At 41.9% G+C, this 144,179-nt stretch overlaps 2 protein-coding genes and 1 non-coding gene across 6 annotated transcripts; 2 read left to right on the top strand and 1 right to left on the bottom strand.

The window, feature by feature from the left end:
- Positions 1 to 2,842: 2,842 nt before the first annotated feature.
- On the top strand, positions 2,843 to 18,678 carry SERBP1 (SERPINE1 mRNA binding protein 1). 4 transcript variants are annotated; one of them, XM_004588756.2, is made up of 8 exons: positions 2,843 to 3,270; positions 6,870 to 7,020; positions 8,135 to 8,275; positions 8,403 to 8,474; positions 8,865 to 8,939; positions 13,225 to 13,402; positions 15,122 to 15,295; positions 16,553 to 18,678. In XM_004588756.2, exons 1-8 carry the CDS (start codon positions 2,958 to 2,960, stop codon positions 16,607 to 16,609), a joined length of 1,161 nt encoding a protein of 386 aa, XP_004588813.1. In that variant the 5' UTR covers positions 2,843 to 2,957; the 3' UTR covers positions 16,610 to 18,678. The 4 variants fall into 4 exon arrangements, with proteins under 4 accessions (XP_004588813.1, XP_004588811.1, XP_004588812.1 ...); XM_004588754.3 differs by having other exon boundaries at positions 8,820 to 8,939; XM_004588755.3 differs by having other exon boundaries at positions 8,385 to 8,474.
- Positions 18,679 to 30,842: 12,164 nt separating this feature from the next.
- IL12RB2 (interleukin 12 receptor subunit beta 2) lies at positions 30,843 to 128,400 on the bottom strand. Its single transcript, XM_058657858.1, has 16 exons — positions 128,323 to 128,400; positions 114,631 to 114,736; positions 111,331 to 111,618; positions 101,845 to 101,959; positions 100,758 to 100,939; positions 98,519 to 98,661; positions 97,492 to 97,642; positions 85,804 to 85,883; positions 75,532 to 75,751; positions 56,810 to 57,010; positions 52,661 to 52,759; positions 52,413 to 52,571; positions 46,965 to 47,102; positions 40,918 to 41,008; positions 38,059 to 38,158; positions 30,843 to 32,769 (listed from the first exon to the last, which is right to left on the bottom strand). The coding sequence occupies exons 2-16, from the start codon at positions 114,698 to 114,700 to the stop codon at positions 32,239 to 32,241; spliced, it is 2,568 nt and encodes an 855-aa protein (XP_058513841.1). The 5' UTR covers positions 114,701 to 114,736; positions 128,323 to 128,400; the 3' UTR covers positions 30,843 to 32,238.
- Positions 99,156 to 99,262, top strand: LOC118758667 (U6 spliceosomal RNA). The gene has a single exon (XR_004995768.2). It is a non-coding gene; the product is annotated as a U6 spliceosomal RNA (small nuclear RNA).
- Positions 128,401 to 144,179: the final 15,779 nt, after the last annotated feature.

Genomic DNA, 144,179 nt, shown 5'->3' with positions numbered 1-144,179 from the left:
CGTGGAGGGTGCTGGCAGGAAGCTGGACTCCAAGCTATCTGGGACGAGAATCCAAGGGACATTCTATTGGCTAAACACCTACCCCAAATTCCACCTTCAATTTGGGTAATAGAATCTGCCGGAAATCAGCTATTCTCCTCCCTTTAGGTTCATCTGCTAATATTTTCCTTTTGAGAGTGGCAGGAACTTATTTTTGAAGACTAATGTCTTAGGATAAAGGAGACACTCATAACAATAATTAGTTATAGAATATTGATTGTGCGTTGTAGAAGATTTAAAATCTTGAGCTTTACTTGTCGCCTCTACAAATAAACTTTGGGGCAATTCCTTGGCCTGCTGTCTGCACCAGACCAGTGGACCTTGCCTCGGCACACTCCCAATTAAGCTTGTTTTAAGCTGAATAAAAAGCCCCAGCGGTGTGGCCTAGCGGCTAAAGTCCTTGCCTTGAACACGCTGGGATCCCATATGGGCGCCGGTTCTAATCTCAGCAGCTCCACTTCCCACCCAGCTCCCTGCTTGTGGCCTGGGGAAGCAGTTGAGGACGGCCTCGTGACTTAGGACCCTGTACCCACATGGGAGGCTCAGAAGAAAGCTCCTGGCTCCTGGCTTCAGATCCACTCAGCTCCAACAGTTGTGGCCGCTTGGGGAGTGAACCAGCAGGCAGGGGATCTTTCTGTCTCTCTGCAAATTCCCCTTTCAAGGAAAAATAAAATAAATCTTAAAAAAAAAAAACTTTATAAAACTTTTCTGAGTAATCAAAGTTTCATAAAGGCAGAAAGGGGAGAAGGAAATAAAAAATATTTATAAGATTGTTTCATTTTCCCCCAAACAGTTCCTTATTTCATTTTTACGTTATCTTTGAGAGGTGAATTTTCTGAAAAATTTAAACAATTCTTGTAATTTCACAGCCAGGCAATTCTCTAGGCATAGTTTACTTTCAAATACTCGTATTGTAATAATTCTTAGTGGTCATGCAGATCTATTTTAGAGATCAGGGGTCTGCAACAGAGGAGCCAAATGGCTGAAGGTAAGTCTGTCCCACTCCCCAGCTTACGACTGCGTTACTCAGCCTCACATGCTTCATTTTCCTAACTACGTATGTATTTTTTTTTAAGATTTTTTTTTTTTTAAATTTCAAAAATTACAAAGAGAGGGAGAGGCAGAGATCTTCCATCCAACGTTTCTCTCCCTAAAGAGCCACAATGGCCAATTCTGAGCTAGACAGAAGTCAAGGAGCCAAGAGTTTCTTCTGGGTCAACAGCTTGGGGGCAGGGGTTAAAGTAAGGGGCATTTCCAAATGGCAGCCGTGCTATTTGCAAATGCTGTGTGTGAGGCAGGGGTGAGGGTGTGTGACCAGCAGTTCCTTATCTTTTCTCTTGGTAGCAGTCACTGTAGCCAGAACCAAGAGGAGGAATGAGACGGTGAGGGGCAGGTGGAGACTGGGCCTGAAGCTACAGAGAAATAGCGTACTTTGAGGAACAGGTGAGGATTTAGAAGCAAGAAAACCTGAAAGTTTGCTGAAACATGCCTGTCCGACTCTCTTTTCTCTGTGAAGGAATCCATTCAGGATGAGCTCAGAAACTGACTACATTCAGCCATTCTTATTTAATGTAAGAAACTCAGTAATTGGCTGACATCTGTAGGAGCACCTAGATCAAGAGCTGATCAAGCGCCTCACAGTGGAGTTAAGACTAAGTTAACGACGGGCACTAGCACTTGTGGAGGTGTGAACCTGACAAGTCATTTCACCTCTGAAATGATGTCATCATCTGTGAGAGAAACTACTTGCCTAGCAAGATGTTGCTGAGATTAGAGTTGTTCATAGCACCTGCCACAAGAGATGCATTTTCTATTTTGTGAAGGGTTTTAAAAACCACGATAAAGTGTTTCCAAATACGCTTGAATATACACGGATACTGTATCACCTTCAGAGAGCTGACGTCTTTTGCTCCCATCACTGTACCTCCCAGTAAACACACACACTCAGGTTGCTCTAAAACGTTTTTTTAATTGAGCACATTTTACTAACGCCACAGTCACCGAAGCCCTTGAGTTGTCGGATGCTACTGGACAATTAAGTTGATGCTCAAAAAAGTGAGGCCCGCCCAGCGTCTTCGTGCTGCAGTCTCAGGAGTTAACCCCCTCTGCAAAGCACCCGTCGTCACGGGCATTTCTCGCCGGGGAAAGGCGCGCAACACCATCATGTGACAGCCCAACGTGTCTCCTGGGCTTGTTCTGCCACCCGAGTTGATGTGCCCGCGCGAGGAAACGCATTCCGCCTCACGTTCAACAGAAGAGCCTCGATTCCCCCAGGGAAGGAGAAGGACGGCGACTCCAGCAAGACGGACCTAGGGAACAGGGGAGACACCAGCCCAGCCCATCCAAGCCCAACTTGGCCGGTCCACAACAGCTCCCCCCCGGAAGTTTGAGTCTCCAGTTAGGAGGTCTGGGAGTCACCTTGACCCTCTCCGAGACGTGGGGAAAGTTAGCCCTGATCGGAGGCAGGGTGTGTGAGACCAAAAAGAGTTCACTTTCACGAGCAGCTTAGCCGCACGTTTCCCCGTTTTCAGGGTGGCTTTAGACCCGGGTGAGTTTAAGGGTGCCAGGAGCAGGTGGCCGGACTCCGCCCACCACCACGCTTCCCCCTCCTTGGGATCGCACGCTTCACTCCTTTCAGTGAGGTCCCGCCTCCTGGGCGCGCGCGAAGAGTTGAGGCGAGAGGCATTCTGGGGACTGTAGTCCCGGCGCAGGGAGCCACCTAAGGAGAAGCAACCCTGGCCTACAGTTCCCATGGTGCCGTGCGGCGTTCACCGCTCCCGGATGTGTCCCTAGCGCCGGAAGAGAAGACGGCCCCCCTCTCTCGGCCCGGCCATCTTGTGGGAAGAGCTGAAGCAGGCGCTCCTGGCTCGGCGCGGCCCGCTGCAATCCGTGGAGGAACGCGCCGCCGAGCCACCATCATGCCTGGGCACCTACAGGAAGGCTTCGGCTGCGTGGTCACCAACCGATTCGACCAGTTATTTGACGACGAATCGGACCCTTTCGAGGTGCTGAAGGCAGCAGAGAACAAGAAAAAAGAAGCCGGCGGGGGCGGCGTTGGGGGCCCGGGGGCCAAGAGCGCAGCTCAGGCCGCGGCCCAGACCAACTCCAACGCGGCAGGCAAACAGCTGCGTAAAGAGTCCCAGAAAGACCGCAAAAACCCGCTGCCTCCCAATGTTGGCGTGGCTGACAAGAAAGAGGAGACGCAGCCGCCCGTGGCGCTCAAGAAAGAAGGTAAAGCCGGGGTGCGAAGGTGAAGGAGAAACGGGGATGGAGGGAGAGGAGCGTGGAGACCTGGGGCTGCCACTTTGCTTCGGAAGCTCCAGGGGTTCGCGGGAGACTTTGGCCGCCCATTTTGCTCGCGCGACCCGAAGCCGGGCTCGGGGAAGGTGCCGGGAGCGTGGTGGCCCCAAGTTCAAGGCTCCTCCTGCACCGTTCCCGCCCTGGGCCCTCCGAGCGGAGGGAGCGAGGTCGGGCTGAGCTGCTGCCGCCGTGGTGGAGCCGGGCAGGAGCGCGCCCGGGGCTGGGAGGCTCTTCCCGCCCGAGTCCTTGGCGGGAGAGCGCCCGCACGGGTCGCGGTGCGGGGCGGCGGGTCGCTTGCTGGAGCTCCCGGGACTCCGGGGAGGAGGAGCGCGTGCACCTTGCTGGTGCTGTGCCCCCCTGAGCAGCCCTGCCCTGCCATCTTGTCCCACGATGGCGCGGACCACCCTGCGCTCGGAGCTTGCACGTGAGCGGTGCCTGGGCAGGAGGCTGTGTCGGAGCTTGGCTCCTGTGGCATAAGCCGCTGTTTTCGGGGGGAGCCACGTGGGCTTTATTGTCGTCCCGACCCCTTCCACCGAGAATCGTGGTGTAACTTGTAGGAGTGAAATGAGGTGTGGGGCCGGAGAGGAGCGTGGCCGCCGACTGTCCAGCAGACGCGGGAATTTTGCATGAAGGCAGTGGTGATAGCAGGAAGTCCCGGGGTCCCCCGGCTCACCGTGCTGGGTAATTTGGGAGCCCGGGCCTGGGCCCCGGCCTCGTGGCTGCAGGGAGTGCAGAGGCTGTCAGCGTGAGCCGCGGCAGGTTGCAAAAGTGCAGGTTTTCACCGCCTGAGCGTGCGGCGTGGTCGGCATCTCCCTGGCGGCCAGGAAGCGCTCTCACTGCACTGTGGATCGGCGCAGGAGGTTCTTGACTTTAGGGTCCTCAGTTAATGCTGCTTATGGATGAAAAATTAAAACGTAGGGTTAAGAAAGTGTGTGAAATCTTGAGAAAGTTGCCTTTATACAGAGTTAAAATTCTGCCTCCCTGCCACGTGCTTCGGAAAGGAGATACCTCATTAGCATGCAGCTGCATCTGTAGCATTCAATTTTAATTTTTAAAAAATCAAAATAACTTACTGTGAAAGGTTTTTTTGGTAGCTTCTGTGAAGCTTAGCATGAAGCACCTAAAACCGGTTTGATATATTGAAACAATCCTTAAGTGAAAACTAAGTTTACAGAAAAACGTAGTTCAGTTATCAACATGTGTGCATCAGTTTCTCTAACAAAGATTTGTGTAATTAAGTTATGCTTGAGCTTACCTTGGTCATATTGATCCAAAGAAAAGTGGTAGAGGAAAGAAAGCGAAATTAAAGCCGAAAGTCTGCAATGTACCAGGTAGATGTGTTTTCACTGTTGAATGGTTTAAATGCCTTAGATGTTTGACCATGAAGCTCCTTTATGAAGTGAGGTCCTAACTGGAAATTAGCCTTGCAAGATACATCTTAGGGAATTATTTCATAAATTTGTAACGTGGACCTAGTTTGCCATTCAGAGATGGGTTTTCCTCAAGGAGACGACTTCTTATGAGCCAACAGCATTTTCCCTGTGTGTTATCTCAGCATTTCTAACCTGAAGTTGCATGAAGCACGTGTTATAAACACAAGCGGAGATTAAAATGCTTTTGAGATCCTGCCACCTGCTGGGTCAGTGCTCTTTAAGTACTGGTAGGTCTGTTAGCAAGGTCCTTGGCTTTTTTGTTTTTGCTTTATTTTTAATGGTGCTTAGATCTGAGGAGGCTGTAGGCACATGGCTCACGTGGACCACTGATTAGGGTGGGAGGGGTCCAGGTATCGGAACGTGGGTGAGACTGTTACTTTCAGTTTGTTTTTCCTTCCTGTGTCGCAGCCTAGGCCCAGGATTGCATGGGGCTTTGGGGCAGCCGCTCCGGAGTCCCTGACCCTTCACTGTGGCAAGTTGTGACACCTGTTTGATCTGGGCGGTTGATAATTGGTTCTGACACGGTGCTAGACATTCTTTGACTAGGTAGATGTGCAGTGTGGGTCTGGTGGTTTAAAAACTTGAGAACTGATACAGCAGTTCCCTGGGGGTGGAGATGACTTTTTTTTGTAGTATTGTAATAACCTGGCATCTAGTGCAGTTGATAGGATTGCAGGCATGTAAATATAGCAAAAGAAACTTGCATTTTAAAAGATCAGTTATTTGATTAGATGAGTTTAGTGAACTTATAAGATTTTGCAAGTCTGGAATTGGGTGGGGAAGCAAGTCATTCATTGTTAGTTGGGTGTGTTTGGCTTGGATATCAAAAGGATTGGCTCTACAGCCCCACCCTGATGTGCTATGCCTCTGATGAAATGTATTTAAGAGCCTCAGTGTAAGATCTGATATTTGTGGTCTGTCCTGAGTTTACAGGGAATGGACCTGCACATTTTATTAATCAAATTGATAATTTGACTTTAGTTACAGGCTGCTGAACTGATTGGGTGTGTCCTGATGTCCCACTTTCTTAGAAAGAACTTGACAGAAATAACTATTGATCTTGTAAAACTACTTTCTCAGATGCTTATGAAACCAATTTGTTAGCTGCCTTTTAACTGAGAAATTATGATTTGGGAATTTCCAAATTCCTGAAATTTGAGTCCTGAATTTAACATCAATCTGTTTCTCCTGAGAGCACCAGTAATTCCTGTTGGTTGCCTTTGTGGACAACCGGCAGCAATAGGAAAAAAAAAAAAAAAAACAGTAAAGGGAGAAATCACTAATTTAATTATTAGTGCCATTATTTCCTATTTTAGATACTGCTTTTGTGTGCGTATGTGTTTTTTCAAGATTTGAAAACAAAGATATTTGTAAGAGTAAATATAAAAATTGATTTTTTTACAATCTTTCCTGCATTCATATTGATGTATAGTAAATGAGTTTCCTAATGGTTACATAGTAATTTTTTCTAGTTGGGTGTGAATGCAGGTGTGTGTGTATGCTTTCAGTTACTAAGTATTGATGATTATGCAGTAGAAGTTAATGCTTTTCTGGTTAAATGGCTATTTTACATTGTGAAACATGTTTTAAATTTTTGCTGTTTTCCTTTCACACTGTAATTTCATAGAATTAGGAGTGTTTTTATTCAAGTTTTTCTGCAGATTATGTAAAATAAAATAATACAGTCATAATTTTCTTTCAGTAAGTGCTCATCTGGTTATTTATGAGTAGCTATTTGTATTATTTTCTTTGATACTCTAGAGCCAAAATGTATGCTTGTCTACAGTTTCTTTATAGAGAGACTGATATCTTGAAAACTAAAGCAAGAATGACTCTCCAAATGATTTCATGGCAATTAGACTGCTTCAGTGTAGGGCCATCCTTTGGGAAGCTGAGCAGAAACTGACAACACACTAGTCTAAGAATTTCGCTCCAGGACTTTGTCAGGCCTTGGGAATAGTTAGTGTGTGGCTTCCTGTTTCCTACTGGAGGTACTAGTTCTGTAAAGGTAGTACCACATTTTCATTTGGACAGTTGAGAGCTGAACCTTTTGTATGTCAGAAACAGTTTGCTTTTGTGGGTTATTTAACTTTCCAGGAATAAGACGTGTAGGAAGACGACCTGATCAACAACTTCAGGGTGAAGGGAAAATAATTGATAGAAGACCAGAAAGGCGACCACCTCGTGAACGAAGATTTGAAAAGCCACTTGAAGAAAAGGGTGAAGGAGGCGAGTTTTCAGTTGATCGGTAAGATTTCTGTTTTTAGAAAATCTTCACTGACTTTGTCAGTTCATAGTTGATATTAACACAAAGTTGTGAATTGGGCATCGTGCTGGGCAACAGTAGGGCTGATGACATTTACTGGGTTTTCTTAGGCATTTCAAACTGAGATCTGTGTAACGAAACACTTCAGTTGAGTTGCTGACCAGTTTCTTTGCTTTGCCTCCGCCCCCCAAAGGAAAGTGATGATGCTTTATAGCAAAACAAGTTACTAAATATGCAGGCTTGATGTGGTTATTTGATTTTTTAAAGTATATTGGTAAATAATAGTTTTACTTGATTTTAATATAAATAATGAAAATATTTGTGGACTAGTAGTGATAGTTTGGAGCAGGGTTGGAGAATATCTAACACATGGGCCTAGGAAAGCATAAGAAATCACTTGGACTGACCCTGCCAGTGCAACTGCAGATGAGACTTGAAATTCAGTTGGTCTGTACCGGGCGAATATTAATACCTAAATGGATAATTTTGTGAGGCCCACAGGTGATAATACAAACACACAAGTCTTTGGCAGTAAGATTTCCTGCCCTTGTGGGGATTCCAAAAGCAATGTTCTTGGGGCATGAAACCCTCCTAGTTCAGATTTCCTTTTTCTGTTAGAAATAGAATTTCCCAAAACAAGTGTTTGACTGTTGGTAGGAGCCAGTAAATATGTTTTTTTTTTTAATTTATTTATTTTTATTACAAAGTCAAATATAGAGAGGAGGAGAGACAGAGAGGAAGATCCTCCATCTGGTGATTCACTCCCCAAGTGACTGCAACAGCCGATGCTTCGCCGATCCGAAGCCGGGAACCAGGAACCTCTTCCAGGTCTCCCACGCGGCTGCAGGGTCCCAAGGCTTTGGGCCGTCCTTGACTATCCTCTCAGGCCACAAGCAGGGAGCTGGATGTGAAGTGGAGCTGCCAGGATACAAACCGGGGCCCATATGGGAACCCAGCACATTCAAGGCAAGGACTTTAGCCGCTAGGCCATGCCGCCGGGCGCAGCCAGTAAATGTGTTTTTGAACGTTTGAATGAATGAATTTTCTTGTTTTTCTGGAAGCTACAAAGTCCTTAATTTTTTAACTTGTATTGTAGGCCTATAATTGATCGACCTATTCGAGGCCGTGGTGGTCTTGGAAGAGGTCGAGGAGGCCGTGGACGTGGAATGGGCCGAGGAGACGGATTTGATTCTCGTGGCAAACGTGAATTTGATAGGCATAGTGGAAGTGATAGATCGTAAGTCTTATATTGGTTTTTTTTATGTTTACATTTTAATGCATTTATTTCATAAATAAAATTTGACTTTCTAGAACTAAAGAGTATTATGTTAACTCAGTTTTGTTAGTTCTTTTTCCCATTACAGTGGTCTGAAACACGAGGACAAACGTGGAGGGAGCGGATCTCACAACTGGGGAACCGTCAAAGATGAACTCACGTTGGTATTCCGATTGTTTGCAGTTTTTAAAATTTAGCATTTTAGAGGCTTAGTTAAACATTTATTAAATTTGGTTCCTGTGACAAAATACTGTACTAAAAGATAATGTCTTAAGGGATGTAAATGGGCTATGGTGCATCAAAATGACTGATTATTCAGTACATTACAGCTTTTCCTGGAATTTTACATGGAGATTATATTAGTGGTTCTTGGTTTTTTTGTGTCTAATAGTCCTTTCCCAGTTACTAGCATTTTGGTTCTTAAACTTGTAAGTCTTTGGTACGAAGAACTCTTTGGCTACATGTAAATGGACCTAGATGCTTTTCTTTTTCTTTCTTTCCTTAGAGAGTCCCCCAAATACATTCAGAAACAAATATCTTATAATTGCAGTGATTTGGATCAATCAAATGTGACTGAGGAAACACCTGAAGGTGAAGAACACCCAGTGGCAGACACTGAAAATAAGTAAGTGGCTTAGCGTGTGCTAGTAATGCTGCAACTGTGGAACTGGCTTGGGTTGCTACTAGGAAGACAGCTGGCAGATTTGGTAGAGTTTTGACCAGTTACGCCAGAATATTTAAGGAACTCAAATACTATTTAGGAGGATATGGATTAATAATTTACATAACTAATTAAAAAATAAAAAAGGAACATTCTGATGTAGTTACTTATTTGGTCATTTGACCATTGTCATGCATATAAAAAGTTAAGGATTATGTGTAGTAGAGTAAAACCTGTTAGCTGTAGTAGAGAATGGGAAATAAGATGACATGTACTTGATCCGATTACCTTTTGAACTGATATCAAATTGGTGGGAACTGGAAAATAACTAGAGGATTCTAAAAAATTATGACCAAGTTGTTACAATTTCTAGCATAGAGAACTTTGACAGTTATACATGTTCTACTTTTAAGATTGTTTGGGGTGCCATGCGTCCCTGACTTGACAGGTGATATTTAAAATGCACACACATTTCTAGCCAGTCAGTAGCCACGTGTAGTTGACACGAGATAGGATAGGAGACAGAACAAGAAATTAGTTTTATCTGTTTTCCTCCATTGACATTAGAATTTGGAACATAACATTACCTGAGAAAATGTTATCAGGAACCCAAAGATCAAAATGTGTGACTTGCTCACTAACTTAACCACTTTTTTAGTTAGGCAGATGGCTTTAATAAAGTTTTTATTTTTCCAAAGTAGGCGTATTTGTTTTATAAAGTTTCAACTTAAGCTGATAGGGATCACTTAAATACTTTACTGTGGTTTTCGTCCACCTAGGCAGAAGTTACTTGTCAGTCTTAAACATTGATTCAAGGTCTCAGATATATGTATAGATTATTTGGGGTAGTGATCTTGTTCTAGGCTTTTTATGTTTGACACACTTGTGGGATGCTATCATATTTCACGTAATAATCAGACTGGGGTGATTGGCATATCCAGCACATTATTTCTTTGTGTTGTATATTTGTAAATACAATTTTGTCAACCCTAGTGGAACGTTGGAAATTACTCCTTCTGTACCTGTTGGCCAGCCGTTCTCTGTCGTCCCTCGGCCTCTGGAAACCACTGTTCTTCTCCACTTCTGTGAGATCAGCTTTTTTTTTTTTTTTTTAGCTTTCACATCTAAGTCAGAATGAGAATATTTTTCTGTCCCTTTTTTTTAAATTATGTATTTGAAAGGTGGAACTACTCAGATCCTTTATGCCCTGGTTTACCCCACAAATGACCACAACACCCAGAACTGAGCAATTCTGGAGTTAGGAGCCTGGAACTTCCTCCGGATCTTCCTCCATTGTCTTTCCCGGCCTTGAGCAGGGAACTGAGGGAAGTGGAGCCGGTGGGACTCAAGTTGGTGTTCATGTGGGATGGTAACACCACAGGCACTGGCTTAGCCTGATATACTCCACAGCAGTGACCTCCCTGGTTGAATGTTTTGTTGATTTTAAACCACGCTTTCTTGTTCCATTCATTTGTTGATGGGAATATAATAATTCCATAACTTGCCTGTTGGGGGTAGTGTGCAGCAGCAGACAAGAGGGTATGGCTCTAAAGTATACTGACTTTTGATACATGCTGAGTACTGGCATTGGTGAACCTTGGAGCTTAAGAGGAACCTACACACTAATTGGTATTCCCGATACTTTGTGTGAATTCCCCATTTTGTGGATTCTCATCAGTATTTGTATTTTTTTCCATAGCTGGTAGATATTCTGACTGGGATTAGATGATGTCTCATGGTTTTTGATTTACATTTATTGTTGTTAAGCATTTTTCATGAAATTACTGGTTTTGTTTTGGTTTGCTGCTGTTTTGAGTTTCTTATATTCTGGATGTTAATTAATTCCTTATCAGTTGGGTAGTTCACCAGTATTTCTCATTTATATGTTTTATTTCTTTGAAAGTTGGCAGGGGGAGGAGCACAATGACTGAGTTGGCTATATGGGATGTCTACTTGTGTCCTGGCTGTTCCACCACCCACTTGTGGCCTGGAAAAGTAGCAGAGGGTAGCCCAAAGCCTTGGGACCCTGCACCTACATGCGAGATCTGGAAAAAGCTCCTGGCTTCAGATCAGCCCAGCTCCAGCCATTGTGGCCATTAGAGTAAACCTCAGCCAACGGAAGATTTCTTTCCTACTCTCTGTAAATCTGCCTTTCAAATTAAAAAAAAAAAATCTTAAAAAAGTCAGAATTGGGTAGGGATGGGCGAAAGGGATCTTCCACCAGGTGGTTCATTCCCCAGATAATCACAGGCCACTGATAGGGCAGGGCAGAGCCAGGAGCCACAGATGGATCTCTCAAGTTGGTGTGGAAGAAGGGGCCAGGGAGTTGGGCTTTCCCGTGGCACATCACTGCAGGGCTGGACTAGAAGTGGAATAGTGTAATACAGGAATCCAGAACCAAGTACGCAGATGGGTTGCTGGCCTCTCCCAGTCTTCACTGTTGACTGTTGGCTTTGTGTGCACAAGCGTTCCATTTTGATGTAATCCTATTTCTTAGTTTTTGCTTTTGCCATTGTTTTCATTGTAATATCCAAAATACCATTTCCCAGATCAGTGTTCTGAAATGCTTCCTGTTTTATTCTAGTTGACTTTACAGGTCTTAACATTTAAGTCTGATCTCTTTTAAATTGATTTTGTGTGTGTGGTGAGAGATGAGAATGGAATTTTATTCTGAATACGGATACCCAGTTTTCCCCACAGCATTTATTAGAAGGCTGTTCTTTCTGTATGAAGTAGGATCTTGGTACATTTAAAATCAGTTGGCTATAAATACATGGATTTATCTGTAGGTTCCCTGCTTTAGTAGTAGTTGTGTCTGTGTGGAAAGGATGTTCTTTAAAAAGTTTCCCTGCTCTCCAAGGCTTAACCAGGCTGAAGCTTGAACCCTGGAATTGCATCTGGGTCTCCCAAATGAATGGCAGGGGTCCAAACATTTGAACTGTTATGTGCATCCTTCCCAGGATGCACTGCAAGGAAGCTAGGTCAGAAGGGGACTAGCTGGGAATTGAACCCGTACTTGGGTGAGATGTCGATTCCCTGAGTGGTGGTTTAACATGCTGTGCCTTGACACCTAACCCATTCATTACTCTAGGAAGTTTTGAGGTAAAAATTGTCAAACAATAGAAGGTGGCTCTGAAAGAGCTCTTTGAGTAACTAGGGCTAGCCAAATCACTTGGTTTGGAAGCAGGCTCCCAAAATAGCAGGTAACTGGTGAAAGTTGGATATTGAAATTAGATGGAAATAATGGATTCCTAGGCCCATGTGTTATTCTGTGGAAAGAATAAGGGATAATATTGAATAGTGACTTGAGAATTTTATTTGTAAACAACTGATTTTGGTGTTAAATATTTAAGCCAGTATGTTTAAGAAAGCTGATGGAAATGAATTGAAGTTTGGGGCTGGTGTTGTGGCACAGCTAGTTAAGCACTGATTGTGACGCGAGCATCCGATGTGTGTGCTACTTCGTGTTCCTGCTTCACTTAAATCCCTATCCTTTCTAAATATGCCTAGGAAGACGGCCAAAAGTGGCCCAGGTAGTTGGGCCCTTGTCATACCCACACAAGAGATCCAAAACCGAGTTAGTAGCCTCCTGTGTTAGAGGCTCCCCTGGCCCTGGCTTTTGCAAAACATTTATTTGGTGAGTGATGGAAGATCTCTTACCCCTTCCCCCGAATCTCAGTCCTGACGACAAACATGGCTTAACTGGCTAATGTTCCACCTCCAACTGCTGGTATCCCATGTGAGTGCTAGCCTGTCCCGGCTACTCCACTTCCCATCCAACTTGCTGCTTGTGGTCTTGGAAAGCAGCAGAGGACGACCCAAGGCCTTAGCACCCTGCACCTACCTCTTCTGGGAGACCCGGAAGAAGCTCCTGGCCTCTGCTGGACTCTGGCTGTGTGTCCATTTGAGGAGTAAACCAGTGAATGGAACCTGTTTCTCTCCTCTGTAAAACTGCCTTAAATGTATGTTGCAGAATTGGTAAAGCCAATTTAAGATTATGTACTGATAGTAATTTACTTAAGTTTAGGAAAAATTATTCTCAAGTTGCCTATACTTTGATTAATTAACAAGTATGGAATTCTTGGTTTCTATTATGTTAAGATATTAAGTTATAAACAGGGCGGTGAAAATCCCATCCTTCAGTAATGGTTATGTAAACATCAATCAACCAAGATTAATTATAAATTGGAAATACTATGTAAATCTTATAAGCCCTTTATCAGGTGTAAACTTAAGTGTCTTTTCACAGGGAAAATGAAGTGGAAGAGGTAAAGGAAGAGGGTCCAAAAGAAATGACTTTGGATGAGTGGAAGGCAATTCAGAATAAAGACCGGGCAAAAGTGGAATTTAATATCCGAAAACCAAACGAAGGTGCAGATGGGCAATGGAAGAAAGGATTTGTTCTTCATAAATCAAAGAGTGAAGAGGTAAAATTAAGTTTTGTAGTAGTATTTGAAAGTATTTAGATGCAACTCAAAAAGCTGAAAATTGAATTAACAGTATGTATTTTTAGTAGACATTTTAAAGACTACATGTTCTGTAAACTATGTAGGATCATTTGAGACTTTTTTCTAAAGGAATATAAAATATACACTTTAGCAATACATTTATTTACGCCTTTAATCTGTAAATGCATTGAAAATGGAAGTGTCTTTAAAAACCATTCAGTGGAATATCATAGGTAGTGTTTTAACAAAATACTAATTCTTTCTAAAGCTGTGGTTATAATTTCTAAGTCTTGCCAAATTGAATATTTTTTGGAATTGGGGACTGTTTTACCCATTACACCACAGTGCCAGTCCCATCTTAGCTGAATCTTTAAAGGGACGTTGTTAGGTTGTATCAATGTCATTTTTAGATGGTTAAACCAAAAGTATAAGGGGCCTCTTTAATGATTCAATGTACAAAAAATTATTTGAACGACAGGATTACGGATTCCATCTTTAATGCTGCAACAGCCAGAACCGGTCCTGGCCAAAGCTGGGAACCAGGACCTTCCTTTGGGTCTCCCATGTGCATAGAAGGGTCCCAAGTACTTGAGTCCTCATTCTCTGCTTTCCCGGGGGCATTAGCAGAGAGCCGAGTCAGAGGCACGGTGGCCAGGATGTGAAGTGGCAGGGATATGAGTGTCCCAAGCAGCAGCTTACTGCACTGCACCATAATGTTCACAGTGCCCGGAAGTCTCTTGATTGGTATGTTTCATAGAACTTAGGCTAGGTATCCTGATTTTGTACACTGAACTCTCACAATGATGGTGTTTTTCTCATCCATTGTTTTGATTTCTATAGTTTACATCACCTGTAGTCAAAAAACTTAAAAATGCTAAATGGAAAATATAAGAACTATCATACTACGGAAAGTTTAAATTGCAATGAAGCTTAAATTCATAATCAGGAGCTTGAGTAAATCTCATGCTCTCCTGCTTTGTTCCCTCTGTGATGTGAATCATTCCTTTGGCTAACCTGTGCATGCTGAATGCACTCTCTGTCAGACACTGAGGTGCCCTGTATATAGTAACATGAAGTATGTATAGCACTTATTGTTATTGGTGGGTCCTGGCAGCTGCTAGGGAGGCCTTGGCAATTCCCTCGGGAGGAGTGGAGACTGCCATGTTCAAGGCAATTTTTATTACTAGAACAGTTTGAAGATGCTAAGTTGTGCAGTTGGTTATGAAACTAGAATGTTTTCAGACTTCTGAATTTAAGTTTCACTTTGAAGCTCTCCAGATAAGGTGGAGGTAGAACTTAATATAACTTGAGTATTTTTTATCTGGATTTCCTTAAGACCAGATTTTTTTTTTTTGTAAGATTTACTTATTTTTATTGGGAAGTCAGACTTGCAAAACAGAGACAGAAAGATCTTCCATCTGCTGGTCCACTTGCCAAGTGGCCACAACAGCCAGAACTGAGCCAATGAGGAGCCTGGAACCAGGAACCTCCTCCGGGTCTTCTATGTGGGTGCAGGGTCCCAAGGCCTTCGGCCATCCTCGACTGCTTTCCCAGGCCACAAGCAGGAAGCTGGATGGGAAGTGGAGCAGTAGGGACAGGCTTCTCTTGTATAAGGGATGCCAGCACTTGCAAGTGAGTATTTACAAATTTTGCATCATTCCCTATTTATTAACCAGTGGCCTTCACTTGACATTCTAGGCTCATGCTGAAGACTCGGTTATGGACCATCATTTCCGGAAGCCAGCAAATGATATAACATCTCAGCTGGAGATCAACTTTGGAGACCTAGGCCGCCCAGGACGTGGTGGCAGGGGAGGGCGAGGTGGACGTGGGCGCGGTGGACGTCCAAATCGTGGCAGCAGGACTGACAAGGTAGTTTTTAAGACTTCTTTTTCTAAACGATTCTAGAGACCTTTTTTGGTGAATCACTGGTTGATTTGTTTTGAGGATGTAAAAAGTAGAAAAGATCCATGCCCTCTAGAAATTTCATTTTAGATTATAATTTTAACACTTAAATGAGTTATTGCTACGCTTTATGATTCTTACTCCGTGGTGCTGTACTAGGGATGTAGATTCTTATTACTATGTTGAGATCCCCATTTGCAGAGGAAGTCACATTAACTCTGCCTTTGTAAGATCTGCCTGGATACCAGTCTGTTCCTTTTACTTGAAGCATTCTTTTCCGCTTTTAATGTCTCAGCCTAATATACTCTTGAGTCTTTTTTGTAATTCATTTTGTGACATAATTACTGATATTTTTTATTCTTGATTTCTTAGTAGACTTGTATGCTAGCTGGGATTTTGTTTAGTCTTTTCCTAAATGTATCTCAGCGCCTTCTACTTGCTCAATGCAAGTTCTTTTTTATTTAAAAAATTAGCAAACATTCAAAAATTCCGTATTTGTAGAATTGTAGGTTTTGTTACATGTGGACATTATGTGTAATGTCCAGCCCTGGTAACTGCATTTATCCTTTTGAGCACCTAAAGAATAGTTACCAATAAAATACTTTTGGTAGATGCTCTAGTACTTGATTAAGTTGAACTCGCTTCATCTGCTGCTAGAGTCTGCTTTCAGTGACCTTGTCTAAGCCAAAGTATTAACTTTCCATTAACTCTAGCTTAAGCAATTTTTTTTTTATGGTTCAGCTTGGAAAATCCTCTTGAATTGTCAATACCTGATAAATTTGGACGCAGGTCTGCTTGATTCAGTCTTACCTATATTTGATTATAGTGCTAACTTCCTATTATGTATTGAATTGTTAATGATACAGTATTGATTCTTCCTTTGACATCGGTTTTGTATGTCCCTCTTCAGTACATTTTTTTGGGGTCAGTTTTGTGTGTCCAGTAGCAGTTGAATCTCTTTATAGTGTGAATGCTGCCTAAATAGTTAATTGGTTGCCTATGCTTTCACATTAATGCTGTTCTTGTTTATCAAATAGAAAAATTGTAAGAAAATCAAACTGCAGATATATGTATCCCATGTAAATCTCCATGTGTGATTTATTAGCAAATCTAAGACAGCTTCTGCTTATTACCGGAGAATTCAGTTTGGTATGTAAATGTAGGCATTGGCAATGTTTTCATGATCTGAGAGCCTGGTTAATGATTTTTTTTTTTTTTTTCCAGTCAAGTGCTTCTGCTCCTGATGTGGATGACCCAGAGGCATTTCCAGCTCTGGCTTAACTGGATGCCGTGACAGCCCTGGTTCCTCTGTGGACCCTCCTGTTCAAAGCTTTTGCATGCTTAAGGATCCCAAACAACTAAGAAATTTAAAACACAAACAAACAAACAAAAAAAGACTGTCATTCATACCATTCACACCTAAAGACTGAATTTTATCTGTTTTGAAAATGAACTTCTCTCGCTACACAGAAGTAACAAATATGGTAGTCAGTTTTGTATTTAGAAATGTATTGGTAGCAGGGATGTTTTCATAATTTTCAGAGATTATGCATTCTTCACGAATACTTTTGTATTGCTGCTTGCAAATATGCATTTCCAAACTTGAAATATAGGTGTGAACAGTGTGTACCAGTTTAAAGCTTTCACTTCATTTGTGTTTTTTAATTAAGGATTTAGATGTTCCCTCAATTACAAACTGGTTTTAAATATTGGACATAATATTGGTTTTAATACCTGCTTTGCGTTTTCACACATGGTCAACTGGGACATGTAAACTTTGGTTTGTCAAATTTTATGCTGTGTGGAATACTAACTACTTTATGTATTTTAACTTAGTTTTAATATTCTCATTTTGGGGGGAAAATCTTTTTTCACGTCTCATGATGGCTGTTATATATGCTGTATCTTTATATACAGAAATACCAGTACTTGAACAAATTCAAAGCACATTGGTTTATTTAACCCTTGCTCTTGCATGGTTCATTAGGTTCAAATTATACCTAATTCACAATTTAAAGTATAATTACTTATAAAAAACATGTGACTTTCCCGTTTCAAAAACCAAACTAGACACTCTGTGATAGTCATGTTAAGATACTTCTTATTGCTAGAAACATCCTGTCAAGTGAAGTAGTTCTATGGGTGTGGGCTCTTCCTTCCTTCCCCTTACCAGGGTAAGTGGAATAAGTTGAGTTGGCTGATATTTAAATTGTTCTATAAGTGTCTGGCCACTTGGTATGATTTGTGTGTGTGTGTGTGTGTGTGTGAAAGTTCCCAAATCAAAATAATCCATAATCACTAACCCTTCAGCCTTTCCTTGTTATGAAGAAACCAAAGGGCACTGGCTACTTTAGTCAAATGGGCGAGTATTTTAATTTTTGGAATCTGGAAAGCAGACAGTTTTACTTTATAAGGTTGGAGCAGCAGCACCATCCATGAAGTATAACCCAGAAATCTTAATGTTTCTCAATTTCCTAAATTGTTATTGGTCTTCAGTTGATGGATGAATGTTCCACAAAAGTGGTAGTTTTCCCTGTTCCATTAGGAAGTTAGGTAAGTAGTTTTTCCTAGAAAGGGAGTATCACTAAATTGTGGCTAGAATAAAGAACAAGTTTTTAGGAGCTTCAAAATATTCTGCCACATTTAAGGTATTAAGTGTTGGCACAGATATTTCAATGGTTTTTGTACTTCTCTGATAATATGGAGATTTAATCTAAAACATCTGCCATTCAGCTGATTGGTTCTGTTCTCACATAGTCTGAAACTGGTACCAGATAATAGTTGTTGATTGGTATTTGAGTCTACTTGTTTACTTAGTAGTTTGGCATCTTAGGAAGGAGGTACTTGTTTTTAACGATGGATACATTCGTGCTGGTGTTTTGGATCTTACGATGTTGAACACGTTCTGCACTGGTGCTAATGCCTAACATAGTTTTATATTTACAAACATGCCTGCTACTCAGAGGCAAGTATTGATCCCTCTTGAAATTGCAACATAAGACACTTCTGGATCAGTGTGTTTAGACTTCAGGTATCTAAACCATTTCCAAACATGTGACATGTTTATAAACCATAAATCAACAACAGTTTCAGATAACTGCTACTGAAAACTCCTCTGTCAGGAATTGTCACTAGGGAATACATAGCAATATCTGATATGTTGCAAGCTTTCAAGCTATGCTAAGCTTGGTAAAAGTTGGTCCATTAGTTGTGTCTGATGGATGTAAATTTGCCTCTTAGTTAACTTTGTCAAGAGCTAAAACTGTGAACCTAACTTTCTCTTATTTGGTGGGTAAAAATGAAATAAAGATTTATTTTCATGCTCACTTAAAAGCATAAAAGTGAACAAATAGGAGCCCATTTATTGTCACGTGTTTTTATATTGGGAAAGTTGTATTGTAGATGAATTGTAAGGATTGGCCAGTGGGCATTTGAATGAAGTTAAATTTTTTAATAGACAAACTGGGTATGATACTTTGAAGAATCCCTTAATATATTAAGATCCCTAAAACACTGACAGTTTCTCACCTTTTTAAAAATTTATATCTTTAAATGGAAACAGTGGTCAAGGTTGATGTTTTTTAAGGTGGTTTGCATTATTAGCTGAATACTATTTTTAGACCTATGATTTAAGTTTGTCCCTAGGTATTAACAGGTTCCCCCCCCCCCATTTATTTATTTATTTGAAAGGCAGCATTATTGGGGGTAGGGGTTAGAGTTTCTAGTCTTCTGTTAGTTCCCTTGCCAAATGGCCATAGTGATGGGCTGGGCCAGGCAGACAAACTAGGATCCTAGAACTCCATCCAGTTGTCCGGTATGGATAGCTGGGGCTTAGATACTTGAGCCATCCTCTGCTGTAGGTATATCAATAGGAAACAATAATCACAAGTAGAGCAGGGGAACTTGAGCTGATGCCCTTTTGGGATGCTAATGGTAGCTTAAACCCACTGTGTCCCAATGTCCTAATTTCTACACTCAAGTTTTATTTTTTTAAGTAATTAACATCCCAGGGTGGTATAACATGCTTAAAACTTGGCTTTTGGCATGGGTTTGTGGGGAGACATGTAAGAATTCATTGTAATTATGCTGTTTATGGTAGACATGGTTGCACTGAAACAGTCGAAAGATACAGGGATTTAAGTATGATACTTCCTGTAGGAGTTGAACAGTACAGACAGCACCAACATTTTTTGAAAATCAAAGCTACCAGAACCTGTTGTCTTCAGAGATGAAATTATGCAGATATATATGACATTTAGCCCATTAAGCTAACTTGTACAGCAAATTTTATGCCTCAGGTGGATGCAGTTTGTGAAAAAGGAATAGGGTAACTCCTCAGTGATTAGATCTGGCCCTGCCAAAAAGCAAGCACAAAATTCAAACAATCTGTAGCAGGCTAAATTTAAGCTGATAGTCATATGGTCTGTGAATGGTGTTACAGGTATCCAAATGGTTCTTGAGAGAAAAAGGGTTTCCTACTCTTAAAATACTTTTGATTCTAACTGCAACATTTGCAATTGTATTGAGGTTAAGCCTACTGCTTTTAGCAAAATAACCTTTGCAAGATGAATTAGTTACTCAGCTATGGCTAATATGGCAGTTTTTGGAAACTGGAATTGTTGCTGTCTCAGCAATGGCCTGGACTTACTTTCCGCCTTAAGCACACTTTGATTTTGACATTTAGACTTTCAAGTTCAAATTTGGAAGTTGAATGAAAAGCAATTGAAGACAGGTCTTTCAAACAGAAATTAAATAAATCCAAAAATAGAAGGAAAGCAAGGTGATGACCTCAACATGAAAAGCTTAAATTCACAAACTGGTAATAATACAAAGGAAAGTTCTTAGAACCATTGAATGCCAAATCTGAAAGTTCTAACACTGTGTGCAAAGTGCTGTAATTTAAGCAAGGGTCAGGTCGGCAAGCTATCCCATGGCCTGCTTTTATGTCCCTAAGGATTCTGAAGAGCTAACTAAGGAACTAACCTTGAAAGAACATGGTAGCTCATCCTGAGACATTAGGCTCTTTCCTGAAAGTGTTGGCTGATCCCTGCTCTATGCTGCTATTTCTGGGTCAACATGGTAGCCTTCAGAGTTTAGTTCTAGGTACAGATTTAAGTACTACAGCATGGAAGTTGTGAAATTATTTTAACACTGGCTTTCATAATCAGTAGGGACAGGATTACAGTTAATATTTAGTATGTAACAATTGATGGCACTTTTCAGATTACTGCTAGCTTGTTAAAAATTGTGCATTTTATGTAGGAAAGAAAACATCTTTTAATCTCATAATTTGACCTGGTGACCTCATAATTAATAGCTTCTTGAGTCATTTCTTAGAGCTTACAAATCCATTAGGCATGAGTAGCTTTTGTGCTATTGAACACTAAGTAACTGGGAGTCGTTTACTTTTAAGTGGAAGAGATAAATGCAAAATACCAAGTGTGGATACTTTGTGTTAATTCAGTAATATTTGTCCCTTTTTCTGTTTGGATGGGGAAGGTGTTGCAGTACTTAGTGCACTTAAATGGTTATTCTGTACTTGGAAGATACCAGTTTGTACTAGGTCATCAGTTCTGATGAGGTGACCTTGTGGCTTAAGTTGTAATGACAGCAGTGTGAAAAAGAAGGGCTAAAACCCAGGAGTTTGATACTGTGTTACCAAGTAGAGGAAATGAGAATGGTTCATGGACAGTTGGAGTGGTTTGTGTTAAACTTTGAAGAAATGACATTTCCAGTTGCCTAGAAGGAGAAATCTAGAACTCAAGTTTACTTTTGACATTGGAATGTCCTGGGTTGTATCACATCAAAGTTAAATATTCTAATTAGCCAAAGAGTGGTATCTGAGAAACAATTTTGTTTTGGGAACTTTGATATTTAAATCCTTGATTAACACCTGGAATATAAAAATATGCAAAGAAAGATTGCTTCATTTGGCAGCCACACTCTGATGCTGTTTAGACAAGTGTAGGTGGTTTGTCTAGTGGCTCAGGCCACTAAGACTGTTGTAGGAGATAAAAGCACTAAATACATTTGCAAAGATGGCTGGTTTGGTTTTTCCCTGTGGCTAGACATGTTTAGGCCTTCGTGATTGGTGAGCTAAATAATGATACAGCTTTTTGTTCGGAGATGACCGACTTGCTTGTATGTTTTCCTTGGAAATTAAAGAATTTCTAGTGAAACATACACCATTAAAATCTTTACAGATAATGTGGTTTCAATTTGATTTTTTTTTTTTTTTAGTGTATTCCATACATGTTTACCAAAGGTTTAAACTTGTTAATGTCTGAATTAGGAACTTCCGAAGAATGATTGGGAATCATAGATTAGATAAGGCTATGTTAAAAGCTGGCGTTCATCAGTCACTAGTCATGGAAAAAAAAAATAAGCCTTGCAGGTATGTTGTGCGTGACACTGCTGTATTTTGTTCATAACAGTATGCCTTTGAAGACAGGCATGTAGTAGCTACCAACAAAATCCAGTAGTGTGCTGACAGTTGGACTGCCCCTTGCATCTGCAGCAAAGGCCAGAGCTGAGGAAGTTCATTGACTGAAGAGAAATGCATCGAGTACCATGTAATGTGAGTGAAAATAGCATCGCATCTAAGAAGTTCTCTTCAGGAGAAGATAGTTTAATTATATAGAGAGAAAATTGCCACTGAATTGTTGATGGAACAACATAACGTTTCCCGGTTTGAGTGGGCACAGATGTTTCCTTTTCCAGAATCATTAGTCTTCAGTTACTTGAGGTTATTAGGAACCGGACATCTTTTTAAAAGGGAAGGTAACACTGCAATCTTGTAAGCAGGCCAAAAGTGGATGTAATTTGCAGAGTGATCTCTACAGCCACTGAAAGTTAAGCTGCTGTAGACAGACCTGAAAACAAACTACAGGGAGCTGTCTGAATGTTTACAGAAATTTCAAGGAATACACCCAAAGTGTAAATAGAAGTGGACAAGAAGGTAAACAAATGTTTTATACAGCATTGTGAAAAGGCAAATGATTGTTTTTCTTTTACTCCCCTTTTTGGTGGAATAAATAAAGGAAGATTTCTGTTTCTGATTGAAACCTTGGGAAGTCCTATTTTCACCTTGAGAGGCATGTAGAGTTCTCTCCTGCTTGTTCAGGGGCACACACGAAAACATCCTCAGGTTTTGAAGGCCATGTATATGAGCTTGCTGTGAATATGGATGCGCTCAGCATGATAGCAAGTGAATTGGCTAAGGAACAGGTGTTTTTGCTACAAATTTTTAGTTTTGCTTTATAGTTTCCAACAGCAAAAAATTCTGTTTTTCCTTGACAGTTCAGGCCTTGTGATAATTTACTTTCCAAGGATTTAAGTCGTCTTTTTGTTTCCTGGGTTCCTATTGCCTTTCGGTGTAAAAACAAGCAAAACTAGGAAAAAGGTATTTTGAGCCAGTGGTCACATGACTGTAGAGAATGAAGTCTAACCTACTTTAGAATGGTGTACTTTGTTTAAAAAAAAATGACCAGCAGGAATGTATGGGACCAATTACCACAGAATGAAGGGAAGACATTTTTGTTTGAACAACCTGATCATGTTGACTCAAATGCAGCTCTTTGCTTAAGAAATGGCCTTAAAGGGGCCAGGCGCAGTGGCCTAGCAGCTGAAGTCCTCACCTTGAATGCACCAGGATCTAATCCCGGCAACCCCACTTCCCATCAGGCTCCCTGCTTGTGGCCTGGGGAAGCAGTTGAGGACGGCCTTCGGATCATCTCGGCTTCAACCGTTGCAGCAATTTAGGGAGTGAACCATTGAACAGATCTTCTAAACAAATTTTACACCAAAAAATGGCCTTTATGTTTAGGGAAATGATCAGATAAGTTGGGTAAAGTTGGTTTAAAGATTTATTTATCTTAAAGATTTTTTTTTTTTTTTTTGGAGAGGAGGAAAGTAAGGAAGATCTTAGGTCTGCTGATTCACTCCCCAAGTGGCAACAAAGGCCGGAGCTGAGCTGAGGCTCCTACCCGGGTTCAGGGTCCCAAGGCTTTGGGTCGTCTTCGACTGCTTTCCCAGACCATAAGCAGGGAGCTGCATGGGAAGTGGGATGGCCAGGATTAGAACTGCTCATATGGAATCCTGGCACATGCAAGGCAAGTTCTTTAGCCACTAGGCTACTGTGCTGGGTCCCAGATTTGTTCCTGTTGGAAAGGCAGATTAACAGGAGAGATGGATCTCCCATCTGCTGGTTCACTTCCCCCCAAGTGGCTGCATTGGCCAGAGGTGAGCTGATCCTAAGCCAGGAGCTGCTTCTGGGTCTCCCATATTTATGCAGGATGCCAGGACTTTGGGCCATGGCCTGTGTTCCCAGGCTGCCAACAGGGAGCTGGAAGGGCGCAGCTGGGGCACAAATCAGTGCCTACATGGGATCCTGACATGTTCAAGGCAAAGACAGCCACTGAGCCATCAAGCTGGGTGTTATGGGTTTTGTTCGTTTTTGTAAAAGTTATTGAAAAGATCTATCTGCTGCTCTCGCCAAATAGCTGCAGGGGCTGAGACTGGGCCAGGCTGAGCCCAGGAGCCTGGAACTCCAGTCAAGTCCCAAGCATTTGAGCCATCTTTAGCTGCTTTTCTGAGATTGGAGCAGCTGGGACTGAAAACATACTCATGGCATACTCACATGTAAACAGAGGTTATAGCCTACTGCCCTGAAATGCTGGCTCTGGTTATAGCTGTTCTAATTAAGAAGTGAGACCATAACTGGTTACTCTGTCCAAGGCCTCATGTGTAGTTTCAAATACTGCATTTGTCAGTTTCCTTAATATTTCTCCTTTGGCTTGTACTTTCATTACAGGATTCAGATTAGTCGGATAAATCCCAGTTTAGGTAGGCTTGTTTCGGTGACATTTATTTTTTAGTGGCTTTTAGGTTTACTATTTGAGAAGCAACAATAAACTATAAGTATGGAAACAGCAGGCTTTCATTGCTTAGTAAAAACTTAGACATTTTTATGAAATCAGCTATATTCATCTGCAGTTAAAATGTCAATAAATACAAATTTGTAGAGCAGTCATTTGCACAGAATGGAGTTACAGAGTGCAAATGTCTGGGTTCCTGACAGTAATACTTGGCTAACCACTGACAGAAACTTCGAGCATGGAAACTGCAGGCACTGAGGAATGTTGTCGATGTACCAGTCTTGTTTTGTGTTGCTGCAACAATACCCGAGTTTCCTTTGTAAGGAAAACAAGTTTGTTTGGCTCAGGGTTCTGAATGCTGGCAGGTTCAGGATCTGGTGGCTACGTTTGTTGACTTCACTTATGCTGATGTGGAGAATCCCCAGGCATGGCAAGGCATCCCAGGGCAAGATTCAACGCAGGAGACAGCGCGCCCCTCAGCAGCCCACTGGTCCTCTCATGAAGGCCTTATTCCCTAGTCATTCCCATGAAGGTCCCGCATAACCTCAATGGCATTTAGATCACAGGAGATGTTATCATTATTAATTCCTACTGGAATAGGGGCTTACCACACATAAACTTTGTTAAGTAGCTTCATTTTGATGAGCCGTCACCTCAATTTTAAGCTTAAGGTTTTCAACCCCACCACTCCTGATTATGTGATGTCTTGGCCATCTAACAGGAATACTAATAGTTGAAGAATGTGCTGGACATGGTGAAGAATGAAAACAAAGTTGGCCACAAGGAAAGTAGTGTCTCTGGAACCACTCTTATGGTTCTTTGACCAGAACTTCATTGTGCTTTAATGGCTTTTTTAAAGATACATTTTTTTTTTATTGCAAAGTCATATACATATATAGAGAGATAGGAGGAGAGAGAGCTTTGTTCAACTTGTACAAGACTGTCTAAAAATAACTGGTGTGGCTGATGGTGCATGGGGTTCCGCTGCCACCTGGGACAGCTGAGGGTCTGGGTTAAATCCCAGCTGCTCTGCCCTTCAGTCCAGCTGCCTGCTAATGCACCTGGAAAGGTCGTGGATGATGGCCCAAGTCCCATGTGGGAGGCCAGGCTGGGGTGGAGTTCTTGCTTCTGCTCGGCCCTGCTCAGCCATCACTGCAGTGCCCATTAAGTGGAAGATATTTCTGTCTCATTCTCTTGTTGAAGTAAATCTGTTAAGACTTAAAAAAACAATAAGACAAAAAACCCCAAGGCTACAGATTAAGTATTTGATGCCTAGTCTTTGGATTCATTTTTTTTTCTTCTGCAATGATTTAGAAGAGTGAAATTATTTTTTAAAAAGACTTGTTTTTATTGGAAAGTCATTTTTTAAAAGACTTATTTTTATTGCAAAGTCAGATATATAGAGAGGAACAGAGAGAGGAAGATCTTCTGTCCATTGATTTTCTCCCCAAGTGACTGCAATCGCTAGTGCTGCGCTGATCCGAAGCCAGCAACCTGGAACTTCCTCTGGGTCTCCCACATGGGTGCAGGATCCCAAGGCTTTGGGTCGTTCTTGACTGCTTTCCCAGGCCACAAACAAGGAGCTGATGGAAAGCAGGCCTTCTGGGATTAGAACCAGCACCCATATGGGATCCTGGCGGGTTCAAGGTGATTACTTCAGCCACTAGACCATTGTGCCAGGCTCTGGAAAGTCAGATTTTTACAGAGAGAAGAAGAGACAGATCCTCCATCTACTGGTTCACTCCCCAAATAACTGGAATGGCCAGAGCTAAGCTAACTTGAAGGCAGGAGCCAGGAGGTTTTTCTTGGTCTCCCATACAGGTGCAGGGTCCCAAGGCTTTGGACCATCCTCCTCTGCTTCCCAGGCCACAGGCAGGCAGCTGGAAGGGAAGTGGAGCAGCCAGGACACACCAGGATGCTGGTGCTTATAGGCTTAGGATTAGCCCCAGTGAAATGATTTCTAACTAATCCTTGTACTTGTTCATTTTCATGATAAAAATTGGCATTTTTTTTTAAAGATTATGTATCACAACTGTAAAATGAGTTCTGAGACATCTAAATTTCAGACATACTGAAATGTGAAAAATGTGTAGCACAAAAATTAATGACATGTTACAGGTTAACATTCTCTCCCCCAGCATCCCCAGGATGTAGAATAGTGGGGTATCTCAAAACTGATGGGGTTATATTCGTTAAAATTCAGTGTTTCCCTGTGCAGATACATCATGATTTTATCAAGTTTTTACAGAAGGATATTTAAGGCATTCACCTCCCACCATTTTAATCAGTGCTACATGCAGTTTAAGATACTGCTGCTTGGCCTGTGTTACCAGGAGTGGAAAAGGGCAAATTAACATTTCCTCCTTGGGAAGACCAGTTTCCATGTTTAATGCTGTGTAATATTTTTCTGCAATATTTGATAGTCTAATAAGCGAAAAACGTTTATCTTTTCTAGTGCTCATCGGACATTGATTTTTCTGAGTTGCCCATTCAAATTCTGTTTTTCTTGGAAGTCCTAGTGTTTTTGCAGGTTGATCTGTGAGAGTACCTTACTGAGGATGCTATTTTGCATATCTACTGAAATAAACTTAGTGTGGTTGAGAAATTAGAAAAGTTTATTCAGCAAGCCAAACAATTTAAACCCTGAAAGACATAGTCCATTGTGCTGGCCATTCTGCAAGCTGTAATGATAGCTTTAAAAAAAAAAATTTATTTTTATTTGAAAGCAGATTTTACAGAAAGAGAAGGAGAGACAGAGAACATCTTCTGTCTGTGCTTTACGCCCCAAATGGCTGCAACAACCAGAGTTGAGCCAATTGGAAGCCAGAAGCCAGCTTATTCCAGGTCTCCCATATGGGTGCAAGGCCCCAGGGCATGGGCTGTCCTCAATTGCTTTCCCAAGCCATAAGCAAGAAGCTGGATTGGAAATGGAGCAACTGAGATGTCAGTTGGTGTAATATGGGATGCTAGTACAGCAGGTGGAGGATTTCTTTGCTATACCACGGTGCCAGCCCCTGATTATAGATGTTATACTTAAAAAAACGATTTATTTATTTTTATTGGAAAGTCAGGTTTAGAAAGAGAAGGAGAGACAGAGATGAAGATCTTGTACCCACTGGTTCATTCCCCAAGCAGCCACAATGGCCAGAGCTGAGCCAATCTGGAGCCAGTAGCTTCTTCTGGGTCTCCCACAAGGTGCAGGGTCCCAAGACTTTGGGCAGTCTTATGCTGCTTTCCCAGGCCACAAGCAGGAAACTGGAAGGGAAATGGAACAACCAGAATACGATCCTGGCACATGCATGGCAAGGATTAGCGAGGCTGCTTCGGCAGGCCCAGATTTTATACTTTTCTTACATGGCGAGTATGTGCACTAACCAGGTTTAAACAATACAGATTGAAAATTAAAGAATGTCTGCTAATAGTTGATGGTTTGATTAAGGAGGTACATCGTAACATTCCTGCACTGTAAAGGCAGAGGTAAGCAGTGCAGTCTCATTACCATAGTGGCCTAGGACACAGCTCACACTGTCTTGAGGTCCAGCAAGTGTTTCTTGGTCATAACTTGTTCAAAGATTCTGTGACCTGGGAACCAGTTACAAGGCATGTGCACAGAAGGCCCAGCATCCTGGCCATTTGAAGCACTCAGGCATGAACTTTTTTTTTAGAGCATGCCTAAGGAATGAACTTTTTAAAAATTAATTTATTTTTTAATAATCTTACTTAGTTAATTAGGGTATAAAGGGTCAAGGGGTATGGGAAAGTGGTTAATACCATTGTTTCCATACTAATATTTTTTCCCTGTATCTGGGGTCAGGGAGAAACAAAGGGAAAAGCCCCACCCAGCCTCCTACCCATCCCAGGTCCCCAATGTGAGGCACGCTCTGAGGGTCCTGCTCAAGCAGTTTTGATAGTTCAACAGTTCTGAATTGCTGCCAATCTCGTCATTCCAGTTGTGATGAAATCTATTCAGAATCTACTGGCTGACATAGTCTCTTCATGTTTGGGGTTCTGAGATGAGCAGTTCAGTTGGAGGGATCTCCAAAGAAACTTAATCTGAGATGATCCTAGACCTGATCCTTTTGTGAGTTTGCCAGTACAGGGTCCGGCACCATCCATCGCCCCAATCAGCTTATGCACATGCTGGTTGTTGCAATTGCTGGGTCAGTTCTGTTTCCAGCCCTGTCTTCCTTGAACCAATGGGTGTTGTAGTCCAGCTCAATCCTACCCCCTTCATACTCGGTCCTCACGCAAACCAGTGAGGTATGAACTTTTTAAAAACTAATTGTGAGTTTGACAAGGTTTAAATTTTCATCTGTTACTTCAAGTGCCTATGATCTATTCTCATGACTGACCTATCAGCCTTTCATCATGGTGGGCAACAGAACTGAGTCCTGCAGGCTGGGGAAAGGGAGACAAGCCCCCTTCGGGGTCTGGAGCAGTGGGACAGAGCCAGGTGACAAAACAGTTCAGATCTAGTGGAAGGAAGCTCACAGTTCTTGGGCCTTGGGCATTGGTGGAGTTGCAATTAATGGAAGCTCAAAAATTGGGAGGAGTTTGAGGGAAGAAAGCACTAAAGGGAAGAAAACTAAGTTATACTGGGTTGACTTTCCTGTTTTTATAAGGTAGACAAAAGCTCAGGAAATCGAATCTCTGGCTTCTAGGACCGAGAGAGCTCCTTCAAATACTTCCTTAAGAAACACCCCTGCATGCATTGCTGTGGTACAGTCAATGAAAAATGGGGTCGGAGCCTGGCGCAGTAGCCTAGTAGCTAAAGTCCTTGCCTTGCATGCACTAGGATCCTGTATGGGTGCCGGTCCTAATCCCAGTGACCCCGCTTCCCATCCGGCTCCCTGTTTGTGGCCTGGGGACCCTGCGCCTGTGTGAGAGACCTGGGAGAGGCTCCTGGTTCCTGGTTCCTGGCTTAGGATTGGCGCATCTCTGGCCGTTGCAGCTACTTGGGGAGTGAATCAGTGGATGGAAGATCTTCCTCTCTGTCTCTCCTCCTCTCTGTACATCTGAAAAGTAAATATTTTTTTTAAAGAAATGGACTTATTCAAATACTGTAAAAATCAGAAACTGTTTAAAAGAAGAAAAAAGTGGGGTCGAGTGGGAATTGAAAGTGAAAGACTAATACAAACACAACGGTCTCCCTGTCCCCTTGGACCCACTTCCCTCTCATCCCCACCTCATTCCCCCCAAGACAAAGAGTGCAGCCGTAGTGAGGCTTCTGTCTGGAACAGAAAGAGACTAGAGGGATGGTAGGTGACTGCTTTTTACTGGTAGCCAGCTATGCGCGGACCAGGAACAGTACTGGAAGGTGACCTGCTTGCAGGCTGCTCTCAGTACAGGAGAGGAAGTGACGTGGCAATCACGCTAGGGAGCATTCTGACATTTGGTATCAAGGAGGCAACCTGTTAAAAATACGGATGAGGACAGCTTTATCAGCCAGGATTCTAAATAAAAGGACAGGGTTTGTGTCTGGACATAAGAGGGCAGCAGGGAAGGAGGTGAGCAAGCTAGGGAAAACACGGATTGCAGGAACGCAGTGGTGATCCACAACACAGACATGCCAAAGCTGGAGCCGTGATGCAAGGTGTGGGGCTGTTGCGCAACACATTGGAGATGCCCAGGAAGGCGCGGGAGCTGGTCTTGGAGTGCCTGAGACAAGCACGTGGGGACTGGCAGGCAGCAGGAGTAGCAGTGTGGCATAAATGAGCAGAGCCAATGTTTGTCACTTCAGCAGGATATCTGGGAAGCAAAGGCCAAGAACAGCTGTTTACACAGGATGGGGACACGTGTCTGGTTCGGTGGATCAGGGAAGAAGTGTGAATTTCCAACAAATACACTTTGTTCATTTGCAAAGGCCACAGGCTGATGGAGAAGCTGCCTCAGCGCCAGGCTTGGTGTGGGACCGGGGCTGTGGGCGAGAGGGAAGGAGTGGATCCCAGGCTTGGCAGGGATTTAAGGAAGAGGTTCTTGGAACTTTCTGTTCTTTCTGGAAGTTACTATCAGCAGTGTAAGCCATTCCTCACCAGCCAAGCCGAAGTAGCGAGAGTGAAGAGTAGAGGCAGCCGGGGGCCAGGGGAAGGGGGTAAACCCAGGCCACAGCCTCAAAGGTCCACTGGCCTTCCCGGCTCACCTGGAGGGCGTCTGAAGGAGCAACTCGGAAGTACAACCTCACAGGGCAGGAACCTTAGACCTAAAGAGCCAGCATTTACAGCAGCAGAAGAAACAACAAAAGCTTTGCTCCAGCCCTTCACAAGAGCCCTGAGCTCCGGATGGGGAGGGAGAGACTGGCTTGCTGCAGACTCTGTGCCAGCTCACCAGCACGCCACCAGCTTGCTATGAACAACGAGGGGGCTGACGCTCCGGAAGAGGGCCAAGGCAAAATACAATAAATTAGCAAGCCTAGAAGTAGGGGAAAGGTTCCTTCTGAGGCTTCCACAAAGAAAGTCAGTTGTGACCATCTTGGCCTCATTCATAAGACTGCGCTGACATTATTTTGAAGACTATTATAATTATTTATAGTGACTGCTTCGTCTGGCCAGAAAGACGTTTACCCCCAAAGCATGACACCCCTATGAGGAACCTAGTTCCAGCCCATGCCACTGTTGAAGCCCCTCCCCCCCCTTTTTTTGTGCAGGCCAGCCAAGCTAGGACACAGAACCAACTGCAAAGTGCCAGGACTAAGACATGGTACAGTCATGTTAGGCTAAACCACAGGACCCCTAGCAGAAGCAAGATCCATGGCTGGGAGCATGCCCAGCAGGGGAACTGTTGGCACTTCCCTGCTAGGCTGTACTACCACTGGTGAGTATTAGAACCAGGGCTGGAGGTGGGCCAGCCTGGATAAAATAGTAGACCCTATTGGCATATGTGAGGGCCAGGTCTGGGGGCAGGGAGGGTTGAGCTAAGCCACAACATCTATGGCTATGTATGAGAGCCAGATGGGATGTGGGCTGGGCTGGACTAGGCCACAGCATAAGCTGACATACAGGTAAACTGGGGCTGGAGATGAGCCTAGGAGAGGTTTTGAGGGGTCACCCCGACTATGCTATGGTACCCGCTGGTATGCATGAGGCCCAGGTCTGTGGTAGACTGGTTGAGCTGGGCTGCAGTACCCATAGGTTAGCATGAGGTATGGGGCTGGGGCGGAACTGACCAGGTAGCTGCATCCACTGGTATGTGCATTTGCTGGTGCGGGTGACATATCAAACCTGATTGCACTGGCAGGTTCACAAGAGTCAAGTCTGAGGTCACCCCAGGTGAGGTTTCTTGGGGAACTCTGAACCACCAGTCACAGGGAGAATCACAGGATGTGTGGTCTGACTTTGGAATGCATGTATCAGAACTGGGTCTTCAGTTGCTGATGCCTGTGCAGTGGACAGCATACCCAAATGCACAAGGGGGACACGTCAGCCAGCTCATCTAGGCCAGCAGGGGATGTCAAGTGCCTGGTCAGAAGATGGAAAGCAGAACAAGTTGGACGATTCTTGTGGCCAAAATGTCTGGATGTGCGATGCACTGAGGTAAACTTTGTCAACCAAAGTTGCCATTAGTGTATCTGTCACCTGGAGCTGTGCTCTTCAATCCAGTCACCATAGCCAAGCGTGGCTGTTTAATCTCCATCAAAATGCAGCTTCTCAGTCACACTGGACATCCTGCAGATGCTAGATGTTTCTGTCATCTCCACACGTTCTTCTAGACAGTCCTGTGCAGTGAGCATGCAGGACATAGGAGGCACTTGGTAGATACATCGTGGAATCAGCAAGCCTCTGCATTGTGTGCCGTTACCGCGGGGAGTGTGGATTGCCACTCTTGTCCTCTCCTTTGCTTGCTGGCCACTGTGGCCCAGTTGCCCAGGAATGCAGGTGGGAGTCTCCAATCCACAGTGGAGGACGTCATCTTGGGGAAGGCCAGCTCTCCGAGATCAACCCCAAGCTGGCTCACCTGCCCTCTCACTGAAGCCAGATCCCATAGCAATGGCGGCAGAGACGGACCCATGGCGACTGGCCAGGCATCCAGCCTCAGCACTCAGAGCCCAAGAGGATCGCAGCCCATCTTCAGCTGATCCAGAGTCAGCTTCTCCCCACAAGAGAAGGGGAGCTGGTGAACGGAACTGGAGAAAACGGAAAAAGAGATGTGCTGAAGCTGCAGGTCTTCCCCGGGCTCTGGGAGAGGAGCTCCACTGGGAGGGCGGCCATCTGTGTTGGAGGGCAAGTAGCCCTCGTGTGTGGGTATGTAGTCCACTGGCAGGTCTGTCATGGGACCAGCAGGGCTCCCTGGCTTTGGGTCAGGGCCCCTGGTCCCCAGCATCTTATACAGATCCACTGCTGGTCTTGCCTCAACCGCAAGAGCTCTTGGGGGCAGTGGGCCAGGGGCGCTGAGCACCGCGTCTCCCTCCGAGATACAGTGATCTTGGACTCTCTCTGAGCCCGTGGGATGAGGGGGATGTCTGCGGAGCGCAGTCACAAGGTGGATGACTTCACTGATGACCAGGGGCTCGGGCTCGTCAGGAGAGGTCCAGGGGCTCCGTAGCCTCTCGGAAAGCAGCTGTGTCTGCTCCTGAGGGAAGGGAGAAGGAGGACGCTCTTACAGCTGCACCCATGACCTTGACAACCTGTTTCTGGAGGGTTCCCAGAGGCTCACTACCCAATGTCTTAGTCAGCTTCAGGTGTGGCTCTGTGGGCCTTTGATTTTGGGAGGTAAGATCAGGAGTTAACAGGGCTGAGGGTCAGAGGGTAGGAGCTGGGGACTCCTCCCTCAAGCCCAGTTGGCGAGTGATTCAAGTCCAGGCCACCAACCTTGAAGCAGACTGTATCATGAAGCCAGCTGCACTCCTGTTTCTCTCCTCCGTGGTAGAGGGCATGGGGTAGTGAAGGCAGCGATCATGTTAAGGTCACTCTGCAGGGTTGGGGAACCTTTTCTGTCCAGGGCCATGTGGGTGTTTATAACATAATTAATGGGCCATACAAAAAATATCGACCTAAAACAAACAGCTGGTTATCAGTTCACTGCATTTCCAGTCCTACTGGGAGCTGCTGTGGCAGGGCCAGACCAAAGGATTCCAAGGGCCTTAGATGGCACCTCTGCTGAGCTGATACTAGGGCAGTCCTGAGAGATGTGCAGTGTTGTTCAGATAGGGAAGTCATGGGTAAGGAGAGATGGAACATTCTGGAACCTGCTGGTGATTTCTTTTTTTTTTTTTAAAGATTTATTCATTTTATTATAGCCAGATATACACAGAGGAGGAGAGACAGAGAGGAAGATCTTCCGTCCGATGATTCACTCCCCAAGTGAGCCTCAACGGGCCGATGCGCGCCGATCCGAAGCCGGGAACCTGGAACCTCTTCCGGGTCTCCCACATGGGTGCAGGATCCCAATGCATTGGGCCATCCTCGACTGCTTTCCCAGGCCACAAGCAGGGAGCTGGATGGGAAGTGGAGCTGCCGGGATTAGAACCGGCACCCATATGGGATCCCGGGGCTTTCAAGGCGAGGACTTTAGCCGCTAGGCCACGCCGCCGGGCCCTGCTGGTGATTTCTTACAACTGGCAAGCTGAAGCTTTGGAACCAGAAGGTAAGCAAGTCATGAAGATCCTTTCAAGGGATGCTAAGGGGTTGCAGCTTCTTCTGGGCGCAGGGTCCCAAGGCACTGGGGCATGCTCCTCTGCATTCCCAGGTCATAAACAAGGAGCTGGATGGGAAGTGGAGTAGCTGGGACACAAACCAGTGCCTATATGGTATCCTGGCACTTTGCAAGGGGAGGATTAGCCAGTGAGTCATTGTACTGGGCCCAGCTGCTCCCTTTCTGGTTCCTTTTACTGCTAATGGTCTGGGAAAGCAGTAGAGGATGGTCCAAATGCCTGGGATCTTGCACCCATGTGGGAGACCTGTCCCAGCTCCTGGCTTTGGATCAGCCCGGCTCCAGCTACTGTGGCCACCTGGGAAAGTAAACCATCAGATGGGAGATCTGTCTGTTCTTTTTCTATCTGTAACTCTTTCAAGTAAAAATAAATATATCCTAAAGAAAAAGAAACAGCCCTGGAACAATGTTTTTGTAAGAAATTTTCATCCTTTTTCTCCTTTCATTTCTTTTGTTTGTAACAGACAAAATTAGCTTATCATTCTAAAAGTTAATTAACCAACTCTCTCATTTTCTTCATATCCTGTCAGTTTCCAGCTCTTCAAAGTCACATTCATTTCCCTTCCCAACTCACCAGCACTCCCCTGGTCCCAGCTGCGTGCCTTTGAGACACGTCTCTTTTCTTGGGTGTACCTGCTGACAACTGGTCGTTCTAAAGCATGCCTGCAGTGCCTTGGCCTGCTGTGCTGACACCAGCCCTTAGCCTCGCCAGTCACTCCTGCACGTTCCTCCATTGGTAGGCTTTCCACCCAGAGCCTGCTGTTTCAGCCTCATCGTCCTGTCTCAGGAAACACACGCCTTGCTCAATGCTACCTCTGCTTGTTGGCTTCCACCGCCAGGCTCCAGCTGGTGTTGCCTCACACCAGCTCCCCCTGCTTGCTCTCTTCCCCTTCCATTAAAGCCCCTGCTCTTCCCTAAACAATGGAGAGACTACTGATTGGTCCTTTGTATTTCTACTTTTTATTTATTTATTTATTATTTTTTAAAGATTCATTTTATTTTTTATTGGGAAGCCAGACATACAGAGAGGAGCAGAGACAGACAGGAAGATCCTCTGTCCATTGACTCATTCCCCAAGTGACTATAATGGTTGAAGCCCAGCCAATCTGAAGCCAGGAGCCAGGAGCCTCCTCTGGGTTTCCCACATGGGTACAAGGTCCCAAGGCCTTGGGCTGCCCTTGACTACCCTCCCAGGCCACAAGCAGGGAACTGGATAGAAAGTGGGGCCTCCTGGATTAGAACCAGTGCCCATAGAGGATCCCAGTCACTAGGCTACCACGCTGGGCCCTGTGTTGCTACTTTTTAAAAAACATGGCCTGCAAGCTATCAGCACTTGGAGACCATGTCTTCAGGGAGAAGCAGGATGACAAAAATTAGCCTTGGAACAGGGCAAACCCTGGGGCTAGTCCAGTACTGGAATCACAGCCTGGCAAAACTTTGCCAGCATCTCTGGGTCTGTCTGCCTTGGGCATGACCAGTGTCAAGAGAGTGAGTGACTGCACTGACTTGGGCTGGACTTCCACGAAGGATTTTCAAAAGCTAGAGGGTGTGCATATGTGTTTCTCTTGTGGGGCGTCTGCTCTTTTCCAGTCACTGCCTGAACTGGTCCTGGCATGTTGGTGTAGCTATGGCAAGCAGAATGGCCCAAGAGCTGCTATCACAGCTGGGGATTACACTGGTGCGGAGTCAGCTCACTGTCTGCCGGGTGTTTGCCCTGTCTCCATGAAAGTCTCCCAACTGCGGATGAAGGCTGCCCTTCGACACTTTCCCAGCATGAGTTCTCTGGTTAGGTCCTCCCGGAAAGATTTCTCAAATCCCCATTGGCTCGGGCACCTGGTAATGCTATTTTAAGCTATTTATAGTTAGGTTACAGCCCAGTGACTTGGTCCGTTTGGTGGGCTTTTCCTGCTGAGCGTGAAGGCACATGGTTTCTCAGCCACATCTGAAGAAAGGCCTGCAATCTCAGGGCACGTTTTGCTGGAGGTGAAGGACGCATGACTGGGCCTCTGTTGCTACCCCAGCCAGGTGCCAAGAGAGCAGTTTGGATCTTTAGACTCAGTCTCCCCTCTTCCAGGGTCAAGCCACATGGGGTTCTGAGGCTGCCTGATAGCCTTGCCGGCCAAGCTACTGACACTGAAATATTTTTTAAATCCTTGGTTACTATTATTATTATTTTTATAAAATAAGTATGTGCACATAGTTTTATAAAGTTTTGCTTGAAGTTCAAAGGGAATATACAACGAGAGTAAGAGGCCCTCGCACTCCCAACCCTTGCCCCAGAGACAACTACCACTGAGGGATTCCATGAGTAGGCATCCCTAAGTGTCCTGTGTACATGCTCAAAGTGTACCACAGTTTGCCTGCTGCTTATACAGATGAAATCCCACTACAGACAATTGCTAGAAATTGCACTGTTTTTACCTCCACGGATCTTGGAGATCTTTAGACACATAGTGATCTCCTTTTTGCAGCTGTTGCCCAATATCCTGCTGTATAGTCTACCTAGAATGTTTCACCTGTCGCCCCTAAGTGCACTTTACATTACGCCCGATTTTCATTTCTCTTTATTATGCTGTTTCCCACTCCCTCTCTTACTTTGTCTAACCTTCGTGATCTTTCTCAGCATTTCCTCTAGGTTTTTCCCGACTCCTCCAGTGGCTCTGTCTGTATCCTCCAGGCAGAGGCAGGCAGAGCCCATGACACTGAGCCTACCAGCTTAGAAGCCAGGTGTCCGCAGCTGACCTGGAGCTGCTTCCCGTGTGCTATTTCAGGCTTTTAGGACTATGGAATCTCACCATGGAAAGAGACTTTAAATCTCAGCCACTTCAACTCCTGGTCCTCGAATCCCTTCTAGCATGAGCAGGACATCCTTATAAGGCCCCATGGCTTATTGTGTATGTTCCTGTAAGTCATGACCTTGCCACTAAGTGAGGCTCTAGCATGTGAACAATGAGTAAATATTCCTGTGTAATCACTTTTATCATACTGAGTATATATCAGATTTGTTATATTGTTATACACTGTATTACATGTAATTATATGTTATATTATATCTATACCATTCTTATTATCACTCTTCATGCTGTTGCAACTCAACAGGGGCAAAATTCCTTAATGGAGAGTGGGGCCTGCAAGCATAGGCCTTTTGGAGAAGTAAACAAATGATCTTTGCTGGATGTGATCCACATGCTTTCCATGCCGTCTTATGGAATCGCCACACCAGGATACGAGGGAGGACTGCTGACTGCTATTTCACGGAGGATGAAACAAGCACTCAGATAGTTGGGCACGCCGCCCAGGAGTCACACACGTAGTAAGTGGTAGCGGCAAGGTTGGCCTCCAGGCTCAATTCCAAAGACACTAAATTGTAGTGACAGCAGGCAGCTCTTGCCCTGAGCAGAGGCTTCTCTGGGACCACTGACTTCTGGCCTGGGGCAGCGTGCATGGCTAGCAAAACTCACTCAACAGCTGAAGAGAAGAGTCTATTAGAAGGGCTCAGAGGAGGGAGACAGGAAGTTTGAGGTCACCAAGGGCCCAGGAAATGGAACCAGTGTTAGTGTGTTGCACCCCAGCCCTGCCACTCCCCTACTTGCTCCATGTTCAGTTGCCCTCTGCTTGCAGAGCCTTTGCTAGCTCCTCTTGCTCACTGAGCTGCTCTCCTCTTACCAGTCAGCCTCAGCTGCTTTCTTCCTTCCCAACCCTTCCTCTCAGCTCTTATCTGCCAGCAAAGCAGCCTCTCCTTTAAAACCTTTTCTTTTGCCCAATAAAATGACTCACTGGCTCCCTGCCAAGAGCAAAACACTATGGGTTTTATTTAACTGTTCTTTGCTCAGACAGGATTGGGAAAGTCAAAAGCCTCAATTATCCTGAATGTGGATGAGTCGATGCTCAGGCTAGTGCTGAGCAAATGGCGAAATATTTGCTCTCATATTTCTGTGGAAGTATATGTAGGTGAGGAGGGCAATGGAAGGCATACAGAGGTTTGAAAAACTAGATCTTTTGGTGGTAAGCTTCAGAGAGCCCTCTGTGTGGATTGCTCTGAAGTCCAGGAAGAAAAGGAAGGCTGATGACTCAGTAGCAATGCAATAGGAGTGACTCCAGCTTGCCCCCAGGAACACAGCACCTAGTTTCCTGTAACTACAATGGAACACTTGGGTGGGGTTATCTCTAGAACTCTAACAACGGACCACTCAGGCTCCTGCATCTTACCTCCACGATGGGATAATTCTTGGCCCACGTGCTATTGGCGGGGTCCGGAATTTTTCTGCTACACCACTGAGGTCTGAGGGCTGAAAGAAGAACAAATACCCTACACAGAAAACAATGACAGGCGGTTACGTGTGTTCACAGCAGCATGGAAAGTCAGTGCAGCAATTTTAATGTAGGGGTTGTATACAAATGGACAAAATACAAACACTGAAAGACAAAGGTCATGTGTCCTTCAAGGCTGGAGTAGTTTTCAGCAAGTTTGGGTTGATGAACAGGAGACAGGATATATGGTCAGGTGTTAGGGTGCAACAGGGATGCTGCAACCTGTGATGTTGGCATCCCATAAGAGAGTGCTAGTTCAAGTTTTGGCTGTTCTCATGTTTCAATCCAGCTACTTTATAATGTTTCTGGGAAGCAGCAAAAAATGGCCTAACTACTTGGGTTTCAAATTCCCATGTGCTGGCCCTATTCCTGACAGCAGCTAGGGTCCATTCTCCTGGGGGGATGTGAGGAGTCAGATGGGAAAATAGGCAATTAGGGTCTCTGGTCCCTGATGAAGTTATCTTTGTATAATATAAAAAATTGCTTCCCCCATTTCTTGCCCTTCCAAGAGCATGTTCTCCCTAGTTACATTCCTCAGGCCCCATTTACAAAATAGAGAAGGAGGATTTGTAGGAGGACAATTGATTGAATATCATTTGTATGAGAACAACTGATTGGATATAATTTGAATGGGAACAATTGATTGAACATAAAAAAACAGATACTTTCAGACAAAGGTGTGGAAACAACTGATGGGTTCTGAAGACAGGTTTATGGGAACTATGTAAGCTCCTAAATATCTCCTCTCTTATCCTATGTGACCCTCAGTCTATAACATTGATACCACTAATAAACTTCACCTAGTGACCATCAGCCAGTAGTCCGTGCACCAAGCCCATTGACGCAGGACAGCGAATACATGTGGGATTAGATGGAGTTCTTGGCTCCTGGTTTTGGCCTGGCCTAGTCCCAGCTATTGTGGGCATCAGGGGAGTGAATCAGAGGATGGAGAATTACTGGCTTAACCCACTGTGCCACAATACCAGCCTTAATAAGTCCATGCTGGGAGAGAGAAAAAGAGAGAGAAGGTAGACATGGGATTTCTGAAAGGAATCTTGGCTTTGAACTTTGTTCAGCATAATGTTTAGCAATCTGTCATTACCCAGCCATACATGCACTCAATAAATACTGACTGAATCCTTAATATATGAGCAATACAGTGCCACATGGAATAGAACAGCAAACATGAAAAAATCAAGAAGTGTTACAATGAAATACCTAAACTATTAACATGACTGTGTGTGGCAATCAGAGGCAATGTGGGGTAAGAAAAAAAAGTTAAGATTTTTCTTATAAATATTTGTGATAAGTATTTTGAAGCTATATGTGTATATATATATAGGATTTATTTATTTTCATTGGAAAGTCAGATATACAGAGAGGAGGAGGGACAGAGAAGAACACAAGTGGTCAAAATGGTTGGAGCTGTGCCAATCTGAAGCCAGGAACCAGGAGCCTGGGACCAGGGTCTCCCATGTGGGCACAGAGTCCCAAGGCCTTCGGTTGTCCTCAGCTGCTTTCCCAGGCCACAGGCAGGGAGCTGGATGGGATACAGGGCCTCCGGAATTCTGGCGCCCATTTGGGATCCCGGTGCACACAACATAAGAACCTCAAGCCACTAGGCTACCATGCCAGGCCCTTGGCTATATTTTAAAAGATGCATTCCTTTATTTGAAAGGCAAAGTTACAGATAGAGAAGGAGACAGAGAGAGAGAGAGAGAGAGAGAGAGAGAGAGAGAGAGAGAGAGATCAATCTTCCATTCGCTGCTTCACTCTCCAAATGGTCACAATGGCTGGGGCTAAGCTAAGCCGAGGCCAAGAGTTCAGAACTCCACCCAGGCCTCCCACCTGGGTGGCAGGGGTTAAAATCACTTATGATCCTATCTGCAAATACAGCCACCAGTAATATTGGTATATCCTTGGGACAAGAGTGTTAATTGCCATCCAATACTCATTTCTCCCTCTTTCTTAGAAGAGGACTCAGTTTTACTGGAATGGCAACTCTGCTAAAAGAGCACAATGTTAAATCTCTCTTGGCCCACCACGTCCTGACTCATGAGATGTAACCCAAAGCGTCATTTGTGACTTCTTGATGGATGCTTATAATGAAAGTACAGACAACTTTTTTCTTCCTGTTGCTGTAGAAAAGACTGGAAGCTGAACTTGGGCATAGAAGCTAATAATGCAACTGTGGGTCAGACACATGGATGAGGGGCCAAGGTCACTGGTGAATATGGAGCTCCTACAATGCCTTTAGCCTGAGTGTATTTCTTTAGCTAAGTGAGAAATTGTTCACCTTGAATGCTGCCATATGTACAAATGTACGTGAGTATGTATGTACTGTTTTTAAGAAACAAAAATATTATTTTGAAATCTATTTTATACTATGGCAAATATTGGAACAATTTCATTTCCTTTCAGGTCATCTATAATACACACACATGTTACCATTTAAGATGCATCCTGACTTAGCCAATCCCACAGCACTGGACATTTAGGTTGCTGTTTCACGCTGTCCTTTAGGAACACTATTTCAGTGAACATGTTTTCCGCAAAATACTTGCATTTATCTGTGATATGCTTGGAATATATTTCTACTTAGAAACTGTTAAGTCAAAAGGCATGTTTTTATTAATTTAATAAATTGAATCTGCCACCAGCAGTGCATGAGAGTTCATTTCTCTGACTCATATCAGTAACAGCTATCATCCTGTTTAAAAAATGTATCTTCCAAATTATTATTTGTAACCAACTTACTTTTGCCTGATGTAACGCACTGAGAAAAGGCCTGTTATGATGACAGCAACGCAAATGCTTGGTGCCACAAACATGTTCCAATTGGATTTATCTGAAAAGTGAGCAAATTGTGTGACTGAGTTATCTTCAAGGAACATTCCAAAATATTGTAGTGTGACCCTCCAGGTTCCACCCACAGCTCGTGATGGCTTACTCAGGATGAAGAGCAATTAGCTTGGGCCCTTCATTTAGGGGCAAGGGGGACAAGTTTTATGATGCTGCAACGAAGTGCAGCCCTGTTTTGGCTTCTCCTTCTTCCAAGGACAAAGGAGAGGGGGTTATGGTATACAAAAGACTGCCTGCGAACCCAGAAACCTGAGTGGTAGTCCTGCTGCTACTGTGTGTGTTCGGTGAACCTCAGGTTCTTCATCTATAAAATGAGAATGTCAGTGTCTGCCTTTCGGGTCAAGAAGGTTAAGATGGCATTTTAACCCTAGCTGCAGGCAACTACCTAGGTTGCTTTGTACCTAGGCAAGTGCTACACTGCTGGGAGAAAAGCAGTCGATAGCTGGCGGGCATTCTGGACCTGGTTAATGCCAAATCTGTGTTAACTATACTAGTATACCAACATGGCTGCTTTTTCTATCCTTTTTAGTTATCTTTCCCACATATGTGGCAAGAACACAGCATCTGCTGCACGCGAGAGCCAGAACAGGGTGTGAGCCACACCTGCTTGGTTTAGGCTGCAACACCTGCCAGTGAGAGCTGAGACTGCAGGTGGACCATGCCAGGATGGCTGGGACATGCCATTCTGGCCTTCCAGGCAGGGGACTGTGTTGCTCAGGGATGGGCATCTGGGGACATAATGGAGTGAGAATAGCTGAGGGCATGTTTGGCAAGGGAAGAATACTTCTGAGGGCTTCCACGGACTGGGCCACTGCAAGAGTTTTGAGGCAGAGTGGCTTAGATGAAGGAAATTGGAGGGCATGTCTGGGTTAGGCCAAGGCACCCACCTACCTGTCAGACATGGGCTGTGTTAAATTCCATTGCTCGCTTTACTTTTACCATACTGGTTACTCATTACTATGTCAATTAATTCCATAATGATGTAAATTTTTGCTGATGGTATGTTGGAGCTTTTAATTGATCAGGATGATACTCTGCTGGCTCTGTCTTCAGACCAGAGAGGATATACCTAAGAAGCCGTTGAACTTGACTGGACAATAAGATGCTGGACTCTATGTTTGGTATACGCTTGCAATGGGGGAATCTCAACTGAACTTGAACTGTGGTTATGCAACAAGGTGGAGGAATCCACCATGGTGGGAGGGTTTGGGGAGGGGTGGGGAGAATCCAAGTACCTATGAAACTGTGTTACATAATACAATGTAATTAATGAATTAAAAATAATAAATAAATTAAAAAAAATTCCATTGCTCGCTTCCTGCTGGCACATGCAAAAACTGGGGTTGCAAACATGCTTAGCTGGGCTGGGTCAGAGTACCAATTCACAAGTGTTAGAGCAGGAGTTAGCCCATTTTTAGACTGTGCTACAGCACCCACCAGAATACAAGGGAACCCAGTTTGGGGTCAGATTCTGTAGGGGACTTGTGAGTTTGCCTTTGTGAAATTACAGCACCCATTGGTTTGCGTGGAGAGCTGGGGGTGGTGATAGGCTGAGCCAGGCCGGATCCAGGAAATTGCTTGACACTCATGGGAACTGGGCCTGGAAGAGGCCAGTCTGGCCAGGAACTTACCTGACACTCATAGGAACCGGGGCTGGGAGGGGTCAGGCTTGGCCATGCTGTAGCACCTGCTGGCACATGCAAAGGCCAGGAATGAGGGCAGACCATGCCAAGCAGGGCTGCTGCACCCACCAGCATATGTATGATCCAGGGATGGAAGAGGGTCTGGTAGGGAAACTTGTAGAATTCACCTGCTAGGATATAGCTCCTGCTGGTGAGTACAATAGCCAGGGCTATGGAAGAGCCAGGCCAGGCAAGGCTGCAGCAATCATCCGCATGTGTGTGAGCCAGGTCTGGTGGCAGGCTGAGCTTGGCAAGGACACAGCATCTGATGGCACATGTGAGAGCCAGAACAGGGTGTGAGCCACACCTGCTTGGTTTAGGCTGCAACACCCGTCAGCAAGAGCTGAGACTGTAGGTGGGCCATGCCAGACTGGGTTGATGCACCATCAACACATGTGAGATCCAGAGCTTGGGACTGGACTGGTAGTGAAACTTTGGGGACTCTCCTGCTAGGCTATAGCTCCCACTGGTGAGTGTGAGTCAGAGCTGTGGATAGATCTAGCTGGGCAAGGCTATAGCACCTGTCAGCATACATGTGGGTTGGGAGTGGACCTGAGTGGGCAAGCTGCAGCACCCAAAAGCATGCATGTGGGCTGGGTTTGGCGGTGGGGGTGGGATGGGGACCTGGCTAGGTAAGGCTGCAACACCTGCTGGTACTTGCAAGAGCCAGAATGGGTGTAGGTCAGGCTGAGAAAGGCCATGACACCCACTGGTTCACATGAGAGCCAGGTCTGAGGTTGGGCCAGACAGGGCTAAATTGTAACACATCAGAGAGCCAGATGGGTACAGGACTAGGTTGCAGTACCTGCCAGTGAGTGCCAGGACTGGGGTCTGGCCTTGTCAGGCTGAGCCTCAGCACCTGCCGACACACACAAATTTCAGTGCTGGGAGCAGGAACAGGAACTTGAGGAACTTCACTGCTAGGCTTCATTCCCTAGGAGGGTGCCAGAGATGGGGCTGGAGGCAGCCCAGGCCAGGCTGGGCTGCAGCACCTGTTGGCATATGTATGAGCTGGGTTTGGGAGTGGGCCTGGTTGGGCCAGTCCATAGCACACGCTGGTATAAGTGAGAGCTAGGACAGGGTGCAGGGTAGGCTGGCTGGACTGCAACATCTGCCAATTCACATGAGGCTGGGGGAGGGCCAGGCTGAGCCAGTCTACAGTACCTGCTGACAAATGATGCAGGCCATCTCAGTCTGGGCCACAGCAGCCACTGGCACATGTAAGACCTAGGACTGGAAGTGGGCCTGGCAGAGAAACTGTGAATACACCCCTGCTGGGCTACAACTCCCACTGGTAAGCAGGAAAGCCAGGGCCGGGGGCCAGGCTGCACAAAGTGGCAGCACCTATTAGCATATTTGTGGGGTGGGGTGCACTGAGCTAAACTGCAGCACCATTGGTATACGTGAGTCAGGTATGTGGGATGGACTGGGTTAGGCTGCAGCGTGCGCCAGAACGTGCAAAAACTAGGGTTGGGGTAGGCCTGGTAGGGACTGCTGGGGGTTGCTCTGGACCCACCGGTGTGTGTGAGGACTGGGCCAGTGGTGGTCTGGGCTGGGTTTGGTCAGTTCTGCCTCAGTCACATTTCTCACATCTCTCACACAAACTGATGGTGCTGAGGCTTAGCCCAGCCAAGACCACTATTGGCTTGACTATTGCAGCCATTTGGGAAGTGAACCAGCAGATAGAAGATCTTTCTCCCTGTCTCTCCTCTCTCTAAACATACCTTTCCAATAAAAATAAATAACTCTTAAAAAAAAAAGAAAAGACCTAGGAAAAGAAGTTCGGCATTGGAAGGAGTCAGCTAAATGTATAAGTTAAGGAAGAGCAGACCAGAGAAAGAGACTGATGCAAAAGCATGGAAGAGAGGAACAGCTTAGCTCTTCCAGGAAACTGCAGGCACTCTGGTGTTGCTCTAGCTTATGAATGATAAGCTTGGGGCAAAGGATAAAGGCAGCCACATACACAGGACCATGCAGGTCCTCATTGCCTGAGCATTTTTTTGGTAAGAATTATTTATTTTACTTGAAAAGTGAGAGTTACAGAGAGAGAGGAAGAGACAAAGAGAGAGGTCTTTCATCTACTGGTTTACTCCCCAAATGACTGCAAAGGCCAGAACTGAGCTGGTCCAAAGCTGAGAGACAAGAGTTTCTTCTGGGACACCCACATTGGTACAGGGGGAACTTGTCCATCCTCTGATGTTTTCCAGGGTCACAAGCAGGAGGCTGGATGGAAAGTGGAGCAATCGGGACACAAACTGGTACCCATGTGGGATTCTGGCACTGGTAGGCAGAGGATTAGTCTGTTATACCACCATGCCAACCCTGTAACTAAGCAATTTGACATCTAGTTTGAAGGTCCTTGGGAAGCTGCTGATAAGTAGCAGCACAAGGTGCAGTGTCAGCATTGAGGATCTTGTACAATGATTCTTCTGACTCAGCGGAGGATGGTTTAGGAGGGAGGGAAAGACCAGGAGGAACAGAGGCAGAGGTCTTAGTTAAAACAGACAGCCCCTCTTCCACTATGTGCTAGGCAGATTCTGACATTTCTTTAACATCTGTCTTTCCTCCTGGGAAGATGGGACATGCCTGGAGCCCACCAGTTGAAAGACACTGACTTCTTGAGCCACATCAATCGCTCATGAGTTAACTTTCGTGGGACTGCTGGGGAGAGGACAAGAGGACTTGTCAGTTTTCCCAGTGGATAGTTTCTAGTGACGAACAACAAGGTCCAGAAGGATCAAGGTGATAGTATGTGTCACCAGGCAAGGACAGAGTGATTCAGCTGAGAACAGATGCAAAAGAGCATTGCTGGGAGAAGAGAATAACTCAGCTGGGGAAGGAAAATTCCTGTTAACTGGATCACTCACTTATTCACGCACTCAAATGTAAGATCATTCAAGTAGATCAAGTCTGCCACTCACAATCTCCACACTCTTGAGTAATTTTTCTGTATTTGAATCCCCTCACTTGCAAAAGGGCGTAACAATCCCTCATTCTTATTCATTTCCCATTGGGTGTCTGGTAGTACGGTCCAGGCATAACCACATAATGAACACATTAGCAACACTATATGAGATGGGATGAATTGTGTGTCCCCAAAATTTCTATGCTGAAGTCCTAACCCCAGATCAGAGAATGTGATGTTATTTGAAGACAGAATCATGAGATGAGATGATGCTGGGGCAGGATGGACACTTGTGCCAATTGTTACTGGTGTCCTTATAAAGAGGAGAGCTGGACACAGAGAAATCCAAGGTGCAGGCAGAAATCTACCAGCCAAGGAGACAGCCGTGGAACAGACTCTGTCTTGAGGTCTTAGAAGGAATTAACTCTGTTGATTCCCTGACCTTGGACTTCTAGAGGGTAGACAGTACATTCCTGTTGGTTAAATCATTATTTGTGAAACTTTATTACAGCAGTTCCAGCAAATTCACAGAGTATGCAAAGTGTTTAAAAAATTCATTGTTGCATAGTAATAGCCTGATTCGCAATCAGTGCCTTTGTTATTTAGCGTGATTCTTATTATTCATTGAACAGCTATTTAGTGTGCAAGCATGATCAGCCTGCCTTTTCCATTGGTTCTGTATCTGTGAATCAATGAACCATGAACGGAAAATATTTTTAAGAAATTTGCATCTATATCAAACCAATACAGATTTTTGTCATTGTTTTCTAAACAAAGTATTAACTATTAATACAACATTTACGCTGTATTAGGCATTAGTGATAATTCAGAGACAATTTAAAGTCTATGGGAGAATATGTACAGGTGATATGCAAATACTGTTCTATTTTACATATGAGATGCAAGCATTCTAGATTTCAAGTCTAGGTGGCAGATTCTGGACCTGTTTGCCCAGATGCTGGCAGACAATTGTACTATGATCTGGGTATCATTCTAGGCCTGGTGGCTGCAGAGAAGCAGGTATTAGTCTCAACCCACTGGATGCAGAATTTTAATTAGATGTCAATATCAGTGAATTATCAAAGGGATATGGAGATGTGTTTGGGAGACTTTCTGGAAGAGCAAACATTTCTACTGAGATTTGGAGAAAAAGAAAAAAAGCAGACATTATCTATAAGCAGGCAATGGAGAGGAAGAATGGTCCCGTTAGAGGAAACAGCAAGGGAAAAGATGTGGCAGCAAGAAAGTAATCAGTGAAGTAAGGGAAATCTGATCCTCTCTATGCAGCCATTGTGGGAGTGTATGCCTCCAGAAGAATCCCGAGTGGACTCTCCTCCCTGAAAGCTGTCTCTTACCCGGCAGACGGAATTCCCTCTCGTTTCCTGGGGGGCTTTCACCAGCTGCAGTTCGAGCCGTCATCCACAGGACATACCTCACTTGGGGCTGTAGGCTGTGTATTGGATGTGAATTCTGGGAGACTCTATAGGGAATTTCTACAGGAAAAAAAAAAAAGGCAAGTATGCATTAAAGGAAATGGTGGACTATGAACTTGTATTGATTTTTCATTTTCAATGCTTCATTTACATTTTTAAAAAAGATTTACTTTATTTTTAATGGGCGTGGTGGTCTAGCAGCTAAAGTCCTCACCTTGAATGTGCCGGGATCCCATATGAGTGCCAGATCTAGTCCCAGTAGACCTGCTTCCCATCCAGCTCCCTGCTTGTGGTCTGGGAAAGCAGTCCAGGACAGCCCAAAGCTTTGGGTTCCTGTATCCGCGTGGTAGACCTGGAGGAGGTTCCAGGCTCCTGGCTTTGGATCAGTGCAGCTCTGGCCATTGCAGTCACTTGGGGAGTGAATCACTGGACAGAAGATCTTTCTCTCTGTCTTACCTCCTCTCTGTGTATCTGACTTTGTGAAAAAAATAAAATAAATCTTTAAAAAATTTATTTTATTTTTTATTTGAAAGGCAGAGTTATAGAGAGAAGGAGAAACAGGGAGAGAGATCCTGCACCTGTTGGTTCACTTCCCAAATGGCCACAAAGGCTAGAGCTGAGCCGATCCAAAGCCAGGAGCCAAGATCTTCTTCCAGGTTTAAGGACCTGAGCCGTCCTGTGCTGCTTTTCCAGGCTACAAACAGAGAGTGGATCATAAGTGGAGCAGCTGTGACATGAATCACCGCCCATATGGGATGCTGGTACTGAAGGGGAGGATTGGGCTGCTATGCCATCATGACAGCTCCACTTTATTTACTTTTAAAGGGAAAAATGTATTGCTATTTTCAAATAGCCCGAATTTGCCTGAGTGATTTAACGGGCCCTATACACTGTAATTTATGGAGACACTCCATTCCACAGCGTATCAGAAAAAATCAGTATTTTTTGGTGACAAAGTCTCTTGACCTGCAGAAAACGTTTTAATCTCCTATACCTACAGTGTTCCTGGTATTTATCAGGTATATTTCAGAATTCTTAAGGAAGAAATTAAATGTAAAAAATCATTTTTGAGGCCAATGCAATGGCTCAACTGGTTAATCCTCCACTGCCAAGCACCAGCATATTATATGGGTGGGTGCTTTTGTTCTAGCTATTCCATTTTCCATCATTCTCCCTGCCTGTGGCCTGGGAAAGCAGTGGAGGATGGCCCAAAGTCTTGGGTCCCTGTACCAGTGTGGGAGACTTAGAAGCTCCTGGCTCCTGGCTTTGGATTGGCTCAGCTCTGGCTGCTGCAGCCATTTGGGGTGTGAACAAGAGGATAGAAGATATTTCTTTATTTTCTTTTTTTAGATTTATTTATTTTTATTGGAAAGTCAGATTTATGGAGGTAAGGATAGACAGAATGGATCTTTCATCCGCTGGTATCCAGGTTGCTTTAATTTTGGCAGCCTTAAAGCCTGGATTTTCAGTTCCTATGGTCTCAACACCTGGGTGGTTTTCTTCTCTGCAAGGAAGATTTTGTTTTTTGAGCAATGCACTGTTTTTCTCCTCTAAGAACCATGGGTGCCACTAGCCTTTAGTCAACAGGCAATCTTGTCTTCCAGGATGTCGGAGGAAGCTGAGGAAGATGATTAAGTCAAGGACAGAACTTCTGTAGAGCTGGCCTGCCTGTTCATCTGGATGATTGGCACCTGCATTGGTCATCAGAGAGAATACTAGAACTTGGCATTTCGCGTGCTGGCCCATCAACCCAGAGAGGTTAGATAGTGTCTGCCTGCTCCATCTAGTTCAGTAGCCACAAATATTTAACGACAGCCAATGCAGACAGAGGCACTAACAACCCAAAGCACAGAACCTAGCTCAAAGTGTTCACCATTTAATAGGAAAGCTGATCCCTGAAGCTATCCTGTCCTCTTGCTATTGGCAACTGGTGAGATAGAGCCCTATAATAACCCCTCAGTTTCATCCAAAAGGGCTGAAGCCTAAGCAGATAGCTTTGCAACTGTAACTATTAGAAAAATTTCTCTATTTCACATCCTGTTGGGAAAAGTACCTTGTGGAAAATTTCCCAGTCACTCTAGCACGGTGAAATCACTTCAGTGACTTAAGCTGTATGGCTGGGTGCACATACAAAAAAATCTCCCTATTTCTAAGGCAGGGGATTAAAGCATTAATTTTAGAGAGAGCTTCTGCTCTTCTTGCTGCAGTAAAACATCAGCAAGCAACAGAGTCAACCATGTAACTGTGTGAAGGTATTCTTAGCTCTGGGAGTGGAATGAGGCGATGGAACAGAAGGCAAAGGATCTGTATGGTTTGCTGGGCCGATAAGGTTTATTCACACACGTGTATTGGAAGAACAAAAATAGAAACTCCATGGGGGAGCAGAGAGGATCATGATGGTGTCAGCAGTTTGGTTGGCAAAACAGGCAGAGTTGCATAACAGGAGAAACAAGTCAAGAAGTCAAGCAGGAAATACCGGTCCCACCTCCCTCAGCTGTGATCTCGGCAGTGATAGAACAAGGCATTCAAGCCTTGGCGCTGAAATTTTAGACTCTGGATGGTTAAATGATAAAGGCACCTGCTTAGGAAGCTGTATTAGTCTAATCATCAAACAAGCACTGGGTAGCAAGGTCAAGTAACCAGGTAAAATAACTGCATTGTTACTGGAAATACACTTTTTATCCAATTATCTCCAATGTTTTCAACAAAAGGGAGAACAGTATTCATCCACTTCTTATTCAGCACATGCATTTTATTAAATACCAGCATTATGGGCCTGGCTGTGTTCTAGGTACAGGGGAGACACTGGTGAGCAAATTTCTCTGGGTTCTACTCTTGTGATGACTCAGGGCTATTGGTAAATAGCATTGGAAGTAACAACGCACGGTGTCTGTGCGTTGGGTAGAGAAACACGCATGCTCTCGGTCCATTAGAGCATGTGGCAATACCAACAAACCTCCAGAGGAGTAGCTGTGTACCAGAGCACTCGGACCCCCAGCTGCTGGACAGCTGCCAGTCATCTGAGCAGGCAGTCCACTTCTGCAGAAACACTGTCCTTGACCTCACAGTCTTCCTTTTGAGAAGCTGCTGCAAAACCTTGTAGGACAAGATGGCCTATTTGCTAAAGGCTACTGACCTGTATGTCTTCTGGAGAAGAAAAATAGCATCAAGGCACTAATAGAACTCTCTGGAATGCAGATTGCTTGGCCTACTTCAGTTCTTCAACTCCTCCTTTCCCCACAAGCAGCATAAGATGTCCTTTGATTTTTGCTCCCGCTACGCTCTATGTGTGTTCTTAGTACTTTTGGCTGGTCAACTGTCCCAAAATACAACTAAAATAGGGCTCTTTCTTCCCTAAGTCACCATCCTCATTTTGCTATGTGATGCCTACTTTCTCCCTCTTCCTCAACCTGTCACTTCCTAAATCTTCCAAGAAACTGCCCTTGTGAATTTACCAATGACTGTTGGTTGCCAGACATCACAGGTAATTGGCAGTCCTTCACGGTAGCAGGTACATCTCTTTTGTGTAGTTTTTTAAATCTTTCTCAGTAGATTGTGAAGTCTCTGAAGAAACTGGTGTTATTCATCAATAAGTACTCACTGAGTTAAATGGAAATTTAATCTAAACTGGTATGAAATACTGTGAATCTGTGTTTCTTTCCCGTTTTATCTTATTTGAAAAGATTCTTTCAAAGGCTTCAGAATCATCAGATTTATGTCAGGCATTTTCCACATCTTCAAGAGCACCTTCAAGATCCAACTGACCATATCTGGTGGTAAGCAGGCATTTCAGTTTAACCCATGCCAAACACAATATTTTGAGGGGAGAAATTCATGTGAGTAATTTCAGAGAGTCCACGAAGAGGCTGACTTGGTCCAACAGGTACAGTGAGAAATTTTGTTGGTGTGAAGCCTGTTTAATCAAAGGGGTGGTAGTAGCCTTGTGACACAGTGGGATGCCTGCACCTCATACTGGAGTTCCAGTTGGAGTCCTGGCTACTGCAGCTACCAATCCAATTTCCTGCCTATGTATCTGAGAAGATAGCCAATGAAGGCTCAAGAATTTGCATCTCTGCCACCTGTGTGAGAGACTCAGAGTCCCTGGATCCTGCTTTCAGACTGTCCCAGTCTTCGCTGTTCTAAGCATTTGGGAGTAAATAGTAGGTGGAAGACCTCCACTCCCCCTACTTTCTGTCACTTGCGTTTTTCAGCTAAAAAAATCTTTTAAAAGATCAGTGGTAGATTAGTGAAACTGATGTTTTTAAAGATTTATGGTGAAGTAGTATGGAATCAGAGGAAAATCCACATGAACTGATGTGAGATTTCCTGTACATATTATTGAGAGAGAAAAGCAAAATATAGATGTTCGAATACAGAAAAAGACCTCAAGTATATTATGCCTTTTAATAACTGCTTCCAAAGGAAAGTCAGCTGTTTACAAAATAAAAAGCAGGTCAAACCACCTCCCAGGGATGGGGGATAGATTAGATCAAAGATTAGAACATCAAATCCAGCAAGTGATTTGGAATGGTTGCATGAATGAGTGATTCATAAAATTCATAATGCTAAAGCCAGAATTTATTTTAATTGCTTTAGCCTTATAGTTAAAGAATAATTATGGTTCATAAAGACATACTTATTTTATATACTATTTTATTCACTTTAAGAATAACTGAATATATATTTATGGTAATTGCCAATTTGGAGATTCAAAAAATTCCCCAAATGCATTCCTTGTGTCCCCCAAGGGTCTACATGGGGGCACTTCAGTGCCTTCATTGCTTAGTGAATTACTGCCTATCTGTGCAAGCCACCCCTGCAGAGCCTTTTTGGTTTCCTTCATATCTGTAATCTCTCCCTCTGTTTTTTTTTAAGATTTATTTTATTTTTATTGGAAAGGAAGATTTACAGAGAGAAGGAGAGGCAAAGAGAAAGATCTTATGCTGTTTGGTCACTCCCCATGGCGACACAATGGCCAGAGTTGAGCTGATCAGAAGCTAGGAACCAAGAACCTCCTCCGGGTCTACCATGTGAGTGCAGGGTCCCAAGGCTTTGGGCCGTCCTCCACTGCTTTCCCAGGCCACAAGCAGGGAGCTGAAAGGGAAGTGAAGCAGCCGGGACATGAACTGGCATCCATATGGGATCCAACACATGCAATACAAGGATTCAGCCGCTGAGTCACTGCACTGGGCTCCATTTCTGTATTCTTAGCCATTTATGTGTCATGTAGTTTTGCATGTGTGTGGGGTTCTACTGTCTCTGTCTTCCCTTCAGAAATTCTCATACTTGTAGAATCTTAGCTTGCACACATTTGTGTTTTCCTGACATCCAGATACGAAAGTCCCCACTGCACCTGGTTGTCATACATACCACAGAACTGAGGTTGGGAATTGGAGTCCCGCTCTTTCCAGTGTATCCTGTAATGGAGAATGCAGCCCCTTTGCTCCTTGGCTGGAAGGTGGTCCCAGGAAATCAAAACCCTGCCCTTATCCTCTGTGATACTGTTGATGTGAGGGCCCCTCAGCGGTGCTGTAAAATAGAACAAAGCAGGCTTCTGTCACTTGCTAAATCCAAATTGTTCTCCTAAAGCATCAGTTGGCGAAGGGTCCATGCCTCACCTTTATGCTTGGAATTTCCCAGGATGGAGCTGCATCCCATCTGCCCCGCTGACAGTGCATGCACACGGATTTTATAACACACGTAGGATTGGATGTTCTCTGCAAGGAGAGGGGGAGTTTTTACATGCCTGCTATTGCCAGTGAGTCACTAACAAGAGTCATCTTAATATCTACAGCCTAGGGGTTTCTGGCTTTTTTCTTAGGACAAAGATGGCTTAAGCAGGGGCTGGACTGAAAGGAAAGGAACAAATGCTCAGCTTTCTATTTGCCAAACACTGACTTTGGGAAACCACTGCTTCCAACTCCCATGCATGAGATAAACCAACCAGACTGAGTTTCTTCCCATATAAGTGAACAGGGTCACTCAAATGTTCACCTTCCAGAAAAGAATTTGACTTTTACAAGTCAGTCTTTGGACTGTTTACGAAAAAGTGAGGCTGCAGTTTTGCAGACACAGCACCCGGATGGCTTTCCATGATGCTTATCGGGATCCGACCCAGCAGTATGGTGGCGGGTGTGACTAACCTGGGTGCTCTCTGATGCAATCTGATTCCTGCTTCCTTCCTAATCCCTCCCGGACCACATTTCAATGAGATCTCAGTTGCTTCCCAGCCTGGGAGATTTGGAAGGTGCCCAGGTATGTTAATCTCCTTTCTAGTTTTTAAAATGCACTTTACAATTTTTGTTGGCTTATTGGCAAGTCTCTCTTTCAAGCCCAAATTCCTCATTTTCTTGAGTTCAATTTCTGTCATCTGTGAAGCAAAGGACCCTCTCATACATATTGCCCTTGACACATCTTTACATCCTAATGAATACTTCGAAGGAAAAAGAAAGTGAGTTACCTAATTGGTAACTATAATAAGAGCTGGCCAAAGTAAGAGTCTGCCCCATGCTATTTGATGCCTTACTAATAGACAGCTCGGATTCCCCACGCTGACAGTTGATTAGGACTTCATAACTTCCTTTTGAGGGAAGGGGAATTTTCCAGCACAGCATGTTTTACTAAAGACGTATACTTCGGATGAAAATCCATCATCCCTTACATATTCTAGAAAATAGGTAGCACATGAAGCCAAGTCATTCCACCAGTGCGGTGAAATAAGAACAAGATCAAAACACATGCCATGGGTGTGTTCCAATTCAAGTTCATGAACCCGGTGAAATGGAGAAAGGACACAGTGAGCTTAGTTCCATAATCCAAAAATTCTTCATGGGTATCATCCAGACCCAGAAGCCCAAAGGGTAACACAGAATATAGAGTCATGTTTCATTTAGAAGGGTCTGGTATGTGACTTTTTGCTTCCAGGGTCTGTTTGTTCTGCCTTTAGCTAAAGAAGGGGCCACTCATGGTGCTCCTAGAGCCTGCAAGTGGTTCCATTGCTTTTTGCCATGCAAAACATGGTTCAGGGCAGGGGGCACTGAGAACTGCTGAATTCTAGGGGCTAGGTTTGATCTTGGGAATGGTTTGATCTGGGAAACTACCTGGCTCCAAAACACAGCAGGCATTTCCGTTTCAACCCAGAGGAGCCTTCCCAGTAAGCTTGTTCCCTGGTTCTGACCTCGAGGACTCCTGTTTAACTGGTTGATTCTTGTATGAAAAAAATCTCTAGATCTATCCCATGCCAAAGAAGCCTTCAATGGATGAAGCTCACGGTCCTAAGGCAATCATCTCTTTTCTGCAGTCTGGCGCCAGTTTCTGATTCACTGTCCACTACTCCCAACACGTACAAATCCACCTGGCACTGTTGGGCAAAGGCCCTGTCTCAGTGTTTATAAACCTTCTCTCAGGTGTTTTTTCTGCATAAGGCTGATTTCACTTGTCAAGAGTAGGAGAAGGCAAACATTACGTGATCAATAATGAGGAGCAATTTTAGAAGCCATGAAAGTGGCAATGTGCACATGAAGGTTCCTACTAGTGTAGGCATCAAGGGAGGCTTCCTAGACACCAGGATCTTACGTTTGTGAAAGGAGTGGCCTTACCCAGTAAGAGCACTTTCACTGGGACATGGCAGGACTTGTAGGCCCCACAAAGTTACAATCTAGGAGTCAGGTTACAGTCTGGCCTCCTCCCAAAAACCCAAATCAGCTCCAGCTCCAGCTGGGGAGAGCTCAAGCCTTTGCAATTGCATTGCATGATCTTATTGACTGGAAAGAGCCATTTTTAGTTCATTTTAAGTATGAATTTCTAAGTTATCTAAGTATTTATTTCCAGAATGTAAAATTAACATAAACCAATGGCTACCCAAGTGCTTTCAAGCAGGAGAACAACTTTAATTAATAAAGTTATTTTCTCTTTAGTATATTGATTTTATTCAAATGAGTATTTCTCAAGTACTTACATTTTATTTTATTAGCTGTGGAAAATACTCTCTCTTGTCAACTCTTCTGTGGTTTTTGTATAGAATTACAGGAATCGTAAGGAACCATATATAGTATAAACTATCCCATAGGGGGTAAGCCTGATACAATTTATAATAAGTGTTTACAATTGCATGACAGTTTAAAGTTCAGTAAGTGCTTTTACTTCCCACTGTTTCACTTGATTTGATGGCCATTGACAACCTTGAAAGAAACTTGAGTCTACTGCAAAAACATTGCTGCTGTGAGAGATAATTTTCCTACTAGATGGCATCAGAGGTGGCAAAGAGGTGGCAGAGCTGATTTCTGCCTTCTTAAATCCCCAAACAGGAAGGCAGGTGTTTGGACTACGGGTTAAGTTGCTCCTCGGGATGCCTGTTCCCCATGCCAGGGTGCCTTGGTTTAAGTCCTGGATCTGCTCCCAACCCTACTCTCCTGCCAGTGTGTACCCTGGGAGGTACCAGGTGATGCCAAGCCCAGGGCATTGTGGGCTTTTGGGAAGTGAACCGAAAGATGAGAGCTTTCTGTCTCTGCTTCTCAAGTAAGTAAATACAGATTTAAATTGTTGAAGCAGGGACTAGTTTGCTCTCCAAAGCAACACATCAAAACCAGCAGCACCCATAAAGCCACCCCACCCCAACCTCCATCTGCAGTTCTCTTCTACAGGCTAACTGGTGCACAGATGAAAGGCTTGAGTCTCAGTGACTTGCTGATCCCCCTCCGGTGGCTCACTAGGTTATCTAGGCAATGTTCTTGCTAAGGCAATAATGAACGTATAGTCTACCAGAAGTCTGGGTTCCACAAAAGAGGTGCAGACGTTAGGACCAGCTCACGTATTACCTTGTAGCGTGTTTTATTCATTTGTGCAAATCATTTCTCTTTAAGCAGGGTGTGTTCAGCCTCTTCAGTATAATAATTGCTGTGATGTGTTGAAAATATTATGGGATTTAGAGCTTGAAAATCTATTAAAGTCTTAGCTCTGTTACATTTAATAATAATATAACAACCAGATTATCAAAACCTTAAAATATGGCAGATTGTGTCCAAAATAGTTTCCTCTGAATTAATTCAGTTAGTCCCAGCAACAACCTAATGAGGTAGGTAATTTTATCATCCTCATTTTACAGAACAGGAAATGGAGGCCCAGAGAAGGTAAGTAATTCATCCTGAAGCACACAGAACTACTGAAAGAGGCAGGACTCAATCCCAAGTAGTCTGGCTGCAAAGCAACAGCATTTCTTCTAAACAACTCCGCTGAATTTATGCCTACAAATGACAAAACTCTGGCCAGTGGTTTTACTATATTTTCAGATGCTTTCTCTCATTTGAGGATGAGAGACACCAAGTACCATATAGATAATTCTGGATTTATTGTTGTGTAAACAATACGCACATGTTGGAATCAAAGATGTCCCAGTTTCCTCGTCTGCATGATGGACACAATGACTCTTAGAGCATGGGATTCTTCTGAGAGTTGCATACATTCCTCCCACTGAGGGTGCCTATCACACTGATCAGCTAACTGATTTCTCAGTCAGACGTGTTTGATCCAATTACCCCTAACCTTATTTGGCACTATGCTATTAATGGGTATTTCCCAGAAAAACCAGTCTTTGCAGACACCTTGCTGTTCCTTAGCTGCAATGGGACACTCAGGCACTGCCTTGAAAGACCAACGGCATCACATGTGTCCCTTACCGTGCAGTCACCTCTAACTGGAAGCAAAAGTTATAGGTTGAGGCCTGCAATTTCTCCAAACAAATGTGAACTGAGGCTCCCTCCAGAAGGTACCTGACAGCACAGCAGACACACTGTAGGGCGGGAGCCGCAGCCAGTTCAGAGGGGGCTGTGTGCTGCCTCCCGGAAGGAGCTCCTTCCATTCCACCACATACTCCAGAACTGCAGGGGCAGCTTTCCCGGGAGGCTGCCAAGTCACCAGGATGCTGTCCGTGCCCTCAGGGTTCACAGAGACTTGGTGAGGAGCCAGCAACCCTTTATGGGGGAAAGGAAGAGGGAAACTCCGAGTGCATGAAGTTACAGAGAAACAATAACTTACACCAGCTGAATTAGAAGAAGAAGCAGTTTTTTTGTTAAGGATTGCAGGGTCACAAATTTTATTCCATTCTTTAAAAAATACTATTTCTCGGGCCCAGCAGCGTGGCCTAGCGGCTAAAGTCCTCGCCTTGAAAGCCCTGGGATCCCATATGGGCGCCGGTTCTAATCCCGGCAGCTAGCTCCACTTCCCATCCAGCTCCCTGCTTGTGGCCTGGGAAAGCAGTCGAGGACGGCCCAAAGCTTTGGGACCCTGCACCCGCGTGGGAGACCCGGAAGAGGTTCCTGGTTCCCGGCATCGGATCAGCATAGCACCGGCCCGTTGCGGCTCACTTGGGGAGTGAATCATCGGATGGAAGATCTTCCTCTCTGTCTCTCCTCCTCTCTGTATATCCGGCTTTCCATTAACAATAAAATCTTAAAAAAAATACTATTTCTTTTTTATGGTTTTGTATGTATACGAGTTCTTCTCTTCCCCTCCTCTTCCTCCCTCCTCATACCCCACTCCCCATACCCTACTATTATTTCCCCAATTATCACAGCAGTATAGTCCTTTAGTAATCATTACAAGGTCAACTGTCTGCTACTGAAGTTTATTGTGACATGATACAGGTAGAAAATTTAGTATCATGCTGTATAAGTATATTTACATGCTTCAAAATGGGAATCGTACTTTTATTCAGGAGTAGAGATGTGGGTCACAACATAACTTTCCTTGATCTCTGTAAACACGGTTCATGTGACAGTATATTTATCTACTTGAATGCCTATGTCTGTTTCTTTTGTAATTCGTGTAAAAGCTGTCATATCATAGAGAACACATGGTGTTTGTCCTTTTGGGACGGGTTTATTCCGCTAAGCATGATGGTCTCCAGTTGGGAGCACTTTGTTGCCGACAATCCATTCTTTTTTGTGGCTGCGTAGTATTCCACAGAGTAAATATACCATTGTTTCTTTATCCATTCATCTGTTGATGAACATCTGGATTATTTCCATGTTTTTGCTTTTGTAAATTGTACTGCTATAAATACAAGCTTGCAGGTTGCTCTCCCACATGAAGATTTTATTTTCTTTGGATATATATGCTCATGAGTGGAATGGCTGGTCACATGGTAGATCAGTTTTTAGTTTTCTGAACACTCTCCATGATGACTTCCATATTGGCTGCACTTGTCTACACTCTCACCAACAGTGGAGTAGGATACCTTTCCCCTCAAATCCTCACCAACAGTTGCTGTTTGTTGATTTCTTTTATGTCGGTCATTCTCACTGGAGTTAGGTGGAATCTCAGTGTGGTTTTTATTTCCATTTCCCTAAGAGCTAAGCATTTTTTCATATGTGTATTAGACGTTTCAGTTTGTTCTTTTGAAAAATGCCAGCTCATGTCCATTGTCCATTTCTTAACAGGGTTGTTTACTTTGCTCTTGTTGAGCTTCTGAAGCTTATTTCATTCTTGTAACTCTACAGAGAGCAAGATCACCAACTGCAAAGACCATGTGCAATATTGTTAGGATTTTTCCCCCTTTATCTTACATTCCTCTTTCTTGCCTATGTTCTCATAGATGCCTCTACTAAATGGAATGTGTACCTTCTTATTCACCTTCCATGTGTTGATTTTTAAAATTTTTATTTTATTTTATTTTATTGATTAGAAAGTCAAATATACAGAGAGGAAGAAATAGAGAGGAAGGTCTTCTGTCCGATGATTCACTCCCCAAGTGGCCACAATGGCCAGGAGCTGCGCCAATCTGAAACCAGGAACCTGGAGCCTCTTCCAGGTCTCCCACATGGGTACAGAAACCCAAGCCTTTGGGCCATCCTCGACTGCTTTCCTAGGCCACAAGCAGGGAACTGGATGGGAAGTGGGGCCCCCAGGATTAGGATCAGCACCCATATGGGATCCTGATGCGTTCAAGGTGAGGATTTTAGCTGCTAGGCTACTACACCAGGCCCAATGTGTTGATTTACATAAACAAGTGTCATTGAAAATTAGTGTTGCATTGTGCCTGTGTCTGTCTGTCTTCCTTCCTTTCTTCCTTTTTTTTTTTTTTTAAAGATTTACTTATCTTTTTTTTATTAAAAAGTCAGATTTACAGAGAGGAGAGAGACAGAAAGATCTTCCCACTGATTGACTCCCCAAGTGGCCACAACATAGAGCTGAGCCAATCCGAAGCCAGGAGTCAGGGGCTTCTTCCAGGTCTCCTGTGTGGGTGTAGGGTCTCAAGACTTTGGGCCATCCAATCTTGCTTTTCCAGGCCACAATCAGAGAGTTAGAAAGGAAATGGAGCAGCTGGGGTATGAACCAGCGTCCATATGGGATCCCGGTGGATGCAGGGTGAGGATTTAGCCACTAGGTTATCACATTGAACCCTGTGTGTTATATTTTCACAAAGTCTATTGGAAAACAAAATCTATGATCTTTCTACCCTGTTTCCTACATAGTATACTTCTGGTATATACCCCATTTGCGGTACTATGTCAACTGGGCTCGTTCCTTCAGACTTCTGCCTAAATCCTTGCCTTATCCACTGTCCTAGAAACATGCAGGAAGTTCATTCCAGCTTTTTGAATACAAATAGAATGCAGTGAACATAACCGCTCAAGTCCCCTTGTGTGCTTGTGTAAGAGCATTTCTGGACACACATGCACAGGATTGCTTGATAACAGAGTACATTCACATTTTATTTCATGAAACACCACTTGTTTGAGCTCTAAATCATCCCACTCCACACCCAAAAGGCATGAGAGTTCTCATTTCTTTATCAGCACTTAGTATTTCATGACTTTCTAATTTTGCCAATCTGCTAAGTATAAAGTAGTATTTAATTTAATTGTGCTTTTTCTTCTCTGATTTCCTATGAGCGTGAAGTTCTCCATTTCTTACTGGCTCTGTGCTTTTCCCCATCTGTGACCTGCCTATTCACGTGTCTTAAGTTTTTTTTTTCTATTTTCTGTCTTCCCCCTGATTTGCAGAAATACTTTTATAATCTAGAGAATGATTAGTTATCAATTTTCAACACTGTCTCATTCCAGACCCTCTACTTACTGATAATTCTATGCTGTATTTGTCACACAGACATAGCAGCTACTTGGAGGTTGCTAAAGTTATGCATGTTTTGTGCATTTTGAATCTTGCTTAATAATTTTTCCATCCTAGAGTCATGAAGATATTCAGCTACATTTTCTCCTACTGGCTATGGTCTTCTCTTTCACATCAGCTCTCTTAATATCTGAAGTAATTTTGGTTTCTTTCTTGATCGAGTGCAATATTTTTTAAAATGGAATAAGTCTACTACTACCACTAGTACTACTATTATTATTACTCTGTGAGTCAGTTTTTCCAAAGATCATATCATTTGGTACCCTATCCCTGTCACAGATGGAGTTCCGTGAATGCCTGGGTCTGTGTAGGGTAGGGCATCTTCTGCTGTTCACATTTCCAGGGTTTGTAAAGTTGATGATTTGGTCACTGCGGTTCTTTCTCCATTTTATTCTTCTCAAAATGGTCTGAGATAATCATGAAATTTTATACTTCCTTCCAGCTTTTAGAATCAGTTTGTCAGATTTTCCCCAAATTCCAGCTGATATTTTTATTGGAATTAACTAATTTAGAGTTTAACTTAGGGAAAACTGATACTGTTAAAATGCTAAGTTGTCCTATTCTTCAATATACGGTCTCACTGAAATAATTCAGCTTTCCTTTTATTTTATCTTTTTCATTAAGTGCTACCTCCTTAAAGTTTCATGTGTTCTTCATGGGGTCAATTCCTAGACACTTCACACTTTCTGTTTGTTATTTCAGTGGTGCCTTATTTTCCACTCATTTTTTCTGTTATTATTCTCTGCATGTTACATTTTTGGCAAACTTACTACACTCTCTGACTGGTTCTGGTAACCTGCCTACTGGTCTCACTGAATGTTTCATGTGCATAATGTTATTAACTGCGTATTTTATATTCTTCTTTCAATCTTATAAAAACTTTTAAGAACTTTGAGAGGCTATGAGACAGAGACAGGGAGAGACCTCCCATCTACTGGTTCATAGCCTAGGAACTAGGAACTTAGTCCAGGTCAATCATGTGGGTGGCAGAGATCTGTCCCCTTGAGCCATCACCTCTGGCAGGAAGCTGGAATCCAGGGCAGAGGTAGGAGCCAAGTAGGCACTCCAATATAGGATGCAGGGGTCTCAAGCAGCATCTTAGCACCTGCATCAAACGCTCCTCTCGCCTCTGATTTAATTTTTTACCCACAGTTTTCAAAGTTTTTGTTTGATTAAATATTAATTATTTACTAAATAAATTTAACTAATTTTTAAAAAACATTTATTTCTACATTTAGCAAGAACATCTTTTTCTCTTGGTGTTCATGAGATGAATTACATAGATACATTTTTATGACAATGAGCTATCCTTGTAATCTTAAATCATTCTATACTTTGTGGGCAGTGGAAAGCAACTGATAGATTAAAAAAATATATACTTTTGGGACTGGCGCAATAGCCTAGTGACTAAAGTCCTCACCTTGCATGTGCTGGAATCCTATATGGGTGCTGGTTCGTGTACCAGCAGCCCTGCTTTCCATCCAGCTCCCTGCTTGCGGCCTGGGAAAGCAGCTGAGAACGGCCCAAAGCCTTGGGAACCTGCACCTGTGTGGGAGACCCAGAAGAAGCCCCTGGCTTCTGATTGGCTCACCTCTGGCCATTGCAGCCTCTTGGGGAGTGAATCAGTGGACAGAAGATCTTCCCCTCTGTCTTACCTTCTCTCTGTGTATCTGCCTTTCCAATAAAAATAAAAACAATCTTAAAAAAAAATAGATTTTAATCAGCCAGGGGTTGGGAATTTGAGGAGGGCGTAGAGAAATCCCAGACCTTATGGAATTGTACCATAAAATTCAAAATTAAAAAAATAATAAAGTAGTAAAACACCAGACTTTACGTTTTAGAAACAGTTTTAGGTTGACAGCAAAAGTGTGCGTGAAGCCCCGAGATTTTCCAGAGCCCCTTGTTCCTAGCCTTGTGCAGCTTGCCTCTCTTCATTATCCAGGTCCCATGCTTGTTAGAATTGGTGAGCATACACTTGAAGCCTCTAAATCAGGGTTCACTCTTGGTAATGTATATTGTATGCTGGTGTTTGAAAAACATATAATGATGTATATCTGTCATTGTGGAACCATACAGTATCTTTATTGCCCTAAAAAAACCCTTTTTCCCCACCTCTTGTTCTTGCCTTTTGTAGCGATCAGCAACCGAGGGATGACGGTCTTCAGAGTCTCTTGCAGAGTGCCGTGCAATTGGGATCCTACAGTACACAGCCTTTCAGCTCGGCTTCCTTCACTTAGAAATATGCATGTGAGGTTTCTCTGTCTCTTCTTGTCTTGAGAACTCATGTATCTTAACTACTGAAAAACATTTAATTGTCTAGAAGTACTTCACAGTCATGAATCACTTAATGACAGGGAAGCACTCTGAGAGCTGCACTGTCAGCCAATGTCATCACCGTGCTAACATCACAGAGTACATTCATACAAACAAGGAAGCCAAAATGTCATTAGGAGATAAAAATATTATAAGTGTTCCTTAAATGAACTGTCATTATACGTGTGACTGCGCCTGCTGAGCGACAGCTGGCTTGGCTTCTTCCAGGTTTGAGCGATTTTGAATAAAACTGCTGGAAATGTTCACGTCTATTTTGGATGGACATCAGCTGGTTTTTTTTTTTTTTTTTGAGAAAATATTTATTTTATTTATTTGAAAGGCAGGGTTACTGAGAGAGAATTACTGAGAGGAATTACAGAGACAGAGAGAGAAAGAGACCCTTCCATCTGCTGGTTCACTCTCCCCATGGCCACAACAGCCAGGTGTGGGCCAAGCAGACGCCAGAGGTCCGGACATTCCTCAGGCCTCCCATGTGGGTAGCAAGGACTCTGGTACTTCGGTCATCATACACTGCTTTTCGGTCTAATTGGCAGGGAGCTGACTGAAAGCAGAGCAGCCGGGACCCAAACTGGTTCTCCTGTATGGGATGCTGGTATTGCAAGTGGCAGCTTAATCTGATGAACCTACTTGGGTAAATATCAAGTAGTATAATTGCTGGGTTATATGATGAAAGTACGTACAGTTTTGTAAGAAACTGTCCTCCAAATTAGTTGTGCTATTTATACTCCTATTAGTAATGAATGAATATTTTGCTGCTCTGTATCCGTATTAGCAATTCACGTTGTCCATGTGTTGGATTTGTCATTCTCATAGGTGTGTAGTGATATCTCACTGTTGCTTTACTTTGCAATTGCCTAATGATCTGTGACAATGAAACCTCAAGACATCTGAGTTTCACCTTTTTTAGTGAAGTATGCCAATTGACATTTTTACCTGTTTTTAAATAGTTGTTGCTTATTTGGTTGATCAGTTCTTTCATTGATTTCTCCTTTGGTGTTGAATTTAAAAGCTATCATTGGGTTGGCATTGTGGTTGAGTATGCTAAGCCTCAGCCTGTGGCACCGGCATCTCATATGGGCGCTAGTTTGAGTCCCAGCTACACCCTTCCCATCCAGCTCTGTACTAATGTGTCTGGGAAAGCAGTACTTGTGTCCCTGAACCCATATAGAAGACTTGGAAGAAGTTCCAGGTTCCCCCTGGCTGTTGCAGCCATTTGGGGGAATGAACCAGCAGATGCAAGATTCTTTCTCTTGAATTCTTTCTCCCTCTCTCCCTCAATTCCTCCTTCCCTCCTGTCTCCTCTTTCTGTAACTCTGCCATTCAAATAACTAAATAGATAAATAAATAGATAGATAAAATAAAAACCTAAAAAATGTCATCATCAAACCTGTGATGATTTACACTTTATCCTTATGTTAATTATATGGCATATCATCTTATAGTTAGGTCTGTGATGCACATTGAGTTCTTTTTTGGTAAACGTTATTCTATTACTTATTTTTATTCTTGTTTCTAATTTATATAAAATGAGTAGATTTACATTTTCACAATACAGGTTTAGAAGCATAGGCATTCCTTTCTCCGTTTCCCTGCTCCCTTTCTCACTCCACCTTATTGTTTTTTCTGAAATTATTACTGTAGTATAAATATTACTGTAGTATACATTTCATAATAACAAGCCTACCTTTCTGATATTTAAAGATATCAAGACATAGCAAGTAGAGGAAGGAGAAACAAAAAAGGTGACATACAACAAAGGTGAGCCAAAATTAACGTGGAAATCCTGTTTTTGTTAAGAATTGATGTCTAAGTCTGTGCGTAGGATGTCCAGTTATCACATTTGTTGGAAAGACTTTTTTTCAATTGCATTCTCTTGCTACTTTGTCAAAGATCAGGTGAATATTACTGTGGATCTATTTCTGGGCTCTCTGTTATAATCCATTGATCCATTCATCTATTCCTTTGCTAGCATGACACTGTCTTGATTAGTGTCTTAAAATTGATTATTTCTACTCTTCCAACTCTGAAGTTTTCCCCTTCAATATTGTTTTAACAATCCCATTTTTTGCCTCTTCATGTAAATTTTAGAATTAGTTTGTTAATATATGCAAAATACATGTAAATTCTGGGATTTTGGCTGCAGTTGAATTGATAAACTGTCACAAATATGAAATATTTCTCATTTGGTGCTTTGATTTATTTCATCATAGTTTTGTAGTTTTCTTCAAATATACTTTGTACATATTTTGTTGAATTTATGTCGAAGTATTTCATTTTGGGGGGTGAAAATGTAAAGGGTATTCTGTTTCAAATGTCAGATTCCACTTGTTCTATGGGAACAAGCAGGTAAGGAATTGATTTTCATAAACCCACCTTGTATCCTGCAGCTTTGCTATAATTTTTTTGTTAGTTTCAAGAGAGCTTTATTTTGCTATTGATTTAAAAAACCTATACATAGATGATCACACTATTTGCAAACAAAAACTATTTTTATTTCTTCTGATTCTGTGCATCTTTTATTTCCTCTTCTTATTTCTTTATACTAATGAGTTCTTCCAGTACACAATGGTGGAGAGAGACATCCTTGCTTTGTTCCTGATCTTAATGGGAAAATTGCCAGTTCTCACTACTAAGTAGAATTGTTAGCTGTAGAATTTTGTGGATGGTCTTTACTGATAGTGTTTCCCTCTATTCCTGGTTTACTGGGAGTTTCCATCATGAATGGTCATTGGATTTTGTCACATGCCTTTTTCTGTATTAATATGATTATGTGGCTTTATGTGCTTGGTCATGCTTTTAATTTTTAAGAGATTTTAATTAAAAGGCAGAATTACAGAGACAGAAGGAGACAGGGAAGGAGAGGGAAAGAGAGAAGGGCATTCTTCCATTAACTGATTCACTTTTTTTTTTTTTTAAAGATTTATTCATTTTATTACAGCCAGATGTACACAGAGGAGGAGAGACAGAGAGGAAGATCTTCCGTCCGATGATTCACTCCCCAAGTGAGCCGCAACGGGCCGATGCGAAGCCGGGAACCTGGAACCTCTTCCGGGTCTCCCATGTGGGTGCAGTGTCCCAATGCACTGGGCTGTCCTCAACTGCCTGGGAAGGCCACAAGCAGGGAGCTGGATGGGAAGTGGAGCTGCCGGGATTAGAACCGGCACCCACATGGGATCCCGGGGCTTTCAAGGCAAGGACTTTAGCTGCTAGGCCACGCTGCCAGGCCCAACTGATTCACTTTTCAATATGCTATAGTGGCTGGGGCTGTGTGAAGTCAATGTTAGGAGCTTTGAATTCCGTTCAGGTCTTCCACAGGACAGGTGTCCAAGGATTTGAACCATTCTCTATTGCTTTCTCAGTGCATTAACAAGGAACTGAGTGGGAAGTGAGGGAACCGGGACTTGAATCAGTGCTCATATGGGATGTTTGCATCACAGGTGGTGGGTCAAACTTGCTGCTCCACAAAAGCAGTCCACAACTTTAATTTTTTTTTAATGACAGAAATGCATACCTGGGACAAATCCCACTCGGTCACAATATATCACCTTGTTGGATTTGAGTACTGATATTCTGGTCAAGAATTTCTGTATCTATGTTCAGTTGCCCAATCTTTTCCTATTCCTATAATACTTGGTATCTGGTTTTGATATTTGTCACTGATAGAATGAGTTAGGAAACACTCCCTATATTCTGAACAAGACTATGGAAAATTAGCATAATTTTTCCTAAAATGTTTGGTTGCATTCACCAGTGACTCTATTTCATTCTTCCTTCTTTGGAAGATTATTTATTATTGACTCAGTTTATGTAGAATTTATAAGCCCGTCCCAATGATTTGTTTCTTCTTATCTGTTTTGGCAGATGGTGTTTTTCAAAGAACTGGTACATTTCATCTAGGTTATCAAAGCTTGTTCAAAGTAATCATTTATTATCCCTTTTCGATCCATAGGATAAGAAGTTATAATCATTTTAAATGCATGGTATTAGTAATTTGCTTTCTCTTTCTCTTTCCCCCTCCCTTTATCAATCTTATCATGTTTGAAAATAATTAGCTTTTGATTTCATTGCTTTTATCTTTTATTTCCAGTTTTAGTTTTCAGTGACTTCTGCTCTGATTTTCTTTTTTTTCTGCCTACCTTGGATTTAATCTGACTCATTTTTTTTCAAGTTTCCTATGGTAAAAGCTTAGATGATTAATTTCAGATCTTTTTTTCCCCCTTATAATGTATGCATTTAATGATATAAATTTCCCTTTAACACTCCTTTTATTTTTCTTATTGCATTTTCACTTACAATTAGTACAAAATAGGCTTTGAGTAGTTTTTTTCTTTTTTAATATTTACTTATTTATTTTGAAAGTTAGTGTTAGAGAGACTGTCTTCCATACACAGATGGCTACAATTGGGCTAGGTTAAAGCCAGGAGCTGAGTCTGAGTCTTCCATGTGGCAGAGGGCCATCTGGGGCCATCTTCTGCTGCTTTTCTGAGGCACATTAGCAGGGAGGTGGATGGAAGTCGATTAGCCAGCACATGAACTGCTACCCATATGAGATATTTGCATTGGCAAGCAGGGGCTTAACTCACTATGTCATAATGCCAGCCTTCTACTTTTTTTTTTTTTAGTTTATTTACAAACCAGTGTAACAGAGAGAAGGGATAGGAAGAGAAAGGGGAGAGGGAGAGAGAAAAAGAAAGAGAAAAAGATAAAGAGAAATAAGTTTTTTAACCTGTTGACTCACTCCCCAAATATCCACAGCAGCCAGGACTGGGTTAGGCTGAAGCCAGGAGCCAGGAACTTCCTTCTGTTCTCCCAAGCGCTTGGCAGGGACCTAAGTATATGTTTCATCATCTGAGTCCTCCTGCTTAGCAGGAATCTGGACTGGAACTGGAGGGGAAACTCAAAGCTAGGCTCTCTGATGTGAGAGGTGGGTGTCTCAAGCCATAAATCAACCCTTTGTGCTAAAATGCCCATCCTAGTTTAGAATATTTTAAAATTTCTCTAAAGAGTTGTTCTTTAGGGCCCAGCGTGGTGGCCTAGCGGCTAAAAGTCCTCGCCTTGAAGGCACCAGGATCCCATATGAGCGCCGGTTCTAGTCCCAGAGCCCGCTTCCCATCCAGCTCCCTTTTTGTGGCCTGGGAAGGCAGTTAAGGACAGCCCAAAGCCTTGGGACCCTGCATCCACGTGGGATCCCAGAAGCACTGCTGGCTCCTGGCTTTGGATCAGTGTAGCTCTGGCCATTGTAGCTACTTGGGGATTGAATCAGTGGATGGAAGATCTCCCTTTCTGTCTCTCCTCCTCTCTCTATTTATCTGACTTTGAAATAAAAATAAATACATCTTAAAAGAAAGTTGTTCTTTAATTCTTTAATTCATGTGATATTTAGAAATATGTTGTTTAATTTCTAAGCTTTTTCCAGTTACCTTTTCTGTTATTGATTACTTTTTTTGGTTTGCTTTTTTTTCATTTTATGACACAGTTCCATAGGATCTGGGATTCCTCCACCCCCTCCCCATTGTTATTGATTTCTAATTTCATTCCACTGTGATCTGAAAGCAGACATTGTGTTGTTACATTTTAAAGTCTATTCAGGTGTATTTCATGACCGTGGATGTGGCCTGTCTTGGTGAATGTATGATGTTGATATGAGAAAGATGTACATTCCACTGTTGTTGGATGCCTATAGATGCAAACTATGTTTCTGTAATGATTTCGTATCTGTGGAATCTGTCCATTTCTGACTGACAGGTGTAGAGCGATTACAGAAGATTCATTGATTTCTCCTCGCATTTCTATCAGTTTTGTCTTACATATTTTGATACTCTGTTGTTAAGCCTCTCTATACTAAGTACTGCTATTATCTTTTTTGAGAATTGGCTCTTTCATTTCTCGTTCACTTTTTAAAAATTATTTGCTTATCCTTTTTTGCATAATTTATTTATTTTTTAAATAATCTTACTTAGTTTATTAGGGTACAAAGGGTCAAGGGCTACTGGAAAGTGGGTAATACCATTGTTCCCACACTAATATCATTTTTTTCCCTGTATCTGGGTGCTTATCTATTTTAAAGGCAATGTTATTCCCTGGGATTGTCTTTATTTTTGTTGGGCTATTTATTTTGGGGGCAGTGTCTGTCCATGTGGTCTCACTTTACTGATTGGATCCAAGAAAAATTGTTCATTTTTTAGTATGTTCAACTTTAACTTGCCACATGACAGGGTAATGACTTCAAAGAGACTGCTAGAGTGGAAACCAGAGGTACTTGAAATAATTTTCAAAATGATCTAATTCTCTCCTCAGGAGAGACAGAGGGAGATAAGAGGAGGAGGGAAAAATGAGAGAGAAAGAGAGAGAAAGGAGAGAGATTTTTTTTTTCATTTGCTAGTTTACTCTTCCAACGCTTTCAATACCCATGGCTGGGCTAGGCTGGAGCCAGTAAGCCAAGTTTCCCACTTGGGCTTGGAAGCCACTCGGGCTATCTTAGGCTGTCTTTCCAAGCACTTCATTAGGAAGCTGGAACAGAAGTGGAGGTGCTGGGATTCGGACCTGCCTTCCGATGTGGCATGTGGGTATCACAGGAGGCAGCTTTCCTATTCTGCCTCAACACTTGCCTCATTCAAGTCACTAATTATTTAGGTTATGTGTCAAAGTTAAAACTTGATATTAATATTTTTTTTTGTTCTTTATTATTATTTTTTTTATAATCTATTTTATTGTGTTGTTGACAATCTTTACATAGTTAATTACAGTTATAGAAAGAAAAAGAAAAGAAAAAAAAAGGTTCAGGGGGATAGGGAAGTGGGTAATACTATTATGTCCACATTGTTTCCATCTTGTATCTGAGGTAAAGGGGGATATTGAGGGGGAAGCCCCACCCGGTTTCCCGCCCACCCCGAGTCCCGGATGTGGGGCATGCTCTGAGATATGTGCTGGAGCAGAAGAGCTTAGGGTGCTCTATGCCAGTTCAGGTAGGGAGGAGGAAGTGATTATCAGGGTGGAAGTCTAGAGGCTGGAGGTCCTGTAGTGCCGCACCTGAGCACTTCCTGTCCCAAGCTTCTTCTTAAGTGTACTTGGCACCTCCAGTACCACCATAGCTTCTAGGGCAGACCCCGATCTTCATGGAGGGTGAGTGTCAGAGCAAATCCTAAGTGGTGAGCCACTTCACAGGCACTCTTTGCCTCCAAGCCTTTCTTAGAGTTTCCCTGTCCAGATCTCTGGACATCACTGTCCCACTGTAGAGCAATTTGGGCAACGATCACACTAGGGGATCAAAGGCAAGGAATAAAGTACAAGAAAATGCTTGCTCAGTCTTCCTCTCTTCATCATTATGTCCTATCAGTGGGCTTCAACTCTTCCCATCTTATCTCTCCTGCAGCTTGCTCATGGTTTGGTATCGAGAGCCTACATACTGGCATTGCCATATTTCAGGACCTGGAATTCCCAGCAGTGATTTCTTTGTTTTTATTTACCTTGGTATTTGATGTCCTGGTTTTCTGCTTTTTGCAAAATGAAATGTATTCAGTTTGCAAAATCCTTTGCTGTGTTGTGATAAAATAGTCAAAGACCCGTCCTAACTACTACTTTCTTTGGAATTAGTTATATCAACTTGGCATTGTCCCGGGTCTTCAGTCAGTGACTCACCACACTTGCCGGGAGCCAGTCTTCAATTTCCTCCCCCATGAAGCTTGCCAGGGCATAGTCTCACCCTTCAGAACTGCAGACAACTAACTTTCTTCCTCCCTTCAATCATTCACTTTCCATCTCCATGTTTACTGAGAGCTTCTCTCTGAAGTCTCTGAGGCTTTTGGAAAGTGCAGTCTGATTATTTCAACAAGCTCTGCTACTAACTAGATGCATGATCTTGGCTAAGTCATTTCTCTCCTGGGACCCAGTCTTTGATATCTGTGTGGGTCTCTGTTTATGATCCTACTGGTATAGGGTTCTTCCTATAGTTTTAAAAATACTTGAAAATATGATCTTTGGAAACGTAGATTTGACTTGTTGATAATGGGTTTAGCACACATTTGATTTTCATTATAAAAGAACAAAATAATCTGTGCTTCCTGACATGAAACAGTGTGATAAGCATGTTTTATAAAAATCTGTCCCCATTTTTCAAGGTCAACATAAATTATACCAGAAACATTGTTTTTCCCTTTTCAGAAGCAAAGATACATGTGTCAATGGGATCCACAGCAAGACTGAAACAGGGAAAGGCGAAGCATCATGCTCCTCTATTTTTCCAGCTCATTCAGAGACAAAAGTTATCAAAGACAGGGCCATACTATTTACCAGTTTGTCCTCCAGGTCACTCATGGATGCTCTACTCCCTGTACGGATCAGGCACAATTTTCGGAGAGCCATCAGGCCCTTGAGATCCTTACACTTCCAGGAGCCCCTTCAATATAACTCAATACTAAAAAATTACCTTTGTCCCCCCTCAGCTCCCTAACGTGCTCTGCAGTGACTCCCTCCTTCCCATCTAATGGACTCCTGTGTAGCAGCTGCCAATTCTCCCAGGATCGCTCGTTCTTTTTTCTTCTCTGCGTCACTGGATCCCAGCATCTCCCACCTTCTCAGGCCGTTGTTTCATTTACCTCTTTCCCTGCTTTGCTTTTAAATTCTTTTCCATCGCTGTTTCCCTGCCCCCATTTGAATAGCTGCCAAATTCTCCATCTAATTTATTTATTTATTTTAAAGATTTATTTATTTTTATTGGAAAGGCAGATATACAGACAGGAGGAGAGACAGAGAGGGAGAGCTTCCATCCAATGACCCACTCCCTAAGTGGCTGTAATGGCTGGAGCTGAGCTGATTCAAAGCCAGGAGCCAGATGCCTCTTCCAGGTCTCCCACGTGGGTATAGGGTCCCAAGGCTTTGGGCTGTCCTTGACTGCTTTACCAGGCCACAAACAGTGAGCTGGATGGGAAGTGGGGCCACTGGGATTAGAACTGGCACCCACATGGGATCCCGGTGCACTCAAGGTGAGGATTTTAGCCACTAGGCCATCGCACCAAACCCCATTTATTTTTATTTTTTGAAAAGATTTGTTTACTTTCATTTGAAAGGCAGATTTTCAGAGAGAAAAAAAGACATCTTTTTATCTGTTGATTCACTCCCCAAATGACTGTAATGGCCAGAGCTGGGCTGATCCAAAGTCAGCAGCCAGGAGCTTCTTCTAGGTCTCCCATGAGGGTGCAGGGGCCCAAGGACTCAAGCTGCTTTATGGTCCATAAGCCAGGATCTGGATTGGAACTGGAGCAGCTGGCACTAGAACTGGCACCCGTACAGGATGCTGCTGCTGCAGGTACAACATTTCCTTGTGGAGCCATTGCACTGGCCTTGAAGCTTTCCTTTGAAATAAAGCCTCAGGCGTGCACATCTGCACTCCCTTATCTGGCAATGCCCATCTGCCTCCCCACACTTGGTACAAATGGTGCCTCCTTCCGTGCTCATGCCTTGTTTTTTCTCTATTCCTAGAGGACCCTGTGCAAGCCTCCAACATCCTGTGTATAATACTGTAGCTTAGCTTACTTGTTATACCTCTGTGCTTCCCACTTGGCCAATATAGTTTCAGGATCTCAACTGTATTTTTTACCTATGGCTGGATTCTAATTAACTTTCATATTACATGCTTAATAAATGACTGCTGATGAATAAAACAGAGGAAACTCTAAAATAATCAGTGTGTCACTATATATAACCAGTAATCTGTAACGGAACTATAAAGTACATAAGGTTTATCATTCATTATTATCAGAATGAAGTGAGGCTTGAAGAACACATTTTAAAACAGGACATATACAGAATTCACTGTAAGTATGACATATATAGTACTGAGCCATTAAAAATGTTTTAAATACAAAAAGCAAGGGGAAAAAATATACCATAAATGCCCTCCATTAATATTTCTATGTATATTGTATTCTTCCTTTTTTTACTATGCAAATAACATGTATTCATGTGCCCATATATGAGCGTCTAAAATGGCAACACCCCAAGCAGATTTTAAAAAGCCTACTTTGTGCATATATACATCCTTCTATGTCGATAAAAACAAGTACAGTTTCACTTTAATGATGGTACAGAATTAAGGCAGGAGAAAGTAAATTCTCTGTTATCACATTTGGCTCATTTATGGTATTTCATCACTGTGAGCAACTTTTCAACATTTTCTATATACATATTCCGCACGTACCATTTTCTGAGGATATGTTTCCAACGGTAAAAGTTTTTTGTTGAAAGACACACATTAAAATGTGTTGCATATTGCCAAACTGCTCCCAGAAAGTTGTACCTGTCCATATCCCCTGTACCGCCAGGGGTCCCTCTGCCCTCTCCTCTACATGGGGTTGCTGATTCTACTGACTTTGTCAGTCTGATCTGGCTTGTCATGTTTTTTTATTTTGTTTTGTTTTTGTTTTTGTTTTTGTTTTCCCAAGATTTGCTAGTTAAGGGCCCGGTGTGATATGTCTAGCGGCTTGAATGAGCAGGGATCCCATGTGGGTGCTGGTTCTAATATTGGTGGCCCCGTTTCCCATCCAGTTCCCTACTTGTGACCTGGGAAAGCAGTTGAGGACGGCCCAAAGCCTTGGGACCCTGCATCCACGTGGGAGACCCGGAAGAGGTTCCTGGCTCCAGGCTTTGGATCAGCTCAGCTCTGGCTGTTGTGACCATGTGGGGAGTGAACCAGTGGATGGAACATCTTTCTCTCTGTCTCTCCTCCTGTCTGTATATCTGACTTTCCAATAAAAATAAATAAAAAAATAAAATAAATAATAAATAAATAAATAATAAATAAATAATAAATAAAATAATAAATAAATAAAAACCCTTAAAAAAAACCCACAAAGAACAACAACAACAACAAAAAAAAAACAAGAAAAAAAGAAACCCCCCCAAATTTGCTAGTTAGGCTAAACTTTTCTTATTTTTGTTAGATCTTTTCTTGCTTTTGAGTTTCCTGCTCATACCCTTTGATTTATTACATATTTGAAAAAGTTATATAAATTTTGGATATGTAGATATCTATAGCTAACTTTTTTCCTTCCAAACTTTGTGGTAGATATTAAATGTCCTCTTATAATATTATATGTATATAATCTTATATATATAATATATAATACACACAATATATACTATATAATGTATATTATATAGTATACACAATATAATATATTATATGATATAATATATACTATTACATATATTATATTGTATATATTTTATACACACAATATATTATCTATAATGTATATTATGTTATTTTGTATATTTAAATATACAAGGATTACATGAGTTTTAAAGCTTTATTTTATTTTACTATGCATGAAGTTGATGTATTTCTTCCACTGACACTCATTCTTTCCTTGAAATATTCCTCCTCAGCTGCCTCTCCCCTATGAGGCACACACCTTCTCCTCATCTACTTTAGCAACAAAGTGTTGCTGTCTGAACTATATTTCTGAGCCTCTTTTGCAGCTGGTGTGGGCCCAGTGAAAGGGTCACCATGAGACCTTGGCAAAGCTCCTTAGAGTGACAAGCAAGTTTTTCCTTTCATCCTTCTTTATTGCTGTACAGAAGAAAGTAACTAGAGCTGTGGCAGCCACCTTGGATGGATTCCACCAGGAGGATGAAAGCCAAGCATGGCAGAGGAAGCAAAAAACACAGCCTGGAGCCTTGATGAAGTCACAAAGCTATCACACCAGCTTTGGGCTGTCTACCTCTGCACTTGCACACGACAGAATCAATTAGTCAAGCTTTTGAGGAAAGCAATTTTAACTCCTAAGAGCAATTCCTAATTCATGTGTCGACTCAAGGCTGTCATTTTTTTGTGTGTATTTTTTTCAGGTCATTTTTATCTACTACATTCTCAGGTATATGACTGAAAAGACACAGAACCAAGGCCCAACAGTATAAATAAAAGAATGTTTTCACAGAAGTATATTCACCTTATTACAAAATCCACACATGGATAAAATTGTCTCACTGAGTTTCAACGAGGAACCTAATTAAAGAGTTTTATTTATTTATTTGTTTTCCTTTTTTGTTTTTGATGGTAGGTCAATGATCCTAACCTGGAATCCTTCTGGAATGCAGATCTTGAAAAATGGCATTCATTTCATTACCTTCTTGAGAAGGTAATCTTAAGAATATACAACTGTGAAATATAAGATTAGGGAGTTATTCAATAAAGATTACTGAATATAAACTAAGACTGTATAATAAAGAGCTGTAGTATAGCAAAATTTTACTAGAGTTTCATTACAGACAGAATTTGATTTTAATATTATTGGTTTTAAAATATGTTCTGGCAGTAAGTATAAAATGTTTTTCTAGAATTTAATATAAATATGTACATATATTCTTGCTTCTGTAAAACATATATACTACTGTTCAACTTAATGTAACTAGCATTTTTTTTTTAAGATTTATTCATTTTATTACAGCCAGATATATACAGAGGAGGAGAGACAGAGAGGAAGATCTTCCGTCCGATGATTCACTCCCCAAGTGAGCCGCAATGGGCCGGTGCGCGCCGATCTGAAGCTGGGAACCTGGAACCTCCTCCAGGTCTCCCACGCGGGTGCAGGGTCCCAATGCATTGGGCCGTCCTCCACTGCTTTCCCAGGCCACAAGCAGGGAGCTGGATGGGAAGTGGAGCTGCCGGGATTAGAACCGGTGCTCATATGGGATCCCAGGGCTTTCAAGGTGAGGACTTTAGCCGCTAGGCCACACCGCCGGGCCTGTAACTAGCATTTTTAAACTATCATTTCTCAAGTACTTGGATATATTTAATCTTGTAAGGACCTACAAGACAGATAATATCATCTCTATTTTGGAGAGGAGAAAATTGAACCTTAAAGGTGCTAATTCACTCATCCAAGGCCACTCATTCTACAAGCTGTTGACTTCCAACTCTAAATTCCTGAGAGCTCAAGCCAGGCCCAGGGCTGGGCTGACAGGAGGAGATACAACATCAGCAAGACACAATTTCCATAGTCAATATTAAGGAAAAGTTGGCACTCACCTGCCACGCACAGGTCTGTTATGTTAATATGAGTAGGTAGGGAACTGCCTTTTGAGTTGGCTGCAGACACAGTTGTAGCCCAATTCCCAGTTCTTGGAATAACCCAGGTCCAGGAGGTATGTCTTGTGAAGTTCTGTGCTATAGTTTTCCTTTTTGCCATCTCCTGCAAGGTCACTTGATAGTAGAGGATTCTCCCTCTTGCTTCTGATGCACTCAGATTCTGCAACAGAACACATTTACTTAGTGTTTACTCCAGACAAGACAGCTGAATGCTCTGTGCTTTGTGCCTGGATCAGGCCTCTGCTGGAGGCAGGGACTTGTGAGTGACCTCTTTGTTTACATCTTCGCATCTCATCTATACATTTGTATGTAAGCATCCCCACCCATCCCACACAGACAATTAGGAGGATGAAAGCACCTTTTTAAAGATAATTCTTTAAAACAGTGATTTTCCTTATTAGTAGCAGACTTACTAGTGGTAGACAACTTACTAATGGAAGACAACTTGATTATAAACAATGAAACAAGTGTGGAATTGGAACTCAGAAGATCTGGATTGGAATTGCAGCTCTACTAATCCTGCAGACCGAGAGGAAGGCATGCAGAATCTCTGAGTCTCCATTTCTAAATTTGTGAAACACACACACACACACACACACACACACATCCCACGTGCATGTGACTTTTATATAGAAAGCATGATGCGGTTCAAGACATCAAGCGCGAGATTTTTAAGAGCTAAACTAGTGAGATCTATACTTAGTGCACTGAATTAGCCATCTGTGCTAGGAAACTAAGACACTGTTCATAAATGTATGATTAACACGTTTTGGAACGGCAAAAATTCCAATTGAGATCATTTGGGAGCAATCCCAGAAAGCAAGCATAACACTAATTATTTGTATTGTAGCCCTGTTTGGACAAAGACCACAAGAAACAGAGGCAGGGAGAATGAAGAGTTGTCATGTCCAGCACGAGCAGTGCCCGTCCTTGCCTACTGCAGGGAGATGAAGGCCTGCTTCCCCCAACTTAAGCATTATAGGTTTTTTGGCCAGGCTGTTCCTCCCCTGGTGAATAGGGTCTCCAGCTGTCTTTGCTGAAGGACATGCCTTAGGATTAGCCATTACTCTTGGCTTTGACTCTATGTTCACCAATCTTTTAGCAATTTTTGTTTCCTATGTAGTTTATATGTAAGGAAAAGCTGAGCTAACATGAACACTTGCTTCACTAAAAATTAATGTTTTTCACTTTAAGTGATTAAATTGGTCTTCTGATTATAATTTGGCTTCTGAAACAATTAGCACACTGGGAAAAAATGTTCCAATTTGCTGATTCAAGCCTTCTGGTTGGTCCAACAGCTGCATTTCTCCCTGTAAATGGAATCATGAACATCTGACTTTGTATAATTCCATTTTTGGTAGCTTGATTAATGCAGGTCTATTCTGAGAATCCTTCCTGGATTCATACAGTCCAAGACTAGATCTTAAATTATGGTCAGTAACATCAGGTGAATGTCATGTTTGTGGGAGACGCTTTTGGGTGAATGCTCAATCTCTTCTAAAGCTGCCATTTTAAATATCTGTCACCGCTGATCGTGGATTAAAATAAGCAAGCACTTTTTAAAGCATAGTGCTCTAAACTGTTATTAGCAAGCATGTCCTTTCCTTTGTCAGAGGAGGAAAACAGGCTAAAGTAAAAACCACCAAAGTCCACATCCTCAGCTCTTGCTCACTCTATCCTTCCCTCTAGTCCCAGAGGTAGGACTATCCTCACCCCTGTCACTAGCACCCTGCACTCTAAGACACCCCACGAGAGTTTAACTGTATTCGTGAAATCCTCTGTTCCTGTTAGGGACCTAAGAGGCATTAGTTCCACAATAACAATAAGGAAACACATCACAGGAAAATAACATTTCGCAAATCATCTTTACTTTCTCTCACTGTCTTTCATAGAAGCTCCAGAAATCTCACCCAGTCTTACAATAAAAGGTCAAAACTAGGGGAGAATATGTCATCTTGGATCCAACGAACTTTCATGGTAATGGTCTTGAAAATCAAATTAATCAGAGTGATCTAGTAAACAGAGGTGTGGATCTGAAATACTATGGAATTTCCCAGGGAATAGTGAAGGTCCTCACCTCAGACCCTTGCATTTTATTCTCCAAATCCTATATTTTAGAGTTGAAAAGATTGGTGAATAGGTAAGGATGGGGTGGAAGCAGTTAGACAAGCAAATGTGGTATCCTGTGGTTATATTCATGACAAATGTCAAGTTCAAATATCAGTGTAAAAGTTAGCTTCTCTTGTATAATTAGCCTTAACCAAATTATAAAACAGATTTAATTGTTCCGACTGGGTCCATGGAACAAAAAGTTCAGTGAGCCAACAGGAAAAAAGGCATTTACACAGATGGCACTCAGTCTCTTAAAGGATTTGAAAACAGCATCATTTGATTTAAAAGAGCAAAATAAAATGTGCGAATACTGTACAGAGCCAACCACTTCTGGATTATGTCTGTCTCTGGTAGAATGGAATATCATCATGAAACCACCAAATGGAATGGATGATAGGTTTGATTCAACATTTCATTTTACAAATGGAGAAACTCGAGTCCAGGGACACAGGGATAGATGGAAAAGGCAGGGGGCAGAATACTGAACTCTCAACATCTCAGTCACCGTACCCTCTAGTATGACGCACTGCTCGGTACACCAGCAATGTGATGATGAACTGGTGGACCCAGTCTTTCAGAGCCGGAATCTCCAGTCACGCCAGTGGTCACAACTTGCAAAACACCTTCTTTAGCTGCAGTACATTCTGATGTTGAACATCAGCAGAAGGCATGAAATTGGCAATTTGGGAAGGCGAGGATCTAGAATTATCCTTTTCCTCAAAACCAGTAGGTTTTGAGTCATAGGAAGCAAGCTGTGAACCACAACTCCCCACCCCCACCTCCAAAAAAACCAAAAAACAACAAACAAACAACAAACAAAAAATGCCCTGCAAATTCAATGATCCAGTTAAGCCTTCTCAAATAACTCTGTTTATACTCAAGGGCTGAGCACAGAGGCTGACATTTATAGGGCTCTACCATGAGTCAGGGATTCTGCATGTTTAGACACATTTTGCCTCTCACCCCCATTTTTTTTCAGGACATTCCATCTTTATTTGCCTTTGATCCTATATTTGCTACAAAACTTGTTTGTAGATTCCAATATTTAGAAAAGACAGAGTAAATAATAGGTTAATACTTTCTCTTTTTTTTGATCCAGAGTTTCATACCTACATTATTTCAAACAACGGAAAAAACTTTTCTGCAAAAGGTACTTCAATAAGTTGATCTGTAACATTGTGCTTTCCATTGTTATAGAAACAGGACAACCCTTTAATGACTATTTCTATTAAAGCAACACAACATATACGAACAACTCTTTCACCCTCCCCACTTTTGTTTTTGTTTTAACCTCCCCGCTTTTGATAGAGTTGAAGCTTGGAGAAAAGTATCCACCAGTGCCCTCTGGTGGATATGAGCGAGGATCCGCCTAACCGAGGTTTGCACATCTGTCTCTGCAAGTTCTTGTACCTTCTGTGGCAGTGCTAAGATTGGGCCTCAGGACAGTGTTCCTATTGTTATCGTCACCTTCTTCTGTCAGTAAGAGTAGGCTAAAACAATGTCTTATTGATTTCCTCCTTCAGTTTTCTTTCTGTTCTGTAGCAAATCTTTATTTAAAAAAAAATTTTTTTTTATTTGAGAGGTAGAGAGAGAAGCTATCTGTTGGTTCACAACTCAGATGCAATGAGCACAGCTACTGCTGCTGCCTCCCAGAGTCTGCACCGGCATGAAGCAGATGGCAGGGCTGGTGCAGGGATCTGAACTCGGGCACTCCAATGCGGGAGGCAAGCCTCTTCCCCCTAGGTGAAACGCCTGCTCCAGTGGGAAAATTCTTACAGTTAAGATGGAATACCTTTCTCACTTACATTTACCTATGAAAGGAGGGGTGAACAGCTCCTTCAATAAACCTGTTGTGAGAGTTCTGCTGCCTGAAAAGGCTGTTATTGCCAAAAATAACTCGGTGACTGTAATGGATAGCAGGAAAAAAATCGGACACATGTCAGAGCACAATTCACATTTTTTAAAAACAAGTAAAACTCTAACTTTGTGACTAGATAATTTCTTCCAAAGACTTAAAAACCATACTGTATTCATTCTAAAGTAATGCTTTCTTCCTAACTTGCCACTGTGGGGCTCAATCTGCCTCCAAGGAGAAAGTCAGTAATCTCCTTAGAAATCTGGAAGAACTGGAGCCCTTATCATCACTCTCTTGGGGTTTTGCTGTGGAATGCTCCTGACTTCAGTTCTCCCTCCAGGACAGATCCTTTGGGTTCTTGTTCTACCACATACCAGTTATGTGAGCTGGGACAAGTTATTTTGCCTCAAATTCCTTATCTGAAAAAGAAAGATAATTGCATGGACCTCACAAGCATTCAGTAGCAGAATGTTTGGGAGCAGCATTCTGGGAGGCAGACTGTTTGGGAGAGTGTTTTGCACATGACCTGTTTGAAGCCTCTTGGTGAGTTTCCGACTCTCAGTTACTCTGAAGTGACGCAAAAGTCACTGTGCTTGGCTTTCTCACTATCACTCCTCAGCAACTTGGAGAACAGGGACTTCTTGACTCTTGAGTTGTATTTGTGCTCTACCCAGAGAGCAGAACTCCATTCACAGGATCAACTTTGAATAGCTGGACCATGGCTAGCACTCAGTAGACACCTCCTGGTGGGTCTGTTATACTGAAATGATTCAACTGACGGTGAGAATTCAAGATGCTTTCCCTGGCGTAAATAATTTTTAGCATGTTTGCAGCTTAGAAAAACAGAAAAACTTCAGAGAGCACAACTTTAGTTCCGTTCCCTTCTCTGCCTTCTTTCTTCTATTTATGCTCTGCTACCCACTCCTTTATTTTGGTCATGGCTGCATTCTGCTCTCCAACCAAAATTCTCTGAAGATGCTGTGCCCGTCTGTGATGGGGCCAGGATCAGGAAGGAGATGGATGTATATTGTAACAAAACTCTACCATCTGTTGCTTTTGTGTTTAAATACTGATGCTGGGTCTAAATACCACCTATAATTATAAAAGGGCTCTGGGTATCTGGGAGCCAACACTTCCTAGGGATTTACAATAAATCTTTGGCCTATAGCAACAAAAATCAGGTAACAAATCACTTTTTATGAAGCCTCTTTCATGTGAAGTACCTAAAGAGTTCACCCCCTTCAGCACAGTGTGATAGAGGCTGGAATATTTGTTCTGTTACGGAGAAACAGAGGGGAGAGAGAAATAAAGCAGAGTGCTGCATAAGCTGTCCGAGCTGCTGGTATTCTCTCTAAGACTGGGCTGCCCACTTTTTTTTTTTAAAGTGGCTCAGAAGAAAGCTTTATTGACTGGGGGCCATAATGGAAGTGGATGGTAGCAGGAAGGTCAGGCTTCCACAATCGCAGTAGCAGCATGGGCTGTCCACTTTCTTTTCACTGTCTGTAGTTCCAAGACAGCAGTTTGTGAAGATGAATGACTTCGCTCAAAACATGAACAATAAAATTCCAAATCTTCCCCTCCCCTTTAGGAACCAAGAGCTTTCTTAACTCTCTGTACTGCTTGTCAAAGGCCCAGAGCTGTGCTGTCCAACACAGGAGGAAGCCACTAACCATAAGAAACCAGCAGCCCTCAACCAAGGCCACTCTAAGCAAGATGTTCCGCCATCTGGACAGCAAACGCCCACCACTGAACTGCACTGGGACTTAGTAGGCACAGTGGCACTCTGAAGATCTGAGAGAAAAAAGCAAGCTCCTTCCAGGTCTCCCATGCAGGTGCAGGATTCCTAGACTTTGGGCCATCCTCGACTGCTTTCCCAGGCCACAAGCAGGGAGCTGGATAGGAAGTGGGGCCGCTGGAATTAGAACTGGCGGCCATATGGGATCCCTGCGTGTGCAAGGTAAGAACTGTAGCCACTAGGCTACTGTGCTGGGCCTGATGATTATACGTTGAAATGATAATTATTTTAAAGTACAAAACTGAGCAAATGGTGCTTTCAGTATAAACCAAGGCATGGGAAAATACATAATTATATGGAAAGTATGATAATAAATAAAGATCACCTTCCCCTTCACCTCAAATACATTCACAGAAATACATATATACTCACTTTTCACTTGCAAACCACCCCCTCACTCATACCCACGGTGTGCCCATGCCTGCTCATACCCACACACCTTCCACACACTCAATGCACCTATACATGTACAATTCACACACTCACACATGCACACACACACGTACACAGTCCTTCCGACTCATCACTTTTGCACGCATACTCAGTATCTACACACCCATATTAATACTCACATCGCTTACACATAAACTCACGTGCATTAACACATATTCAGACACACAACATACACACAAGGGAAGTCTTCAAATAGCTCATGAAAAAGATGTAAAATAAACATATAATTTCAAAATTTTTACATTAAATAAACATATCCTTTACCTCCATTTTCCATGAATTTTTGAATTACCCTTTTATGCCCCCTGCATCCACTCACTCCCTCCATCCCCCAAACACCTTCTACAGAGGTTGCACCTATTCAGCCTTGTTGGCTTTCTTCAGATGTAAACATCCGATAAAACCTAAAGGCCATTGCACAGATACAAGAGTAGCAAGCTCTGCTGGGGTTTACCTGGGGCTTCCTTTGGTGCCACAAACTGAAATTCCCCTCTCTTCATTCATGCGGTGTCCTTTACACTTGGTTTCCCACTGTTGCTCACAGTAAAAAACCCACCACACGTGAGTCTTTGCTTCCTTCCCCCCACCATGAGCTATGCCTTGTGCTGCACCACAAAGCGCTTTCATTCTGCTGTGACATTTAGATGAATCCTTGTACTCTGTCATTGTCCAGTCAAGCCATGCAGCCTGTGTGGGGGTGGCAGAAGGGGTCCCCAGCTGAGGAGGAAATGGAGTTTGCTGAGGGGTTCACACAGAAAGGACAGTGACTTCCATCTAAGAAGGTACCCAGCAGCAGTCATCTCCCCTGAGAGCCCTTCATTGCAAATGACCTCTTTTAACCTCAGTTTCACGTTTGTCAAATGAAGGGGGCTGGGAACTACAGGCTAGTTAATTTTCTAGACTCCAGACATGTGTGATTCCATGGTCCAGTGCAGGACTGCTCATCTAAGTGACTCTGGTCAGTATTTGTGACCCTATGCCCAGGTGAGTGGCCTGAGGAAGTTCAGGATTTGATAGAAAAGGACATGGTCCTGCAAAAACTGGGGCTGCATGCACTTGCTTTGGGGCCCCTTAGACTGGCTTGGAAGTTGCCCTCTGATAACCAGCAACTGGTTAGAAACTTCTACTACCTACCTTTTTAAATTTCTTATACAAACCAGCTCTATTCCATAGCATCCTGCTTGGGCCCAAAGTTCTGGCTACATAAAAAGGAAGATTTCTCACCACAAGAGGGATCCACCCATGGCACAAGCTATCGGAGTCTGGCTCCAGCAGAGACACCTGTGTATCCTGGCAGGAGCAGGAGTAATGTTCACAAGAAGAGAGCAGAGACCAGAAGGATACTGAAGGTCCTTCAAATTCCAAAACCTCATTCCAGAGCCCAAACTTCGGATAGGGACAAGACCAAAAGAGTAGCAGAGAAGAATCTGCATGTGTATACATTTGCTAAGCATTGCTTTGGCTAAAAAAACAACCATACCAGCACGTGCTGGGCATGTTGCTTTCACCATGAAGACTAAAATTAATGGCATGGTTCCATTTAATTTCATCTGCTGATTCCCAGATTTTTACATGTGTGTCCCGTCATTGCTAGCCCACGTAATGGTTTTGTCAGTGCTACAGACCGCAGCATTGTTACTCTCATTCTACTGAGGGAAACCCATGAGAAGATGGGGGTGACGTAGAACTATCACCTCTGTCAGAACACCACTAACGATGTTTTATGGGGAGGAAACTTTACGGTAAGGATTTTGGTTTTAACCAAATTTATTTTTTTAAATGAAAACCAACAGCTGAGAACTAAGCTGTTTTTTTTTTCTTAATATTCTCAGATTAGTATTGTTCTGAATGGCCTGCTTTGAGAATGGAGAATGGTCTTGCTATTAAAAAGGGCTTTATTTTAAAATAAATTCTGAGCTACAGTGTTAGTTTGAAAATGAAGAGCTTGATTCAACCAGCTATTTATAATAGCTTCCTTTTATATGAGATATTTTATGTGTGTGTAGGGAGGACAGACAGTGAGAGAGAGAGAAGGAAATGGATTGCTTCTCAAAAGTAAAGACAACAGCAGTTATCAAAATCCATCATATCAGAACAACCAGAGGACTTTGTAGTCATTACTTTGACTATTCTATTTTCTTACTCACTGCATTCATAATTCCAAGACTGTTTAGTTACACCTAACTGGAACAGTTTAGTGGAAGGTGCTTGAGTTTTGAGAAATAAAGAAGACACAACCCTGGAAATCCCTTCAAAGAAGCATGTCAGTTAGTAGCTCAATTAAATTAGTATTTTCTTTCACAAATATGAGTCATGATGTAGCAAAAAAAGTTCCGGATGGTTGGGGTGGGGCAGCATTGTGGTGCAGGAGTTTAAGTCCCTACTTAAAATGCTGGCATCCCATATCTGACTACTGGTTTCAGTCCTGCTTGGTCCACTTCAAATCCAGCTTCCTGTTAATTTGCTTGGGAGTGTAATAGAATATGCCTCAAGCGTTAAGGCCCCTGCCACGCACATGGGTGATTCTGATGAAGTTCCAGGCTCCTTGCCTCAGCCTGGTCCAGCCAAAGCTGCTGCAGCCACTTGGGAAGTAAAAAAGTGGAAGGAGCGCCCTCTCTCTGACTTTCAAATAACAAAACCTTTGTTTAATTCCATATTTTTATTTAGTAGCTGGGTGGCTTTGAATAGGAACTTCTTCTCTGGCAACTGGCTTACATATCTGCTAACTGGGGAAACCAGTGCCTCCCACAAGTGGCTTCTGTGCAGACTGCAAGAAATGGCAATGCCAACTTTCATCACTTGGTGGAACTTGTACATTCTATTATAATATTAAGTCTCATTGGCTCCTGGAAGGTTGTTCAATTTACTGCCGACCAGGGCCCCTTTTCATTCCTATTTATGTTTTTTCCCACTGTTATTATCATTCCTCAGGTGAGGTAGCTTTTTCTTTTTATTCTCTACTTTTTCAGGAACTATAGAAAATGTATTCTCAAATACCCACACTCACAGTTTCCTCACCGTTGTTTTCCCACTGAGGAGTAAAAAGATAAGGTGTCAGGGTCACTGCTGGGCATACAGACTTAGCGAAAAAAAGAGGTAGAGAGGGAGATTTAACAAACAGAAGAGGGGCCAGTGTTGTGGCTTGGTGGGTAGGGTTGCCATCTGTGATGCTGGCATCTCTTATTGCCAACTGCCCCCTGCTAATGGACCTGAGAAGGGCAACAGAAGATAGTCCAAGCACTTGGGTCCCTGAACCCATGTGGGACACCTGAAAGAAGCTCTTCGCTTCAGACTGGCCCAGTCTGGCAAGCAGCCATTTGGAGAACGAACAAGTAGAGGAAAGATCTCCATTTTTTCTCTGTAACTCTACCTTTCAGATAAATAAAATAAATCTTAAAAAGAATCACAAGAGAACTGAGAGTTGGGGGTCAGAGAGTAGAGAGTGCCAAGGTGAGAAGGGATCAGCATTGTACATAAAATGCATGGAGAAAGGAGGTGATGGTACAGAGGAAAGAACTCAGCCAGAACTGCCATCCTTCTTTGGTAAAGGTTAATGAGACTGCATCATGCACCATGAATAAGTCTGAGAAAATGAGCTCCACGAAAGCTGCTGAAGCATCATATCCAAGTACCTGAGGATGTTGAAATTCATTATCCAAATGCATAATTCCATTGAATGATTTTTTTTTGAAGCAGCATGTTCCAAGATTTAAAAAATTACTGTTCAAGTTTTCATCCACTGGTTCACTCCCAAATGCTCACAGTGACAGAGGCTGGGCCAGGCTCAGACTGGGAGCTGAGAACACAGTCCAGGTCTTTAACGTGAGCAGCAGGGACCCAAGCACTTGAGCTGTCACCTGATGATTTGCAGGTGCACATTAATAGAAGCTGAAATCAAGAATGGACCCAAAGCTGTAACACAGGCACTGTGACATGAGTAACCTGCTTAGCCCTTAGGTCAAATACCCTGAGTTTAAGGTTGACACTGAAAACTTACCTTCCAGAAAAGAAAAACACGTTCTTTGTTGTCGTCCACGTGCTCTTTTGTGTACCAGACATCTAATGTTCCAGTAGGTTCTGTTTTGAAGAGAAAAAAACCCCCATATTTTCACATAGATGTAAATAGCAGAAGCCTTTAAAAGTGAACTGTCATTCAACAAATGACTCTTGGAGAGTAGGATTTTAGGATAATTTCAACTTACTTTGTGTCCAAGTACTTCCCTTTTTCTTCTGTTTAACAATGAACACATACATATTTTCAGCCTCAATTTAGGAGTAACAAAGCTTAGTGTAGAAGCTTACTGTTTAATTTAAACATTATAAGGAGAATGTTCATTTTCTAATTTTAAAGCACATATTAATAACAAAATAAATGTGCATGCTTCTTTTTTGCTGTAATTCAGGAAAAATTCTAAACAGAAAAGTTAAGACATATAATAAAAATGGTTTCTCATCTTGTAAAAATAGAAAACAAATACAAAGGACAAGTCTTGCATTTTACTTTGTTTCTGAACTGATGTGAAAAGGTAAACATTTGCTTTCAAGTCATTAGATAACTTACTTGAAAAACATATCTCATTTATCTGAATATTCCCTGTACATAGCACAGTATTTAGACTTAAGAGACTACCAATAATGTGTCAATGATGAATTAACAAATGACCAATCAGGTGATGGCCAGTTAGGCAATAGGCAATGCTATTTGATGCTAGAAAAAAAAATAAACAAAGCACTGAACCAATAGAGGAAATAACCAGCAACTAGCAAGTCAGTGGTCAAATATGGTTTTATTTAGCTTGAGAAAGTCAACCTAGCGTATTTTAGAAGAGACTCAACAGTCAACTCCTGTGTGTGTGTGTGAAGTAGTTTTGTCTCCTATGTTATGAAGTTACAGATTTGTGTCTATCTATAGCCCAGACTTATCTATACCAGCTTAACTTGCTTGATGGTGAAACTGGGAGTAGCCTGTGGCAACTCTGAGTAGAGGTTTCTTAGAGGATAGAAGCTTCCACTTAACCAATGAGAAATTTCTAGATAATTAAGCCCCACTATGTGGCTACCAGAAGACAAACGCCCAGGGAGAGGGCAAGGGCAGGAGGGAAAGGAAGGGCACGCTTGCCCCACCGTGGAGGGCTGTCTCATGTCTTCCTTACACTCTAGACTTGGTTTCAGTGCAGTGCCAACACATGAACTCCAGGCGTCCATCTATAGGTAAAGCCTGGGCTCTGTGGCCATTTTTTTAAACTTTATTTCTTTATTTATTTCATTTACTCTAAAGTATATGGCTGGGGTTTAGGGTCCAGGACAAGCAGATTTGGTTTCTGACGGGTCAGAGAACAACTTGGACCATTTGTGGGCTTATATCTCCTTTACTTACAGTAATGGCAAGAAATGCACAAGGAACAGTAACTAATCCTTAACAGTGGTTGGGTCACAGGAGATATCCACCTCTGTCTGTGGTGACAGTCAGACATGCAGACAGACGTATATACACAAATCCACACACAGTCACATACACGTCCACATCCATCCACAAGCAGTCAGATCCACCAATAGCCATGTCTAGCTGTGCCCTCCAGTTTTATCTGGACTTACAGACCACAGTGGCCTGGAGCCGGTTATATAATACATTTGGATAGTAGATGGGCCTATTGGTTATCATGATATGAGTTGCCATAGAGGCACATAAATAAGGGGGCATGGACAAAATGTATGGGAATTTGATAACTTCACCTTTCCAAATCTTTAAAAACACAGACAATGGTTGGCATTGCAGTGCAGGGGTAAAGGTGCTGTTTATAAGGCCAGCATATTATGTGAGTGCTAGTTGAAGTCTCTGATGCTTTCACTTTCAAGCTGTTTCATTGCTAATGTGTCTGGGAAAACATCCAAAGACGACCCAAGTGCATGAATCCCTGCCACCCACATGAGAAACCTGGGAAGAGTTCCAGCCTCATGCCTTCAGCCTACCCCAGCTGAGTCCATTGCAGCCATTTGGGGAGTTAACCATCAGATAGAAAAATCAGCCTCTTTCTCTGTAACTCTGCTTTTCAAATAAGTTAAAAATAAATCTTTAATAAAAAGAGACACAAAATCCACAAATATCCTCAATAGTCAAGGTAAGAACAGGTTGAGGCTGGGAGCCAGGAACTCAATCCAGGTCTCCATGAGCGGCAGGGGCCCAATGACTTAAGCCAAACCTGCTGTCTCCTAGGATGTACATTAACAGGAAGTTGGAATTGCGGGTTGAACCAGACCTTGAACCCAAGCAGTTAGATATAGAATGTTCCAAATGTGTCTTAACTGCTAGGTTAAATGTTGGCCTTCTGGCTCTGTGATCTTGAACAAACATTAGGCGCATTCTTCAGCCAGTTTCCTCATTTATCAAATGAGAATATTAATTCTAAACATGACATGGAGTCTTCATGGGAATTTAAATAAACAGCACTGACAAGTGACACAGCACCCGTAAACATAAGCTGTTACTTTGTTTGATTTGAAAAGGTTCAGGATCTTATTCAATATCTCAGAACTAATATTCGGAGAAGCCAGGCTTGGAACCTAAGTCTGTTTTATCCCATAGCCCCTGGTCTAGTTTCTGCAGCAAACAGTTGCCTGGCTCTGAGGAAGTTTGCCATTTTTCCCAATGGCTTTTTCTTGCACTGTTGTCTTCCTTCGTCACTTCCTCCTCCTGGAGCTCACTCTCTTCTCATGTATTTTCTTTTTTTTTTTATGTTTTATTATTATTTTTTTTTCTTCTCATGTATTTTCCAAACTACTACTACTGCTACTTCTTCATCTTCTTTTTCCTTCTCTTCCCATGCTTCCTCCTGCTTACACACCTCCTCCTCCTTCTTTTAAGATTTATTATTTATTGCTTTTAAAACTCAGAGTCACAGAGAGGGATAAATAGATTTTTCATCCTGTGGTTAATTACCCAGATGGCTGTAATGGCCAGCACTGGGCCAGGCTGAAATTAAGAACCAGGGGCTTCATTTGTGTCTCCTGTATAGGTTGCTGCTTTCCCTAAGGAAAAGGAGCTAGACTGGAATTAGAGCAGCCATGACATGAACAGGTGCCTATAAAGGATGCCAGCATTGAAGCTGGCAGTTTTATTCACTATGCCCCAAAACATCTTTTTTCTTTATCCTTTTTTAAAAAGATTTATTATTTATTTTTATTGGAAAGTCAGAAATACAGAGATGAAGAGAGACAGAGAGGAAGATCTTCCGTCCATTGATTCACTCCCCAAGCAGCCACAATGGCCAGAGTTGAGCCGATCTGAAACCAGGAGCTTCTTCCTGGTCTCCCACATGGGTACAGGATCCCAAGGCTTTGGGCCATCCTTGACTCCTTTCCCAGGCCAAAAGCAAGGAGCTGGATGGGAAGTGGAGCTGCTGGGACATGAACTAGCACCCACATGGGATCCTAGTGCATGCAAGGTGAGGTCTTTAGCTGCTAAGCTACCACGCTGGGCCCAACATCTTCTCTTTTCTTTCTTAAGTCTTTTGCTTTCTGCTCTTACCATTGGTGGTAATATTTACCCTTGCTACGAGGAATAAAGGATAAGTAATGTTAACGTAATACATTTGAACATGCTCTCAGTTCTCTAGAATGAATGAATACTAACCTAGGAATCAGGCTAAAAGCTTCTGTGTGGTATCTCCGATGTAAAAAGGGAACTGAACAGAACAGAACAGAAAGAAATGATATCTGATGTTAACTCACCAACTACCAAGAGTCAGGTAATGTTTGCATACTTTATTATGTAATCTCATTTAACGTCCAAATAATTACACTGGAATTATCTGAGAACACCTGCTTCATAACTGAGAACAGGGAGGCTGGGAGAGGTTAGATGCCTGACAAAAGACCTAGGGCTAGTAAGTGGGCAAGCTGAAAACTGAGCTGAGGTCTTGCTTTCAAAGACACTGCTCTCCCCTTTATAATTCACCATATTGGGCAAAGATTTAAATGCTCCATGAACTAGATAATGCACAGGCACTGACTACACAATCAGAATTGGGAAATTTGAGCGTACTCTGGGTAGTGTCCAAGCCAGATGATTTATTTCATAGATGTAAATGTCTTCAGTTAATTACATATTAGTAAGGGATTTAAAAAGAACATCATTTGCCTCATTAAAGATCTGTAACTTCGGAGATTATTACCAACCGCAGAATCAAATTTTAGAACCATGCTCTCTTCACAGGACAAGTTGCAAGGGAAAGTGAAATTTTAATGGCCCACCTGCAGTATATGCCTCTCTGGAGGAGAAATCATTAGTTGAATCTGTATGAGTTTCAAGTGAAAATTTCATGACCGGGGTGTCAGATCACTGCTGCTTTAAGCAATATAATCTTTGATACTCGATTGTCACAAAATCACTTAAAGTTCTAACCTCAGTGTCATTGAACAAAAAATGGATAAAACTATTATAGACAAGTGAGAAACAGCAAGTTAAAGGCTGTTTAACTGAATAACCTAGTTATTCAACTGATTTCAAAATAAATGGATACAAATGACTAAAAATACAAACATGAAAATGCAAATCAGTTGTCCTGAGATGAAACTAAAGGGAAAAGATTGTAGAGTTGACAAAAGAAGCTACCAATATGGAAAAAAAGGGAGCAGATTCTAAATTAAGCAGGTTGACCTAACTGAACTAAAGGGCCTTCACAGTTCCTTTTGATGCATACAAGTGATCTTTAAAAAGCTCATGAAAAATCTGTATCATGAATGTGTATGCAGAATTTTAAAATTGTTGTATTAAAAGAAGTTTATCCCTCAATATTTTTCCACAAACTTTTGAAGTATTCTCCTTATGTTGTAAGCAAAGAACACTGAGTTCATGTGTTGCTTCTGAGATTAAAGCTCAGGCAAGTTAGGGGAGTCTGACAATGCAGTCTTTGTAGAAGGCAGTAGCTCTCCAGAGACTTTAGCACGCAGTGCAGACAAACGAGGTGATCACAACAGTGACACTGGAGACACTGGGAAAGGCCTATCTTGGGAGGTTTCTGGTGATACATTAAATGAAACAGATCATGGCCCAAATCATGCTTAGAGCAGGACAAGATGTAGATAAAGAAACACTTTTGCTCCATGAGGACTTTTGGAGAGCAGGTTTCAAATAACTGGATTCAAACAGATCTTTTGAAGAGCTACATGAAAGAACAGGGTAATACAGGGGCCTGTGCCTACAGAGGAGGCTGTGCCTCTTTGGCAGGTTCTACACAGACCTCCCCAGTATCTCCTCCTCTCTGACTTCTACATCTGGTACACATTGTTTTTCCACCTCTTTCCTGTCATTATTCTTAGTGACTGATGAGCCACTGGAGTGTTGTTTCCAGTGGCTGGTACTAGCAGTTCCTCTACCTGATTGCTTCCAGGATCTATTTATCTGAACTAATAGCTTTGCCTCAGACTTCACTGAGCCAAAGAAAGCAATCAGGCAGAAATCCCTTTATCTTGCCCCCCCCCAAATTATAAAGAAATTGCAATGTTAGTTACTCTGATTAGACCAGTACCCATGGGATAATGACATATCCTGCAACCTACAAATGGCTAATGCATACAATTACTACATATTAAACAAAAAATTTAGAAGATGTTTGCGGAGATGAGAATCTGCTCTGAAAATTTCCAGACTTCCTTATCAATTCCGTAGTAGTGTCCCTACTGGTATTACAATAGACATCAAATCCCTACTTCCATCACAGTGCAACATCTTCATTAGGGTTCTGCAATTCATCATTTCTTGTTTCAGCAAGATTTCTTTTCCACTATTATTCCCAATTTCTCATGTTATTAATTTCTCCTTCTTTGCTGGAACCTTATCTCCCACTTGAAAATACACTGTTACTTCTAATCAGACACTTGAGTCTGAGGTCTGACTGCTTGGCATTGTGTTCTGCTGGGACACAGCTTCTTACACACACACACATCTCACAGACCATCCAAAAATGTCTTTCAGCATCTCTTTTCACTTGAGGGATTTACAAAAAAGCACTTTTTCCTGTTGGAGTCATCACCATCTTGCCAAATAACAGTGCCCAGGCATTTACTTATTTCAGCTTAATTGTTGAGTTTAGAGGAGAGGAAAAAAAATAAAGGGGGATGGACTGACATTGGGTCTCAAACCCAGCATTTTTCTCTTAGTGAAAATGTTTCCTGACAAATGTCTTTAGAAAGCAAAGGATCATTCATTTTCATTTCATGAAATCTGAGGCAAAAGTGCATTAAGTATCATGCTTTTGAGTTTAGTTATTTCAGGGGACACAAACTATGGCCCATGGACCAAATCCAGCTTGCTCCCTATTTTTGTATAATCTGTTGCCTATCATGGTTTTCAATTTATTTCATTAACATTTTTATCAGCGTATATTACACACTTTAATGGGGACATGGCACAAAGTTGAGCAGATGAACACAGCATGAGCTGAAAGAATCAGCACTAGCATTATTTTTTAAAATTTTAAGTAGTTAAAAGAACAAAATAAATATTTTATGATGTGAAAAGTCTAAAATTCATTTTCAGGTATCTATAATAAAGGCTCATTGGAACACAGTAAATGTCAGCTTGTTCTGTGCTGCATGGCTAATTGGACACAACAGCAGTTAATATTAGTAGCTGTGTTAGAGATTGTACAGTCTGAAAAGTTGAAAATACTTCTTCCTGGGCTTTTAGAGTAACTATTTCCCAATTCTCAAGCTAGATATTACAAAATGCTTGTTATCTAAGATAGTAAAGTAGCCTTTAATATTTAATTATTCCTATCTTCCCAATTGTAGAGGTAATATTTGGAATTAGATGAATTTCTTAGTCGCTCCTGGCTAAGATGTACTTCCTTTCCCTCTGGCATCTCTCACCCTTCATGCGTATCATCACCATGGTGGGAGAGGGTACCTCTTTCACCTTTCTAGGTCATGGGTGAACATACAACACTTACTGTGCAGATTATTTGTAAAAATAAAGTTGAACAAGATAAAAGCATGTAAACAGGACTGTAAAACTTGGCAGATGAGTGGATGATACAAACTGATCAGATAGTTCTAAGGAAAGACTTTATCTGTCCTTTTCTTGGAGTATCCACCTGCGTGTTCTAAGAAAAGAGGTAATTGCTTTCCCTAGCACCTGGATGTTTCCTCAGCTACCTTGCAGTCCAAATTCAAGAACAGTTTCATGCTAGAAGAAATATAGGGTTGCCAGGTTCCTGTACTGGGACTTGTCTTTGATGGCACTAATCTGGGGACTGTCTTTTGTTATTTGAAAGGCAGATTTATAGACAGAAGGAGAGACAAAGATCTTTCCAAATGGCCGCAGTGGCTGGAGCTGAGGTGATCCAAAGGCAGGAACCAAGAGCTTCTTCTAGATTTCCCACATGGGTGCAGGGATTCAAAGACCTGAACCATCCTCTGCTGCTTTCCCATGTCGTAAGTAGAAAGCTGGATGGGAAAGTGGAGTATCTGGGACTCGAACCAGCACCCATATGGGGTACCAGCAATGAGGATGGAGGCATTAGCCTACTACACCAAGGTGCCAGCTCCTGGGTTTGTCTTCAGTCCAGCAGTGTGATGTCTTCCCTCCTTCCCTTTTCCAAATGGTCTTTTAAAGTGTTCCTCTTGAAGCTGCATGACAGAAGTGCCTCTAAAGCCATATGGAAGGCTGCAAGGAGTAAAGAATGCACTAGAGAGGGCTGAAATGATGCACGCAAGGAGCCCAACCTGCCAGTAGAAGCTACATTCCTCTCAGTTTTGAGAAACAAAGGCTGCCAAGAAAGAGCTCAGTCACAAATCATTCAGTTTTAGACAATATCTTAAAAAAAAAGGCTTACTAAAAGGAAGAAGTGTTAAAAAAAATTCACACCTTTCAGACTGACATCAGTTGGTGCTTCATAAAGAAACTGATGACAGAAACAGTGGTAACTGGTGAAAACCATGCAGCTTAGAGGAAAAGGGACCATGTAACAGCCCACAGAAAGATCAAACACAGCCAGGGGAGCTGCAGACACTGAGCAGAAGTTAGCAGAGCCTGATACATGTGGTGTTAGAGGATACAAGTCTCTGTCTTTATGAATGTCCACAATTACTCCAAGAATGCCATCTTCCCAGGTTCAAATTATAGCCATCTACCAGTTCATAACTAGTTCATAAGTAGTTGCTGTACTCTTCATAACAATGGTAGTTTATTTTATAGATATAAGAAAGCTACAGTCCTATCTCGATGTAATTTTGATTCAGCAGATAAACACATGGTGAAATAAGTCATTACCAAAGTGAATTAAGATGGTAAGAATTCACAGATCAGGTTCTCTATAGTTTAGCTTATTGTGATATAATTGAGGTATTTCTCAGCCTATTTATTAACTTGGACTTTGATATAACTTATGGCCCATTTTCAAATATTTTATTCTACTACATATGAACAAAATCTAATCTGTGAAGTATCATTTACAAAAATACAACACTTAAGCCACTTGGCAAAGCCAATGTCTGCAAAGACCTCATCCTAATATAGGTGCTGGTTCAAATCTTGGCTGCTCCACTTCAAATCCAGCTCCCAGCTAATGTGTCTGGGAAAATAGCAGAGAATGGCCCAAGTACATGGGTCCCAGCACCTATGTGGCAAATCTGGAGGGAACTCCTGAATCCTGGCTTTAGACTGGCTCAGCTCTGGCCATTGTAGCCATTTGGGGAATCAATCACCAGATGGAAAGATTTCTTTCTATTCCTTCTTTTTCCCACCTTCTATATCTACCCTTCTCTCTCTTGCTCTCATTATAACTCTGCCTTTCAAATTAAATAGATAAATATTTTTAAAGAATACAATACTTGCAGGCTAGTGTGTTAGCTGAGCAGCTAAAGTCCTTGCCTTGCATGCGCTGGGATCCCATATGGGTGCTAGTTCATGTCCTAGCAGCCTTGCTTTCCATCCAGCTCCTTGCTTGTGGCCTGGGAAAGCAGTCAAGGATGGCCCAAAGCTTTGGGATCCTGTACCCATGTGGGAGACCAGGAAGAAGCTCCTGGCTCCTGGCTTCAGATCAACTCAACTCTGGCCATTGTGGCTGCTTGGGGAGTGAATCAATGGACGAATAGAGAGGAAGATCTTCTCTATCTCTCTTCATCTCTGTATTTCTGACTTTCCAATAAAAATACATAATAAATCTTTTTTTAAAATGCAATACTTGCATTAGGTATAACAGGAGGATAATAAGAATAAATTCCTGTGTAAAAGTGACAGGCAAATTAAAACATCAATGAGGTACCATCTAACGCCAGTAAGACTGGCCCACATGAATAAAAGCACCAACAACACTTGTTGGCAAGGTTGCGGGGAAAAGGGATCCCTACTCCACTGCTGGTGGGGCTGCAGGCTGGTACAGCCTCTATGGAAATCAGTATGGAGAACATTCAAACAACTCAAATTCAACATACCGTATGATCCAGCGATAGCACTCCTAGGAATATATCCAGAACACTTGTTTTATGAGAAACCAACATGCACTCCTATGTTCATAGCAGCACAATCAGTAATTGCAAAAACATGGAAGCAACCAAAATGCCCATCAACAGAGATTGGATAAGAAAGCTATGGTTCATCTACTCCATGGAATACTACTCAGCTATTAAAAAAAACAAAATGCAGTTCTTTGTGGCCAAATGGGCCAAACTGGAAACCATAATGCTAAGGGAAATGAGCCAATCCCAAAAGGTTAAATACCACATGTTTGCCTTAATTTAAGATGATATGATGTTATGTATAACATGTTATGTTATGAATGTTATATGTTGTGTATAAACTAAAATTGAAATGTGAGGTGGTCACAGAAGGTGGCTAGGAACTCGCATTTACTTTTAACATATTGGTTACTCATTACTATTTCAATTAATTCCATAATGATGTAAATTTTTGCTGATGGTATGTTGGAGCTTTCAATTGACTGGGATGATACTCTGCTGGCTCTGTCTCCAGACCAGAAAGGGTATACCTAAGAAGCCGTTGAACTTGACGGGACAATAAGATGCTGGACTCTATGTTTGGTATACGCTTGCAATGGGGGAATCTCAACTGAACTTGAGCTGTGGTTATGCAACAAGGTGGAGGAATCCACCATGGTGGGAGGGTTTGGGGAGGGGTGGGGAGAACCCAAGTACCTATGAAATTGTGTCACATAATACAATGTAATTAATGAATTAAAAATAATAAATAATAAAAAAAACTGAAAAAAAAAAAGTGACAGGCAGAAAGATGGCTCACATTAATTTAAATTTTACTATGAGAGGTAACAAATAGTTTTTGTTGGATAAATTCATCTTGATGTTTTTAAAATAAAGATATGTAATCTATATATATGTAGACAAGCAGAATACAGAATCATTCTCCACATTGTATACCATTAAGTCCTTGAGAGTCATTGTTAAACCATTACTAAATGCCATCAGTTACCAAAACGATAGCTCACAGCATGAGTTTAATCATACACACACCTCCACATGTATTTAGGCTTTTTCACATAAACCTTACCAAAGCTCCAATAATAAGCAATAGATATGCCAGTAATTTTTCCTCCAAGCCAAATTTAGAAAAGTTTTACATTATATCACCAATTGTGCTTTTAAAAATTAACATTCAGATGCTTATTTCTTGTGTCTCCAAAGATTTGTTAGTATTAGCATACAGTTTATATAAACATTTCGCATCAATACGTATTTCCTTACATATCAACAAATGTCTTCCTAATATTAAACATAAAGAAAAGTTATTAGACTGAAAAATATACTTGATATTGTCTTTATAGCTAAGGTTGGTATGGTGGTACCCATCAGAAGGACTCGAAGTACAACAGCGTAGTAATTGCTTGGAGAGAAATACAATCCCTTAATACTTGAAGAGAGGTCTGCTGGATGCCAACTTTTATGTGGAAACACTGTTCTTGGAGTATACTTTCTTTCAAGATTTTGGCATGTTTTTATAGCCATATTAATTTGTATGCAATACAACAAATAAAATGTATCAAATATTCACTACAAAAGGAAGGCAAGGACAGCTATGGACAGTTTAGTGGAATGAGAGAATTATTATAATAGTAAAGAGACAGGCACAAGGATCACATCCGAGCATTACATAAACTTGTAAGCAGCTTATGCTTGGTTTGACAGGTGGCAAACAGAAGGGACTGGCCAGCTTCAGTCCCTAAGTTAATGTCAAAATTTAGTTGCTAATTCATGCATTCATACTGTTTGACTTGGTTCTAGTGTGGGGGGATTCTATTGCAAGGAAATGATAACATCTTCCTCTCTCCTCTTTTTTTTTGAAGATTTATTTATTTTTATTACAAAGTCAAGATATAGAGAGTAGAGACAGAGAGGAAGACCTTCCTTCCTATGATTCACTCCCCAAGTGAGCGCAACGGCCGGTGCTGCACCGATCCACAGCCGGGAACCTGGAACCTCTTCCAGTCTCCCACATGGGTACAGGATCCCAAGGCTTTGGGCCATCCTTGACTGCTTTCCCAGGCCACAAGCAGGGAGCTGGATGGGAAGTGGAGCTGCCAGGATTAGAACCGGTGCCCATTTGGGATCCTGGCATGTTCAAGGTAAGGACTTTTGCTGCTCGGCCATGCCGCTGGGCCCTATCTCCTCTTTGAATATTTTAATTTCTACCCCACACCTTTTGGACACATACCTTCTTCTGGTGTTTGTGTTCTCAGTGGTTCACTCCAATCACTCCAACTTCCCTGATAAGGATGCAACTTAGAAGAAACCTGAAATTCGTAGTCTGTAAATGGCTTCAGATCCAGCAAATCATGTCTTCCTCTAGCATTTGTAACATTGACCTTGAATCAGACAAAAATTTTTAAAGTGCTTATTAATGTTAAGATAAAAAGAAAAAATTAGAGCCATTGACTCTTTATTTTCAGATCCAATGCCAAAAATATCCAATGCCAAAAATATCAATGATTGGGTTACTGAATATGCATAATCTTAATCTGAAATGACGACCTCTCATTAAAAACAAAAACAAAAATAAAAACAGCATTTCCATAGACTAAGAACCTATCTGTGCTGGGGAGGGAGAAGAGGTCTTAAAACCAGCTGATAAACTGGTTGTTTTTCCTTCTCTCTCATTCTGTCTTCCACATAAGTATGTATATCTTACAAAAAAAAAAAAAGCTTCTGGTTTAAAATTTTTGCAATTAGAGGTCAGTATACCTCCTAATAATTAGAGGTGTACATGGTTTTCTAACAGATTTCAAGTATATAATTTTGAGCTAATTATTCATTTAAAAAAATCTTACATATTCTTGTTTGAAAGGCAGAATTATAGAGAGAAGGAGAATCAGAAATCTTCCATCAACTGATTTACTCCCTCGCCAAATTACTGGAACAGCCCAAGATAGGCCAATCCAAAGCCAGGAGCCCGGAGCTTTCGCCGGGTCTTCCACATGGGTGCAGACCCTCAAGAACGTGAGCCATCCTCCACTGCTTTCTCAGACAATAAGCTGGGAGTTATGGAAGCGGAGTAGCTGGGACACAGACCAGTGTTTATATGCGATGCGGTGCTGCAGTTGAATGATGAATTCACTATGTGACAGCGATGCTTGCCCCTGAGCTAAATATTCTCAAACCCCATATCTTCTGGGATGACAAGACTGAGGTCTGCATAGCAATACCAAGAACCCTTGAATGTGTTGCACTCTCAAGGCCATTACCATCTTCCAGGACCTGCTGCTGCTGAGCCGGTATCTGAGCCGATTAAGTAGCACCCATTCTTCATCTCTCCACTGAAGAATACATCTGCTCACAGAAGCATTTAGAAACATGATTCCAATGTCCCACGGAGGAAGAGGCCTCACTAGTAAACAGGACAAACAAAACAGTGTGATCCAGCTTCCACAACAGCCTTATGTACTAATGCAAGCTATAAATAATTGACCAAACTAATTTCTGATACCCACAACCATCAAATTTGGTAAAATAAGAGTGAAATTTCTGACTCTAACAAAGGGAAAAAATGTTGATTTTGCTTCTAAATCGTTAAAATAACTCCCATTGACCTAATCTTATTTTTCCAAAGTACTACTGCCAACATTAATGAGATTTCAAATACACTCAATCTGATGATTTGAAACCCAAGGTGAAGACAAAGTTGTGATGATTGAGAAGCCAGAAGTGGCTAATGGTGATTGCTTATGGAGGAGAAGAAATACTGATAGGAAAATTCATAACAAATGGACAGAGGAACAAATGCAAAGAAGAAAAGAATAAGAAGGTGGTTTAGAAATGAGTAGGTGCATGGAGAGATGGCTCTAGGATGGGGAGAGATGTGGAAGCAAAGTGTGTAGCATAGTGCTCTCTTTGGCAGCACAAATACCTAAACTGGAACAATACAGAAAAGATTAGCACGGCCCCTGAGCAAGGATGATATGCAAGTTCGTGAAGTTTCATATTTTTTCATCATAAAAAAGAAAATGTGTAGTACTGGCCTAAGATCAAACACACTGAAGTGGATATGCAAAGAGAAGCAGTGAGTGACAGACAAGAGACTCATAATGTGAATCTGAACTTCAGGCAGGTCACAATCCTAGTCACACCTGGATGTTTGGAACTTGGGATGCCTGAGATTGACTTCTGATTCAACAGGACCAATTATATTTGCTCCAAAATGTGGTAGAATTAGCTCAGTCTAGCTCCTAGGCTAGTCAGAAGGGTGGAGCAAAGTATCCTCAGAACAAGATGTTTTTGTACCCGCTGAAGTGGTGTTTAGAGTTCGTAGCTAGTTGCTCTACCCCAGAAGGTCTTCTGTAGCCTACTTCAGAAGAGTGGCAGTAGCCAAGAGGATGAAAGAATACTTCCTTCAAGAAGGGCCTATGCCAGAAAGCTTAGAAACAGACAGGAAATGGTCAGCGGGGATGCATTTAAAACTCACTGGGTGGGACACAAAGATTAGTTACTCCTCACTGGGGTAATGAAGATTTCTCTGCACACCCCTCCTAATACTGTTCACTTAAACTGTTGACATATGTCTTGTTCTAGAGTTAGACTACCCAAAAAACAGCCAGGTTCAGAGAAATCATGTTTCAATGCTATAAACTGCTAAATACTAAAATTAAAATAGACATGAGACAGCTGAATGGCAATCTATAGCCATTTTAAGGTGTACAGAACACGGCTGAATATAAACCAAAATTGAAATGTCTATGAAGAAGTCACAGGTTGTGGTTGAGAACCTGCATTTTCCTATTAACATATTGGTTAATCAATACCATGTCAATTAATGCTATAATGTTGTAATTGGTTGTAAATATTATGTTGGGGATTTTAATTGATTGGGATGATACTCTGCTGGCTCTACCTTCAGACCAGAGATGGTCTCACCAAGAAACTGTTGAACTTACCAGGACAATAAGATGCTGGACTGTATGCTTGGTAAATATCTCCAATGAAAGAATCTCAACTGAATTTGAACTATGGAAATGCAACAAGGTGGAGCAATCCACCGTGGGGGGAGGATTTGGGGAGGGGCGGGGGGAATCCCAGTGCATATAAAAATGTGCCACATATTGCAATGTAATTAATAAAAAAAATAAATTAAAATAAATTATTCGGGAAAAAAAAAAGAAGGGCCTATGCAAAACCTCTTGAATGACCTCACAGGACCCTCTCAGACAGATGGTATGATTGGCAGTGACACTTTCATGGGATTTGAATCCAGACATCGTTATTTCTCTAATTGAGATTGATACTGAAAATTTCATTTTGAACAGCTGTCTGCTGATAGCTTCTGGATTATGAACCTTTAACTTAAAACCCAGCAACTTTATCTCTTTCCTATGCCTGTTGGCTATTTGCATACACCTTTGCCCTTGAAACAATTCGGATTTGAGTCATCTAGAAAATAATTTTCATGCACCAATAAGCAACGCCCATAAAAAGTGAAATAACTTCTACCTATGTCCAAGAATGTGAACATAGATGCAAGTGAAGAATTTCCAAGCATATTGATGGCAGTAACCTTAACTATGAAATTGGATCCATGTAATTCAGGGGTTAGGTTGAATCCAAAGTCCAAATGATCACAATATTGATCATTGCATTGCTTCTTCCAACTCAAAATTTTTGGCCCATTTAACCTATAAACAAAAGATAATTGTGTTAAACAAGGTACTTTATGCATTACTTTCTCCTTTTGGTATCAAAGAACAAAATGTTCAGATGCTTAAGATTCTAGACAGTTTTTAAAGATCAATTTTGTTTCTATGGAATTTACCATGGGAATACTCATAAGTTATTGTTATAAATAGAACCATACTTCCCAGTCCTCCTTTTTTGGGGCGTAAAATTGAGATTTTTAAATTGTTGTTTGTATATATAAGTATTGATGCTTCTACTACCGGAAATCCTAAAACCCTGGCTGCCATCTTGGTTCTTTGGGGAATGTTCTAATCACTATTGAAAGGATCTAGGGCCACTTTGGCAGTCACTGGAGTAAGTGTCAGCTCCCAGAAAAGCTGTGATCAGACAAGCTTCCTGGGTTCCTCTTCTTTCCCTTCTCTTACTCAGACAGTGTGAATCAGTTGGATCTTGGATGGGATAATGGGATTATTTCCCGAGAAACAGAATCTTCCAGATCCTTTATTTATTTATTTTTGATTCTCATGTCGATCGGCAGTGCTTTAAAAGGACACTCTAAGCTAATCTCCAAGCTAATAAAAAGAGACTGTAAGGAAAAGTCTGTATATGCTATCCCAAGATTCTGCAACTAACTGCAAAGTAGGCTGACCCTACTAGAGCAGGGAAGAACACTCAGAACTTGGATACTGGATGTCCTGAAGAGAACTCAGAACAGACTCAAGATGTTAAGTCTTATATTTTTGATGAACAAACCAGTTTTAACTGATGAACACCAGAATTATTTTTAAGCATCTAATTAGCTAGAGGCATCTATTGCTTCTCTCTGGTAAAACTTTGTTGTTAGATATTTATAAATGTCATCAAAGAGACCTACAACTGTAAGTACTAACAGATTCTCACTCACTCTAAAGTGTACTTAGTGTATAGATGAGTTTCTCGTCCTCTGTCCCAGGTGCAGGCCACAGTCCCACGTTCTCCTTTCTGCATGCAAGACAAGCCTTGAGGCTGTTCTGGAACAACTTGAAAAACAAAGAGCAAAAGCCACACTGTTACCATTTGCCAATTAGATGGCAATACTTCTGCTAAGCCCCCAGAGGATGAGTTGGAAGCCTGAGTTTTTTCTTCTAATAACAGTAATAATAACAGTGAACATGGACCAAACCCTAAATACCACACCCTGTGCTAAATGTTTAATGTGTAGTTCTTCTCCGTTAGAAATTATAGCACCCCATGAGGCTGATACCATTACTGTCTTAATTTTAACAAGGAGGAAGCTAGGATTTAGAAAGGTTAAGCTGTTGCCCAAATTTAAAAGATGATGAAGTAACACAATCTGGGTTCCAGCTCAAGCATGACTGATTTGAGTACAAACTTTTCATTACTACATTCTCACATGCTCCCTGATATAGGACCTTTAGTGCTAGAACTCTGAAAGAATTATCAACAGGAAGTGATGACAATGCTAGTTGTAAAAATACAAAATAGGCATGGTTCCTTCTAATGTAAGGTGTGTATTTAATCTGAAGATTTATTTATTTATTTGAAAGGCAGAGTGAAAGGGATGGAGGGAGGTGAGATGGAGAGAGAGGAAGGGATGGATGGATGGATGGATGGATGGATAGATAGATAGATAGAGATCTTCCACCAAATAATTCACTTCCCAAATGCCTGAAACAACCAAGGCTGGGCCAGGCTGCTGAGGCCAGGAGCTAGGAACCCCACTCTAATTTCCTGAAGAGTTGCAGGGATCCGGCTCTTGGGCCAGTTTCTGCACTTCCCCAGATGAATTAGGTGGAAACAATCAGAAATGGAATAGCTGGAGCCAGAACTTGTACTTGGAAATGGGATGCCAGAATCACAAGCATCAGTTTAACTCGCTGTGCCACAACACTGGCCCCTGGTGTGTATTTTTAAATAAAACCATTTTGTTGTTAAAATAAAGAAGCAGGGCCCAGTTCAATGGCTCAGTGGCTAAGTCCTTGCCTTGTGTGCACTGGGATCCCCATATGAGCGCAGGTTCGTGTTCTGCTACTCCACTTCCCATTCAGCCTGCTGCTTGTGGCCTGGGAAAGCAATGGAGGATGCTTCAGAGCCTCGGGACCCTGCACCCACGTGGGAGACCTGTAAGAAGTTGCTGGCTTCAGGCTTTGGATCGGCTCAGCTGTTGTGGTCACTTGAGTTGTGAACCAGCAGACAGAAGATCTTTCTCTCTGTAAATCTGTCTTTCCAATAAAGACAAATAAATCCTTAAAAATAAAATAAAGATTCAAAGCTAAGAAATTCTCATATTTAAAAGAGGAGAAAATACTGTTTCTTAGCCTTTTCTACCCTGTTACTGAGACTCCCCACATAGATAGATAATTCTTTTGGGAGAAAGAAAAACAAGTGCAAGATTGAACCTCCACATATTGCCGACAATGAAAAAAGCTGTCATCAATAGAATATTTGTTTTTCTTTGACACCTATTGTAGGCATGGGCATAATAATATCGCTGTGAACCAATTAACTTCTTAGAATTGTAGTGTCACCTGTAAAGTGGGTATAATTATATCTAACTCACATAGTGTTAAGAATGTAATAAACTCTTTATGATATTTTATTTGCATCTGCACACATATGTACGTGAATGTTTATATATACTGTAACACTGTATGCACATACTACACATGATTGAGTCAGGTAGAAACTTGCTTTTTTTGGCTCACAGAATATTTCATTTTTATCTTAAGATATATTTTTTAGACTTGATATTTTACAGAATGACTGTAAATCACTGACATAAATTTAACCCAAACTCAAAGTATGTATGTGTCTTCTACACTCAGCCAACCATAATTACTTATTTTGCCTTTACTCATGGTTTATAATATTTGTAATATTTTGAAAAGAAAAACATAAAAATTGCAAGTAGTGCTTCAGAAAAATATCATCTCTGTAAAGCATCACTTCAAGGCACCGAGAAAAGTCAAATGACAGCAACCTGTACATAAATCTCAAGATCTCATTTGTGAAAAACTGATACAATTATTGTAGAAAATGTAGCACTGATTGGATGGCAGACACACTGAGAAGCTTTGATGACTACATACTGACCTCTGGACACACTGATATGCTTTAAATATACTGACTTATCTTGATCTGGCTCACTACAGTGAAATATAATTGTAGTCCTTCAGTTTTTGATTGCTTAGTAATCTTTTAAAATTTCAAGAACTTTTGGCTTGTATCTAAAATTTAATAAGATAACCCTGGCTCTGTAAGTTTATATATATACATATATATATAAAATATGTTACATATATATTATATTATTTATATAATACATAATCTTTTAAACTTGAATTATTTTGTTTTTCTGCAGTTGCAGTTATTCTTTTCCAAAAGATGTTACTACTGATTTATGAACTTATTTGTTCTTGCTTCCACTATGAACATTTATATATGTAATATATATAATACATATAATATATATAATACATATAATATATATACACACTATATATTATGTATATATGCACACACATACACAAAGGGAAAACTGAATTGGGTAAATATTAATTTTTGTAGCTGTGGCTTAGCTTTCAAATATTAAAAGGAAGTGTTCAATAACTGGACTAGACCCTCTAGACTGCTTTTTGTTTTGTTTCATTGCCCCCTTTTCCTTCACACATTTTGCTTTTTTTTTAATCTATTAGTAATAGTTACCACAGGTAAGGAAAAATACATGATATTTATCTTTTGGGGACAGCCATAATTGTTTCCAGTTGCACCCATTTTGTTGCAAAAGACAGGATATCATTCTTTTTTATGGCTGAGTAGTATAACAACCTTTTTTAATCTTGACATAGGTAACTATCTTTTATCCCTATGTGTTTTGTTTTTATTTAACACACTTCCAACACTTCAGCCAAATATTAATTAATCACTGTTGAGTGTATTTACAATCTGGGGGCTGGGGGTGTTGTTGCTGCTGCTTGTGATACCTACATCACATATCAGAGTGACTGGGATTCAGTCTTGCCTCTGCTTCTGATTCAGCTTCCAGTTAATGTACCCTGGGGGCAGCACAAAATGGCCCAAGCACTTGGGTTCCTGCCATCCATGTGGGAGACCTGAATGGAGCTCCTGGCTCCTGGCTTTAGCTGGACTCAGCCTGACTCAGCTCAGGCTGTTGCCATCAATTGGAGAGTATCAGGCAACAGAGGATCTCTCTGTCTCTCCTTCTCCATCACTCTGCATTTCAAATAAATAAACGTTTGGAAAAAAGCCATTCAGAATTATCTTAGAAAAAAGCCATTCAGAATTATCAGGAGTACAGTTTCAACTGCTTGAGGATCTTTCTCTAGAAATTTTTTGGCTTTCCAAGACATCTGGCTCCACGCCTGATACACAGCTGTCATTCTGGGTCTGGCCATCCTCAGCGACCCAGAAATTCTGTCTCCCATTTCCTGCACGGGATCTCCTGTGTCTCAGCACCAGGGCTTCTTCTGCATGGATGTAATTACTTGTGTTGGCAAAGCATAGCACCAAGAATTCCCTGGGCTGAGGGACATGGGAGGAGATTTTGTGAGCCTGGCTGAGAATGTCTACATTTTACCCTCACACTTGACTAATTCTTTGGCTGAGTATAGAATATTATAAGTTAAGAAGGATTTTTATTCAGGATTTTGAAGCTACTGTTTCCATGGTTTCTGGAATTCCCATGGATTCCAGATCATTGTTGAGAAGCCTAAAGCTATTTCTATTCTAGAACTATCATATATGACCCATTTCCTCTCTTGATTAGAACTGTCTCTTTGCTTCCTCTTTTCAGAATTTTCACAACGAAATGCTTTTGGAGGGTCTACTTCTATTAATTTTACTGGATTCCCAGAGTTCACACATTCTGGAAGCTTCTGACAAGGCTTCTTGAGCTATATTCCCAGTGATTCAGACTTCTTACTCTTCAGTATTATTCTTAAAAGTCCTTATGTTCCATACATTGGGATTTCTCTAATTTTACATTCTGTATTTTATTTTATTATTTTAAAAATATTTACTACTATTATTATTTGTTATGCTTTCAGCTTACTGGTTCACTTCCCAAATGATTCAACCCAGCTACATGTAGGTGGCAGGAATATTACTTGAGGTATAATTGCTGCCTCCCAGCATCTGCACTCATTGGAATGAGGAGTTGGAGCCAGCGATTGAAGTCAAGTACTTTTGTGTGAGATGGGAATGTTGTAAGTGTTATCTCAATTGCCAGGCTAACTGCATTTTCCCATCTTTTTTCTTATATTTTTGTTGACATATTGGAGCAAGGAAGTAACTTAAAGATTGGGGCCATGTGTGCATATTTGAGTTGCAGGGCATTTGCTAAGTTTGAGTTTCATTGAAGAATTATCTGACTAGGTTTTTGGAGAACTCCTGTTGTCAACATTTTTTAGATATTTTCCTTTGGCCTGATCAGATTTATCAGAAATGCTTTTCCATTATGCTTTGAGGTGGATGTGGGTTTGAAGGGAGCTATGTGTACACATCCCTTCATCACTCTTGTTTAGAATGGAAACTCACCAATCACAGCAGAGCTTGGACCTCCTTGTCTAGTGACCTCTGACATCAAGCCTCTACTCATGCCAGAGAGATGCCATCTGTGTACTTGGAAGGAATCTGAGAATCTAAATACTTTAGAAACAGACTTTCAACAACATCTTCCACTTTCATTCTTACTCCCAGAAGTACAAGATGCCATCACCTTCTGAGTCTAAGAAGGCAGCTTCTGCATTAAATCAGGTTATAACTTGTATTTTTAGCTTCTCAAAATACTAATCTTTTAAGATTTACTTATTTTTACTTAAAAGGCAGATCTAAAGAAAGAAAGAGAGAAAGAGAGATCTTTCATCCTCTGTTTCACTCTCCTAATGGCCACCATGGCCGGAGATGAGATAATCCAAAGCCAGGAGTCAGGAGCTTCTTCCAGGTCTCCCATGTAGGTGCAGGGGCCCAAGGACTTAAGTCATTCTCCACTGTTTTCCTAGTCCACAAGCAGGGAGCTGGATGAGAAATGGAGCATCCAGGACTACAATTGGTGTCCATAAGAGATGCCAGTGCTACAGGCTGAGGATTACCCTGTTGAGTACTGTGTCACCTCCTCAAAGCATTTTTTATGTGTTTCTCCTATTTTTTTCTGACTTTGAGGGCTTGTATCACTTGAAAATTTTATTGTGTCTTGGTTTTACATCAGCAGCAATTAAAGTGTTCATATGTTCAACCTGCCATTGTTACCTTAAATCCTTTCCAAGATATCTTCATGAACAAATGAGATGAAACTTCTACATAACTAAACAGTACAACTTCTATCCTTAATCCTGACAGTATGAAGAAAGTCTTGTTCGAAAGATCTAAGCTTTCACCCATAATTGAAGTCAGCTTTCTCAACCATGAAGCTAGTGTTCCTCAGCTCAGGCAGAGACCATACAAGGAGATACCATACATCTGAATACAAATGCACAATAGCTGAGTACAAGCAAAGAACATATATCAAAGATTCTGACAACTAAATTAGCTTATAATACAAGACATTGCCATGATTGCTATTACTTTCAAACTCCTTTTATTGTAGGAATAAAAAGTCTTAGAAAAGTGGTTTTCCAAAGCATCAACAGTCAAGGCATATACTGAAAATGGCCAGGCAAGACTTTGTTATTTTTCATTTATTGCTTTGTTTTAATAAATTGTTGTGGATCAAACCTAGAAGCTTAAGGATAGGTACTGGCTAGTTTTTATACAATTTAGTTGAGCTCTTGGAAGCAGAGAAGCCCAAACATGACAAGAGGCCAAGAAGAAAAGGCTTGAAAACTTGCCTATTCTCAGTTCTGAAAAACTAGCTAACTTGATGACAGAATGCACCACGATAAGCAAGGACACTGGACTGCCACTTAGCACAAAAACATAAATGAGCTGATGACTCCCGGGACTGACAACCATGAGCTGAGCACACTGGATAAAATCAAGATGCAATGTGTCTTTTCTTGGAATGACTGGCCAAACTCAGAAAAAGGTGCTGTTTCCAATCAATGCAAAGCTGTTAAACTTGCTCAAGAGCAGCAGTTTGTGTGTTTATGGCTTGAACGTGTTACACAAGCAATACTCTGCAGGTGCCACCCAAATTCACTGAACCATGGTGGACACTCCTGAGCATCTCTCTAGTCACAGATGCATCTATGCACATGGGATGGAACATTGAAAATGAAAAGGGTGGTAGCTCTCTAATATGTGATAGCACAGATGTAAAATCAAATGGAATTGCTTAGTACATCTGTAAGAGTACAAACTGCCAAGGCTGTTACTGATCCACTGCAAATTAGAAATACCAGCAGAGCTGTGGACACCTGGAACTGAAATCACAGAGGTGAGACTAGCGTAAATAGGAATTTAGATGTGACAAGATGGGGAAATACCTTGGTGATATATGCAGGTGCTCTAAGAATGAGAGAAGTAAAGAACAACTGCATTTTGAGAAAAAAAATTAATTTTGTCTATAATCAATGTTTATATTTTCTTTTAAAGGAGTTGTGCACAGCTACCCAGCAGGATGCATGCATGAAGAAAAGAGTCCAGCTGCCTGTAACCACAGTCCTACAGCTTGTCACCTCAGCACCTCTTGAGTGTTTTGCACTGTGTTAAGCACTTTGCTTACAAAGAATGCTATCATCTTCATAACACATATGGAGAAACTGAGGCACAGAGAATTGAACTTGTCTGAGGTTAGACTGTTAGAGGCAGGGTTGAGACTTAAAGTCTATGCTTTTTCTACTGCAGGAGAGGCTAGCAGATCTGACAATACCTGACTCCTAAGTGCTGTGCAGAGGAGGACCTGAGGTAGAAGAGGAGTACTAGAACTGGAATTGGTTGAAGCAGCCTCCCCACTAGTGATTTGTTCGGCTGCTTGCTTGACCTGCTGCTAAGTGCTTCTGGTAGTGCTACAGGAAAACTACCTTGCACCAATCATATCTTCCTTGGTAAAAGGGAAGAGTTATCCACTTCTCCTGAGAAGAATCTCACTGAATGGCTTATCATCACCTCCATACATAGTAAGACTGTATCCTTGAAGCTTTGTCAGCCAGCTCACCACAGGGATTCCCTCTAGTTTCAAACCTCTCAAATGCCACACAGAGCTCACCTGAAATTGCTGAGGCTCAAGGTTCCACAAACTTCCTCAGGGTCGATGCAAGCTTACTGACAAGCGTGGGTAGCTCAAAGAAGCTGTGAGCCACTGGCTGCAAACCTCAGGCAGGTGTCTGTTGGCTCACACTGCACATTATAGCAGATGCAGCAGATATCATCACAGTACTTACTTCCCAGCAGCTGCCTGGAGGGATCAGTGATACAAACCGGAAGTGTAATGGGACTGATGTTCTGCAAACTATTGTCATGAGAGATAGTTAAATTCTTTCTTTGCCTAGCCATTACATTTCCATCCTTTCTGAGTATTTCCTCAAATAACCAAACTATTTTCTGTTAAGCTGCAGATAGATCAGTAATGTTACTATGTTGTTTAAGTATGCATCACACAACATTTCAGCTGGAGTCGGCATGTGGTACAGAGATATGGAGCTTAAGGCACTACTTAGAATGCCTGCATCCCATAACAGAATGCCTGGGATGAAGTTCAGTCTCCACTTGTAATCCAGCTTCCTGCTAATGCATACCTTGACAGGCAAGAGTTGCTGGGTCAAGTACTTAGGATTCTACCACCCATTTGGGAGACCTGGCTAGTGTTTCTGGTTCCTGATTTTGACCTGGACCATTCCTAGCTGTTGTAGGTATTTGGGTAAAAGAATCAGAGGTTGGAAAATCTCTCTCTCTCCTTCCCTGTTGCTTTGAGTTTAAAATAATTAGGGCCTGGCACAATAGCCTAGTGGCCAAAGTCCTTGCCTTGTATGTACCAGGATCCCATATGGGTCCCTGGTTGTGTACTGACTGCCCTGCTTCCAAGCCAGCTCCCTACCTGTGACCTGGGAGAGCAGTCGAGGACGGCCCAAAGCCTTGGGACCCTGCACCTATGTAGGAGACCTGAAAGAAGCTCCTGGCTCCTGGCTTCGGACCAGCTCAGTTCTAGCCATTGTGGCCACTTTGAGAGTGAATCAACAGATGGAAGATCTTCCTCTCTGTCTCTCCTCCTCTCTGTATATCTGCCTTTCCAAAAACAATTAATAAATCTTTAAAACAAATAAATAAAATCATTAAACCTTAAAATGATTCAGTCAAAATATATGCTGGTGGTTCAAGAAGGATGTCATCTAACAATATAGTTATTTTAGTTTATGTAACCATATTCTGTCATTTTTGTCAAGAGCTGAAGCAGCTAACAATATGTTTCTCAGACAATAGCCCTATTGCTAACCAGCTGGTGATTACATTTGCTTTTGCTCCCTGCCTGGCTTAGTCCTTCCTCTTTGCCTCCCCAGGATTATGGAAACTCCCTACCATCGCTACCCCACAAAGTGTCAGCCTGTCAGTTTTGCTTGTTCAGTTTTCTAAAGGACCAAAAAGCTAATAATTATGAGTATAGTTTCCTTTTAACCCCTGGTAGTATAAGAACCATTGGTTGGAGGCAGACATAGATGAGGCAACCATGTTTCATGCATTAAGTCAGGGGTGGCCAGGAGGTGCTCAGCTATAGTCACCCTGACATTTATAAACTGACAACTTGTGTTTTTTTTTTTTCCCAGAAGATGTAGCTTATTTTTAAGTTGGTTTCTCTCTCTCTCTTTTTAAAAGTAGAGTTACAGACACACAGGGAGAGGGAGGGACAGAGAAAGATTTTCTATCCACTGATTCACTCCCCAAATGGTTGCAGTGGCTGGAGTTGGGAGAGTCTGAAGCCAGAAGCCAGGAGCTTCTTCCAGGTCTCCCATGTGGGTACAGTGGCCATAGCACATGGGACATCTTTTGTTACTTTCCAAAGCACACAAGAAGGGAGCTGAATCAGAAGTGGAGCAGCCAGTACTAGAATTGGTGCCCACATGGGATGGCAGCACTGCAAGCAGCAACTTTATCCATTGCACCTTGGTGCTGGATCCAGAAGATGCAGCTTTGAACAAATTCTCTTACGTCAGAAAGGCATTAAGACCTATCTGCAGAGATCAATTTTCCTACCACTGGAGTTCAAGGACATAAGGGTAATGGTCTTAGTGGAGGCCAAAAGAGAAAGAAGGAACCTTATCGAGTGAATCTTTACGTCTAATGATGTCTGGACTTATTCTGAGCAACTTGTGTTACTATCAAGATCAAATACTTCCAAGAGGCAAGAGTAGAACTCTGTTCTGTGTTTAGTTGTCTACCTAGCACATGAAAAACATTACAAAGTTCAAGAATTTTTAGAAATTCAGAAAGGAATGCTCACCACCAACGGAGATCTCTGCCCCACAAATTTGAAACTCATTTTCATGGATGCAGGCCAGCTTGCAGACAAACAAAGTTGTCCCCAGGGGAAGATCTGTGACTTGGGTAGTGAAGGAGTCACCGTGGTGAAAACAGATTGTTCTGTTGAACTCATAGAGGATTAGCCTGTTAAAACTGGAGGAGTTTTGGCAGCCTTTTTTGGGTTTCACAGTGCATGAAATATTGACAGTTGATCCAAGAGAAATTACATGCGAAGGCTTCACAGTCACATCTCCTCTCTTACACACATCTGCAACAATATAAAAATGTAATACTCAGTAGATTGTGGGGCAAGCATTTAATGAAATGGTTAGAGTTACATGTGCTTGGGTGGCATCCAATGTTTGAGTGCCTGAATTCAAGTTCCAACTCCACTTCTAATTTCAGCTTCCTGCTGATGTGCACCGTGTGCAGCAGTAAATGATGGTTCGGGTACTTGGATTCCTCTGCTGATATAGCAGAGAGATCTAGGTGGACTTCTGTGTTTCTGGCTTCAGTCTGGTCAATTACTGGCTATTTCTGGTGTTTGGAGGAGAGGATATGAACCAGTGGATGAAGGAGCTGTGTGTGTGTGTGTGTGTGTGTGTGTGTGTGTGTCTTTAAAATAAAATGAAAAATAGGGCCCGGCGGCATGGCCTAGTGGCTAAAGTCCTCGCCTTGGGGGCCCCGGGATCCCATATGGTCGCCGGTTCTAATCCCGGAAGCTCCACTTCCCATCCAGCTCCCTGCTTGTGGCCTGGGAAAGCAGTTGAGGATGGCCCAATGCACTGGGACACTGCACCCGCGTGGGAGACCTGGAGGAGGTTCCAGGTTCCCAGCTTCGGATCGGCGCGCACTGGCCCGTTGCGGCTCACTTGGGGAGTGAATCATCGGACGGAAGATCTTCCTCTCTGTCTCTCCTCCTCTGTGTATATCTGGCTGTAATAAAATGAATAAATCTTAAAAAAAAAAAGAAAAATAAAAATTGAGCATTGTGCAGTTCCCCAAAGCAAGGTAAGATTAAACCCATCCAATCATGGATATAAAACAATTTACATTGCTGTGGTACTTTCTTGGTAATACACAATGAGAACAGATGGTGACCATATTAAAATCTAACTGGATTTGAATTTAAATATGCATCCTTTCAAAAGCAGTAATACTACAACCAAAACTATTAATAGCAAAGTGATAAGAAAGTAGAGTTGGAAGAACATTCAGGAGCAGTTTCAGGAAAAACCAGCCTCTCTTAAATGCAAATTATTCACCAAACTGCTAAACAGGGCTTCCCAGAATAAATCATGTTGTTTTCCATCACTAGGAATGACATATAATATTTTAGTACTCATATTATTGCAAACTTTAGGGGCATATTGAGGAATAATTTCTTCTCTTTTGCTCTATTAGTGGCATAAAGTATGTGTAATATGCAACATTATTTTATAGTAGAGCAAAATATCACGGGCTCTGGAACTAAAGGTGGAAATTTGGTCTGCCTGTGCCATATTTTGGCATTCTTACAAAATGCTCAGACTGTAGGATAGAAAATCGATTATGCTATGTGGTCAAATATGAAAGTACATGAATTAATCCTTTTAAAGAGTGTTCTCTATACCATGTACTATATTTCAGTTGCTACATAAATCTGTTATTTCAAAATGAGGTCCATAAGTCTTTACATTAAATAAGAAAACTATTCAGAAACAGTATTCAGTTCTCAGTAACTGTTATTGAAAGAACCTTAAAATCACAAATTTCACTTAGAATTTTTCAGATGTGATATAAAGTCTCCCCTGAAAATCTTTTTTTGAGTGATTATGAGATTGTCAAGCTAACTACTATAGAAAGAAATTGACAAAAAGTTATATAAGTCAAAGGGAATATTTAAAAAATCATTTGAAATAAAAGTCTTCTCATCCTGACTTTCAGAACTTATAATAAATTCTTCCTCTCTTATTGACTTATATATTTGGTTTCTGCTTCTTTGACCTTTTTTTATTCTAATGGAACAGAAAGAACTAAACAAGTTTTCAACAAAAGCCAAAGGAAAAGAACCCATCCATATCCATTCTTTTTTTTTTTAATTTTTCTATATTATTTTTTAAAGCTATTTTTTTCTTTATTAATATTTTGCATTATGTGACAGTTTCATAGGCTCTGGGTATCCCCCTCCCTCCCCCCCCAGGCCCCTGGTGGATTCCTCCACCTTGATGCAGCATTACAGTTCAAATTCAATCAAGATTCTTTCCTTGCAAACGTATACCAAGCATAGAGTCCAGCTACTTATTGTCCAGATGGGTTGAACAGTTTCTTGGGGAGACCATTTCTGGTCCGAAGTCAGAGCTGGTATAATATCATCCCAGTCAATTTAGAGTCCCAATATAACATCAACAGCAATTTACAGTATTATGGAATTGACATGGTTTTGAGTAACCAGTATGTTAAAAAAAAAAAAAAAAACAAGTCCTAACCACAACCTATGATTGGCTCATTGACATCTCAATTTTAGTTTATATACAGGACCGGACCGGCTGCTGTATACCTTAAAATGGCTATAAGGTACCATTCAGCTGTCTCGTGTCTATTTCATTTTAGCATTTAGCCATTTGTTGTGTTGAAGTATAATTTTGTTGATCTTGGCAGATTTTGGGATAATCTAGACTGGCTTGTAACTCTAACAAGATATTTGTCGACATTTAAGGTGCAGAACATTTTTTTTTGGGGGGGCGGGGTGTGCAGGAAAATCCTCAACACCATGGTGAGGAGTGACTAATCTTTGTGTCCCACCCAGCAAGGCATGAGCCAATCCACGCCAGCTCTTTCCTGTCAGATTTCAAGCTCTACTTTCTGTTGTTTGTCTATTTATTTTAGGTTTTTTTTTTTAGTTTGTATGATTGTTTGTTTGCTGTGAGGGGTTTTCAAAGCGATCCCGATGGTCACTGCGAGGGAGGGCGGGGGTCCAGAGGTGGAGCCAGGCTCAGACCAGAGAAAGCTCTCCTCCTACACCACAGTGTAAGCATGCATTCATGATTGCTGGCTGGGCTACCCAGCCAATTTCTGAAGGGAAAATGATATGACTGGACTCTTCTACTGATCATCAGCATAAATTAAATAAAATGCATATGATTACTTATATAAAACCTAACTTTTTAACTTACATAAATGGAGGGTTGACTATAAAAGCCCAACTACCTTTAATGTTTGTCACAAATGCCTGGTTCAGTTGTAACGAAGAATTTAAACCACAAATACTTCTGTCAATTGTCTTATAGAAATAACTTACCTATTTTTGCTTTAATTGACAGCCACATGATTGTAAAAACAAGTGCCAGTGAACATCCTCTAATGGCCATGAACAGTCCTCTCTGGAATACAACTGAGTATTCTACCTTATAAAACAAGAAAATAAATTCATGTATGTTAAATATATTCAGAAAACATTAGAAACAAAATTATTCAGAAGAGGGTAAGTAAGGTTCCACTTTGTTTTTTTCCATATTGTTAAGATTGTCTTTGTTGCCTCTAAAAGTGAAGTGTCGGGCCTGGTGCAGTAGCCTAGAGGCTGAAGTCCTCTCTTTGCATATGGGCACCAGTTCGTGTCCCAGCTGCCCTGCTTCTCATCTAACTCCCTGCTTGTGGCCTAGGAAAGTAGGCAAGGACAGCCCAAGGAGTTAGGACCCTGCACCCCAGTGGGAGACCCTGAAGAAACTCCTGGCTCCTGGCTGAGGATCAGCACAACTCCGGCTGCTGTGGCCACTTGGGGAATGAACCAGCAGATGGAAGAACTTTCTCTCTCTATTTCTTTCTCTCTGTAAATCAGACTTTACAGGAAAAATAAATAAATCTTTTTTAAAAAGTGAAGTGTATATTTAAAATTAAAAATTTGTAGCTCTGTGTCAACCCCATCCATCTCAGTGAGGTCTCTTGACGTCAACAAAGGATTGGAGCAAGACATTGGTATCTTACTCGGCTTTGGCTGCTATGACAAAATACAATAGACCGAATAGCTTACAAACATAAAAACTCTTTCTCCCAGGTCTGGAGGACTAGAGAGTCTGAGTTCAAGTACCAACAGATTGATGTCTGATGAAGGCTCACTCTCTAACTGGTATGTGGTGCCTTCTACTTGTGTCCTTACGTGGTTGGTGCAGCACGGCACCTGTCTGGGGTCTTTTTTTGTGAGGATATTAACTCCACTCATGAAGGCTGTACCCTATGATTTAATTATTCTTAAAAGACTTTTCCTCATAACATCATTCATCCTGGGGGTTAGAATTTTGACACATTAATATGGGGAGGATATAAATATTCATATCATAACAATGGGATTTAAATGCTTTTATATTTAAATACAAGATCTCTTAACCTGCCTGAGCCTCAATCCTAAACAAAAATTGTTTTTCCAAATAAGACTGCGCCACCATAGACAAACAGAGTAGTCAAAGAATTTCTAATCTGGCCATGTGATTCTGGGAAACGATAGATTAAAAATGGTTCATGGGCCTGGCATTGTGGCACAGCAACTTAAGCCACTGCTTGTGATGCCTGTATCCCATGTGAGCACCAGTTCAAGTCCTCTGCTTCTCCTCCAATCCACTTCCCTCCTAAAGCTCCTAGGAAGGCAGCCGAAGATGGCAAAGGGCCATTTTTGTGAAGACTACTAGCTTTTAAATATAAATCAGATCACGTTAGCCACTCCACAGCACTGCTGTTAACACAGTCTGCATTGCTGTTGGAATAAAATCCAAAGTCCTTTCCACAGCTCAGCCACTGCATAGCCTCATTTGTCATCTTGCCACCATGGTTGTCTCTGCTTCCTTGCATGGCTGCCTCTGCTCCCTTCACACTGACCCTCAGACTATTCCTGAAACAACACACACTCTCAGTTGCCTGGAGGAGTTGGTACAACTCTCAGTTGTACCAACTGTGTCATCTTTCAGAATCCTCCTCCCCTGCCTCTCAGTGTGGTTGATTCACAGCTTTCGGGTCTTGGATCACATGATTTTTCTCTATAGAGTCCTTCCCTGACCACCTGTCCATATCCCTCCTAGACCTTCCCTGAAACAGTAGTTTCCCCTGATTGCTTTCAATTCATCATCTTGCTTATTGTCTTCATGGAGCAAAACGTAACAGCTTTGTTCCCCATCCCCATTTTATTATTACTATTTTATAATACAGTTCCATTACCTCCTCCCCAAGGCCTCTCCCCCAACACACTGATTTCACCTATATTATTACAATAGCATAATTCTTCATAAACTGTCATAAGTTCATTATTGTTGGCATGGACAATGGCAGAGAGTCTAACATTCTATTGTTAAGATGAAGTTAAGTTTCATTGGGAGCCCATTTTTGATCTGGAAGTACAGATGCATACTGCACTGTATCCTCACATCTGGATAAGATAATCTCCATTACACAGTTACTATACATCCTCCTTAAATGAAAAGCCACAAATCAACATCAACAACAGGAAGAAAAATAGAAATTTACAATGTCATGAAGTTAAATAACATGCTACTGAATGGCTAACGTGCCTCTGAAAAACTGAAGAAGAGAAGAAAATCAAGAACCTTCTTGACGAAAATGATGCAACTTATAATCTATGAGTCAGTGAATAATTAAATATGAAAAAACTATTTAAAAAAAAACATGTTATAGTTTCTCCTGATCTTTATTGGTGAGATATGTCTCCTGTACACAACAGATAAATGGGATTTGTTTTGTTAATCCAGTCTACTAATCTATGATGTTTGGTTGATGAGTTCAAGCTATTTACAATCAGGGTTAGTATGAATAGGTGGTCACTTGGTCCTGTCATTTTAGCAATGAGTTTTTCATTGTTTGATTTAGTGTCCTATTGTTACTTTACCGGAATGTTCTTCACATTTCTTTTTGGTTTTGGTGGGTACTTTTCCTTTTCTCTGTCAAGAGAACATCTTTAAGTATCATTTGTAGGGCAGGTCTGGAAGAGGCATACTCTTTTAACTTTTCTTTACTGTGGAAGAGTTTTATTTCATTTTCAAAGACAAAGGGAAACTTTACTGGGTACATAATCCTGGCAGACAATTTTTTTGCTTTTAGAATCCGGAATATGTCACCCCATTCTCTTCTTGCCTGTAGAGTTTCCTGTGAAAGGTCAACTGTAAATCTGATTGCCTTTTCTGTATACGTCAATTGATTTTTTTTTCCATGAACACATTTAAGAATCTTTTCCTTATATTTGATTGAGGAGAGCTTGATTATCATGTGTTGTGGTGAAGACTGCTTTTGGTCAATCCTGTTGGGAGCTCTGTGCCTCTCTTGGATGTTGTTTCTCAATTCTTTCTCTGTATTAGAGAAATTTTCATTTATTATTTCATTGAATACAGCTTTAATCACAGATTCTCTTTCTGCACTTTATGGAACTCTCATATCTCTTATACTTGATCTTTTAATAGTGTCTTTCAATTCCTGAATACTTTTTTCACTTGACCCATCTCTGCTTCCAGTTTTATGATTGTTTCCCCATTGTGACAAGAAATATCCTCCAATTCTGAGATTCTTTTGTCTGCCTCCTTCATTCTATTATTGAGACTTTCCATTGAAAGTCTTTCATTTCCAATAATTCAACTTGATTTTGTTTCAGTGTTGCTGTTTCCTGTGTGAATCTCTGAATTTTGTATCTCACATTTTTTCAATGTCTTCCTCAGTTAACTTTGAGGTTGGCAAAGGCTTTTTCTCCTTTGCAGGGGAGTCTTCAGTAATATTAATTGTGCCTCTGTCTCTTCTTTTGCTCTTGGTCATTGTACTTCTGGTTAGCAGGCTCTTTTCCATAGGGCAGGTTTCTAAGGTCTACAGCTTGATTTGACTTACTGTGTTTGGTATTTGGTTCTTTGTTTGCAGTCACTTGTGCCACTTCCTCCAGTGAGTTACAGGTCTGGGCTCTTGTATTAGGCTTCCACCATGGTCTCCAAAGCCCCAGCTTCTGGCTCACCACTCGCCATCTCCTATGCTCCTGTGCTGTTGTTGCACCGTTTTCTGTACAATCTTTCACCCATTTCTGATTCGAGCAGTTCTCAGGATCAGAAACCTGCTGGATATTAGGTCTGAGTGCTACCTGGACCTACTTTCACCCATAGAATGCCAAAGTTGGCATTATTTTCCCTGTGGGACCAGTGCAATGCTCTGAGCTGGAAGTTAGTTTGCTCCCAACTCAGCAGATTAGCATAGTCTGCCACACTGAACAAAACGGCACCTGATGTGCCACTCATGGAGTTCTGGATCTGCTGACTAGTTAGGTCCGGGGCTACCCGGACCTATTTTGGGTGGAAGCTGCAGTTTGCCACATCAGTGCAATGCACTGAGCCAGAAATGAGTTTGTTCCAAGCTCAGTGCTTGTGCAGTCCTGTTCCACTCTGCCTTTGCCTCCCTACACAAAATAGTGCCCAATCCAGGTCTTATGAAGGTCTGGGCTGTGAGCTCCACCTTATTCCTGCACTGCCTATTTGGGATCTACTGCTGTGTTTCTGCCCCTGGTTGAAGCCAACAAATCAGCAGGATAGGAAGTTCTTTGCCTGGTTTGCCTCCTGAGCTCCGGGTAAACTCCCCTTCCCAGCTGGCTGCTGGTGGAGCTCTGGCTACTGGTGAAGCTCAGTTCACCAGTCACTGACTGTTGCTGGGCTATCTGCAATGCCACATCATTGTCCCTGCTGCTTTCCTGTGTCTGTCAGTCTGTCCTCTCCTGTTTCCTGGAATGTGCCCTCTCTGCTTCACCCTGGCTAGTGATTCTCCATCTGGTTAAACATGTCCTTGCCCTATTCTGCCATCTTGATTCTCCAGCCTCATTTCTTAATCACCTGTTTGTTCTATATCTTTTGTACCATGATAAAAGGCATCACAAAAGCAGCAATGCTGATCATCTTGATCAGAGCTATATCCCAGCACTTAATGTTGGGAAAGCTAATACAACAAATACCTATTGCAAGGAGAGAGAAAAGCCTATAAGAGCTATAGAAAACTCTCTGCAAATAAACCTGAGGTAGGCAGAACATGATTCACTTGATGATTATGCTTTTAGTCCTGGAACTTGTGAAAATGTTACCTTTCAAAATTTTTATTAATATAAAAGAACGGATTCTGTGTATTTTATAGGTACCATTCTAAGATCAACATACTTCCCTTCCTTCCTTCTCTCCCTCACTCCGTCCCCTTCCTTCCTTTATCTTTTCTTTAATTTTTGCAAAAACATAATTATAGGACACTCAATAATCACAGGATTAATATACCGCTAATCATAATATTCAACAAGTAACAAGTAGAGAGATTACAGTTCTATGGGGCTAAAAACAACAATCAGATCACAAGACATTTGTTTTGGTCCTATACACTTTTTTGTATCCCATATTAACTAACATATGTCAGAGAAAATATGGTATTCATATTATTGGGACTGGTTTATTTTGCTAAGCATGATAATTTCCAGTTGCAAAAAACAGGATTTCATTGCCTTCTTCTATGGCTGAGTAGTATTCCATAGAGTATATATGCCACATTTTAAATTTTAGTTATTTGGATTGATTCCATGTCTTAGATATAATGAATTGAACTGTACTCCAACATGGGAGTGACAATTCTTTCATGTAATGATTTCATTTATTCTGGGTGATTTGCCAAGAGTAGAATGGCTAGATCACACAGTAGACGTATTATTAGAATTCTAAAGAATTTTCATGTTGTCTTCTATAAGAGTTGTACTAATTAACATTCCCACCAATAATGTACCGGGGTACTCTTATCCTAAGAGGATATATACACCTTATAGACATGAATAAAGTTTTTTTTTATTTAAAGATTTATTCATTTCACCACAGCCAGATATACACAGAGGAGGAGAGACAGAGAGGAAGATCCTCCATCCGATGATTCACCCCCCAAGTGAGCCGCAACAGGCCGATGCGATGCCTGGAACCTGGAACCGCTTCCGGGTCTCCCACGTGGGTGCAGGGTCCCAAAGCTTTGGGCCGTCCTCGACTGCTTTCCCAGGCCACAAGCAGGGAGCTGGATGGGAAGTGGAGCTGCCGGGATTAGAACCGGCGCCCATATGGGATCCTGGGGCTTTCAAGGCGAGGACTTTAGCCACTAGGCCACGCTGCCGGGCCCGACGTGAATAAAGTTAAGGACTTTCAGATGTGGAGTTTACCCTGGATTACTTGAGTGGGCCCATTCTAATTACACAAGTCCTTAAAGATGTAAAAGAAAGACAAAAGTGTTTGTTAAAGAGATACAGTGTGAGAAGGACTCAACCTGCCACTGCTGGCTTTAAGTGAAGGAAATGATCTTGAACCAAGGAACACAGTTACTTCTAAAAGATGGACTGGATCTCAGTTTACAGATAAAAAGTTTCTTCCTATACATGGTTGTTAAAAATGTTTGAGAAACACAGATCTAAACCAAATTGGCTGATTTTATCCCTTGCTAAACCAAATAGTCCAAAGGCCTCTGTGAGCTGTCTTTATCAGCAGCCACATCTGCCACCACTCTCTGCTAACACTCTGCACCTCTCATGTGGATTTATGCCTCTGATCTTTTGTTCATACCGTTCTCTTATTTTTCCATGGTCCTTAGGTTGAATCTTCATCATTCATTCAAATTCAAACACCTTTCACCCAAATGAGTGAATGCTACACACCAGATGCTTAGAATATATTGAGGAACAGGCAGCATTTTGACTTCTCATTCAAACAATGTTCTGGAGTGCATACAGAAAACAAAGAGACATAGCAAACAGGTTTAGACAATGACACAAGAAGATCATGGAGGAGGAGACAACCTGGAAAGGAGAGGAGCTAATCCATACAGTCATTTCAAGGAGCTGCTCATTGAAGCCTGAGTTGAAACTGCTGCTAGCCAACTGGAGATTTGGGAAGGGTTCACCAACAGAGAAATTTTGAAAGTTATGTATCTGGTAAAGTGTTAACAACCAGAGAATATAAGGAACTCAAAAGCAAACAAACAAATAAATAGATAAGTAAACCCTCAAATCCCAAAGTCTCCAACTAAAAATGAGCAGTAAACATAACTACGCATTTCTCAAAGGAAGGCATATAAACAGTGACCAAGTATGTGAAAAAACATTCAAAATTACATCACTAATCATGGAGGAAATGCAAATAAAAACTACAATAAGGTATCATTTGATTCCAGTTATATTGGCTATTATTAAAAAAACAATAAGATAACAAGGATCATTTGTTAACGCATGACAAGTGGAGAAAAGGAAACCTTTGCATACTGTTCATAGGAATATAAATTAAGACAGCCATTGTGGAAAACAGTATGGATATCCTCCAGAATAGTAAAGAGAACTTCAAAGTGATCCAGGAATTTCACTATTGGGTAAATGGGGAGGTACATGAAATTCATCTGTAGAAGAGATATATTATCTGTACTTCTATGCTTACTTAAAACACTAACCACAACAGTTAAGACATGGAAACAATCTAATTGTCCAGCCACTGATGAATGGACAAAAAAAGTGGCACAATTTAACACTTACTCAGCCACAGAAAGGATGAAATTTTATCATGTGCAAGAGCAAAGATGCAGCTAGATGTCATTATTACGTTGGGTGAAATAAGCCAGGTGCAGAGATCAGTATCACATAATCGAACTCAAATGTGGAGTCTAAACAAAGACAATCTCATGATAGTTAAAAGTATCAGGGTTTCTAGAGGGTAGGGAAGAAAGGGGGAAGTCTGCTCAGGGAAAGGCTAATTACCAGGTACTAAGTTTTAGCTAGACAGAAGTAAAATTTGGGGTTCATTTGCAAGATAGAGTAACTATAGTTAATGCACTATATATTTCTCTATAAAAAAGAATAAAACAAGAAGATAGGATCTGGATATTTTTACCATAAAGAGATGTTAAATGTTTAAGTATAAATATTTATATTACCCTGATTGGGCTTTATACAGTGCATTCAACACACTATTCAATATATTATTCGTGTGTTGAAATGAATAAATATGTACAATTTTATGTCTACTTAATTTTCATTAATTAAAATTATAGATTCAAGTTTACTTTAGTATAAAACAGGAAATCTGGCACCAATGCTGTGGCACAGTACATTAAGTTGCCACTTGCATCTCCTATTGGAGTACTACATGGCTTCCAATCCAGCTTCCTGCTAATGTGCCTGGGAAGGTAATGGTAGATGGCTGAAGTGCTTGGCCTCAATCACTTGTGCAGAGGCTAAGATGGATTTTCTGACTTGTGGCATCAGCCTGGCCAATAGCTGGCTATTGAGGTCACTTTAGGAGTGAAAAAACAGGTTGAAGATTGATCTTGCGCTCTCTGTCACTCTGCCTTTCAAATAAGTAAATAAACCTTCAAAAAATTCCTTCAAATTCAGTCTTTTCATTGTATACACTATTCCTTAACAATCTGAAGATAACTGATATGGACGAACTTAAAGAAGTTTTGTATCAAAACATTTTAAAATTTCATTTTCCATGAAACTTTTAAAAAAAGATTTACTTTATTTTTATTGGAAAGTCAGATATACAGAGAGGAGGAGAGACAGAGAAGAAGGTCTTCCATCTGTTGATTCACTCCCCAAGTAACTGCAACGGCCCGTGCTGTGCCGATCTGAAGCCAGGAGCCAGTAACTACCTCCAGGTCTCCCATGTAAGAGCAGGGTCCTAAGGCTTTCGGCCATCCTGCATTGCTTTTCCAGGCCACAAGTAGGGAGCTGGAGGGGAAACGGGGCTGCTGGGATTAGAACCAGCACCCATATGGGATCCCGGCGGGTCCAAGATGAGAACTTTAGCTGCTAGGCTACCGTGCTGGACCCTTCATGAGACTTTTGAAGTATTCTTGTAGAAAAATGTTTAAGAAGTTATTTCAAGAATTTCAAAAATAGATTTATATGCAGCTATGATATATACATATATTATAATATAGTCAGTATATTAAATAGGCTAAATTATCTGTATATTATATATACATACATACATTCCATGGTAAAAGAGATGATACATTTATATAGTTCATTGATCCAAAAACAAACTGTAATTTTCTATAACTACCAAGTAAAACAACTACTCCATTTATGAGAAGCACAGAATCCCCAAAGACCTTCAAGTAAATGAGGTATTTTCCAATAAAATGAAACCTCCAACCAACTGTAAACATCCCTCCTAAGGCCTGCCTGGAGGGTGGATATCAAAACTACAACCTTGTATTGAATCAGAAAATCAAAGAATATGTTATGTCATTGACTCATGATTCAAGCAGTGTCAGTTTCCAGACTGATAACAATGTCTCATAATGGGGAGGGGGAGTTGATTGTAGCAAGACAGAAATACTCGAGTCACAGGAAGCCACAAACAACAGGTACTCCCTGACTGGTTCCTTTTCCTCGTGACTGCACAAAATACACAGCTCCTTCAAAACTGCAGCTGCTAGACAATACTTTGGAGGTCATCTATTCTACCTTTTCCATTTTAAAGATGGAGAACTGAGAGACTTAGATACAAGGATTAGCCCAAGGTCAGAATACTGTAAGGATCCATACCACAACCCAGTTCTCCTTATTTCTAATCCAACATTATAGAATATGGCATTGCTTCTGATCTGCAGCAACACCAGTAGCATAAAACTAAATAATGCAAATCTTATGCCATCACTAATACTGTTGTTACAATTTGCTGGTATTTTATTATGTTCCAGGGACCATACTAAGCCTATTGTATACCATCTTTCTGATATGCATCTAGCAAGGCATCTAGCCAGTACTTGGAGGTAGAGGATTAGCCAACTGAACCATCATGCCGGTTCCTCAATGCGCAATGTTTTTAAATCTCAAAAAGGTTGAATTATTATGTCTGATATCCACCTCCTCAAAAGAGAACGAAATAACAAAAATCAGTGCATATAAAATATATAACCATTATCATCTATTTCAACTATTTTCATGTGTATTGAAAAGAAAATCAAATCTACCAATTGGATAACTTGCAGCTTAGTCATTGTAGCCAGGCTTCTCTTACCCACAGCTTTTCAAAAACTGTCATGAAACCCTTAGTCTCCTGACATTACCTCCCCTTTCCTTCCAAATCCACCACTTGAAAATACTAGCAAGCGACAACATGGATAAAGTTAGAGTTTTCATGTTGAGCCCCCATCATCAGATCAGCCCCTTTGTAAAATCTTGTGAAATGATCTGAAGGGAAAGGAAAGTGACACCAGTCCATTCCCTTCTACTTGTTCCTCTCCAAGAGTCCAAACCCATTGACCTAAGCTGAAGTTGACCCGCACCTCTTTCCTTTTATACGCAGCTGCCAAGACCCATTGAGTTTCATCGCCACAATCAGTGCATGTGATCCTGAGATTCTTTCATAGTTTTCCCTGAGAACAGTAACTCTTCTGTTGCTGGAATTCAAGAGATTTCTGAACTATTTATTTTCCCTTAAAAATATTTTATTATTTTTCTCCATCTCCTTTTTATGACCTCTTACTATTCTCCTAAAAGTTTCCCTTTTCCTATTCCTTCTTTTCCATTTCTCTGAAATGTTCCTCTTGCCAATTTGTCTTTATTTCTGTCTTCATTTATGATCCCACTTAAGGCACTTGACACTAAATTTTACTTGTAAGCAAATCACATCTGAAGCAAATTATAGAGTCTTACAATCTATGAATAGTTTGTCTGAACAAGAATTCCTCCAATACAACCTTACAAAAAGAAAGACAAAGGAAATAAGATGTGGATGGCACCTTGAAGTAAAATATTTTCAAAGAGGTTAACTGACAATACTTGCTGAAGGTCTTTTTTCCCTTTAGATCCCACAAGTCTATAACCTTTATTCCACTTGTTTGGTAACATCTTAAAACTGAGTCATCTTCCTCCTCATTCTCTGCATCCTTTTATAAGAATATTTACTGGGAAGCAAACTGTACTGGAAAGAACATAGCAGAGGGGGCTGAGGGCCTTATAACTCTGTCACCATGACAAGCATCTTCCTATTTCAAAACCTCTTTTACTTACTTTAAAAATAGTAACCAACAGGGCCCAGCACTGTAACCTTGCAGCTCAAGTCCTCACTTTGCATGCACTGGGATCCCATATGCGCACTGGTTCTAATCCTGGCAGCCCCATTTCCTGGCCAGCTCCATACTTGTGGTCTAGAAGGGCAGCTGAGAATAGCCCAAAGCCTTGGGACCCTGCACCCACATGGGACACCTGGAAGAGGCTTCTGGCTCCTGGCTTCGGATCGGCTTAGTTCCAACCATTGTGGCCACTTAAGGAATGATTCAGTGACAGAACATTTTCCTCTCTGTCTCACCTCTTCTCTGTATGTCTGAGTTTCCAATAAAAAAATAAATCTTTAAAAATAATAATAACCAACATTTGCTGAGAAAACTTTTCTCTTTTAGTTTCTTGGAAACTTGCTTCCCTTCACCATCTTCCATCTTGAAATCTCTTTTTGAGGGTAAGGACATCAGTGTGGAGTTGTTTTTTTGGATCTTGCATATTGTGATATCTTGGCTGGTTCACCTCACCTGGGACTGTTCACAAAGCTTTAAAAATATTGAGATACAGTCTAATTACATTATTTTGAGGATCTTCCAGGCATTTCCCACTTATCTTAAGATAATGGTAAGCATGTTTGGGAGGAAGCTAGAAAAAACTCAAACTAATGACCTTATTTCTCCAGGTTTCTTACTCCTAGTGAGACTACAACTGAAGTCTTTACACTATCAGTGCCGCACCTCAGTATCTCTACATGATGTTTTATTTCTTGTGCTTATTTTTTGCATACCTTTGACAAATGGAAGTTAATTAAGATTCTAATCTTCTTCTTGTTTTATAGGCTATAATGCAGCAGTTTGTCACAACAGCTGCGTGGTTCATGTTCGGGCCATTGTATCAATATTACACACCAAATACAGTAAATATCCTCTGATCCGCAGATGCAGAAACCTTCCAGGTTGGCCCAGACAGTACAGAAGACTGGAACGAAGCAAGAATTAGATAAGAACTGCATCCTTTATTTTCCTGCTCGTTCCATGATCATCAGCGAAAGAAAACGTTCGTCTTGATGCTCTGTTCATCTAAGTGGCTTTCTCTCTCCCTCTATCTATTTAAATTCTATGGGAACAAACTCACACTACTCATTACTCTCACAGAACCTCAGTGTGGTCGGGCTGCCACAAGGCCACCAATGTAAAATTGAACTAAACTGTGCTTGCCCCCATCATCTCGGCCAAAGCTTCCAGAAGAGCCTCCAGAGCAACTAAGATAGCAATGAAAATGAACAACAAACCTGGATTAGGACACACGAGTCATGTCTCTGATGTTCCGTCTGTGCGATCTGCAACAAATTACTTAACCACCCAGGTGAGGGTTACTGAAAAACTCCTAACACAGTGCCTGGAATGTAGTGCTCAATAAATAACACCCATTGTTATTATTAAGAGATAAAGGACAACATCACTTTTCAAGCACATTGTCAGAATTAAGCTTGACAGTCTTGTTTTTTAACTTCTCTCTTTGCTCATTCATCTAACTCACCATTGAAAGATTAATTTGATTAAAACTAGATTCCACACTTCCCTGGCACTCATAATTTATAGCACATAAATATTTTCATAGTTTGTATTTCTTCAACCAATTTTAGCTTCTCAAGGATAGAAAGTGGGCTTTTTAAATGCACTGTAGTGTACACTGAATTATTGAGTATATTTACACATATTCTTATTGTATATATATGTGTAAATATATATTGGTACCACTACCAAAAGGCACTAGCAACTTGCCAACTTCCCCCAGCAATGAACATTATAAAAAAACTTTTGGCTTTCTGTTCAGGTCAATTTATACATTATTATGTAGAAGTTGCTTGAGAATAGAGTATTTGTGCAGCCAAACAAAAATAACCCCACCGTTGAGAAATATTGCATAATACCTACTAAAAAGAGTCTTCTCCTTTATCACACATGTGCTTTTCTCACTAACATCCATTTCTAATACAAGAAAGATTCAATTTGTCAAAGCTTGAAAATTCACCATCCTACACAACGTTTAAGAAACACAACACATGGGTCCGGTGGCGTGGCCTAGCGGCTAAAGTCCTCGCCTTGAACATTCTGGGATCCCATATGGGCGCCGGTTCTAATCCTGGCAGCTCCACTTCCCATCCAGCTCCCTGCTTGTTGCCTGGGAAAGTAGTTGAAGACAGCTCAAAGCCTTGGAACCTTGCATCCGCATGGGAGACCGGAAAAAGCTACTGGCTCCTGGCTTTGGATCGGCTCAGCTCTGACCATTTTGGCCACTTGGGGAGTGAATCAGTGGAGGGATGATTTTCCTCTCTGTCTCTCCTCATGTCTGTATATCTGACTTTGCAATAAAAACATACTCCCAAAGGCCAAGTAGACAACAGGCTGAATACAAAGGTTTTTCAGCTACACAGAGCACACACATAACGACCAAAATAGCCAAGCAACATTCTAAAAAATGAAAAAAGATGAATTTTTCCTATTGTTTAATCAGACCAGGCACAGTCCTTCCAATTTCTGGTTACTATTTGCATCGCTTAGCTCTAATTGTGCAAACACATAATTCCTTACAAAACTTACATTTAGCGGACCCCAACAGGGAGGAGAGGAAGGGCCTTGCCTGATGAAGAGGCAGTTTACAAATGAGAAAACTGAGGTTGCAGACCGGTTTATACGGGAGCATACTGCCAGCAGGAGTCCGGCAGGGGCTCGGAGTGGGTCAGCAGAGACGCCTCCCCACTCTGCACCCAGCCCAGGGAACACCTTGTAGGCTCCGTCTGAGCGCCCCCTCCACACTGAGCAGCCCCACAGAAAAGTAAACATCGCCTCCCAGAGGGTTTCGGCTGGGAAAGAAGGCGCAGGGAAAACTCGGACATTTAGACCCCCCAGCCTGACCCACGCTCCAGAGCCTCCGAGCCGCCCGTCCGTCACTCACCACGCTCCGGGCCACAGGTGCCACGCTCACCGCGAGCGCCGGCTGTCAGCGCCCGGCGATCCGTCTCCCGCGCCCGCCGCGCCCGCCGCGCCCGCCGCGCCCGCCGCCGGCCTGGGCAGTCCGAGCTCGGGAGACCCGGCCCGGCCCGCGCCGATGGTTTCCACACACGGCGGTGGCAGCGGCCCCGAGGGTACAGGGAGGGTTCTGCCCGCCGTGGGCACGAGCACGGGAATTCACACCTCAGTTTCCCCTCTCGGGAGGCACGCCCGGCGCGGGCGCCGGCTGGCTGAGGGGTGGCGCAGGGCGCCGAGCGCCCGGACTGCAGCCGCAGGGGCCGGGCACTGGGTGACCGAGCAGGTCGGCGGGGCGACGCGCTTCCTCTGCGCTCAGCTGTCCGGCCCCAGCACGACCACACGCGGCGGGTGTGAGAAACCTCACGGCCTCCGTGGGAATCTGGAAAGTCAGACGGCCGGTCCCCCATCTCGTGGCTGAAGTGACCAGGGGCCCTTAAGGTTCCCGCGTTAAAAGCGGGTCTGAGAGAAGGAAACGTGCCCAGGTGTCCGTGCTTCACGGAACCTGGCAACCCAGTATTCTTGGGCCAGGAAGGAACTGAAAGAACGGCCCCTCAAGCAAGACACAAGGCTTCCTCACTCCTTAGAATCTTCTGAATTCAAGTTCTAGTTCTTGAAACAAGCCTTTTAGGTTTACTTTAGGCCTATGTTTGTTAGCTATTATTAATTATGAACTCAAAACAGAAATGTAAATGAAATAATTACGTGCAAATCTTCCTCACCTGGAGGCCCACAGCTTGATCACCCTTTGCCACTCCGCGGGGATGTCATTTCCCCAGTCTAGAGCGCATTTCTGACAAGACGGCCCCTGTTGTCCTTGGGGCAAGGGCTGGGGTGGCTGAGCACAAGCGCATGCGCACTTAGCCTTCAGTCGCCTGCTGGCGCGTGAGCCCAACACCTATCCAGGTGTGTTACCTGCGGAAAATGTACGTCTTAGAACTGACAGTGTCTAACAGAAGACTTTTACAGGATAGTGATATACTACAGCTTACATGCTTTAGTCATTTATCTACATGAACGTTTTTTTTCCTTGATGAATGCTGATCAGCAATTGTTTATTAATTAACTACCTAGTGGAGTGACAGAACAAAGTTATTAAGTTATGATTTATAACTTCATTAAACTACAATCAGTGTCTCAGTCATCACAATGGTGAATACATAGTACAGCTTTGATAGAGTCAAGTTAGTTCTTTTTTTTTTTTTTTAGATTTAGTTATCTTATTACAAAGTCAGATATACAGAGAGGAGGAGAGACAGAGAGGAAGATCTTCCGTCCGATGATTCACTCCCCAAGTGAGCCGCAACGGCTACAGCTGAGCTGCGCCAATCCGATGCCGGGAACCAGGAACCTCTTCCAGGTCTCCCACGCGGGTGCAGTGTCCCAAAGCCTTGGGCCATCCTCGACTGCTTTCCCAGGTCACAAGCAGGGAGCTGGATGGGAAGTGGAGCTGCCGGGACTAGAACCGGCGCCCATATGGGATCCCGGGGCGCCTAAGGCGAGGACCTCAGCCGCTAGGCCACGCCGCCAGGCCCGAGTCAAGTCAGTTCTTAAAAAGCATTTAAATCATAGAGTGTTAAGGTTAACAAGATGGTACTCACCAGTGGACATTGTAGCAGTTAAAAGTGGGGTATGTTTAAAACTAATTTTTAAAAGATTTATCTATTTTTATTTGAAAGGCAGATTTACAGAAAGAGAAGAAACAGACATATTCCATCTACTAGTTTTGTTCACCAAATGGCTTCAAAGGTGGAACTGGGCGGTTTCAAAACTAAGAGCCTGGAGCTTCCTCCCTAGGTGCCATGTGGGTGTAGGGGTCCCAGGTCTTGAGCCACTATTCTGTTTCCCAGGGACATTAGCGGGCCTGGATCTGAAGTGAACTCGTTGCCAGCAGAGGCTTAACTTGCCCATGGCACTTGCTCAACTAGAACTATTTGTAGTAAAAGTTCCAAAATTTGCTGATCTCTTCCATAATGATGCATGGTTCTGAGTTGAACGTCACTGAAGAGATTTTTTTCAGGGCCCGGCGGCGTGGCCTAGAGGCTAAAAAGTCATCGGCTTGAAAGCCCTGGGATCCCATATGGGCGCCGGTTCTAATCCCGGCAGCTCCACTTCCCATCCAGCTCCCTGCTTGTGGCCTGGGAAAGCAGTTGAGGACGGCCCAATGCATTGGGACACTGCACCCGCGTGGGAGACCCGGAAGAGGTTCCTGGTTCCTGGCTTCGGATTCGGCGCGCATTGGCCCGTTGCGGCTCACTTGGGGAGTGAATCATCGGACGGAAGATCTTCCTCTCTGTTCCTCTGTGTACATCTGACTGTAATAAAATGAATAAATCTTAAAAAAAAAAAAAAGAGAGAGATTTTTTCTGAAACAAACAAAAAACCCACAGGTTTTTGTTTTAAATCCTTTCAAGGTAATGTCATTATTTGTGTGTGGGTTTACTGAAAATTATGTAAGTCTGTTACTAACAAAAAACAAGACCCAGGGAACAATTTACTATCTTGTTTCACTTTTTTTGAAGTGTGCAGTACGGTAGATTTCGGATCCTTTTTTAGAAAAAGATGAGGAAGCAGAAGCTTCTAGTTAGCTCAAGGGGACAATTGATTGGTATTGAGGTAAAAAGACTATGGTAGCCAAATGTTCATAACAATTTTGCATCATTTGTCAATTATATTTGTTTAAAATAATTTTTAGTAAGAAGAAAGGATTTTACTGTTTGTAAATCATTATGCCAAAGGTGTATTTTGTAATTTATCATATTTTAGATTTAAATTATGTTTTTATATTTGTGCGCATATGTCTGTAATTTATATGTAAAAACAACAACAGAAACTAGAGTTAGAGTCTTAAAATCCTTTTTCTCAGGCATTTGGAAGGCTACCTCTCATTCCAAATTCTAATTGCATGATCTTCCAAATTGCTAAATTACACTTAAAATGGTGTTCCAAATGCATCTGATACATTTTCTTTGAGGAAACAGTTGAAAAGTGCTGAAATCTATTAGGTGAGCATAACACATTGGGAGAATTCATAAGATACAGGTAACAATGAAAACCATGTTTAATTTCTCTTTTCCTCGAGATGCAACGAAATCAGAAGATGAACTCTCCTCCATTGACTCTATTAGAAAAATCACCATGCTTTAAATCCATCAGTAGATCACTCAGTGTAGGGCATACAGGAAGTGAAAATGTGTTGGTAGCACCATCAACCTTACTGAACTGAACTGAGTTTTCTGGAAAGATCTCATTTTCTTTGCTTCGTCATAATTATAGGTGTCTCATCTTTTTTCCCCACCCCTTTTCTTTTACTCCCTTTTTTTTTTATTCACATAAAGTGAATAAATGCTATGTATTTCACAAAAAATTGGGAGCATGCTGACATTACCCATCCAACCCTCTGTCTCCTTCCTTATTTCTTTATTTTCTTATTTTTTACAATGTGATCATTGCATTTCACTTTCAATCATGGGCTTAACACTCCATTACCTAGTGGGGTAATGATATTGACCCAGAGCAAACAGAAAAGAAAAAAGAAAAGCAATCTACTATTCCTCAGTAGTACAGACAAAGCTGTAAACAATAGTCAATTCCCAGGATGCCTATCTCACTAATACAGACTGTGTTTTCTGTGCTCTGCGCATTAGTTATCATAGATCAGAGCAAACATAAAATTTGTCTTTTGGGGGCTGGTTTATTTCACTAAACACAATGGTTTTCAGCTGCATCCACTTAGTTACAAATGACGTGTTCATACTTTTTGAATGGCTAGGTAGTAGTCTATAGTGTATATATGCCACATTTTCTTTATCCAATTATAAGTCTATGGGCATTTGGGTTCATTCCATATCTTACTTACTCTGAATTGAGTTGCTATAAACATGAGGTTACAGATAATGCTCTCAAATGCTGATTTTCTTCCATTTGGATGAATTCCCAGGAGTGGGATGGCTGGGTGATACAGTAGATATATTTTCAGATATCTGAAAAATTTCCATTCTGCCCTTCATACTGGTTGCATTGGTATGCATTTCCATAAACAGTGGATTAGGCTACCTTTCCCCTCACATTTCATCTTCAAAATACACAATTGTCCTTAGCAAATTAGTGACAAGTTCTTATTTCTTCTTTCACTTCCCTCCTTGCCTCCTTCTTTTAACACTGGGGAGTTCCAGCAACAGAAACAAGACTGTTGTCAGTGTTCTGTCCAGTTACAGAACAAAGTCCTTGCTCCTGTGCTTTCTGAAGAAGAAGCTCGCACAGCTGTTGCCTGATGAAACAAGAGCTTAACATACAGACTAAACGCCTGCTTGACTGTTCGCATTATATTTTTAAGTTCCTGCGTGTAGTGGGGCATTCTACATTGCTATTAGGTACTTGAATACACTAAAGTCAACAGCTCTTAAACTAAGTGAATAACCACAATGACAGTGACAAAGTCTTTTCTAGGAAATACTGGTTCCGTTTCCATTTCTGGTATATTTCCACCCTTTGAAATGTTGATCTGGGTTCATTGTTGAGAATAAACATTCTGAAAATACTCACTCACACTTTTCTATGAATAACAAATATGTTATGCTTAAAATGCCAATTTGAGGATAAATTAGAGGTATTGCCAACACTGTGAGCTGACAGCACCAGACAGATGCTGCCACCATTAACTTAACAAAATTTTAACATCATTTTAACCTACCACTTACAATAAGGAGACTCAGAATTTAATGTTGGTTGTCTAGCCTTGCTGCCTCCTCACATTCTCAATTTCTAACAGTTCTAATTTATTAGTTTTGCTCATCTCCTCAAATGTAAAATATATAGGATATCAAGATAACTTCCAAATTTACGTATAGTATCATGTGTTGAAAAAGCTTATTGAAAATAGCATAGTGCAAAGTTCTTAGATTATGACAATTCTAAAAGTCTTTAAAATGCATATTTTAAAGTTGCAATTTCTCCACAATTGACATTCAAAAGGCACATTGTTTACAGGAGAACAGCAATGCATATGTAGAGGTTTTAAGATTGTCAGACTGTTTGATAAATGATAAAAGCTAAATGGTCCAGTGAGAGACGTGACCTAGATAGAAACTTAATAGACACAGAACCCTGTGCAATATTTTTAAAAGTCATTATTTTTTCTGAGAGACAGACTTAAAAAGAGAAGGTGGAGAGAGAGAGAGAGAGATCTCCATCTTCTCCTAGTTGCCACAAGATCATGGCCAAGCAGATCTAAAGCCAAGAGGAAGGAGCTTTTCCCAGGTTTCCCATGTGGGTGCAGGGGCTCAAGGATATGAGCCATCCTCTTTTGCCTTCCCAAGCCATAAGCAGGGAGCTGGATCGGAACTGGAGCAGCTGGAATTTGAACCGGAACTCAAATGAGATGCTGGTACCTCAAGTGGAGGATTAGCCACCAAGCTGGCCCCAGGCCTGTCAAACATGAACTTGATTCACATACTAGCTGTGCTATTTTCAGCAGCTAAATCATACCTTGTGAATTATAGGGTGCTTGGATTCCGTAATAAAATGTCTGGTGTGCTGATCATTAGGCTTAGAACTTTCAGTGGTAAGAGACTTGCAGATTCTTACAAAAGGCAAATTTCTCACAAACATTTGTATGCAGTCACACATGTAGTCCTTGATTTTTAGTTGTTTCCTGTGTGTGTGCATTCTGAGAGTGCTTCAACCAAAATCTACTGAGGATCATAGGAATGGGCTGTTGTGTAAACAGTCACATGAACATTTGTTTTTACATTCTACTCTGCCACGCCCTGGGTAGTTCTTTGTTTCATGCTTCTCAAATATATTAAATGTTCTTATTTTACAAGTGAGATGACCCAAAGTCTTATCCAGTCATGAATTCAGCTCACACCCAACCTTTCTGAGCAATGAGATGTGATGACTGCCGTTGGAAATGGTCCCTCTGTGTCCAGGGCCCATGAAATAAGAGCATGTTACTGGGACCCCATTCCTCACCCATGAAGGCATCATGGATGTTCTGTGATAGAAAAGACTGTGAGACACCAGAAGTCACTGGGCCAAAGCACTACTTCCTTTGGGACGATTTATTAGAGTTTTTGATTTTTGTTAATAGGATTTCTGCAAAATGTGAGGCAGGAAAAAAGTCTCAATTAGGGATTTTTTTCTATAAGTCAAACTCTAAAGTAGAATCAAATCTTCATGATTTTTCCTTTGTTTGACAATCCTTCCTGTCAAGATAATAGTTTTGTGAAAATTATCCCACATTTTCTTCATGCCTCTCTAAATATATAAAAAGCAAGACAAATTTTTCTTTTCTTTTTTTTTTTTAAGATTTATTTTTATTACAAAGTCAGATATACAGAGAGGAGGAGAGACAGAGAGGAAGATCTTCCGTCCGATGATTCACTTCCCAAGTGAGCCGCAACGGGCCGGTGCTGCGCCAATCTGAAGCCGGGAACCAGGAACCTCCTCCGGGTCTCCCACGCGGGTGCAGGGTCCCAAAGCTTTGGGCCATCCTCGACTGCTTTCCCAGGCCACAAGCAGGGAGCTGGATGGGAAGTGGAGCTGCCGGGATTAGAACCGGCGCCCATATGGGATCCCGGGGCGTTCAAGGCGAGGACTTTAGCCGCTAGGCCACGCCGCCGGGCCCAAGACAAATTTTTCTATGACTAAACTATATAAAATATAAATATCCCATATTTAAACAAACTGAGATATTTTATTTCTCATCTATCAAGCCTATCTATCTATCTTTTGTTTTCCTTCATTCCATAACGTCTGATAATTTAACACATTTCCTTTAATATAAGTATCCTATTCTATGAACATAGTAAGATCTAGCTAATTATTTGTTCATGTATAAGTCTTTAAATTTTTTTCAACCTCATATCCCAACAAGCAATGCAAAATTCTCACCAAAATGAAATATACTTCTATACAAATATATAAGGTTTATATATTATTGAGTCAGTAGGCATGAGTTTTCACACTTTAATAGATTGTGCCAGATTATTATACAAGCTACAATATTTCGCACTCCTACTAGCATACTATATTAACAGCGAATGGTTTTCAGTTTCTGGCACTATTATCAGTTTATCAGGTGAGGTATGTCATCTTATTGTTCTAAATTCTGTTTTTAAATATGAACATATTTTGTTATATGCAATAACTTAAAATAAATATTATTAATTTATCTTAGTCTATATTCAAATATTATTATACTGGTTCAGATATTATGTAAGAAATTCACAATAGTATACTTTTGACCTTATATCTTTGGTGTTATTTTATTGAATATTTTAGCTTTTACATGTTATAAACTCTATAACACACTGTTCTGATTTTTGCTTTAATTGATCATTTAAGTCAATTTAAAAATAAGAAAGCAAATGTGTTGTGTTTTCCCACATATTTATGGTTGCCGTTGTGATCCATTTCTTTGCATTAATCAGTTTTGACCTGGTGTAGCTTTACTTCAACCTGAAGAAACTCCTTTTAACATTTCATATAGAACTAGTCTGTTTATAATATTTTCTGAGCTTTTGTTTTGCTAAAAATAATTATTTTATTTTCATTTATGAAATGAATAATTTTTTAAAGATTTATTTATTAATAGGATAAGGACACGTTTAAATGGATGGAGAAACATTCAATAAAAAAATAGATTTATTTATTTATTTTAATTTAGAGGCAGAATTACAGAAAGAGGAGAGATGATAGGGAGAGACAGATAGAGAGAGATGTCTTCCATCCTTTAGTTCACTCTCTTAATAGCCACTGGAGCCAGAGTTGAGCTAATCTAAAGCCAAGAGACATGAGCTTTTCCAGGTCTCTCATGTAAATGCAGGGGCCCAAGGACCTGAGTCATCCATCATTGCTTTCCCAGGTCATAGCAGGGAACTGGACCAGAAGTGGAGTAGCATCTGGTCAGAACATGGCTGCAGTGTCCCTTGGCACAAGTATGAACTGGGTCTGGGGTGTGCCAGATCGGGCCAAACCCAGCACTCACTGTTGTTCATGAGAACCAGGGTAGATGTAGGACAGTCTAGGTTAGGTCTCTGCCCCTGCTGAGCCATAAATGAGCTGTGTCTTGGTGTGAACCAGGCTTGGCTGGGCTGTAACATCCAATAGTAAGAATTGGAATACATGAAGACTGATCAGGAAAGGCTACTGATCCTTCTAGGACAGGAGGTGGAGTAAGTAAGGCTGGCCCAAGGACCCACGAACAGGCTCGACATCTGGTATTGGGAGAGGTTCTGATGGAGGAGCTTGGGGAACTCCTCTGTTGGGACACAGTCCCTGCAGGTGAGTGCAAGAACCATGAAAGGGAGTATCCCAGGCCAGGCCAGGCCAGGTAATGCTACTCACCGGCATACATTCGGCCAAGGTTGGGGGCGCACCAGGCTGAGCCAGTTCATATCACCCGCTGGCGAACCTGATCATCAGAATGGAGTGTAGGTCCAGCTGGGTCAGGCTGCAATACATGCCAGTTCACCTGAGAGCTGGTACTGGGGGCTGACTGGGCTGGGTAGGCTGTATCCCCCATCACCAGGTGGTGGGCTAGGACAGGTCAGGCTACAGCACCCAGTGGCAAAAGCCAAGGTAGAGTAGGCCATGCCAGACTGGGATGCAGTATCCAACCAGCACACATGAGACCCAGGGGTGGGCAGGACAGAGAGTGAGCGAATCTGGTACGGTGGCTTCAGGGTTACCTCTGCATGGCCACTACTCCCACTGGTGAGCGTGAGAGCTGAGATTGGAGGCAGACCAGGCTGGACAGGGCTATAAAACCTGGTTTCCTCATGTGAAAAGGGGAAAGCCAGGCTACATTTACTGTTCCTACTGGTGCATGCATAAGCCAGAGTGGATGTGGTTTGGTTGGGCTTTGCCACAGCATTAGTTGGCAGATGCTGGCACAGAAGCAAATTCTGTCAAGTTAAACTGCAGAACCACCTAGAGAGTGCAAGATCCAGGAATGCGAGTGATCCCATTAGGGAAATAGTGGGCACCTGCCTCTTGGGTTGCCACTCCCAATGGTGAGCATGAGAACCGGACTGGGACAGGCATGGTTAGACAGAGAATGGAACCAGCTGGCACGTGTGTGAATTGGATAATGGGGTTGGTTAGGTTGAACTAGGCTTCAATGCCCATTGACATGTATGAGAGCTGAATGGGATGTGGGACAGACTGGACCAGTCTACTGTACATACTGGCAAGCACGGGAACCAGGGCAGAGGGTGGGCCTGGTAGGAGTTATTGCAAGTCGTTCTGACTAGGCTACAGTTTCCACTAATGTATGTGAAGGCCCAGTGTGTGGTAGGCAGGATTGGGATGGGCTCCAATACCAATTGGTTTGCATAGAAGACAGGATTGGAAACAGAACTGGCCCAGCATTTGCAACTACCAATGTGTGTGACAGATTGTGCCAGACCCTATATTGGCAAACACATACAAGAATCAGGTCTGGGAACACCTCAGATGAAGTTTCGGTGGGGATCCCCCAATTGAATTGCTGGACTCAGAACCCCAAATATGAAGAGAATTGTAGGTTCCATGGTTTGATTGTGGAGTGCATTTGTCAGAGCTGGGCCTCCTCAGTGGCTCAGACAGAATAGTGTACAGCATATCCAGTTACACATGGAGGACATGGCAGTATGTTGGAGCCTGCAGAGGACACCTGGTACCACAACAGAGGATGGAGGTCAGAACAAATTGATCAACTGCTCCAGCCAATATCTGAGCAAACAGGGACTCTAAGGTGAGTTATGTCAACCAAGAGATTCTGGAGAGATGTCATTGTGCTTGGAGTGACAACATCACCAGTAATTCAGAACTGTTGAACTATCAAAACCCTTTGAGTGAGACCCTCGGAGCTTGCCTCACATTGAGGACCTTGGGATGGCATTGGGTGGTTGTCCTCAATCCCAGGGTATGGAGGTGGTTGGGAGGCTTGGTGTGACTTTTCCCCTTATCTCTCGCATTCCCTCAGTCTTTTGAGTATATGGCTTGCTTGTCCAGCAGATGTCAGTAAGAATGATAACGCCACAGTAAATAGAATGTTCTCTAACTACATATGTTGTTTATTTTAAATACTGGAGAATGGTGGTCACAAATAGTTTATATTCTTACAAGAGAGAAATATTTAGGTGGCACTCAAAATAAGACTAGATCAGGAGATTATGGGCTGTCACAGAGATAAGTTTGAGAGGACTCAATGATTAAGAAATTAAAGAAGAATACTATCTTTGGAAGTTTTGCCTGCTGCATCTGATGTGAGTAGGTGGGGCAATCACTTTGACAGTCTGGAACTTTTAAGAGAGCTCTGGTGTAGAAATATAGGTGTTGAGGTTATCAGCATAAAACGAAACTTAGAATTGTGAAAGTATGTGAGATCATCCAGGGAAATTTTAAAGAGTTCTTGGGACTCCGGGCATCGCCAGATAATAATGGAAATTTAAAAAATGAGATAGGCAAGAAACAGTAAGAGATGAGGGAAGCTGAAGGTGGAGCTGTTCTGAGAAGCCAGAGCAGTCAGCATGCCTCAGAGGAGTATCTTTGCTCACTCAATTCAGTTCCAAAAGATGTACAGGTAATCTACTCTGTTTTAAACATCAACAAAAGACATATGCTAAATATTAAGGATAGAAACACAGGTTTTGGCAACCCACATCGCAGTAGAGAAAGTATATATGCAAGCAATTGGACAATGAAGTACTTAAGGGACTTGATCACTATTTCCAGGAGGACAGCAATACAGATGAGCTGAATTCTCCCTTGTAAAAGGCAGGGAGAAAAGAAAGGATTGATAGAGGAAATAGCATAAACAGAAACATCAATTGATGAAAATATCAGTTGGACTTGGCATCATGAAGCATGGTTATTGTCTGGCTGACAGGATTTTTTCATTTTTCAAAGTAATTCAGTTGTGTGTGTGAGTAAATGAAAAGGAAATAAACATGAGATGTAAGTTATTCTTTTAAGAAATGTGGCTCTGAAGAGAGTTTTAATACTTCTTCCCTCAGCTGCTGCTGCTATCCGTGACCCTCTTCTGTGTGCCATGTTTTTGATTTTCTGTGTTTCATGTTGCTTTGATATATTGGTGAGTTTTTTGCTTTGACTGTCCCTCCTAGAGCTATCTAATCTCAGATACAGTAAATAGTATGCCTGGGAATACAAGTTTCATATATAAACCTACCAGTCCAAAGAAAATACTCCAACTACCTTATGTATGTAACGCTGATATTTCCTTTGCCCTAAATCATCCCATGATCAGATATGGAACAACTAGGAACCACTCCAATCATCCAGAGCCTGCCAAGATTATTCAAACTGTCCAATCCTGAGCTTGATCAAATTTGCCTCCCCTTCTTGCCAATGGAAGCCACGTAGTAGACTCTGATCATGCCTTTCCCTCTCTCCTGCCTGTGTCCACCCCAGTGCTCTCCACCTGGTCCTGTGTGGCATGGCACCCTTCTTCATTTGCAACTTGCAGGGTGTAAAGCTTCTTTCACTGGTATTGACATTCCAGTGTGGTTCACCGATGGCAGCTAAATAACAAGTATAACTAAAACAGTATTCAGATTTTGTATTATAAAGGAGAGAGGTCATGACTGAATTTGCCAGTCACTGTATTAGCTCCTATGGATACCATAACAAATTACCACAAGCTGTGTGTGCATAAAACAAAAATAATGTATTCTATCACAGCTCAGAGGTTAAGCCTGAAGTCAAGGTGGGGTATGATTCATCTGCACATTAGTGACGACTTCTTTGCATCTTCCCAACCTCTGGATGTTTACTGCTAATCCTTGGCCTTGCTTGACTTCAGGCAGTACTGAACTTCTGCCTTTCTTCTCATACGACCATCTAATAAAAATGCCGTTATTATATATATTATATGAAGCATGATCTCAACTTGTTACATCTGCAAAAATCTCTTTTCCAAATAGGATCACATTCCGAGATTCTAAATGAATATGAATTGTGGGGGTCAAGACAGTGTTAGACCCAGAACTGTTGTTCTCCAAACTCCTGTTTTGCAGGGTTTTTACATCACACTGCTTATTCTGTTAGCCGAGCTGGGTCCAATAACGCAACTTTAAGACAGAGTTAGCTCATGATCTCCTTTAAAACATACACAACTTTGGTCTACTAGTTGCAAAAATGAATGTCATCAAAACAATGACTCTCTAAAGAACCTAGTTTTAAGGAATGCTTGCCATCAGATCTGTGTATACTCTGACTAATGGAGAAAACTAAGACAGATGATGGGGCTGGGTGTTGAAGAGGTAGTAGCAAGAGGCATTGAAGAGACACATGAGTACATTCAATAGACCAACCTGTGTGATCTGACCAAGGGATTTCCTGAGAAAGCCAGCTTCTAAGAAGTAAGTTCCGGTTATGTCTTTTCTCATGCAAACATAGCTGAAAATGATCAGAGAAAATGGTGGAAATTTGAAGGATTAAGATTTGGAAGTGGGCCCAGCGCGATAGTGTAGTGGTTAAAGTCCTTGCCTTGTATGCACCGGGATCCCATCTGGGTGCGGGTTCTAATCCTTGCAGCCCCACTTCCATCCAGCTTCCTGCTTGTGGCCTGGGAAAGCAGTCAAGGATGGCCCAAGGCCTTGGGACCCTGCACCCATATGGGAGACCCGGAAGAACTCCTGGCTCCCGGTTTCAGATCGGCCCAGTACTGGCCGTTGTGCTCACTTGAGGAGTGAATCATCGGACGGAAGATCTTTCTCTCTGCCTCTCCTCCTCTCTGTGTATCCTTCTTTCCAATAAAAATAAATAAATCTTAAAAAAAAAAAAAGATTTGGAAGAAAACAAAAGCTAAAGTATGTGAACATGACATTTGTACTCTATCCTCTTAAAGGCATCAAACAAAAGTGGTGGATGAAAAGGTTCATAAAACATCCTATGATCTGTAGATGCAAAACATGAAGAAAAAAAAGATTCCCTTATAAACTTTATATATTCAGTTGGGATTCTGAAAAGTTTGTCTTAGTAATTAACATGATGACAAATGGACTTCACAAATATCAAGGATTAGCTTTGAAATATTTAAATCACACATTGCTTTAGTGATCTACTTCTTGCTAACCATTCTGCCAGAAACTAAAGTTATTCCTCTGGAGATTTGACAATATCCAGAGTCTCCTATTTCCTTTATAATTTTTTCAAATAAAATGTCTAGATCTAGAGCTCAGTAAATGTATGATACCTACAAACACAGTAATTGACCCCAAACAAAAAAGAAAATATAAACATCCATTAGAAGATACAGTTATTAGAGCTTTTCAATATGGATTTTAAAATAGCAATGCACAAAATAGGGCCTGGTGTGATAGCATAGCGGTTAAGGTCCTCACCTTGAACACGCCCAGGATCCCATGTGGGCACTGGTTCTAATCTTGGCAGCTCCACTTCCCATCCACCTCCCTGCTTGTGGCCTGGGAAAGCAGTCGAGGATGGCCCAAAGCTTTGGGACCCTGCACCAACATGGGAGACCCGGAAGAACTCCTGGTACCCGGCTTCGGATCGGTGCAGCACCAGCCGTTGCGGCCGCTTGGGGAGTAAACTATTGGACGGAAGATCTTCCTCTCTGTCTCTCCTCTCTGTATATCCACCTTTCCAATAAAAATAAATAAATCTTTTAAAAAATGCACAAAATAAAAATATACATATTTGAACTAAACAAATTAAAGAACCTATTGTTTAATAAATTAAATAGCAAGATATGGAACTAGATGATAGAAAATAAAGACTATAAAATGAATCATATATCAGTTCTAGAACTAACTGAACAGTGCAATTTCAAAGCAAGAACTAAATGGATTGATTTAATAGTTTGATCGAAGCTAGAGATAAAATAAAGTGGAATTACAGGTCAGAATAAAGTATTTAAATTGAAGAGGAGAGAGACAGATATGTAAGACATACAAATGACAATAAAATATCAATATGTAGTTCCTAGAGACAAAAGAGCAGAAGCACGTTGCATAGTCTGAGAACTCTTCAAAGTGATGAAACACGTCAAACCATGCATTCAAGGAAGACAAATATAAAGAAGTCCTAAGTAGAACAAAGAAGAAAGAAATCATAAGGACTCAATATTATGTCTATTTTGTATCAACTTAAAATATTAATTTCAATAATCCAGAATTATTTATGAATCAAATGCACAAGTAGCAACGAGGATGATTTATTCAGTCAGTGGTGCTGGGTACAATCTCTCTTATACCACGCACAGAACAAATATCAGGCCTGTACTTCTTCATAGCGTGGAGGAAGCAAAGATTCTCTAAACAAGATTTCAAATAACTAATCACAAAAGGAAAAAATGACAAATTGGATTACATTAAAATTAGGGACTTTTGTTAGAGGACATCATTCAGGAAGTGAGGAAATATTTGTAACCAAAAACAAGAAGGAGGGGCTTGAATCTAGGATACATAAACAGTTTGTATTAAGAGCCAACTCAGTGGAAAAATGGGCTAGAGACTTGATCGGATGCTTTTATATCAGAAAATGTTGGTGGCTGAATTGTGCCCTCCCTCTACTTCAGACTTTGAAGTTCCAAGTCCCAATAACTTGGGAAATGATTCCATTTGGAGACTGTCTTTAAAGAAGTAGTTAGCTTAAAAAGAAGTAATTTAGTGTTGACCCCAATCCAACATAACTGATGTGCTTGTAAAGAGAAGATTAGGATGCAGATACCAACAGGGAAAGACCGTGTGAAGAAACAAGCAGAGCACAGTCATCTACTGCCAAGGAGAGAAACCGCAGAAGAAATTAACCACTGGCACCTTGGTCTCATACTTCTAGCCCTGGAAACTGTGAGAAAATAAACTTACGCTTTTTGAGACACCCTGTGCGTAGCAATACTCTTTATGGCAAACCTAGCACATCAGTGAGGGTATTCAAAATGTCATTACACCATCTTTTTAGTCATCAGGGAAATGCAAATTAAAACCACAACAAGACATCATTATTCATCCACCAGAATAGCTAAAATAAAAACACCTGACAATGCAAAAAATGTTAACCTTTACTATGATTGTCTACACAGCTAATAAATTTCTATGAAACACCATGCCGGGCACTGTACTAGCGCCAGGGGCCACAAAGGTAAGCAAAACAGATTTTGCGCTACCCTCTTTCAGTTGATCCAGGAGGGAAGGCCGACTACTAAACTAGCTCAAAGAAGTAATATACCCAGGAGTTGCTATGCTTGTTACAGCAGTTTTTGAGACACACATCAGGAATGTCTAGCCAGATGTGGTGGTAAAAGCAGTGACAATTAAGGAGGGGTTTGGATTTCAAACTCTTTCGATGACCGTTGAACTGAGATGTTTTTGCTCCATAAACAATAATAACTGATATTCCTACACAGATGCAGATTTCCAGTGAACTAAATGTTCAGCATTTACTCATATATGAAGCTGAATCTCTTTGGAAGAAGAAGGGGGAGTGGTGTGGTGTCATGGTGTTACAACAGGCTAATCCTCTGCCTGCAGTGCTGGCATTCCATATGGGGGCTGGTTCAAGTCCCAGCTGCTCTACTTCCAATTCAGCCTTGTGTTCTTTTTTTTTTTTTTTTTTTTTTTTAGGAGGTTTATTCCAGCGGGGCAGGAAGTGGGGCGGAGGTGGTGGAGATGGGGGGCGGGGGGGAAGGGGAAGGGAGGCCGGAAATAGAAGAGAAGAAAGGAAGAGCAAAGAAGAGAGAAAGAGAGCCGCACCTGGGGGCCTTTTTGTCTGCCAGTATGGGGGGTGGGGATTGGGAGGGATTGAGGCCAAGCCCCA

Source organism: Ochotona princeps, chromosome 2 (genome assembly GCF_030435755.1).
Source record: "Ochotona princeps isolate mOchPri1 chromosome 2, mOchPri1.hap1, whole genome shotgun sequence".
Lineage (NCBI taxonomy): Eukaryota > Metazoa > Chordata > Mammalia > Lagomorpha > Ochotonidae > Ochotona > Ochotona princeps.
This window is presented reverse-complemented; position numbering and strand designations above follow the sequence as displayed.

What these genes read in the sequence shown, in the direction of transcription:
- SERBP1 (XM_004588753.3), top strand. Translation starts at nt 2,958, where the DNA reads ATGCCTGGGCACCTACAGGAAGGCTTCGGCTGCGTGGTCACCAACCGA. An exon ending in CATAGTGGAAGTGATAGATC is followed by an intron (nt 8,276 to 8,384) that starts GTAAGTCTTATA and finishes CAGTTTTGTTAG; the next exon opens with TTCTTTTTCCCATTACAGTG. An exon ending in GTGGCAGCAGGACTGACAAG is followed by an intron (nt 15,296 to 16,552) that starts GTAGTTTTTAAG and finishes TTTTTTTTCCAG; the next exon opens with TCAAGTGCTTCTGCTCCTGA.
- IL12RB2 (XM_058657858.1), bottom strand. Translation starts at nt 114,700, where the DNA reads ATGGCCATTAGAGGATGTTCACTGGCACTTGTTTTTACAATCATGTGG. An exon ending in GTTCACATTCTTGGACATAG is followed by an intron (nt 98,662 to 100,757) that starts GTAGAAGTTATT and finishes CCTGTTTACTAG; the next exon opens with TGAGGCCTCTTCCTCCGTGG. An exon ending in GAGGGAATTCCGTCTGCCGG is followed by an intron (nt 41,009 to 46,964) that starts GTAAGAGACAGC and finishes CTCACTTTTCAG; the next exon opens with ATAAATCCAATTGGAACATG.